Consider the following 144,179-nt stretch of genomic DNA (forward strand, 5'->3'; position numbering starts at 1 on the left):
TTATCTCCATCATTAGTATGACACCTTGTGATTAATGTATAGTACACAAAATATCAGCTAAAAAACAATGGCACCTTTTACAACAACTGGTAACTGCACTCCTTTCTAAAATCTATTCCAATAGGTACAAAAACCAGAAATATGGCGCAGATTACGTTCAGCTAACCTTGCTTTGGGATAAGGTTGTAGATGGTTCGCTCAGAGACCTCCCCCCAATATCGACCAGGGTTGTGTTGTGAATTCTGCTTTTGGGCTCCCTCCGGTGGCTGTAGGTGGTAATGCAGTTGTCCCTGGCCTGCAGTCCTGGACAGGTGTATCTGCTGATTGCAAATCTGACTGGGGTATTTAGGTTTGCAGGACGCTTCTGAGATTGGGGCAGGGGCCGTTTTGTCTCAGAGGGATCCTGTTGGTTCCTTAATGAAACCGTGTGCCTTCTTTTCCCGTAAGTTTTCGCCTGCTGAACGCAATTATGATGTCGGCAATCGGGAGTTGTTGGCTATGAAGTGGGCGTTTGGGGAGTGGCGACATTGGCTTGAGGGAGCTAAGCACCGTATTGTGGTCTTGACCGATCATAACAATTTGATTTACCTCGAGTCTGCCAAGCGGCTGAATCCTAGACAGGCTCGATGGGCCTTGTTTTTTTCCCGTTTTGATTTCGTGGTCTCGTACCTTCCGGGTTCTAGGAACATTAAGGCTGATGCCCTCTCTAGGAGTTTTTTGCCGGATTCTCCTGAGGTCTTAGAACCAGTCGGTATTCTGAAAGAAGGGGTGGTCCTTTCTGCCATTTCCCCTGATTCACGACGGGTTCTTCAGGAATTTCAGGCTGACAAACCTGACCGCTGTCCTGTGGGGAAACTGTTTGTTCCTGACAGATGGACTAGTAGAGTGATTTCTGAGGTTCACTGTTCCGTGTTGGCTGGTCATCCTGCATTTTTGGTACCAGATTCTTGGTTGGTAGGTCCTTTTGGTGGCCTTCTTTGTCGCGTGATGTGCGTTCTTTTGTGCACTCCTGTGGGACTTGTGCGCGGGCCAAGCCTTGTTGTTCCCGTGCTAGTGGGTTGCTTTTGCCATATTTCTATGGATTTTATTTCCGATCTTCCGGTTTCCCAGAGGATGTCGGTTATCTGGGTTGTTTGTGACCGGTTCTCTAAGATGGTTCATTTGGTGCCTTTGCCTAAATTGCCTTCCTCTTCGGATTTGGTTACGTTGTTTTTTCAGCATGTGGTCCGTTTGCATGGTATTCCGGAAAATATTGTGTCCGACAGAGGTTCCCAGTTTGTTTCTAGGTTTTGGCGGGCCTTTTGTGCTAGGCTGGGCATTGATTTGTCTTTTTCTTCTGCGTTTCATCCTCAGACAAATGGTCAGACCGAGCGAACTAATCAGACTTTGGAGACTTATTTGAGATGCTTTGTGTCTGCTGATCAGGATGATTGGGTGGCTTTCTTGCCATTGGCCGAGTTTGCCCTTAATAATCGGGCTAGTTCGGCTACTTTGGTTTCGCCTTTCTTTTGTAATTTTGGTTTTCATCCTTGTTTTTCTTCTGGGCAGGTTGAGCCTTCTGACTGTCCTGGTGTGGATTCTGTAGTTGACAGGTTGCAACAGATTTGGGCTCATGTGGTGGACAATTTGGTGTTGTCTCAGGAGGAGGCTCAACGTTTTGATAACCGTCGTCGGTGTGTTGGTTCCCGGCTTTGGGTTGGAGATCTGGTCTGGTTGTCTTCCTGTCATGTTCCTATGAAGGTTTCTTCTCCTAAGTTTAAGCCTCGGATTACTGGTCCTTATAGGATTTCTGAGATTATTAATCCGGTGTCTTTTCGACTGGCGCTTCCGGCCTCTTTTGCGATCCATAATGTCTTCCATAGATCTTTATTGCGGAAATATGTGGAGCCCGTTGTTCCCTCTGTTGATCCTCCGGCCCCTGTGTTGGTTGATGGGGAGTTGGAATATGTTGTTGAGAAGATTTTCGATTCCCGTTTTTCGAGGCGGAAGCTTCAGTACCTTGTCAAATGGAAGGGTTATGGCCAGGAGGATAATTCTTGGGTTTTTGCCTCTGATGTCCATGCCGCTGATTTGGTTCGTGCCTTTCATCTGGCTCATCCTGATCGGCCTGGGGGCTCTGGTGAGGGTTCGGTGCCCCCTCCTCAAGGGGGGGGGGTACTGTTGTGAATTCTGCTTTTGGGCTCCCTCCGGTGGCTCTAGGTGGTAATGCAGTTGTCCCTGGCCTGCAGTCCTGGACAGGTGTATCTGCTGATTGCAAATCTGACTGGGGTATTTAGGTTTGCAGGACTCATTAGTCCTTGCCAGTTGTCTATGTTTCTTGGGAAGTATTGAATGTCTGTCTGTCTTCTCCTGCTTAGCTGCCAATTCAGCAAAGATAAGTGTCTGTTTCTTTTTCTATGGCACACAAGCTGTGTGCTTATTTTTGATTGTATTCCTGCTCTGAGTTTAGTAGTCTCTGGAGTTGCAGATATACGTTCCACGTCTTTAGTTAGATGGAAGAATTTTTGTATAATCTGCTGTGGATATTTTTGGAAGCGTTTTAATACTGACCGCACAGAACTCTGTCCTATCCTTTCCTTTTTTAGCTAGAGCGGCCTCTTGTGCTAAATCCTGTTTTCTGGGTTGCAGGCGAATCCGCCTTTACATTCACTATTAACGTTATAACATATTTAGGCATCTATAATGGATATGGACACTTTCAGAGGCGGTTTTTTCTATATTAAATGCACACATTTTGAGCTAAAAATTATGTTTTCAATTGATTTTCATGACATTCTTTCCAGTCTTCTATACCATGTTGTACTGGATTACTGACTGCAGAATGAGTTCACTGAGAATCGGTCAGGTAACTCGGGTCTCTTGAGCTTCTCTCAGATGATTTACAGCCACATGAAAGATAAGCTCTGCTCCGATGGAGTTTGTGGTCATAAATCACCTCTCTGGCTTCATGTGCTCAATACTTTATCTCGTTGTCATTTCTCATCATTGTCTCTGGGTGATTTATTTGCCTGTGTGGATTGGATGGGTTATTACCGATTTCTGATGAGAATTTCATGTCAATAGCAGCTTTAGAAATAGATTTACTTAAAAAATTGGTGATGTGTTCAATGCTTCTCTCACTCGCGGAATAAATATTTGGTATTGCTGCATCCAGAAAAGTCCAATCGATGAAAACATAACATTGATTAAGCCAACAGGCAAACAGCGTAATGCGAATAAGAAATTAAAACAGAATTTAGTTTTTTTTAGTTGCTGCAATATTGCTAAAAAAATACAAGAAGTGATCAAACCACAGTAAGTTCCCCAAAACTGCATAAAAAAGCCTCAGCTGGCCACACAAAGGACACGTCCCCGCACAGCTCCATTGATGATGATATAAAAAAATGGCATTTTTTTTTATTTACAGAACACAGTATTTTTTAAGCCTATAAAATAGTACTAAAAAAACAAACAAAACACCTACACATGTTAACTATCCATAATCATACTGACCTGGGAAATCAGGTATTTTTTTTTACTGTACAGTGAACAGAATTAAAATAAAATGCAAAGGATAATGTAGAATTGTGGGGGAAAGGTTCACCATTTCACCGTGCGCAGATGGTTCTCGGCTTCCCGGGGCTCGACGGCCATTTTCCTGAAGCAGAGTTCGCATCTCGGCTGCAGGAAAATGGCCGCCGCGATCTCCATCTGCGCACGTGCGGCATCCCGCGGCCATTTTCCTGAAGCCTCGGGAAGCCGAGAAGAACCATCTGCGCACGCGCGGCCTCACAAAGATGGCCGCGCCCATCGATAAACGGCTGAATAGCGCAGATCGCGCTATTTTCCTTGAAGCTGCCCAGTGGATTCGCCACTTGGACATGCGCACACCACTACGCCACCAACGGAGATCTGGGGGAGAAACAGCGCTGTCACCACGCCCATATGACTTGACCAGCGTGAGTGACAGCCCAAAACGGCGACTTTACAAAGGTATTTCGACAGCATAGGTGGGGAATAAAGGCTCCAAAATACACTAATGTAAAGCACAGCTCTGCCCCTATTTAACGCTATTTTTAGCTCTTCTTGAAAAAACGGGGTGACAGGTTCCCTTTAATAACCAGGCCAAATTTTCCAATTCTAACCAGGATCACTTTGTGAGGTAATAACTCTGGAACGCTTCAATGGATCCCACTGATTGCTCGAGTCCCTACTCCACATGTTTCGCAGATGTTACGACACCCAAAAAAACCATGCATACCCGACGAAAAGTCAAGTAGCGAGGACTTAGGTTCAACACTAGCCGTCATATCATTTTTTTGTTTTTTCACTTTGGAAAAATAACTAATTCTAACTCCAACCCTAACACAACCATAACCCCAACCATAACTGCAAAGAATGGGAAAAAAAATGACAATTTTTTTAAATTTTATTATTTTTATCTAACTAAGGGGTTGACAAAGGGGGATTTGATTTACTATTATTTTTATTTTGATCACTGAGACAGGGTCTATCACAGTAATCAAAAGGAACCAACCGGAAAAATTTCCCATTGTTGCCGGGTAGCGGCCGGCAGATCTCGGCAGGCGCACTGCGCCCACCATTTTTTTCCAGGAAGGTGACGCAGGGGTGGAGCAGGAGGGATCGGGGACGGCAGGGGTTCTTAGATCATATCAGAGGAGAGAAATTAATTTTAAAATCGGGACCTTTTCTTTGGTGATTGCCATTATTCGGTGTATAAGAACGATCACATGACAGAGGACCATGAAAACTGGACCCGATCATGTTCTCCAGGGTCTCAGCTACCCAGCCGGGACTCTGGAAATTTTCCGATGCTGGGGGGCGCTGTACCCTTATTCCTCAGCGCCACTATTTAACGGTGCTTAGAAATAATTACCCTTAACCGCGGCCATAGGCAGTGGGAGAAATCATTTAACACTGGATATTGGGTGAACAATTTTGTTGGCAATATTGTGGCATTACTGGCAAAATCATGCAGCCAAATAATACAATAGATGGGTAGTGTGGCGGGCACTCTTGCCTGCAGAGTCCAGAGGTGCTGGAGAACTGGGATGGCAGTCCCCATAGTCAGAGGCGTAGCTGGGGTTTTGGTTCAGCGGGGGCGAAGCTTCTGAGTGGGCCCCTAACCAGGTAACCTTGATTACAACTCGGTGATGCGCCCTAATACTGGAGGAGAACCTCAACAGATGACCGCGCTGTTACTGAAGATAATCCCTTTGTAAAGACCAACATGGATATTACCGCCATATGGTCAGTGGTAGATACCAGCCCTACAGAACATATAAGAGATCACTGCAGATGAAGTCTTACCGCTGATGTTCTATGATGGAATCGTTCACTTTTCCCGTCTTTTCCATCTGGCCCAGACCGACATGACAACTTCTTCCAGCCAGGACTCGTCTGCAGAGAATACAACAAAGACACATTTCACTTCTCATATTCCAGCCATCACCATCTATTCCCAACCTGCACAAACCCCTCATCCTGCTGATACCCCAATACTGACCTGCTGCTGCCGTATGTGTCCCTATTACTGCCCCTGATATCCCAATACTGAGCCGCTGCTGCCGTATGTGTCCCTATTACTGCCCCTGATACCCCAATACTGAGCGCTGCTGCCGTATGTGTCCCTATTACTGCCCCTGATACCCCAATACTGAGCCGCTGCTGCCGTATGTGTCTCTATTACTGCCCCTGATATCCCAATACTGAGCCGCTGCTGCCGTATGTGTCCCTATTACTGCCCCTGATACCCCAATACTGAGCCGCTGCTGCCGTATGTGTCCCTATTACTGCCCCTGATACCCCAATACTGAGCCGCTGCTGCCGTATGTGTCCCTATTACTGCCCCTGATACCCCAATACTGAGCCGCTGCTGCCGTATGTGTCCCTATTACTGCCCCTGATACCCCAATACTGAGCCGCTGCTTCCGTATGTGACCCTATTACTGCACCTGATACCCCAATACTGAGCCGCTGCTGCCGTATGTGTCCTTATTACTGCACCTGATACCCCAATACTGAGCCGCTGCTTCCGTATGTGACCCTATTACTGCACCTGATACCCCAATACTGAGCCGCTGCTGCCGTATGTGTCCTTATTACTGCACCTGATACCCCAATACTGAGCCGCTGCTGCCGTATGTGTCCTTATTACTGCACCTGATACCCCAATACTGAGCCGCTGCTGCCATATGTGTCCCTATTACTGCTCCTGATACCCCAATACTGAGCCGCTGCTGCCGTATGTGTCCCTATTACTGCCCCTGATACCCCAATACTGAGCGCTGCTGCCGTATGTGTCCTTATTACTGCACCTGATACCCCAATACTGAGCCGCTGCTTCCGTATGTGACCCTATTACTGCCCCTGATACCCCAATACTGAGCCGCTGCTGCCGTATGTGTCCCTATTACTGCATCTGATACCCCAATACTGAGCCGCTGCCGTATGTGTCCTTATTACTGCACCTGATACCCCAATACTGAGCCGCTGCTGCCGTATGTGTCCCTATTACTGCACCTGATACCCCAATACTGAGCCGCTGCTGCCGTATGTGTCCCTATTACTGCACCTGATACCCCAATACTGAGCCGCTGCCGTATGTGTCCCTATTACTGCCCCTGATACCCCAATACTGAGCCGCTGCTGCCGTATGTGTCCCTATTACTGCATCTGATACCCCAATACTGAGCCGCTGCCGTATGTGTCCCTATTACTGCCCCTGATACCCCAATACTGAGCCGCTGCTGCCGTATGTGACCCTATTATTGCACCTGATACCCCAATACTGAGCCACTGCTGCCATATGTGTCCCTATTACTGCCTCTGATACCCCAATACTGAGCCTCTGCTGCCGTATGTGTCCCTATTACTGCCCCTGATACCCCAATACTGAGCCTCTGCTGCCGTATGTGCCCCTATTACTGCACCTGATACCCCAATACTGAGCCTCTGCTGCCGTATGTGCCCCTATTACTGCACCTGATACCCCAATACTGAGCCACTGCTGTATGTGTCCCTATTACTGCACCTGACACCCCAATACTAAGCCGCTGCTGCCGTATGTGTCCCTATTACTGCACCTCATACCCCAATACTGAGCCGCTGCTGCTGAATGTGTCCCTATTACTGCACCTGATACCCCAATACTGAGCCGCCTCTGCCATATGTGTCCCTATTACTGCACCTGATACCCCATTACTGAGCCGCTGCTGCTGTATGTGTCCCTATTACTGCACCTGATACCCCAATACTGAGCCGCTGCTGCCGTATGTGTCCTTATTAAATCAGCTGGGCATAGGCACCTGTGCTGCATGAAATTCCAAAATAAATAAGAAAATCAGTGGGATAAATTAGACCCAATATAGTAATGCAGGAGTCCAAATTATCTTCATACCCTATTATCAGGGCACGAAAAGTGTGCACAGGGCAACGCATTTCAGCATCTGATGCCTCCGTCCAGTGTTCACACTGGCCTAGTGAAGGCAGCAAACCGATGCTGAAACGCGTTGCCCTGTACAAACGTGTGTCCTTATATAAAGGTTTAAAGATATTTTGGACTCCTGCCTTATTTCACAAATGCTACTTTTTCCTTTTTTTAATATTAATAATGACAATACTGATAAGAAGTGACCTCTATACAACAGGAAGTCTGATATGAGGCTCAGCAATCAGAAAGAAAACTACAATGTGGAGAAATAAATTACTAGAATTATTATATTAATAGTTTAAGCATAAAGATTGAACAAGACAAGTGTGTCCATTCTACAATCTCCAACAAGGGCCACCTCAGGGCTACAGCACCAGAGAAGTCAAAACTGGAAATACTTCACAACAGCCTAATAAGAACAGCGCCACCTACAGCGCCAAAACCACGAAAAGGCTAAAAACAGTGAACAGACAAATAGAGGTCAAGACATCGTAAAACTCCTGACCAAAGAAGAGCCGAGTGGAGAGGTGAGGGCAGACCGAATTACTATTTGTCTCTGCTCCCCAAACCCTGCATATAAGGGCCGCTCCCCAAACCCTGCATATAAGGGCCGCTCCCCAAACCCTGCAGATAAGGGCCGCTCCCCAAACCCTGCATATAAGGGCCGCTCCCCAAACCCTGCAGATAAGGGCCGCTCCCCAAACCCTGCAGATAAGGGCCGCTCCCCAAACCCTGCATATAAGGGCCGCTCCCCAAACCCTGCATATAAGTGCCGCTCCCGAAACCCTGCATATAAGGGCCGCTCCCCAAACCCTGCATATAAGGGCCGCTCCCCAAACCCTGCATATAAGGGCCGCTCCCCAAACCCTGCATATAAGGGCCGCTCCCCAAATCATGCATATAAGGGCCGCTCCCCAAATCATGCATATAAGGGCCGCTCCCCAAACCCTGCATATAAGTGCCGCTCCCCAAACCCTGCAGATAAGGGCCGCTCCCCAAACCCTGCATATAAGGGCCGCTCCCCAAACCTTGCATATAAGGGCCGCTCCCCAAACCCTGCAGATAAGGGCCGCTCCCCAAACCCTGCATATAAGGGCCGCTCCCCAAATCATAATAATAATAATAATAATCTTTATTTTTATATAGCGCTAACATATTCCGCAGCGCTTTACAGGTTGCACACATTATCATCACTGTCCCCGATGGGGCTCACAATCTAGAATTCCTATCAGTATGTCTTTGGAATGTGGGAGGAAACCGGAGTGCCCGGAGGAAACCCACGCAAACACGGAGAGAACATACAAACTCTTTGCAGATGTTGTCCTGGGTGGGATTAGAACCCAGGACCCCAGCGCTGCAAGGCTGCTGTGCTAACCACTGCGCCACCGTGCTGCCCGCTCCCCAAACCCTGCATATAAGGGCCGCTCCCCAAACCCTGCATATAAGGGCCGCTCCCCAAACCCTGCATATAAGTGCCGCTCCCCAAACCCCGCATATAAGGGCCGCTCCCCAAACCCCGCATATAAGGGCCGCTCCCCAAACCCCGCATATAAGGGCCGCTCCCCAAACCCTGCGCATAAGGGCAGCTCCCCAAACCCTGCGTATAAGGGCCGCTCCCCAAACCCTGCAGCATATAAGGGACGCTCCCCAAACCCTGCAGCATATAAGGGACGCTCCCCAAACTCCGCATATAAGGGCCGCTCCCCAAACCCTGCATATAAGGGCCACTCCCCAAACCCTGCATATAAGGGCCACTCCCCAAACCCTGCATATAAGGGCTGCTCCCCAAACCCCGCATATAAGGGCCGCTCCCCAAACCCCGCATATAAGTGCCGCTCCCCAAACCCCGCATATAAGGGCCGCTCCCCAAACCCCGCATATAAGGGCCGCTCCCCAAACCCCGCATATAGGGGCCGCTCCCCAAACCCCGCGTATAAGGGCCGCTCCCCAAACCCTGCGTATAAGGGCAGCTCCCCAAACCCTGCGTATAAGGGCCGCTCCCCAAACCCTGCGTATAAGGGCCGCTCCACAAACCCTGCGTATAAGGGCCGCTCCACAAACCCTGCGTATAAGGGCCGCTCCTCAGGATCTGTGGTCTCTGTACTGTGGTTCTCAGGAGCCTGCAGGTGCTATGGAGCATTTTGACTGTATACAAGGACTGGTCCTCAAACCCTACAGGCTCCATCTAAGGACTTTTGCCCAGGAACATGGAGTCTCTAAGGACTGATCCCGGGGTCTCTGCCGTCTGTATACAGAGGCTGCACCAGGTATAGGGCGATGTGTTCCCCATGTGAACGGCTCCTTGTTTTCTGCCCTGCACAAAGAGGCATTCATGTACACTGTACACAGCGTGCACACACAGAGGGGTCTGTACAGGGGTCCATCACAGCGGATACAATGTAGCCACCGCAGAGGAGGACTAGTGACTGCTGGGGGTGGTGGCCTCCAGGGCAGTCCTCCAGGCCTCGGGGCAGGATGCTGGGCTTCCATCCATGGGAGCAAAGCTGGTGGAAAGCTCCGCACACTGCGAGGACTGGAGCGGCCACTGAGGGGTTAACACTGCTGGGATCGCCCCGGGGGGCAGATTGGAAGCAGACCTCACCGCACCATCAGGCGCAGCAGTGACCCGGGAGCTCAAGAGTTACAGGAGAACCTCAGCGCAGGTTAATGGTGGCCCCGACAGTGCACATGCGCCCCCCACAGGGGGAGAAAGGACGGGGCACTGCACAGGGGTCTGCGGGAAGCTTTCTTGGCATTAGTAGATGACATTCTGGAGGCCCCTAGGAGCAGCCCCCCATCTGCCCCATAGTGTCAGGCTGGCACTTGTAGTTCTTCGCGCCTCTGAAGAGTTTCCCCAATTTCAAAGCTGCACAATCTGCTGAAGGGTTAATGGGCTCTAGTGGCCCCAGGCGAGGGGAGAAATGACCCCGCAAGCAGCATCCAGATGTGGTGGCCTCTGGGGACCTGGATGCAGACCCCTGGATTGTGCAGCAGACAGAAGGAGGGGGCCAAGAGTCCCCTTCTCCCTCCTCCTCCAGTCTACATGGATGGAGACAGACCCTCCTCTTTACCTACAGCGACCAGAGACCCCCCCAGCCCCTGCCCGCAGCCCCCCAGCCCCTGCCCGCAGCTGCGCTGCAAATTGCGCTACAATTGATGAAGTTCATTTTCGGCCCCCGACAAATGGGTCCTTAATGGTCTGCTGCACGAGGACCCCCATGCCAGCACCTAGCCACTAATTCCGGAGGACCCTCACCTTGTCCCCTGGTCCCCAGTATCTGGCTTTGGAGAAGACGCCCCCCTTGTCCCTAGCCTTGTCTCCCCGATACTCTGGCAGACCCTCACCCTGCAGCTGGAGAACCCCGGTCCTAACTGTGGATTACACCGGACAGTGGTCGGAGAGAGGATGCATCTGAAGAAGCTGGTGGAGCACAGAAAGGTGGGTGCCCGCAGATGGGTTCAGGGGGTCTCCAGGAAGGGGCAGCTGCGGATCAGCCTTATCTCCGGCCGCATATATCCTGTCTGTATATGATGTAGATGCGCAGGCAGTGACTTCACTTCCCAAAATGACCAAAAAAGCTTTCATCCGGTGCAGAGAGTCAGGGGCGGCAGAGGGGCGAGGGATCACCGGCTCAATGTGCGGGACATCGCCGGCCTCTCCTGCAGCAGCTGCCCATGGACGGGACGATCAAGGTAAGAGCCCCAGCACGATCGCCATCTGCGACCACCACCGTGGGCATCAGACACGCTCCATTCACTGGTGGGACCCCCGAGCTGCGCGCACTCATCAGACCCGCTCCTCCCTGGGTATATATAGTATGGATATATGGATATATAGTATATACTACAGAAGATCAGCAGCCTGCTATATATATATATACATATACACAGCCTTCTCCATCCACTGCAGATGACAGCCTACACTTTGTATGAGGAGTTACCGATCTCGGTACCGAGGTGTGGGCTGCTCCTGGAGATCTAAATCTCCGGTACCGAGGTGTGGGCTGCTCCTGGAGATCTACATCTCGGTACCGAGGTGTGGGCTGCTCCTGGAGATCTAGATCTCGGTACCGAGGTGTGGGCTGCTCCTGGAGATCTACATCTCGGTACCGAGGTGTGGGCTGCTCCTGGAGATCTAGATCTCGGTACCGAGGTGTGGGCTGCTCCTGGAGATCTAGATCTCGGTACCGAGGTGTGGGCTGCTCCTGGAGATCTACATCTCCGGTACCGAGGTGTGGGCTGCTCCTGGAGATCTACATCTCGGTACCGAGGTGTGGGCTGCTCCTGGAGATCTACATCTCGGTACCGAGGTGTGGGCTGCTCCTGGAGATCTAGATCTCGGTACCGAGGTGTGGGCTGCTCCTGGAGATCTACATCCCGGTACCGAGGTGTGGGCTGCTCCTGGAGATCTAGATCTCGGTACCGAGGTGTGGGCTGCTCCTGGAGATCTAGATCTCGGTACCGAGGTGTGGGCTGCTCCTGGAGATCTAGATCTCGGTACCGAGGTGTGGGCTGCTCCTGGAGATCTAGATCTCGGTACCGAGGTGTGGGCTGCTCCTGGAGATCTACATCTCCGGTACCGAGGTGTGGGCTGCTCCTGGAGATCTACATCTCCGGTACCGAGGTGTGGGCTGCTCCTGGAGATCTAGATCTCGGTACCGAGGTGTGGGCTGCTCCTGGAGATCTACATCTCCGGTACCGAGGTGTGGGCTGCTCCTGGAGATCTACATCTCCGGTACCGAGGTGTGGGCTGCTCCTGGAGATCTAGATCTCGGTACCGAGGTGTGGGCTGCTCCTGGAGATCTACATCTCCGGTACCGAGGTGTGGGCTGCTCCTGGAGATCTACATCTCCGGTACCGAGGTGTGGGCTGCTCCTGGAGATCTACATCTCCGGTACCGAGGTGTGGGCTGCTCCTGGAGATCTACATCTCGGTACCGAGGTGTGGGCTGCTCCTGGAGATCTACATCTCGGTACCGAGGTGTGGGCTGCTCCTGGAGATCTACATCTCGGTACCGTGTTCCCAGTGGATACAAAGTATTTAGAATTGAGATCCTCAGTGGTTGATACCTGTGCAGAGTGATGAGATGAGGCTCTGAGCCGGCAAACAATCATCCTATGTGTTGTGCTACTCAACAGCAAACTGTTATTGCAACATTTTATTAAGAAAAAAAGAATCATCCCAGTCATTTAACCTGAGTTATAAGTAGTAATGTGGGCACAAGAGTCAGAAAGGTGTAGAATGAAGGCAGTATAAGGGGCACAGTGCGAGGTAGAGCAGACAGGGGGGCACTGGGGTCCTCTCACACAGATGCAGGGGGCTTTAGGTAACAATAAGGGGAACTAAATGCAGTGGAGATATAGAACGTACCACAAAAAGGACTGAAGTGGGGGCTCTAGAACAAGGACTGGCAGTAGATGAAATCTATTTTATTGGATATAGTGGGCAGATAGAGGGGGCAGAATACTGGGCACAGTGGCCATATTGGACAGCACAGGTCCAGGCAGCCCCACAGCTTCTATAGCATCAGGTTCTGCTTCTTTGATGCAAGTAGAGGAAGTTGACAGTAACACATGGCGGCTGCCACAGTGGGAGTGAGGCGGACTCTGATGCTTCATCCTTCATGAAGCTGAATCTTTCAGGATGCTACAAATCCCAAACATCTCCACTGAGCTCTATGCACCGCACCATAGCAATACACATTACCCTCATGTAGGTGGTATACAGCGGAGGTTTCTGCCCTATCATTATAAATGGAGTTTCCTGAAATGACTGAAGAGCACAGAACTGTGAGGGTGGAGTGACAAGCCAGCAGGTGTCAGGTCTGTTGAGGCCATTGTGCCTGTAGCAGGGTTTCTAGGTCTGTTTTCTACAGTAGCAAGGAAATGGTTCCAGGGTATCTGCATCTGAAGCGGCTGTGCATCTCTGTAGAGTGAAATCTGCTGACCTGATGGAAAAGACAGTTAAGAAATAAACTGCACCAAGTGAAAGGTTTGATTAGATCTGTGACTGCAGATATGTGAGTGACAGTGATGCTTTCTGTTAGGAGGCCAGCAGGCGTGTGATGGGAGCAGTATGTACGTGTCTTATAGTCAGCACAGATGAAACCGAATGATAAAGCTTTACTGCCTTCAGGACAGGAGCCTTAGAAGGTTACCATCCTCACCAGTGACTGTGGCACAACTAATCCTCGCTATGGTCATGGCTGAAACAATGCTAGGCGGGGTAGATGGCCTTACAGAGCAGAGAAGGGGGACTTGGGGAGATCAGAAGACACAGCCTAACCCCCCAAAAACAAAACCGTACTCCACCTACTATAACACTATACTGGGGTGGGGAGCTGGCCTTCTAGATAAGGTGTTTTCTTGCCCCTCTCAATTTCACAGCAGGAGGTAAGCAGGTCAGTGAGGTCACTGGCTGGGACATGTGCAGTTGTGGTCAAAAAGTTTCAGACTGACACAAATTTTGCGGCTTCAGATTTTATAGTGGTAACTTGCATTAACTCTAAATTTGGTATGGAGAGGGATCAGATGAATGGAAAAAAAACTGTAAAGTTATTCCTTGTCAAGAAAATGGATCACAGAATATAATTTTCACAATAGGACTGGCTTACAAGAGAAAGTGCTAACAAGGACAAGGCTGCTGATATTCAATCAGAAAGACAGAGTGATTTTAAAAGTAAACTAGTTGCTTTAAAAGGGGACTGGTGCTTCAAATCATTGTCTTCTATTAACTAAGGTCACCTCCAATGCAAAACACGCAGTCATCATTGCTGTGCTATTCATCAAAAGGACTTTACAGGCAAGGGCACTGCTGCAGGAATCAGTTCTGCAATAGTGTACAGCTTGCTCAGGAATGGCAGCAGGCAGGCGTCAGTGCATCTGGAGGCAAAGGTATCTGGAGGTCGGCCTGGTGTCAAGGGCAGCAAAGAAGTCACTTCTCTCCAAGAAAAACGTCAAGAACAGACTGACGTTCTGCAGGAAGTACAGGGATTGGGCTGCACAGGACTGAGATAAAATATTGCTCTCTGATGAAGCCCCCTTCTCACTGTTTGGCACAATTGGAACAGGGACTGTCTGGGGAATAAAAGGTGAGCGCTGCCATGACTCGTGTGGTAGGCCAACAGTAAAGGCTCCTGAGACCACGCATAAAGAATGGGATCTGCACCTTCCCCATGAGCAACTTATCCCAATGATCCAGGAGCAATTTGGTAATGAACTATGTTCTTTCCAGCATGATGGTGACCATGTCACAAAGCAAAAGTGATAACTAATGGAAATTTGAGGTCCATTGCCAAGAAACTGCCAACATCTCAATCCTATTGAGCATCAGTGTTAAATCCTCAAAAGTGGGTAGACAAACAAATATGCCAAAATGGTGATGAATTCCAAACTTTGATTAGGTAAGAATGGGTTGTCATCAGTCAAAATTTGACCAGAAGCCGATATCCACTCGCCAGGGCAAAATGCAAAAGTCTTGGAAAATAAGCATCAACACGATTAAGTATTTGCATAAATTTGATGTATTTGTCAAAAACTTATGAAATGCTTGCAAAAGTACTACAGTAACCATAGAAACATTTAACTTAACCCCTTTCTGCCATCGGAGGGTATAGTACGTCGGAGGTCAGAACCCCCGCTTTGATGCGGGCTTCGGCAGTGAGCCCGCATCAAAGCCGGGAAATGTCAGCTGTTTTGAACAGCTGGCATGTGCTTGCAATAGGCGCCGGTGGAATCACGATCCGCCCGTGCCTATTAACTAGTTAAATGCCGCTGTCAAACTCTGACAGCGGCATTTAACAGGCGCTTCCATCCGGAAACGAGCAAACCGCTGACCCCCGTCATGTGATCTGGGGTCAGCGGTGAGTTGGCATGACAATCAGAGGTCTCCTGGAGACCTCTATGATTATTGATGCCGGATTGCTGTGAGCGCCACCCTGTGGTCAGCACTCATAGCAATGCTGTAATTCAGCTACATAGGAGCGATCTGATCACCGCCCCTATGTAGCAGAGCCGATCAGGCTATGCCAGCTTCTGGCCTCCCATGGAGACTATTGAAGCATGGCAAAAGTTAAGAAATGATTTTTAAAAATATGAAAAAAAAAATAAAATAATACAAGTTCAAATCACTCCCCTTTCAAAATAAAACAATAAAAAAATCAAACTTACACATATTTGGTATCTCTGCATTCAGAATCGCCCGATCTATCAATAAAAATAAATAACCTGATCGCTAAAAGGTGTAGCAAGAAAAAAATAAACGCCAAAATTAGTTTTTTTTGGTCGCCGTGACATTGAATTAAAATGCAATAACGGGCAATCAAAAGATCGTATCTGCACCAAAATGGTATCATTAAGAACGACAGCTCGGTACGCAAAAAATAAGCCCTCACTCGACCCTAGATCATGAAAAATGGAGACGCAACAGGTAACGGAATATTGCGCAATTTTAAAAAAATTGTTTTTAGCAAAGTTTGGAATTTTTTTCACTACTTAGATAAAAAGAACCTGGACATGTTTGGTGTCTATGAACTCGTAATGACCTGGAGAATCATAATGGGAGGTAAGTTTTAGCATTTAGTAAACCTATCAAAAAAGCCAAAAAACACTAAGTGTGGGATTGCACTTTTCTTGCAATTTCACTACACTTGGAATTTTTTTTCCGTTTTCTAGTACACGACATGGTAAACCCAATGGTGTCACTCAAAAGTACAACTCGTCCCACAAAAAACAAACACTAACATGGCCATATTGACGGAAAAATAAAAAAGTTATGGCTCTGGGAAAGAGGGGAGCAAAAAACTGAAAAAAGCTACGGTCATTAAGGGGTTAAAGGGCTAAAAATACCGGAGCAGCAAAATTCAAAATTGGTGTCTATTTCAAAACTTTTGGCCATGACACTATTCCTACTGATAAGGGCAGAGAAGGGACAATTCAATGAATGACTGTTCAAACATCAAGTTTCTTGTTCAACTTCAGGAATTGAAGAGAATAGTGAATATTCTCAAAATCTGGAATGGAGGGCATAACTTTGGAATGAAGGGGCACCTAAGAAAAATGGTTCCACAACCAGTGGAGCAGCGGGGGAGGTAATCAGTTTAAATTAAAATATTAAGTGAAAGACCCTCTTTAAGAAGTCAAACACACGTAAATCTATATATTTATCAAAACTTCAAATTTCAAAAAGAACAATTGTTCTTGAGGGAAATTAACTAATAAATGATTATTTTAGTAGACCAATAACACACCATCGTCATCTGGATAGAAGGTGCTGATTGCTTCCAGGACGTTTGTCCTTTGCCCTGGTCAATGAATATGTATCACCTTGTTAAATAACTGTAACAGACAACATGGAGTAAAATATGTCAAGGCAGCACTGGCGTCTTGATTGCCAATTCAAGGGTTGTTTAACAAATAAAGGGCTCGTCTGTGAATAAACAACCGATGACTTGTATGTAGGAAAGAGTATCAACACAAGAATAGCAGGGGTCGAACACTCTCCATTCAGCAGAAATCTCTTCCAGAGGTTGTGGAATATAAGTAATGTATGGAGAAGAATGCAGAAGCCCTGCACTTTATTTAATGGCTGTATTGCACCTAATCTTGTTTTTGCAAAGCATTGATGCTGATGAAATATTAGCATGTAGGTCCATATGTAAAGAACTGGCAGCCACTGGAATATCTATCTACCGTATAAAGCGAAGACACAAAAGCGCACAGAGAGGTCAAAAAATACTCTGTTGTAAAAAAGTCACAGTAAATAAGCAAGTGCTAGTCAAAAAATGAAAAAATACAGGGTATTTAGTTAATACGTTTTTTTTGCAAAAAAGTATGTAGACCTGCTCCACCAATCGCCAAGGTATACCCATAATAGAGCAGTCCTGTCTAATGTATATAATCCCTATCTGATGTATTTAAAAACCTGATCATCTGTATGAACAGGGTTCAGAGAGAAAATATCCATGTAGATCATGCAAGATGGAACAGCTACAATGCAGATGACCCACAGAGGAGTGGTGGACTCCCCAGTCTTGTAGAAACAAGAGAACAATTATAAAACCAAAAACACATGGGCTACTTGCACAGTGAACAAGTCTGTAGAAACCTGTTCACACCACCAAAGAACTTGAAGACACAAAGGCGCACAGAGAGGTCAAAAAATACTCTGTTGTAAAAAAAGTCACAGTAAATAAGCAAGTGCTAGTCAAAAAATGAAAAAATACAGGGTATTTAGTTAATAAGTTTTTTGTGTCTTCAAGTTCTTTGGTGGTGTGAACAGGTTTCTACAGACTTGTTCACTGTGCAAGTAACCCATGTGTTTTTGGTTTTGCTACTGTATAAAATGGCATGGAATATCTATTCGCCATATACTCTTGTCCTGCACTCCCACCTCCTTCCTCATTGGCTGCGCCTTCCTTTCTAAAGGGTCTGTGAGCACCATCCTAAAGTTTCCCCAGCCAATGGCTGGGGGACACTTATTATTTAAGGAACCTCCACCTGAGTGGAGGTGCGTGTGCAATGTTTTTAGTCTGTTCCCAAATGTGCTTTCTAGTTCTCAGTTCCTGTCTGCTAGTGTATGTCTATCCCTAACCTCCTTGCTAGTACTTGCCTTGTCAGTCTATATTATAGCCGTGCCCACCTGCATCTGTCGTGCCAGTCTGTACATCAGCCAGACCCACCAGCACTTGCCGTGCCAATCTGTATATTAGCCGTAACCGCTCACACCTGCCATGCTCAGTCTTCATATTAGCCGGACCTGCATGCACCTGGTGCGCCAATCTGTGTATCTGCCACAGCAGTCCGCACCTGCCTCTATCAGCTGTCCTCTCCTTCCGGGCTATTCCAACTACAAGTTCTTTGGGGTCAGCTGCCTTGCATCCGTGATCTGTCCTGGAGTAGTACCTGGTGTTCATGGGGAGCCATGCCTAACCCCACCATCAGGGGCTCTAGTGAAAAGTCAGGTGCTCACCTAGTCACGCCCCTTCAGGCTCTCCTCGGACCATGGCAAAGTAGTTCCACCACTTCCGCTACAAAGCCATCAGAAGAAAACCTTTCCTGCGTCCTCACCATAAAATTCAGTGTCAAAAGTATGCAAAAGAACATCTAAACAAGCCTGATGCATTTTGAAAACAAGTCCTGTGGTTCGATGAGGTTAAAATAGAACTCTCTGGCCACAATGATAAAAAATGTGTGGAGAAAAAAGGTCACGGAATTTCAGTAAAAGAACATCTTGACAACCATTAAGCATGGAGGTGGAACAATCATGTTTTAAAGTAGTGTTGCAGCCAATGGCATGGGAAACGTTTCACAGGTAGAGGGAAGAATGGATCCAATGAAATCTCATCAAATTCTTGATGCAAACAAAATACCATCTGTAAAAAAAGTGAAGGTAAAATGAGGAAGAGGATGGCTTCTACAAATGTATAATGATCCTAAACACTCGTCATAATCCACAATAGACGACCTCAAAAGGGCAAGCTGAAGGTTTTACAATGGCCCTCACAGTCCCCTGATCTGCACTTCATTGCTATTTTGAGGTCTAGCCACAGAATTTCAGAGGATGCAAAACGCCCCAGGAATCTCACAGAACTGGAGGAATTCTCCAAGGAAAAATGGATGAAAATCCCTCAAACAAGAAATGAAAAACTATTGGCTGGCAACAAAAAGCATTTACAAGCTGTGATACTTGCAAAAAGAAATAAAAATTAAAATGTAATAGATGAAAATATATATATATATTTTTATCTAAAGTACAAAAGACGTGTCATCCTTAACTTTAGGCCTTTTAGAGAGCATTTCATCTTCAACTAGCTTAACTGTTCCCAATAACAGTAATTTTGAGGTTCACTGAAGGTGAACAGACAGAGGAATAACTTGCACGGATTTTCATTTCACCGGATGCTTGGCTATGAGGAGCTAGCGGGGACATTTTTTTATTATTTACCAATAGCATTGTAATGATCAGGCTATACTGTAAAATATGATAAGACATATAGATTTTATACAGAATAGAACAGTGTACAAGTATGTCTTGAAAAACGATAGTCTACACTGAACAATATGAAGACATCTAATTATGCAATAGAGGGTGCAACCCAGGATCAGTACAGGATCAGTAATGTACACAGTGACTGTACCAGCAGAATAGTGAGTTCAGCTCTGGAGTATAATACAGGATGTAGCTCAGGATCAGTAATGTAATGTATGTACACAGTGACTGCACCAGCAGAATAGTGAGTGCAGCTCTGGGGTATAATACAGGATGTAACTCAGGATCAGTAATATAATGTATGTACACAGTGACTGCACCAGCAGAATAGTGAGTTCAGCTCTGGAGTATAATACAGGATGTAGCTCAGGATCAGTAATGTAATGTATGTACACAGTGACTGCACCAGCAGAATAGTGAGTGCAGCTCTGGGGTATAATACAGGATGTAACTCAGGATCAGTAATGTAATGTATGTACACAGTGACTGCACCAGCAGAATAGTGAGTGCAGCTCTGGAGTATAATACAGGATGCAACTCAGGATCAGTAATGTAATATATGTACACAGTGACTGCACCAGCAGAATAGTGAGTGCAGCTCTGGAGTATAATATAGGATGTAACTCAGGATCAGTAATGTATGTACACAGTGACTGCACCAGCAGAATAGTGAGTGTAGCTCTGGAGTATAATACAGGATGTAACTCAGGATCAGTAATGTAATGTATGTACACAGTGACTGCACCAGCAGAATAGTGAGTGCAGCTCTGGAGTATAATACAGGATGTAACTCAGGATCAGTAATGTATGTACACAGTGACTGCACCAGCAGAATAGTGAGTGTAGCTCTGGAGTATAATACAGGATGTAACTCAGGATCAGTAATGTAATGTATGTACACAGTGACTGCACCAGCAGAATAGTGAGTGCAGCTCTGGGGTATAATACAGGATGTAACTGAGGATCAGTACTGTAATGTATGTACACAGTGACTGCACCAGCAGAGTAGTGAGTGCAGCTCTGGAGTATAATAAAGGATATAACTCAGGATCAGTAGTGTAATGTATGTACACAGTGACTGCACCAGCAGAGTAGTGAGTGCAGCTCTGGAGTATAATAAAGGATATAACTCAGGATCAGTAGTGTAATGTATGTACACAGTGACTGCACCAGCAGAGTAGTGAGTGCAGCTCTGGAGTATAATAAAGGATATAACTCAGGATCAGTAATGTAATGTATGTACACAGTGACTGCACCAGCAGAGTAGTGAGTGCAGCTCTGGAGTATAATAAAGGATATAACTCAGGATCAGTAGTGTAATGTATGTACACAGTGACTGCACCAGCAGAGTAGTGAGTGCAGCTCTGGGGTATAATACAGGAGGTAACTCAGGATCAGTAATGTAATGTATGTATACAGTGACTGCACCAGCAGAATAGTGAGTACAGCTCTGGGGTATAATACAGGAGGTAACTCAGGATCAGTAATGTAATGTATGTACACAGTGACTGCACCAGCAGAATAGTGAGTGCAGCTCTGGGGTATAATACAGGAGGTAACTCAGGATCAGTAATGTATGTACACAGTGACTGCACCACCAGAATAGTGAGTGCAGCTCTGGGCCATAGTACATTCAGTGTAAAGCTAGCTCGGCAGATCCTTTAATAAGCGGACAGATATTTGTCGCCAATTCCCCACATTCTATGCAGCCTTAAGACACAATATAAAGTGTCCACTCTTTCATAGAGAAGGTTTATTAATAAAACTATGTTCTCTGTCTTATTAGGGTTTCTTGCATGTTGTTTTTGGGTTTAGGCTGTGGCTTTGTGTTCTGTTTTATTTCTTACACTGTGGGTGTACAGTGCTAAGTTTTGTGACTATTTTCCATTTCGGTGGAAGGCTGGGTATTGAATATCTCTAGAAGCAGAACAGTGGCGCACCCTGACTTTTAACATTCCTGTGAAACAGTTTGATATAGAAACTTACACAGGATTTGCCACAGTAGAATGATAATTTCTGATCTATATGAGGTGAAGCATGGCACTAGAAGACATGCATTGGGCGCAGAAGAGTTAATGCCACTTATAAGTCACATTTTAGTTAATATTGTTTGTTCTTATAGAATTTTGATAGTCTTTGCATGTAAAGCTGCCTCAGCTGGGTCCCCTTATCAGTAGCAGGGAGACTTCCGTGAGACACATTCTGCTCTTCCTGATCGACTTCCTCTGACAGAACAAAAGGGAACATTTGACCTTTATTTCCTTTGTTCCATCCCATATTAGCTAAACTGCACCACTGTGAACAATGGGGAGCAAGATCACGGATGCCGGCCGTGGTGTCGGCCATGGAATGGGGCGCAGACAGACGTCTGTAGAATGGATGGCCTTGTCATGTATATGTCCAGCCTGGTAAACCCGGGTTACACAATTATGCGGTATTTGTATGATATGCAGAATACATAAAGCCAGTTTATATAAGAATTTGTGTGGAGCATCTTTTCATTTCTGAACATGCTGACCAGTGGTTTAAGGGGTCGTCCAACATGGAAAAAAAAAGCAAAGAAAAATTCTGAAAACGACATGAATATTTTCTACACATTAGAATGACGCATACTCACCTGCTGTAAACCTAGTGGATCCCGCTCCGGTCAGGTCACTGATCTCGACTGGGATTGGAAGCAGTGACCTTCTCATTTTAGTTGATGAGGCCTGTGATTTGCTGTAGATGTCAGGTGATTGAGAAACCATCCGAAGGACACTCTACCATCTGAAGCCACCAGTGAGGGTCTGGCTAAAAATCTTCGACTCCATCATCGCCCCAATCCTCCTGTATGGCAGCGAAGTCTGGGGTCCTCACACCTACCCAGACTGGTCAAAGTGGGATTCCAGTCCAACAGAAATATTCCACCTGGAATTCTGCAAGCACCTTCTCCAGGTCCATCGGAGCACCTCCAACAGTGCTTGTCGGGCCGAGCTGGGCAGATTCCCTCTACACCTGACAGTTCTAAAGAAGGCGCTGTCATTCCGGGCTCACCTGCATAGGAGCAATCCAAGCTCCCATCACCATAAAGCCCTGATACATGAAGGTGAAACAGAAAAACCAGAACCCCCGGAACAGCCCAGCCAAACCCAACCGGACCAGAACACCAATCACAACAACCTGACAAAAGCCGGAATTAGGAAGATGGCAGACGAAGGCCAGGAGAGGTATGTCAGTGACTGGAAGAATGATATCATCAGCTCACAGAAACTGACCATGTACCGGAGCCTACAGAGAGACTACAGACTGGCCCCATATCTGGAGAAACTCCCGGACCCCAGAGACCGCCAGATCCTGAGCCGATATAGACTCAGTGCCCACAGTCTGGCCATCGAATGTGGCCGACACAGGCAGAGCTACAAGCCCAGGGAGGAAAGACTGTGCCAACACTGTGATCAGGAGGCCATAGAGGACGAAACCCACTTCCTGCTACACTGCTCCAAATACTCAGCAGTGAGGGACACTCACTTCAGGAGATTCTCACATCTCTTCCCAGACTTCATCACCATGAAGGAGGAAGAGAAAACATATATCCTGCTGGGAGAAGAAGAGAGAGCGGTGGAGATAGCAGCGCGGTATGTGAGCGAATGCCATAGACTGCGAGAAAGAGAACTATGATGCCATGGACTATAGCCCCCAACCTGGATCTGCCCCGTCCACCTCCCCTATGCCATGGACTATAACCCCCACAATGGATCTGTCCCATCCACCTCCCCTATGCCATGGACTATAGCCCCCAACCTGAACCTGCCCCATCCACCTCCCCTATGCCATGGACTATAGCCCCCAACCTGGACCTGCCCCATCCACCTCCCCTATGCCATGGACTATAGCCCCCAACCTGGACCTGCCCCATCCACCTCCCCTATGCCATAGACTATAGCCCCCAACCTGAACCTGCCCCATCCACCTCCCCTATGCCATGGACTATAGCCCCCAACCTGGATCTGCCCCATCCACCTCCCCCACAGCTCCTACCCAACATCCCCACAGTCCCTATCCCTATTGCCTCTATACACTTGCTTTGGCAAAACTGATGTGTATTTGGTCCTGCCAATAAAGCTTCTTTGAATCTTGAATCAGCAAAAAGCCCCAGATGCTCACCCGCCCAGGCCTCCAGACAAATGCCCTTCAGGATGCAGCGGACCCATGTGGTTACGATGGCGGCAACACAGGGCAGAATTACTGATGAGGCGACCACTCACAGCCGGCCAAACTAATGGAGGGGCGGCTGCCGGCCTATGGCTGTACATAAGAGACTTGTATGTGGCACTGTTCACACAATGGCGGTGCACAGCATCCAGGATAACAGCCTAGTAGTGACGCCCTTCTATTAGCTCAGGACGGCTGCCCAGCGCTATCTGAATGCACCCCATGGGAACAGACACCACAGTTTACAAAACGGGCCCAACTCCACCTCGAAAAAAAGTGCAAAAAACACACAGAAATGTGACGTAGAAGACAGAGATATACAATGCACATCGCATTCTCTTTTCATTGTATGGAGGCTCCTGTTCCTCTTACATCAGCCACTACCCAGAACCTACGGTAAACTGTAGCAATCAGGACAACACTTTCTATATTCAGGATACCATGATATCTGTGATCCGATGGCTTATTCCAGAGAAATCCAATTTTTCTTATGTACAAATGATCTGTTAAGATCTATGGGTGGGACCCAGATCTGCTGTACTGTGTTAGTTCGGATCTCACTCAGAATGGTGTGTAATTATGACACTGGACTGTCAGTCATTCCATGTCTCACACTGGTAACACCCCTATTATTTAAGATAAGCTCTAGAGGTGGAACTTCAGCTAGATCCATGTCCGGCCCATAGATCCTAGCTCATTTACGTAAGAAAAATGTGAATTTCTCTGGAATAAAACATTGGATCACACATAATCGTAATTTTTATTTCTACAACGCCAACATATTCGGCAGCACATTACCTTACAGAGGGTACTTGTACTGACAAAGGCATAAAAGAGTAAACACATAATTCAAAAGACACCAAGAGGAGTGAGGTATCACTTTACTCAGCTTCCTAGGACCTACTTGCCCATATAGACTGCGTAGAAGGGACGATCCTACTGACAGATTCCCCTTCACCCCTTAACAACTGCCGATAGGCATTTTAACAGCGGCAGTTAAGGGTACTGAAACCACGGCGCAGAGGAATAAGGGTATAGCACCCCCCAGAGTCGGAATTTCTCCAGGGTCTCAGCTACCGGGGGTAGCAGAGACCCCAGAGAACATGATTTGTCCCTGCACGCCCCTGTGAAGTCCCCTGGGCCACCGACGTCTTCTTCCTGGAGAAATTGGCAGGTGCATGCGCAGTGCGTTGGGGTTAAGTTTGTAGTTAGGGCTAGTGTTATGGTTAAGATTAGGGTTAGGGGTGTTGGGGTATGGTTGGTATTAGGGGTGTGTTGGGGTTAGGGTAATGGTTAGGGTGGTATTAGGGGTGTGTTGGGGTTAGGGTAATGGTTAGGGTTGGTATTAGGGGTGTGTTGGGGTTAGGGTAATGGTTAGGGTGGTATTAGGGGTGTGTTGGGGTTAGGGTAATGGTTAGGGTTGGTATTAGGGGTGTGTTGGGGTTAGGGTAATGGTTAGGGTGGTATTAGGGGTGTGTTGGGGTTAGGGTAATGGTTAGGGTGGTATTAGGGGTGTGTTGGGGTTAGGGTAATGGTTAGGGTGGTATTAGGGGTGTGTTGGGGTTAGGGTAATGGTTAGGGTTGGTATTAGGGGTGTGTTGGATATAGGGTAATGGTTAGGGTTGGTATTAGGGGTGTGTTGGGGTTAGGGTAATGGTTAGGGTGGTATTAGGAGTGTGTTGGGGTTAGGGTAATGGTTAGGGTTGGTATTAGGGGTGTGTTGGATATAGGGTAATGGTTAGGGTTGGTATTAGGGGTGTGTTGGGGTTAGGGTAATGGTTAGGGTGGTATTAGGGGTGTGTTGGGGTTAGGGTAATGGTTAGGGTTGGTATTAGGGGTGTGTTGGATATAGGGTAATGGTTAGGGTTGGTATTAGGGGTGTGTTGGGGTTAGGGTAATGGTTAGGGTGGTATTAGGGGTGTGTTGGGGTTAGGGTAATGGTTAGGGTTGGTATTAGGGGTGTGTTGGGGTTAGGGTAATGGTTAGGGTGGTATTAGGGGTGTGTTGGGGTTAGGGTAATGGTTAGGGTGGTATTAGGGGTGTGTTGGGGTTAGGGTAATGGTTAGGGTGGTATTAGGGGTGTGTTGGGGTTAGGGTAATGGTTAGGGTTGGTATTAGGGGTGTGTTGGATATAGGGTAATGGTTAGGGTTGGTATTAGGGGTGTGTTGGGGTTAGGGTAATGGTTAGGGTGGTATTAGGAGTGTGTTGGGGTTAGGGTAATGGTTAGGGTTGGTATTAGGGGTGTGTTGGGGTTAGGGTAATGGTTAGGGTGGTATTAGGGGTGTGTTGGGGTTAGGGTAATGGTTAGGGTGGTATTAGGGGTGTGTTGGGGTTAGGGTAATGGTTAGGGTTGGTATTAGGGGTGTGTTGGGGTTAGGGTAATGGTTAGGGTGGTATTAGGGGTGTGTTGGGGTTAGGGTAATGGTTAGGGTGGTATTAGGGGTGTGTTGGGGTTAGGGTAATGGTTAGGGTGGTATTAGGGGTGTGTTGGGGTTAGGGTAATGGTTAGGGTTGGTATTAGGGGTGTGTTGGATATAGGGTAATGGTTAGGGTTGGTATTAGGGGTGTGTTGGGGTTAGGGTAATGGTTAGGGTGGTATTAGGAGTGTGTTGGGGTTAGGGTAATGGTTAGGGTTGGTATTAGGGGTGTGTTGGGGTTAGGGTAATGGTTAGGGTGGTATTAGGGGTGTGTTGGGGTTAGGGTAATGGTTAGGGTGGTATTAGGGGTGTGTTGGGGTTAGGGTAATGGTTAGGGTTGGTATTAGGGGTGTGTTGGGGTTAGGGTAATGGTTAGGGTGGTATTAGGGGTGTGTTGGGGTTAGGGTAATGGTTAGGGTGGTATTAGGGGTGTGTTGGGGTTAGGGTAATGGTTAGGGTGGTATTAGGGGTGTGTTGGGGTTAGGGTAATGGTTAGGGTGGTATTAGGGGTGTGTTGGGGTTAGGGTAATGGTTAGGGTTGGTATTAGGGGTGTGTTGGGGTTAGGGTAATGGTTAGGGTTGGTATTAGGGGTGTGTTGGGGTTAGGGTAATGGTTAGGGTGGTATTAGGGGTGTGTTGGGGTTAGGGTAATGGTTAGGGTGGTATTAGGGGTGTGTTGGGGTTAGGGTAATGGTTAGGGTTGGTATTAGGGGTGTGTTGGGGTTAGGGTAATGGTTAGGGTGGTATTAGGGGTGTGTTGGGGTTAGGGTAATGGTTAGGGTTGGTATTAGGGGTGTGTTGGGGTTAGGGTAATGGTTAGGGTGGTATTAGGGGTGTGTTGGGGTTAGGGTAATGGTTAGGGTTGGTATTAGGGGTGTGTTGGATATAGGGTAATGGTTAGGGTTGGTATTAGGGGTGTGTTGGGGTTAGGGTAATGGTTAGGGTGGTATTAGGAGTGTGTTGGGGTTAGGGTAATGGTTAGGGTTGGTATTAGGGGTGTGTTGGGGTTAGGGTAATGGTTAGGGTTGGTATTAGGAGTGTATTGGGGTTAGGGTAATGGTTAGGGTTGGTATTAGGGGTGTGTTGGGGTTAGGGTAATGGTTAGGGTGGTATTAGGGGTGTGTTGGGGTTAGGGTAATGGTTAGGGTGGTATTAGGGGTGTGTTGGGGTTAGGGCTGGAGTTAGATTTGGACGGTTACACTGTTTAGGCACATCAGGGGGTCTCCAAACGCGACAATTTTGCGTTCAAAAAGTTAAACGGTGCGCCCTCTCTTCTGAGACCTGCCATGCACCCAAACAGTAGCCTTTCCCAACATATGGGGTATCGGTCAAAATTGGCTATGTCACTAAGGGGTTGATCTAGGGCTGTCACCATATCATAAATATTGTATTTTATTAACCACTGGGCATTATTGGTGCATTTCCCCCTTTTTGGAGACTATTTATGGAAATTTTGCTGATTATTGATAAATCATGTCAGCCCCAATGCCCTCTAGAGGCATTTCATATTTTTGATCTTACCTTCTGTTTTAATAGTTTTGAATAAAGATTATATATTCCTACATTTTTATAGAACTCTTCATTTTTTCGGGGTATTTTCTAGCCCTGAAAAAAGTATGATGAAAATGCTACATATTTGGAGCATTTTGGTTTTATTTTCTATTATTTTCACCCTATGGCAACTGTGCACTTAGTAGTTAAACCATTTTTCGTCATTTTTAATTCTTTTTGTGTGTTTTCTTTTAACTTACAGTTGTGGCCAAAAATATTGACACCCCTGCAATTCTGTCAGATAATACTCAGTTTCTTCCTGAAAATGATTGCAATCACAAATTCTTTGTTATTATCTTCATTTAATTTGTCTTAAATGAAAAAACACAAAAAGAATTGTCCTAAAGCCAAATTGGATATAATTCCACACCAAACATAAAAAAGGGGGTGGACAAAAGTATTGGCACTGTTCGAAAAATCATGTGATGCTTCTGTAATTAGTGTAATTAACAGCACCTGTAACTTACCTGTGGCACCTAACAGGTGTTGGCAATAACTAAATCACACTTGCAGCCAGTTGACATGGATTAAAGTTGACTCAACCTCTGTCCTGTGTCCTTGTGTGACCACATTGAGCATGGAGAAAAGAAAGAAGACCAAAGAACAGTCTGAGGACTTGAAAAAACAAATTGTGAGGAAGCATGAGCAATCTCAAGGCTACAGGTCCATCTCCAAAGACCTGAATGTTCCTGTCTACCGTGCGCAGTGTCATCAAGAAGTGTAAAGCCCATGGCACTGTGGCTAACCTCCCTAGATGTGGACGGAAAAGAAAAATTGACGAGATTTCAACGCAAGATTGTGCGGATGTTGGATAAAGAACCTCGACTAACATCCAAACAAGTTCAAGCTGCCCTGCAGTCCGAGGGTACAACAGTGTCAACCCGTACTATCCGTCGGCGTCTGAATGAAAAGGGACTGTATGGTAGGAGACCCAGGAAGACCCCACTTCTTACCCTGAGACATAAAAAAGCCAGGCAGGAGTTTGCCAAAACTTACCTGAAAAAGCCTAAAACGTTTTGGAAGAATGTTCTCTGGTCAGATGAGACAAAAGTAGAGATTTTTGGGCAAAGGCATCAACATAGAGTTTACAGGAGAAAAAAGAGGCATTCAAAGAAAAGAACACGGTCCCTACAGTCAAACATGGCGGAGGTTCCCTGATGTTTTGGGGTTGCTTTGCTGCCTCTGGCACTGGACTGCTTGACCGTGTGCATGGCACTATGAAGTCTGAAGACTACCAACAAATTTTGCAGCATAATGTAGGGCCCAGTGTGAGAAAGCTGGGTCTCCCTCAGAGGTCATGGGTCTTCCAGCAGGACAATGACCCAAAACACACTTCAAAAAGCACTAGAAGATGGTTTGAGAGAAAGCACTGGAGACTTCTAAGGTGGCCAGCAATGAGTCCAGACCTGAATCCCATAGAACACCTGTGGAGAGATCTAAAAATGGCAGTTTGGAGAAGGCAGCCTTCAAATATCAGGGACCTGGAGCAGTTTGCCAAAGAAGAATGGTCTTAAATTCCAGCAGAGCATTGTAAGAAACTCATTGATGGTTACCGGAAGCGGTTGGTCGCAGTTATTTTGGCTAAAGGTTGTGCAACCAAGTATTAGGCTGACGGTGCAAATACTTTTGTCTGGCCCATTTTTGGAGTTTTGTGTGAAATGATCAATGTTTTGCTTTTTGCTTCATTCTCTTTTGTGTTTTTTTCATTTAAGACAAATTAAATGAAGATAATACCAAAGAATTTGTGATTGCAATCATTTTCAGGAAGAAACTGAGTATTATCTGACAGAATTGCAGGGGTGTGAATACTTTTGGCCACAACTGTAATCTCGCTATAGGAATATTTTTCATTGTGAAGTGCATGAAACCTGACAGTTTTGCACTGACACAAGCCTATAAGGCTATGTTCACACTTTGCGGATTTTGCTGCTTATCCGCAGCGGATTTGACCGCTGCGGATCTGCAGCAGTTTCCCATGAGTTTACAGTACAATGTAAACCTATGGGAAACAAAACGCTGTGCACATGCTGCGGAAAAAAACGCGCGGAAACGCAGCGGATTACATTCGCAGCATGTCACTTCTTTTCTGCGGATTTTCACCTGCTCCAATAGGAAACTGTAGATGAAAATCCGCAGAAGAAACCGCAGTAAAAACCGCGGTAAATCCGCAGCAAAAACGGGTTTTCACTGCGGATTTTGGAATTCTGCTGCGGAAAAATCCGCAGTGGAATCCGCAAAGTGTGAACTTAGCCTTAGACCTTGCATAACAGGCCATCGTATCCGGAGGTTATTGCTTGGCAGTCTAATCGTTTATGAAAGCTTAAAGCCCGATATTAAAATTAGTATTTTGTAAGTCTGGCTGGAGCTCATATCATTTATCAGAAGGGACATTTTTAAAAAAAGGTTATTTTATCTTAGGCTAGGGTCACATTGCGTTAGTGCAACCCGTTTAGCGCTAGCGGGTTGCGCTAACGCAATGTTTTTAATGTGGCCGCGTCCCGGGGTCGCGGTAACGTCCCCGCTCTCTCAGATCCCCGATCTGTGAGAGCGGGGAACGGACCGCGGGCGCGCCAGGAAATACCAGCGCGTCGCTAGCGCGTGCCGAACATGGCACGCGCTAGTGCTGCGCGTTCCCATTGCCGTGAATGGGCGCGCTAACGGACGCGTTGCACGGCGTTAATTTCGCCGTGCAACGCTGTCCGTTAGCGCTTTCCCATTAACGCAATGGGAACCAAGCCTTACATATATTTTCACAGTGAGTACAGCAGCCTCATCAGGTCTAAGCTATCCACTTAATAAATCTGCCGACAGGTCGGCCTTAATTATATACCTCACTTCAGATCCGATTTTCAGCAGCATAATGTAGTAGGTTCATCCAGAAGGCGAAATGTGTCAGTAATACTTGATTTCCAGTGGGAGGAGAGTGGTAACGTTGGTGCTTTGTTATTTTTCTATGTCAGATGACCCCGTTGCCTCATATTATGTGAATATTCATATTTAGGTTTCATTGCTCATGGTATATTAAGTTGGTTATCAGTACTTCTCTGTAGAAATTTATATGTAGCACTTTGGATCAAAGCCTCATGCTACTGAGTTTAGTTTTATTTCAACGTATAACATCTAAAAATACTGGTGAAATGGTCACTTTTCCTTTCTAGTTTCTGCTCCATGTAGTGGAGGAGCGAAAGCACAAACTGCAGTAAACCTGTAATGCTACGTTCCCAGGGTCAGTAATCGGCAGCGCTTTGGACGCAGCCCATGTCCACTGCCGGCTGTTGAACGCCCGTGATTCTGCATGTGTTCATTGAACTGTGCGGAATCACTGCGTCTCAATACATTGTACGGGTGATATTTACCTTGTGGAGAGAGTCTCTGCTAGATAGACATGCTGCGGTCTAGGAAGATGCACTGCATGTCCGTCTCCGCAGGGAAGCAGCAGGTGTCTCAGCACGTATAGTGGGCATAGGATTTCTTGAAATCACATCCACTATGCTCTAACAATTGGACGCTGTGGATGTATGCAGCGTCCAACCCGCAACGTTTACTGACTGTGGAAACATACCCTAACAGAACCTCTGCGTTTGTGTGTTTTTGCTGCAAATTTAGAGTTACAAATACATACAACCTTATATCGTCAACAAAGGCGAAGTTAGGGTTTTGGTTCAGGGGGGCCGAAACTTCTGAGTGGGCCAATAACCAGGTAACCTTGATTACAACTGAGTGACGCACCCCCATAGTGGATGTAGGAAAAGTACAGTACAGTTCTTGATGGTGACTTACCGCTGACATGCTTTCTGATGGAGTCTTTCACTTTTCCTGTGTTTTCCATCTGGCTCAGACCAACATGACAACTTCTCCAGCTACGACTCGGCTGCAGAGATTACAACAAAGACACATTTCACGTCTCACATCTTCAGCACCATCCCCATCCATCACCTGATACCCCAATACTGAGCCGCTGTCGTATGTGTCCCTATTACTACACCTGATACCCCAATACTGAGCAGCTGCTGCCGTATGTGTCCTTATTACTGCACCTGATACCCCAATACTGAGCCGCTGTCGTATGTGTCCCTATTACTACACCTGATACCCCAATACTGAGCCACTGCTGCCGTATGTGTCCTTATTACTGCACCTGATACCCCAATACTGAGCCGCTGTCGTATGTGTCCTTATTGCTACAACTGATACCCCAATACTGAGCCTCTGCTGCCATATGTGACCCTATTACTGCACCGGATACCCCAATACTGATCCGCTGCTGCCGTATGTGTCCCTATTACTGCACCTGATACCCCAATACTGAGCCGCTGCCGTATGTGTCCCTATTACTGCACCTGATACCCCAATACTGAGCCGCTGCTGCCGTATGTGACCCTATTACTGCCCGATACCCCAATACTGAGCCGCTGCCGTATGTGTCCCTATTACTGCACCTGATACCCCAATACTGAGCCGCTGCTGCCGTATGTGTCCCTATTACTGCACCGGATACCCCAATACTGAGCCTCTGCTGCCGTATGTGTCCCTATTACTGCACCTGATACCCCAATACTGAGCCGCTGCTGCCATATGTGTCCCTATTACTGCACCTGATATCCCAATACTGAGCCGCTGCTGCCATATGTGTCCCTATTACTGCACCTGATATCCCAATACTGAGCTGATGCTGCCGTATGTGTCCCTATTACTGCCCCTGATACCCCAATACTGAGCCTCTGCTGCCGTATGTGTCCCTATTACTGCCCCTGATACCCCAATACTGAGCCGCTGCTGCCGTATGTGTCCTTATTACTGCCCCTGATACCCCAATACTGAGCCGCTGCTGCCGTATGTGTCCCTATTACTGCACCTGATACCCCAATACTGAGTCGCTGCTGCCGTATGTGTCCCTATTACTGCACCTGATACCCCAATACTGAGCCGCTGCTGCCGTATGTGTCCCTATTACTGCACCTGATACCCGAATACTGAGCCGCTGCTGCCGTATGTGTCCCTATTACTACACCTGATACCCCAATACTGAGCCGCTGCTGCCGTATGTGTCCTTATTACTGCACCTGATACCCCAATACTGAGCCACTGCTGCCAGATGTGTCCCTATTACTGCACCTGATACCCCACTACTGAGCCACTGCTGCCGTATGTGTCCCTATTACTACACCTGATACCCCAATACTGAGCCGCTGCTGCCGTATGTGTCCTTATTACTGCACCTGATACCTCAATAATGAGCCGCTGCTGCCGTATGTGACCCTATTACTACACCTGATACCCCAATACTGAGCCGCTGCTGCCGTATGTGACCCTATTACTACACCTGATACCCCAATACTGAGCCGGTGCTGCTGAATGTGTCCTTATTACTGCACCTGATACCCCAATACTGAGCCGCTGCTGCCGTATGTGTCCCTATTACTGCACCTGATACCCCAATACTGAGCCGCTGCTGCCGTATGTGTCCTTATTATTGAACCTGATACCCCAATACTGAGCTCCTGCTGCCGTATGTGTCCCTATTACTGCACCTAATACCCCAATACTGAGCCGCTGCTGCCGTATGTGTCCCTATTACTGCACCTGATACCCCAATACTGAGCCGCTGCTGCCGTATGTGTCCCTATTACTACACCTGATACCCCAATACTGAGCCGCTGCTACCATATGTGACCCTATTACTGCACCTGATACCCCAATACTGAGCCGCTGCTGCCATGTGTCCCTATTACTGCCCCTGATACCCCAATACTGAGCCGCTGCTGCCGTATGTGTCCTTATTACTACACCTGATACCCCAATACTGAGCCGCTGCTGCCGTATGTGTCCTTATTACTGCACCTGAAACCCCAATACTGAGCCGCTGCTGCCGTATGTGACCCTATTACTGCACCTCATACCCCAATACTGAGCCGGTGCTGCTGTATGTGTCCCTATTACTGCACCTGATACCCCAATACTGAGCCGCTGCTGCTGTATGTGTCCTTATTACTGCACCTGATACCCCAATACTGAGCCGCTGCTGCCGTATGTGTCCCTATTACTGCCCCTGATACCCCAATACTGATCCGCTGCTGCCGTATGTGTCCCTATTACTGCACCTGATACCCCAATACTGAGCCGCTGCCGTATGTGTCCCTATTACTGCACCTGATACCCCAATACTGAGCCGCTGCTGCCGTATGTGACCCTATTACTGCCCGATACCCCAATACTGAGCCGCTGCCGTATGTGTCCCTATTACTGCACCTGATACCCCAATACTGAGCCGCTGCTGCCGTATGTGTCCCTATTACTGCACCGGATACCCCAATACTGAGCCGCTGCTGCCGTATGTGTCCCTATTACTGCACCTGATATCCCAATACTGAGCCGCTGCTGCCGTATGTGTCCCTATTACTGCACCAGATACCCCAATACTGAGCCGCTGCTGCCGTATGTGTCCCTATTACTGCACCTGATACCCCAATACTGAGCCGCTGCTGCCATATGTGTCCCTATTACTGCACCTGATATCCCAATACTGAGCTGATGCTGCCGTATGTGTCCCTATTACTGCCCCTGATACCCCAATACTGAGCCTCTGCTGCCGTATGTGTCCCTATTACTGCCCCTGATACCCCAATACTGAGCCGCTGCTGCCGTATGTGTCCCTATTACTGCCCCTGATACCCCAATACTGAGCCGCTGCGGCCGTATGTGTCCTTATTACTGCCCCTGATACCCCAATACTGAGCCGCTGCTGCCGTATGTGTCCCTATTACTGCACCTGATACCCCAATACTGAGTCGCTGCTGCCGTATGTGTCCCTATTACTGCACCTGATACCCCAATACTGAGCCGCTGCTGCCGTATGTGTCCCTATTACTGCACCTGATACCCGAATACTGAGCCGCTGCTGCCGTATGTGTCCCTATTACTACACCTGATACCCCAATACTGAGCCGCTGCTGCCGTATGTGTCCTTATTACTGCACCTGATACCCCAATACTGAGCCACTGCTGCCAGATGTGTCCCTATTACTGCACCTGATACCCCAATACTGAGCCGCTGCTGCCGTATGTGTCCCTATTACTGCACCTGATACCCCAATACTGAGCCGCTGCTGCCAGATGTGTCCCTATTACTGCACCTGATACCCCAATACTGAGCCGCTGCTGCCAGATGTGTCCCTATTACTGCACCTGATACCCCAATACTGAGCCGCTGCTACCATATGTGACCCTATTACTGCACCTGATACCCCAATACTGAGCCACTGCTGCCAGATGTGTCCCTATTACTGCACCTGATACCCCAATACTGAGCCGCTGCTGCCAGATGTGTCCCTATTACTGCACCTGATACCCCACTACTGAGCCACTGCTGCCATATGTGTCCTTATTACTGCACCTGATACCTCAATAATGAGCCGCTGCTGCCGTATGTGACCCTATTACTACACCTGATACCCCAATACTGAGCCGCTGCTGCCGTATGTGACCCTATTACTACACCTGATACCCCAATACTGAGCCGGTGCTGCTGAATGTGTCCTTATTACTGCACCTGATACCCCAATACTGAGCCGCTGCTGCCGTATGTGTCCCTATTACTGCACCTGATACCCCAATACTGAGCCGCTGCTGCCGTATGTGTCCTTATTATTGAACCTGATACCCCAATACTGAGCTCCTGCTGCCGTATGTGTCCCTATTACTGCACCTAATACCCCAATACTGAGCCGCTGCTGCCGTATGTGTCCCTATTACTGCACCTGATACCCCAATACTGAGCCGCTGCTGCCGTATGTGTCCCTATTACTACACCTGATACCCCAATACTGAGCCGCTGCTACCATATGTGACCCTATTACTGCACCTGATACCCCAATACTGAGCCGCTGCTGCCATGTGTCCCTATTACTGCCCCTGATACCCCAATACTGAGCCGCTGCTGCCGTATGTGTCCTTATTACTACACCTGATACCCCAATACTGAGCCGCTGCTGCCGTATGTGTCCTTATTACTGCACCTGAAACCCCAATACTGAGCCGCTGCTGCCGTATGTGACCCTATTACTGCACCTCATACCCCAATACTGAGCCGGTGCTGCTGTATGTGTCCCTATTACTGCACCTGATACCCCAATACTGAGCCGCTGCTGCTGTATGTGTCCTTATTACTGCACCTGATACCCCAATACTGAGCCGCTGCTGCCGTATGTGTCCTTATTACTGCACCTGATACCCCAATACTGAGCCGCTGCTGCCGTATGTGTCCTTATTACTGCACCTGATACCCCAATACTGAGCCGCTGCTGCCGTATGTGTCCTTATTATTGAACCTGATACCCCAATACTGAGCTCCTGCTGCCGTATGTGTCCCTATTACTACACCTGATACCCCAATACTGAGCCGCTGCTGCCGTATGTGTCCCTATTACTGCACCTGATACCCCAATACTGAGCCGCTGCTACCATATGTGACCCTATTACTGCACCTGATACCCCAATACTGAGCCGCTGCTGCCATGTGTCCCTATTACTGCCCCTGATACCCCAATACTGAGCGCTGCTGCCGTATGTGTCCCTATTACTGCACCTAATACCCCAATACTGACCCTCTGCTGCCGTATGTGTCCCTATTACTGCACCTGATACCCCAATACTGAGCCGCTGCTGCCATATGTGTCCTTATTACTGCACCTGATACCTCAATAATGAGCTCCTGCTGCCGTATGTGTCCCTATTACTGCACCTGATACCCCAATACTAAGCCGCTGCTGCCGTATGTGTCCCTATTACTGCACCTGATATCCCAATACTGAGCCGCTGCTGCCGTATGTGTCCCTATTACTACACCTGATACCCCAATACTGAGCCGCTGCTGCCATGTGTCCCTATTACTGCCCCTGATACCCCAATACTGAGCCGCTGCTGCTGTATGTGTCCTTATTACTACACCTGATACCCCAATACTGAGCCGCTGCTGCCGTATGTGTCCTTATTACTGCACCTGAAACCCCAATACTGAGCCGCTGCTGCCGTATGTGACCCTATTACTGCACCTGATACCCCAATACTGAGCCTCTGCTGCCGTATGTGTCCCTATTACTGCCCCTGATACCCCAATACTGAGCCGCTGCTGCTGTATGTGTCCTTATTACTACACCTGATACCCCAATACTGTGCCGCTGCTGCCGTATGTGTCCTTATTACTGCACCTGAAACCCCAATACTGAGCCGCTGCTGCCGTATGTGACCCTATTACTGCACCTGATACCCCAATACTGAGCCGCTGCTGCCGTATGTGTCCCTATTACTACACCTGATACCCAATATACTGAGCCACTGCTGCCGTATGTGTCCTTATTACTACACCTGATACCCCAATACTAAAAATAAAATAATAAAATAAAGAATAAAAACTGAAAATGTAGGCCCCTTAAAAAATAGTGAGGAAAGAATGGTTGTAGATGACGAGGAAAAAGCTAACATATTAAACACCTTCTTCTCCACGGTATTCACGGTGGAAAATGAAATGCTAGGTGAAATCCCAAGAAACAATGAAAACCCTATATTAAGGGTCACCAATCTAACCCAAGAAGAGGTGCGAAACCGGCTAAATAAGATTAAAATAGATAAATCTCCGGGTCCGGATGGCATACACCCACGAGTACTAAGAGAACTAAGTAATGTAATAGATAAACCATTATTTCTTATTTTTAGTGACTCTATAGCGACAGGGTCTGTTCCGCAGGACTGGCGCATAGCAAATGTGGTGCCAATATTCAAAAAGGGCTCTAAAAGTGAACCTGGAAATTATAGGCCAGTAAGTCTAACCTCTATTGTTGGTAAAATATTTGAAGGGTTTCTGAGGGATGTTATTCTGGATTATCTCAATGAGAATAACTGTTTAACTCCATATCAGCATGGGTTTATGAGAAATCGCTCCTGTCAAACCAATCTAATCAGTTTTTATGAAGAGGTAAGCTATAGGCTGGACCACGGTGAGTCATTGGACGTGGTATATCTCGATTTTTCCAAAGCGTTTGATACCGTGCCGCACAAGAGGTTGGTACACAAAATGAGAATGCTTGGTCTGGGGGAAATTGTGTGTAAATGGGTTAGTAACTGGCTTAGTGATAGAAAGCAGAGGGTGGTTATAAATGGTATAGTCTCTAACTGGGTCGCTGTGACCAGTGGGGTACCGCAGGGGTCAGTATTGGGACCTGTTCTCTTCAACATATTCATTAATGATCTGGTAGAAGGTTTACACAGTAAAATATCGATATTTGCAGATGATACAAAACTATGTAAAGCAGTTAATACAAGAGAAGATAGTATTCTGCTACAGATGGATCTGGATAAGTTGGAAACTTGGGCCGAAAGGTGGCAGATGAGGTATAACAATGATAAATGTAAGGTTATACACATGGGAAGAAGGAATCAATGTCACCATTACACACTGAACGGGAAACCACTGGGTAAATCTGACAGGGAGAAGGACTTGGGGATCCTAGTTAATGATAAACTTACCTGGAGCAGCCAGTGCCAGGCAGCAGCTGCCAAGGCAAACAGGATCATGGGGTGCATTAAAAGAGGTCTGGATACACATGATGAGAGCATTATACTGCCTCTGTACAAATCCCTAGTTAGACCGCACATGGAGTACTGTGTCCAGTTTTGGGCACCGGTGCTCAGGAAGGATATAATGGAACTAGAGAGAGTACAAAGGAGGGCAACAAAATTAATAAAGGGGATGGGAGAACTACAATACCCAGATAGATTAGCGAAATTAGGATTATTTAGTCTAGAAAAAAGACGACTGAGGGGCGATCTAATAACCATGTATAAGTATATAAGGGGACAATACAAATATCTCGCTGAGGATCTGTTTATACCAAGGAAGGTGACGGGCACAAGGGGGCATTCTTTGCGTCTGGAGGAGAGAAGGTTTTTCCACCAACATAGAAGAGGATTCTTTACTGTTAGGGCAGTGAGAATCTGGAATTGCTTGCCTGAGGAGGTGGTGATGGCGAACTCAGTCGAGGGGTTCAAGAGAGGCCTGGATGTCTTCCTGGAGCAGAACAATATTGTATCATACAATTATTAGGTTCTGTAGAAGGACGTAGATCTGGGGATTTATTATGATGGAATATAGGCTGAACTGGATGGACAAATGTCTTTTTTCGGCCTTACTAACTATGTTACTATGCAATACTGAGCCGCTGCTGCCGTATGTGTCCCTATTACTGCCCCTGATACCCCAATACTGAGCCGCTGCTGCTGTATGTGTCCCTATTACTGCACCTGATACCCCAATACTGAGCCGCTGCTGCCGTATGTGTCCTTATTACTGCAGCTGATACCCCAATACTGAGCCGCTGCTGCTGTATGTGTCCTTATTACTGCACCTGATACCCCAATACTGAGCCGCTGCTGCCGTATGTGTCCCTATTACTGCACCGGATACCCCAATACTGAGCCGCTGCTGCTGTATGTGTCCCTATTACTGCACCTGATACCCCAATACTGAGCCGCTGCTGCCGTATGTGTCCTTATTACTGCACCTGATACCCCAATACTGAGCCGCTGCTGCCGTATGTGTCCTTATTACTGCACCTGATACCCCAATACTGAGCCGCTGCTGCCGTATGTGTCCCTATTACTGCACCGGATACCCCAATACTGAGCCGCTGCTGCTGTATGTGTCCTTATTACTACACCTGATACCCCAATACTGAGCCGCTGCTGCCGTATGTGTCGTTATTACTACACCTGCTGTGTGGTTCTGTGTGCCTCTAGATGGTAAAACAAACCTCTAGAATATAGTAATGCCATGTGCGAGTGCTCTAGAAAACAGTGCCCACATTTTGCCCCCTAGAAACCTAGAAAGTAGTAATGCCCTGTGTGCCTCTTTGACAGTAACAGTAATCTGAGTTGCCCTATAACAATAAGTGCCCACTTTACATTTAATAATGTCCTGAGTCTTCCTCTGTACAGCTCCCTTATACATAGAATGATGCTCTCTTATACACAGTATAATGCCCCCTCACTGTATAATAGCATCCACACAGTATACTGACCCCTTAGTATCCTGTTTGATGGCTACAACACTGTATGATGGCCCCTTCACAGTAATCTCCACACTGTATGATGGCCCCTAGATAGGCTCCATAGAATATAATGCACCTGATAGTTGTCAATATAGTATAGTGAACTCCCCATAGGCTTCCATATAGTATAATGCACTCCTCATAGAGCTCTATAGTATAATGCATTCCTCATAGGCAGACTCTATATAGTATAATGCACTCCTTATAGGTAGACGCTATATAGTATAATGCACCCCCATAGGCAGACTCTATATAGTACAATGCACTCCCTAAAGGCAGATACTATATAGTCTAATGCACCCCCATAAAAACAATAAATACAATACTCACCTCTCCTCCTCGTACATCCACTGCACCGAGCGCCCGCACATCTCCAGTGAGTGATAGGTAATGACGTCAATGCGCTTGCTGTCATTGTCTGTGTCAGGGACACGATGAGAGGGAGAATAATGGGAGAGGGAGCGTAGCGCTACGACTCTTGCCAATGAGGTCAACTGTATCGACATCTAGCTGATACAGCTGAACTTGCGATGACGGATGGGTGACCCTCTGCTGGCACTGGGCCCACTGCCCATAGAGTTACAGTAGAGTAGCTCCGGGTTGGCCCCTTCAGAGTGTCGAGCCTGGGTTGTCTGCCCCCCCAGTAACGACGCTACTGATCCTCAACGAAGCTGACATTGGCCCCATGGCAGCTGATTGTACACAGTCTATCCCTGTGTCAGGCTGGAGTCTGTACCACCTGTCCCATCTCAGGGCATCCTGTGTTGATGAATTTTGGTTAAACAGGGCTACTCGAAATATCAGTCCAGGTGTGAACACGGTCAGCAATACTCTACAGAGAAACAACTGCCTTGGAGCGTTTGTGGTTTACAATATCAGTATAAGTATCTGCACCCTCAATACTTCACAACGAGCTGCTCGCTCTCTTCTAAAAATATCAGAGCCACTTCCTGTTTTCCCCATCTGTCGTAGCACACATCAGTCTTATATTTAGCCGACACTTATGAGAAGGGTTAAAGTCTTTCATAAGTTCTGAAGTCATTCTGAAGATCCCAATATAAAGCCTGCTTCACTATTATCATGTCTATCTACCACCATGTAATGATCTGCCAGCAATTCAGCAATAATTCTTCCAATATCATTCAGTTTTTTCATCCCCAAATGTATATGTCTGACCTTACAGAAGAGAAAAGACGCTGCCAGACACCTCCAGAGCGGCTTCTTTCATCCATAACTTACCATAGTCTGGAGAACTAGCTGGCCGGCTATTTCACAATGAGCCATCCAAGGCCAGAGCATAGATTACTGGACAGTAAAGGTACCGTCACACTAGAAGATATCGCTAGCGATCCGTGACGTTGCAGCGTCCTCGCTAGCAATATCGTCCAGTGTGACAGGCAGCAACGATCAGGCCCCTGCTGTGCTGTCGCTGGTCGGGGAAGAAAGTCCAGAACTTTATTTGGTCGCTGGACTCCCCGCAGACATCGCTGAATCGGCGTGTGTGACACCGATTCAGCGATGTCTTCACTGGTAACCAGGGTAAACATCGGGTAACTAAGCGCAGGGCCGCACTTAGTAACCCGATGTTTACCCTGGTTACCAGCGTAAAAAAACAAACAGTACATACTTACATTCAGCTGTCTGTCCCTTGCCGTCTGGTTCCTGCACTGACTGCTGGCCGTAAAGTGAAAGCAGAGCACAGCCACAGCGGTGAGTCACCACTGTGTGACTCACCGCTGTGCTGTGCTTTCACTTTCACTTTACGGCCAGCAGTCAGTGCAGGAACCAGACGGCAAGGGACAGACAGCTGAATGTAAGTATGTACTGTGCTTAGTTACCCGATGTTTACCCTGGTTACCGGGGACCCTTGGGATCGTTGGTCGCTGGAGAGCTGTCTGTGTGACAGCTCTCCAGCGACCGAACAGCGACGCTGCAGCGATCCGGATCGTTGTCGGTATCGCTGCAGCGTCGCTAAGTGTGACGGTACCTTAAGGCTATGTGCACACGGTGCAGATTTGCCTGTGGAATTTTCTGCACAGATTCTGCATCTCTTGGCAGAAAATGCAGATAAAAATCCGCGCAGATTTTCATGCATTTTTTTTCATGCGGATTTGCATGCATTTTTGTAGGCTAAATAAAGATCTATTATTTAAAATAAAAAACAACTGTGATGTCATTTCTTGTCCAACCTCTTTCTTTACATACTCCATGGAAGAATAATGTTTACACACAGATAGATAGATGATAGATAATAGATAGATGATAGTTCGATGTATCTATAGATAGATAAATACCAAGACTGATGTTTAGTAATAAATATAAAATGGTACATAAAGAGTTAAATAAAGACAGCTGATATGTGCCTCTAACAGCCACGGGTGGAATCGCAATCCACCCGTGGCTGTTAACCTGTAAAATGTCGCTGTCAATCTCTGACAGCGGCATTTTACGCGTGCTTCCGGCAGGTGCAAGGAAAACCTCATCCATTGATGACCCTGTCATATGATCACAGGTCACCAATGGGTTGGCATGACAACCAGAGTCTCCAGCAGACTGCCGGACTGGTATGAGAGCCACCTGGCGGAAAAAATGGCGGGCACATGCTAAGTGCGCCTACCAAGATCTGCCAGCCAGTACCCGGCAACAATAGGAATTATTTCCTATTGGTTCCTTTTAATCACTGTAATAGACCCCATCATAGTGATCAAAATAAAAAAGGTAAGTCAAGTACCCCTTTTGTCACCCCCTATATTTTTTTCTTTTTTCCATTCTTTGCAGTTGGGCTTAGGGTTGCGGTTGGGGCGAGAATTTTTTTTTCAACAGTAAAAATAAAGAATATGATATGACGGCTAGTGTTGAGCGGAAGTGCTCCCTACTTGAGTTTGCATCGGGTGCTCGGGAATGCATGGAGTATCGTGAATCCCAGCATGGTTGTTTTGGATGTCTAACATGCTGCAAAACATGCGGGGAAGGGACTCGAGCACCTGTGACACAGAATATAAGTTATGGAAGATGGCCGCCGGATGGGACCTGGAGGAGAGATATGTGTCATCGTGGTTGGTAGCTTTGGTGACCTTGGAGGCATGCTCCAGCACATATAGTGCTGAGAGAATTATCAGGGCATTCCAGGGCCCGGGTTTTATGAGCAGTCAAAAGAGATGGGTGGGAATGACGGCTCACATATCCCCAGGGTCGTGGTTTGGTGGATAAAATGGAGACGGAGTGTCTCATTCACTGTCTGTGGCTGGAGATATGTGGATCTGCTGTGTGATGGTCGGTGCTAAGTACAAAAGAAGCGGTCACTGTCCTGAGCGGGCGGACCCGCTGTATTGTATGGGCGGTATACTTTGTGCTGGAAAAGACTTTATGGAGTTTTAGTAAACCTGCTTGAACATATGAACAAAACTGCTTCCTGTGCTTACCTCAACTGCGGCTGAGCGAGTACAAACCTCTACAGTTCACACAGCACATGTAATGACCGCAGTATTATACTGAAGTCCAATATGCTACAGAGCTGCATTTACCAGCAGAATAGTGAGTGCAGCTCTGGAGTATAATACAGGATGTAACTCAGGATCAGTAATGTAATGTATGCACACAGTGACTGCACCAGCAGAATAGTGAGTACAGCTCTGGAGTATAATACAGGAGGTAACTCAGGATCAGTAATGTAATGTATGTACACAGTGACTGCACCAGCAGAATAGTGAGCGCAGCTCTGGGGTATAATACAGGAGGTAACTCAGGATCAGTAATGTAATGTATGTGCACAGTGACTGCACCAGCAGAATAGTGAGTGCAGCCCTGGAGTATAATACAGGAGGTAACTCAGGATCAGTAATGTAATGTATGTACACAGTGACTGCACCAGCAGAATAGTGAGCGCAGCTCTGGGGTATAATACAGGATGTAACTCAGGATCAGTAATGTAATGTATGTACACAGTGACTGCACCAGCAGAATAGTGAGTGCAGCTCTGGAGTATAATACAGGATGTAACTCAGGATCAGTAATGTATGTACACAGTGACTGCACCAGCAGAATAGTGAGTACAGCTCTGAAGTATAATACAGGAGGTAACTCAGGATCAGTAATGTAATGTATGTACACAGTGACTGCACCAGCAGAATAGTGAGTGCAGCTCTGGAGTATAATACAGGATGTAACTCAGGATCAGTAATGTAATGTATGCACACAGTGACTGCACCAGCAGAATAGTGAGTACAGCTCTGGAGTATAATACAGGAGGTAACTCAGGATCAGTAATGTAATGTATGTACACAGTGACTGCACCAGCAGAATAGTGAGCGCAGCTCTGGGGTATAATACAGGATGTAACTCAGGATCAGTAATGTAATGTATGTACACAGTGACTGCACCAGCAGAATAGTGAGTACAGCTCTGGGGTATAATACAGGATGTAACTCAGGATCAGTAATGTAATGTATGTACACAGTGACTGCACCAGCAGAATAGTGAGTGCAGCTCTGGAGTATAATACAGGATGTAACTCAGGATCAGTAATGTATGTACACAGTGACTGCACCAGCAGAATAGTGAGTACAGCTCTGAAGTATAATACAGGAGGTAACTCAGGATCAGTAATGTAATGTATGTACACAGTGACTGCACCAGCAGAATAGTGAGTGCAGCTCTGGAGTATAATACAGGATGTAACTCAGGATCAGTAATGTAATGTATGCACACAGTGACTGCACCAGCAGAATAGTGAGTACAGCTCTGGAGTATAATACAGGAGGTAACTCAGGATCAGTAATGTAATGTATGTACACAGTGACTGCACCAGCAGAATAGTGAGCGCAGCTCTGGGGTATAATACAGGATGTAACTCAGGATCAGTAATGTAATGTATGTACACAGTGACTGCACCAGCAGAATAGTGAGTACAGCTCTGGGGTATAATACAGGATGTAACTCAGGATCAGTAATGTAATGTATGTACACAGTGACTGCACCAGCAGAATAGTGAGTGCAGCTCTGGGGTATAATACAGGATGTAACTCAGGATCAGTAATGTATGTACACAGTGACTGCACCAGCAGAATAGTGAGTGCAGCTCTGGGGTATAATACAGGATGTAACTCAGGATCAGTAATGTAATGTATGTACACAGTGACTGCACCAGCAGAATAGTGAGTGCAGCTCTGGAGTATAATACAGGATGTAACTCAGGATCAGTAATGTAATGTATGTACACAGTGACTGCACCAGCAGAATAGTGAGTGCAGCTCTGGAGTATAATACAGGATGTAACTCAGGATCAGTAATGTAATGTATGTACACAGTGACTGCACCAGCAGAATAGTGAGTGCAGCTCTGGGGTATAATACAGGATGTAACTCAGGATCAGTAATGTAATGTATGTACACAGTGACTGCACCAGCAGAATAGTGAGTGCAGCTCTGGAGTATAATACAGGATGTAACTCAGGATCAGTAATGTAATGTATGTACACAGTGACTGCACCAGCAGAATAGTGAGTGCAGCTCTGGGGTATAATACAGGATGTAACTCAGGATGAGTAATGTAATGTATGTACACAGTGACTGCACCAGCAGAATAGTGAGTGCAGCTCTGGGGTATAATACAGGATGTAACTCAGGATCAGTAATGTAATGTATGTACACAGTGACTGCACCAGCAGAATAGTGAGTGCAGCTCTGGGGTATAATACAGGATGTAACTCAGGATCAGTAATGTATGTACACAGTGACTGCACCAGCAGAATAGTGAGTGCAGCTCTGGGGTATAATACAGGAGGTAACTCAGGATCAGTAATGTAATGTATGTACACAGTGACTGCACCAGCAGAATAGTGAGTGCAGCTCTGGAGTATAATACAGGATGTAACTCAGGATCAGTAATGTAATGTATGTACACAGTGACTGCACCAGCAGAATAGTGAGTGCAGCCCTGGGGTATAATACAGGAGGTAACTCAGGATCAGTAATGTAATGTATGTACATAGTGACTGCACCAGCAGAATAGTGAGTGCAGCTCTGGAGTATAATACAGGATGTAACTCAGGATCAGTAATGTAATGTATGTACACAGTGACTGCACCAGCAGAATAGTGAGTGCAGCTCTGGAGTATAATACAGGAGGTAACTCAGGATCAGTAATGTAATGTACACCGTGACTGCACGAGCAGAATAGTGAGTGCAGCTCTGGGGTATAATACAGGAGGTAACTCAGGATCAGTAATGTAATGTATGTACACAGTGACTGCACCAGCAGAATAGTGAGTGCAGCTCTGGAGTATAATACAGGATGTAACTCAGGATGAGTAATGTAATGTATGTACACAGTGACTGCACCAGCAGAATAGTGAGTGCAGCTCTGGGGTATAATACAGGATGTAACTCAGGATCAGTAATGTAATGTATGTACACAGTGACTGCACCAGCAGAATAGTGAGTGCAGCTCTGGTGGTATAATACAGGATGTAACTCAGGATCAGTAATGTATGTACACAGTGACTGCACCAGCAGAATAGTGAGTGCAGCTCTGGGGTATAATACAGGATGTAACTCAGGATCAGTAATGTAATGTCTGTACACAGTGACTGCACCAGCAGAATAGTGAGTGCAGCTCTGGAGTATAATACAGGATGTAACTCAGGATCAGTAATGTAATGTATGTACACAGTGACTGCACCAGCAGAATAGTGAGTGCAGCTCTGGTGGTATAATACAGGATGTAACTCAGGATCAGTAATGTAATGTATGTACACAGTGACTGCACCAGCAGAATAGTGAGTGCAGCTCTGGAGTATAATACAGGATGTAACTCAGGATCAGTAATGTAATGTATGTACACAGTGACTGCACCAGCAGAATAGTGAGTGCAGCTCTGGTGGTATAATACAGGATGTAACTCAGGAACAGTAATGTAATGTATGTACACAGTGACTGCACCAGCAGAATAGTGAGTGCAGCTCTGGAGTATAATACAGGAGGTAACTCCGGATCAGTAATGTAATGTTTGTACACAGTGACTGTACCAGCAGAATAGTGAGTGCAGCTCTGGGATATAATACAGGATGTAACTCAGGATCAGTAATGTAATATATGTACACAGTGACTGCACCAGCAGAATAGTGAGTGCAGCTCTGGAGTATAATACAGGATGTAACTCAGTATCAGTAATGTAATGTACAGTGGGGCAAAAAAGTATTTAGTCAGTCAGCAATAGTGCAAGTTCCACCACTTAAAAAGATGAGAGGCGTCTGTAATTTACATCATAGGTAGACCTCAACTATGGGAGACAAACTGAGAAAAAAAAATCCAGAAAATCACATTGTCTGTTTTTTTTAACATTTTATTTGTATATTATGGTGGAAAATAAGTATTTGGTCAGAAACAAACAATCAAGATTTCTGGCTCTCACAGACCTGTAACTTCTTCTTTAAGAGTCTCCTCTTTCCTCCACTCATTACCTGTAGTAATGGCACCTGTTTAAACTTGTTATCAGTATAAAAAGACACCTGTGCACACCCTCAAACAGTCTGACTCCAAACTCCACTATGGTGAAGACCAAAGAGCTGTCAAAGGACACCAGAAACAAAATTGTAGCCCTGCACCAGGCTGGGAAGACTGAATCTGCAATAGCCAACCAGCTTGGAGTGAAGAAATCAACAGTGGGAGCAATAATTAGAAAATGGAAGACATACAAGACCACTGATAATCTCCCTCGATCTGGGGCTCCACGCAAAATCCCACCCCGTGGGGTCAGAATGATCACAAGAACGGTGAGCAAAAATCCCAGAACCACACGGGGGGACCTAGTGAATGAACTGCAGAGAGCTGGGACCAATGTAACAAGGCCTACCATAAGTAACACACTACGCCACCATGGAATCAGATCCTGCAGTGCCAGACGTGTCCCACTGCTTAAGCGAGTACATGTCCGGGCCCGTCTGAAGTTTGCTAGAGAGCATTTGGATGATCCAGAGGAGTTTTGGGAGAATGTCCTATGGTCTGATGAAACCAAACTGGAACTGTTTGGTAGAAACACAACTTGTCGTGTTTGGAGGAAAAAGAATACTGAGTTGCATCCTTCAAACACCATACCTACTGTAAAGCATGGTGGTGGAAACATCATGCTTTGGGGCTGTTTCTCTGCAAATGGGCCAGGACGACTGATCCGTGTACATGAAAGAATGAATGGGGCCATGTATCATGAGATTTTGAGTGCAAACCTCCTTCCATCAGCAAGGGCATTGAAGATGAAACGTGGCTGGGTCTTTCAACATGACAATGATCCAAAGCACACCGCCAGGGCAACGAAGGAGTGGCTTCGTAAGAAGCATTTCAAGGTCCTGGAGTGGCCTAGCCAGTCTCCAGATCTCAACCCTATAGAAAACCTTTGGAGGGAGTTGAAAGTCCGTGTTGCCAAGCGAAAAGCCAAAAACATTACTGCTCTAGAGGAGATCTGCATGGAGGAATGGGCCAACATACCAACAACAGTGTGTGGCAACCTTGTGCAGACTTACAGAAAACGTTTGTCCTCTGTCATTGCCAACAAAGGATATATTACAAAGTATTCAGATGAAATTTTGTTTCTGACCAAATACTTATTTTCCACCATAATATGCAAATAAAATGTTAAAAAAACAGACAATGTGATTTTCTGGATTTTTTTTTCTCAGTTTGTCTCCCATAGTTGAAGTCTACCTATGATGTAAATTACAGACACCTCTCATCTTTTTAAGTGGTGGAACTTGCACTATTGCTGACTGACTAAATACTTTTTTGCCCCACTGTATGTACACAGTGACTGCACCAGCAGAATAGTGAGTGCAGCTCTGGAGTATAATACAGGATGTAACTCAGGATCAGTAATGTAATGTATGTACACAGTGACTGCACCAGCAGAATAGTGAGTGCAGCTCTGGGGTATAATACAGGATGTAACTCAGGATCAATAATGTAATGTATGTACACAGTGACTGCACCAGCAGAATAGTGAGTGCAGCTTTGGGATATAATACAGGATGTAACTCAGGATCAGTAATGTAATGTATGTACACAGTGACTGCACCAGCAGAATAGTGAGTGCAGCTCTGGAGTATAATACAGGATGTAACTCAGGACCAGTAACATATTTGCATAAGGACACCATTTTATATGTAGCTTATATGCAGACATACAGTACCATTATTTATCAGTCTGGGTTACTATTCATATTAAGCAATTAAGTATCACTGGCTGACGTTATGTAGAGCTACAAGAACACTGACAAATAATGCCACAAATGATGAAATAATACTAGAGACCCGAGACTGAGTGTACAGAACTGTGCAGAAATAGTGAGTCACACTTTACAGTTATTGGGTAAATTGCAATCCAACCGCATGTTTCTAGCAGGCATTACACAATATACACAAAGTGGGAGCTTTGCAATTTTTTCTGACCATAAACATCAGAAATCTCTCTACAAGAGCAGAGCATGGCTCCTTACAAGTATTACAGTAGGAGTTTTGTCCATATTCTTGTCTTGAGTTTTAAGTAAAACTGTAGATGTCTTGTTAGTGAAGATGTGGTGTTCGGCGCAATCAACCACTATTATATTTATAACATGCATAACATATACCATAAATCTACCTTACAATCTCTAGTGCACAAAGATCTGATCCATGTAATATGCAGTGACTCGGCCCTTGAACTGCATGGTGTGAATGTATTCTCTTGTTTCATGCGCTTTTTCTTTGTTACTTGGTCTTTTATAGTCCACTCCACACAACAGTACTGAAATATTTACATTATCTATATATTTATTTTTTGCAAATGTTCTTGACACTAGGCTTCACAGCTTATTACTTATTTTCTTTTAAAATGAATGGTGATAGTTGGAAAGCATCAACCTGCACCTACATATAGACAATGTGATGAACTAACCACTTCTCTATACCACAGGAAGCTCTGTCGGTGGTGAGTGAGGACCAGTCCCTGTTCGAGTCCGCATATGGAGCAGCATCCCATGTAACTAAGGCAGACATGACAGCATCTGGAAACCCGGACTATGGTCAGCCCCATAAAATCAACACACTCCCCCCGCAGCAGGAGTGGGGCAACCAGCCAATGCGGGTCAACATTAAAAGGGAATATGAGCACATAAATGGATCCAGGTAACAGAGAATTCTCGTCTCAATACAGTATTGTAGTGGACACAGTACATGGTTCTTTATTGTGTACACAGCTCTCCTGAATAGAGAAGATGCTTCAGAGCATGAAATATGGTGCAACTTCACACATGGCAGAGACAAAATCATCTACATAACTGACAAACCTACACTGGATTACATTCTACGAGTGTTGCTGCTTGGTAAATTCTGGTAGCTATATACACACACATTGTATCACAAAAGTGAGTACACCCTCACATTTTTATAAATATGCTGCTACTAGATGGTGGCCCGATTCTAACGCATCGGAAAATCTAGAATATGTATGTACTGTACGTATGTATGGACGTCGCGCTTAGCACAGCCACGTAGTGTATAGCACAGCCACGTAGTGTATAGCACAGCCACGTAGTATATAGCACAGCCACGTAGTATATAGCACAGCCACGTAGTATATAGGACAGCCACGTAGTATATAGGACAGCTACGTAGTATATAGGACAGCTACGTAGTATATAGCACAGCCACGTAGTATATAGCACAGCCACGTAGTATATAGCAGCTACGTAGTACATAGCACAGCCACGTAGTATATAGGACAGCCACGTAGTATATAGCACAGCCACGTAGTATATAGGACAGCCACGTAGTATATAGGACAGCCACGTAGTATATAGGACAGCCACGTAGTATATAGCACAGCCACGTAGTATATAGCACAGCCACGTAGTATATAGGACAGCTACGTAGTATATAGCAGCTACGTAGTACATAGCAGCCATGTAGTATATAGCACAGGCCACATAATATATAGCACAGCTCACGTAATATATAGCACAGCCTACGCAGTATATAACACAGCCCACGCAGTATATAACACAGCCCACGTAGTATATAGCAGCCAGGCAGTATATAACACAGCCCACGTAATATATAGCACAGCCCACGTAGTATATAACACAGCCCACACAGTATATAACACAGCCCACGTAGTATATAACACAGCCCACGCAGTATATAACACAGCCCACGCAGTATATAAACACAGCCCACGCAGTATATTGCACAACCCACGCAGTATATAACACAGCCCACGTAGTATATAGCAGTGTGGGCACCATATCCCTGTAAAAAAACAAACAAAAAAAAAAACAACTTATATACTCACCACCCAGCGTCCACCGAAGCTGTCCCGATGCGCGCAATGCTGCCGCCAGCTTCCATTCCCAGTGATGCATTGCGAAATTACCCAGATGACTTAGCAGTCATCTGATTAATTTTGCAATGCATCACTGGGTATGGAAGCTGACGGCAGCATTGCGCACATCGGTGGACGTCGGAAGGTGAAAATAGCACTTTTTTTTTTAATTATTTTTAACGTTATATCTTTTTACTATTGATGCTGCATAGGCAGCATCAATAGTAAAAAGTTGGTCCGAGATGGGTCGACATACTGGAACTGACTGGAGGAGAGTAGGGAGGGGCCAATTCGCGGCTGGACTAAGCCTGTCGCTGATTAGTCGCGGCCTACTGGCCGCAACCAATCAGCGAAGCGGGATTTCCCTTTACAGAAGTTAGTTACAGACAAACAGACAGAAGTACCCTTTGGACAATCTACTATATAATTGTCTAAGGGTCACTTCTGTCTTTTTGTCTGTAACGGAAATCCCAAGTCGCTGATTGGTAGCTGCAAAACGACCACGATCAATCAGCGACGGGCACAGTCCGGCGGCAAAATGGCCGCTCCTTACTCCCTGCAGTCAGTGCCTGGCGCCCGTTCCATACTCCCCTCCAGTCAGCGCTCACAAAGGGTTAATGGCGGCGTTAACGGACCGCATTATGCTGCACTGTAATGCACTCAATGCAGCATCAATAGTAAAAAGATCTAATGTTAAAAATAATAAAAAACTATAAAATCATTATATACAGTACTTACCCTCCGTTGGCCCCCCGGATCCAGCCGAGGCCTTTCCCGCTCCTCGCGACCCTCCGGTGACCGGTCAATGCATTGCGGTCTCATGAGATGATGACGTAGCGGTCTTGCGAGACCGCCAAGTCATCATCTTGTGAGACCACAATGCATTCTCGGGATCGGAGCGTCGTGAGGAGAATCAGTAAACACCTCGGCTGGATCCAGGGGGCCGACGGAAGGTGAGTATATAATTTTTTTTTATTTTAATTATTTTTTTTTAACAGGGATATGGTGCCCATATTGCTATATGCTACGTGGGTTGTGTTAGATACTGCGTGGCTGTGGTATATACTACATCTGTGCTATATACTATGTGGGCTGTGTTATATACTACGTGGCTGTGGTATCTACTACATCGCTGTGCTATATACTACGTTGCCTGTGTTATATACTGCATGGGCAGTGTTATATACTACGTATCTGTGCTATATACTAGGTGGCTGTGCTATACACTACGTGGCTGTGCATTATTTTACATGGCTGTGCAATATATTACGTGGCTGGGCAATATACTACGTGTCTGTGCTATATACTACGTGACTGGGCAATATGCTACATGTCTGTGCTATATACTACGTGGCTGTCTGTGTTACGTGGGCTGTGCTATATACTATGTGGCTGCTATATACAAACATACATATTTAACAATACCCGATGCGTTAGAATCGGGCCACCATCTCATATATATATATATATATATATATATACATATACATATATACATATATATACATACATACACATACACACACACACACACACAGATAGATAGATAGATAGATATTTTTTTTTTGGACAACACTGAAGATCTGTCACTTTGATACAGTGTAAAATAGTTTGTATACAGTTTGTATCACAATGTAGATTTGGTGACTTCTTAATAACTTAATCTTAACACACAGCCATTAATGTCTAAACCGCTGGCAATAAAAGGGAGTACACCCCTAAATGAAAATGACCAAGTTTTGACAATTTCCCTATCTGGTGTCATGTGACTCAGTGTTATAACCAGGTCTAGGGTGTAAATCAGGAGCAGATGTGCAAAATTTGGCGTTATCGCTCTTACACTCTCATACGGGTCAGTGGAACTTCAACGTGGCTCCTGCTGATCCGGAGTTACCTCCTGTATTATACTCCAGAGCTGCACTCACTATTCTGCTGGTGCAGTCACTGTGTACATACATTACTGATCCTGAGTTACCTCCTGTATTATACTCCAGAGCTGCACTCACTATTCTGCTGGTACAGTCACTGTGTACATACATTATATTACTGATCCTGAGTTACATCCTGTATTATACCCCAGAGCTGCACTCACTATTCTGCTGGTGCAGTCACTGTGTACATACATTACATTACTGATCCGGAGTTACATCCTGTATTATACTCCAGAGCTGTACTCACTATTCTGCTTGTGCAGTCACTGTGTACATACATTACATTACTGATCCTGACTTACATCCTGTATTATACCCCAGAGCTGCACTCACTATTCTGCTGGTGCAGTCACGGTGTACATACATTACATTACTGATCCTGAGTTACCTCCTGTATTATCCTTCAGAGCTGCACTCACTATTCTGCTGGTGCAGTCACTGTGTACATACATTATATTACTGATCCTGAGTTACATCCTGTATTATACTCCAGAGCTGCACTCACTATTCTGCTTGTGCAGTCACGGTGTACATACATTACATTACTGATCCTGAGTTACATCCTGTATTATACCCCAGAGCTGCACTCACTATTCTGCTGATGCAGTCACTGTGTACATACATTACATTACTGATCCTGAGTCACCTCCTGTATTATACTCCAGAGCTGCACTCACTATTCTGCTGGTGCAGTCACTGTGTACAGACATTACTGATCCTGAGTTACCTCCTGTATTATACCCCAGAGCTGCACTCACTATTCTGCTGGTGCAGTCACGGTGTACATACATTACATTACTGATCCTGAGTTACATCCTGTATTATACCCCAGAGCTGCACTCACTATTCTGCTGGTGCAGTCACTCTGTACATACATTACATTACTGATCCTGAGTTACATCCTGTATTATACTCCAGAGCTGCACTCACTATTCTGCTGGAGCAGTCACTCTGTACATATATTACATTACTGATCCTGAGTTACATCCTGTATTATACTCCAGAGCTGCACTCACTATTCTGCTGGTGCAGTCACTGTGTACATACATTGCATTACTGATCCTGACTTACATCCTGTATTAAACCCCAGAGCTGCACTCACTATTCTGCTGGTGCAGTCACTGTGTACATACATTACATTACTGATCCTGAGTTACATCCTGTATTAAACCCCAGAGCTGCACTCACTATTCTGCTGGTGCAGTCACTGTGTACAGACATTACTGATCCTGAGTTACCTCCTGTATTATACCCCAGAACTGCACTCACTATTCTGCTGGTGCAGTCACTGTGTACATACATTATATTACTGATCCTGAGTTACATCCTGTATTATACCCCAGAGCTGCACTCACTATTCTGCTGGTGCAGTCACTGTGTACATACATTACATTACTGATCCTGAGTTACATCCTGTATTATACTCCAGAGCTGCACTCACTATTCTGCTGGTGCAGTCACTGTGTACATACATTATATTACTGATCCTGACTTACATCCTGTATTATACCCCAGAGCTGCACTCGCTATTCTGCTGGTGCAGTCACTGTGTAGAAACATTACTTTTGCTGCACCTATTCTGATCACATGCCAAAGCTGCAGTCATTTTTTTCCCTGTAGTCACAGTGTACATATATTACAAGGTGTGAGCTGTCCACCAGCCACTATTAGGCCTATGTTGCTTCCATCCACTGGCTGAATTGAAGGAAATTTCTTTGGTGTCAATGTTTCTCATTCATATACAGTCGTGGCAGAAAGTGTTGGCAACATTGAAATTGTTCCAGAAAACGAAGTATTTTTCCCAGAAAATAATTTTGATGTCAGATATCTTTTTATACATGTGTTTATTCCCTTTGGGTGTATTGGAACAATTCAAAGAAAAACAGAGGAAAAAATGGCAAGTTGGACATAATTTCAAACAAACCCCCAAAATAGTCCGGACAAAATTGTTGGCACCTTTACAAAATTGTGAGTAAAAAACTGTTCCAAGCATGTGATGCTCATTCACACCTGAAATCAGATAAAAATGGGAGAGGATGACTCGATCGCTGCATTGTATGTCTGTGTGTGCCTCAATAAGCAAGGAAAACAGAAAGAGAAGAGAACTGTCAGAGGACCAAAACTGCTGGAGAATATCAACAATCTGAAGGTTACACGTCCATCTCCAGAGCTTGATGATCTTTTAACCATTGTGTACAACATAATCAAGAAGATTACAGCTCATGGCACTGTAGCAAGTCTCCCTGGACATGGATGACAGAAAAAAGTTAATGAAAATTTGCAAAGTAGGATAGTCCGGATGGTGGAAAAGCAACCCTAATCAACTTCCAAAGAAATTAAAGCTGCCCTGCAGGCTCAGGGTGCATCAATGTCAGCTCTAATTTTTCATTTACATGTGAATTAAATGAAAAGCTATGGTAGAAAACCCAGCAGGGCCCCAATGCTAACACTCATAAAAAGCTAGACTGCAGTTTGTCAAAATGTACTTGAGGAACCAAAATCCTTTTGGGAAAGAGTCTTGTGGACAGATTAAACCAAGATAAAGGTTTTTGGTATATAAATCATTCTACTGTTTATTGAAAGAAGAATTAGAAAGTAACACAGTACCTACAGTCAGATATGGTGGAGGTTCAATAATGTTTTTGGATTGTTTTGCTGCCTCTGGCACTGGGTGCCTTGACTTTGTGCAGGGCATCATGAAATCTGAAGATTACCAAAAGATTTTGGTTGGCAATGTAAAGCCCTGGGTCAGAAAGCTGGGTTTGTGTCCTCCATCATGGGTCTTCCAGCAAGACAATGAGCCCAGACGTACTTCAAGAAGCACCCAGAAATGGATGGAAACAAAGAGCTGGAGAGATCTGAAGTGGCAATAAGTCAGGAGATAAATCCCATTGAACATCTGTAAAAAGATCTTCATATTTCTGTTGGGAATAGGTGCTTTCAAATATGAGAGACCGGGAGGTTTTTGCAATAGAAGAGTACTCTAAAATACCAGTTGAGAGATGCAAGAAGCTTGTTGATGGCTATAGAACGCAATTAATTGCAGCTATTTATTCCAAAAGGTGTGCGACCAAATGTTAAGTTGAGGGTTCCATTAATTTTGTCTAAAATTATGTCCACTTTGCCTTTTTTTCCTGTTTTTTTGTGTTGTTCCAATAGAGACAAAGGAAATTAACATGTGTATAAAAAACATGTGGTAACATTTCTCCTTGCGGAGAGTGACATGTCAAGCATGCCGAGGGGAGGAGACTATTAAGCCACCATGCTCCTCTGGTAAACATGCAAATTGTTTCTTCAGAGAGGAAGAGGACTAGAACTCTAGTGCCAGCTATAGGAAGCAGTGATCCTAACGGTCAATGTCGACTCTCCAAAGAGGCTCTTTTTTCCTGAAAAAACAAAAAACAAAAACCTGTCTGCATATAGCTTGAGAGAAGCTTTCCAGTGAGTTATCTTCCCTTACAGCTGGATTAACAGCTGCACAGCTCAGTACTGCAATACAGAGATGATAAAACTGCTAAATGACATTTGGTGACATCATGGTTATGTGACAATGATGTCACCAAAGGTCCTTTAACTGAGGGAGGCTAGAGGAACTGAAGAGGAGACAGGCTGTGCAGTCGGTGTATATACGAGTATATGCAGGGTGTGTGAAGACATGATTATATTTGAATAAATACTGTTTTTTGTTTTGTTCAAGAATAAATGAGGATTGTTGTTTATGGGGAAAAAAAATAAGAGATCCTCTGAATATAAGCCCTATCCCATATTTTGCAGCCAAAAATAATACAAGAGCCAGTCTTATTTTTGGAGAAACACAGCTACTATGCACACAAGTTGCATATAGGACATCTGCCCCTGATCAGCTATGTAATATTGAGAAGTGCTTGCTAGAAAATAAAAGAAAAAAACATCTGTAAAAAAAAAAACAGCTTTCAAACACTAAAAATATAAGATGGAAAAGTGCCTAGGTACAAGCCTGCGATTTCCAAACAGAGGCCGTCATCTATAATATGTGCGCCAAAAGATATTAACTTTAACCACTTCCATGTACAATGTTATTTTGTAATTATGCCTCCTGCACACCCCGAGAATGGTTCCTCCATAACCCTGCAGGGAATTGACAAGAGATCTTTGGTCAGCTGCCTGGAAAAACAGTAGCCAAAAGATGAAAACTTAAATTCAAACACATGTTAGTCAACATGTCCTACCCATTGTGCAGATCTGCAGACTGGAGCAGACATTCGGAAAAAATTACGGATGAACTGTTAACCCTCTGGAGAGATGAGAACCATATTACAGTGAGCAATGCGCTCTGCAGAACCGCTTAGCAATGCTGCCGGTGACGGAACAGCTCGCTGCAGCAAAACGTAGCATGAACTGTTCTGACCCCGGAAAGAAAAAACTAATAATCTGCCCGTGACACAGACACTAGAACCTGCCATTATTCGCACAAACATTGGGGGCTCCGTGCTGACTTGTGTGTCCTGGAAAGCATTCAGGGATTGGTTCTCCTGCAGATACCACACTCATCATTTTTATAGTCTATTTTTTGCAAAATAAACAATTACAAAATAAACAAAATTAATAAAGGGGATGGGAGAACTACAATACCCAGATAGATTAGCGAAATTAGGATTATTTAGTCTAGAAAAAAGACGACTGAGGGGCGATCTAATAACCATGTATAAGTATATAAGGGGACAATACAAATATCTCGCTGAGGATCTGTTTATACCAAGGAAGGTGACGGGCACAAGGGGGCATTCTTTGCGTCTGGAGGAGAGAAGGTTTTTCCACCAACATAGAAGAGGATTCTTTACTGTTAGGGCAGTGAGAATCTGGAATTGCTTGCCTGAGGAGGTGGTGATGGCGAACTCAGTCGCGGGGTTCAAGAGAGGCCTGGATGTCTTCCTGGAGCAGAACAATATTGTATCATACAATTATTAGGTTCTGTAGAAGGACGTAGATCTGGGGATTTATTATGATGGAATATAGGCTGAACTGGATGGACAAATGTCTTTTTTCGGCCTTACTAACTATGTTACTATGTTACAAAGTTTTTAGGACTTCAATATCGATTACTTATAATTGATTATCAGTACCGAATTACTTGGGGTTAAAATATACCACCCCTTCATTGATCAGCCCATTTAACCCCTTAACACCCGTCGATACGCCTTTTAACGGCGGCAGTTAAGGCCTCTTTCACATTTCCGTCGGTACAGGCTCATCGCTATGCGTCAGGCCGACATACCGACGCACGTTGTGAAATTATTGCACGATGTGGGCAACGGATGCAGTTTTTCGACGCATCCGCTGCCCATTCTGCAGGAGGGGGCGGAGTTTCAGCCGCGCATGCGCTGTCGAAAATGGCAGACGCGACGCACAAAAAAAGTTACATTGCACTTTTTTTGTGACGATGGTGCGCCAAAGCACGACGGATCCGTCGCACGACAGATGCGACATGTGGCAATCCGTCGCTAATACAAGTGTATGGGCAAAAAACGCATCCTGCGAGCACATTTTCAGGATCCGTTTTTTGCCCTAAACGACGGATTGCGACGCATTGCAAACGACGGAAGTGTGAAAGAGGCCTAAGGGTACTTATTCCTCAGCGCTGCTTTTTAACAGCACTGAGAAATAAGTGAATAGCGCCCCCCCCAGCGTTGGAAATAAATGGTGATCACATTAAAAAAAGCCGGATTTAAAATACATCCATTTCTCTCTCCTCTGATATGATCTGACATATTAGTGAGGAGAGAAATGGTAGGGTTAGATTTTTGTTAGGCAGGCAAATAAATAAATGGGCCGCAAAATATTTGCTCCAGCAAATGGAATGTGCCTCTGAAGTACAGTAGAGCAGTTTTCAGGCATGATGGCGACTCTTCCTCCACGGGATCCCACAGCTCGATGGTAGCTTCAGAGGCAGGACCAAGTACCGTAGTCCACCCACCGCTGTGGTATAATGACAGTTTATTTTCCCCTCAAATTCCCCCTTTGTCTGCAGCCCCTGTAATAAAATTAGATATCACCAATTTTACCTCCATTGATTTTTCTAAGTCCTACAACTCCTCACCCACCGAACAATCTTATATGCCCAACAATATACCTCCCAAAAAACCCACTGCCTTTCATTCCCATTCCTGGAGCCCCACAAATGTCCCCAAAATATTTTTTTGTGGCTTACCCTGAATATGGGATTGGTAAAGAAACCAACACTGCGCTCCTACTGGGCAACAAAAGCTGTCCACAGCACCCCTGTATTTGCAGCTGCAATGTCCAGAGTTCGTATGAAGCCCTAATGAGATTCCTCCACTTCAGCGATAATTCCCAAGCCCCCCAGAACTGACCACCACTATGATTGGTTAAACAAATTGAGACCCCTAATTTCCCTCCTACAACAGGAAAGATATATATCTTTGTACCATGTTAGCCAGTAGATAGAAAATTATCTAGATGTGAGAGTCCTCAGTGGTTGATACCTTTTAATGGCGAACTGAAAAGATGGTAACAAATTGCAGCTTTCGAGACTACACAGGTCTCTTCATCAGGCAAAGACTAAAGCAAATTCTGAAGAATCACAAATTTATGCACAACACAGCCCAGAGAGAAAGAAGGCAATATATAAGACAAGTGACGTGAAGCAGAATTATGATTATATGAGAGGGATAGACTTAGATATTAGACCAGTTCATAGATAAGGAAGGCTTAATGTTTTATGGCCCTCTGAATGGGTCTGGTTCCATGTTGTGATGCCCCCAGAAGGTCTGAAGAGCAAATTCCTTAATTGATGTAAAAAGACATAAATCCATGCGAAACATTCATTCCTGCACTGAGTGTGTTAAAGGTCCTCATGAGTTTATTCTCACAGACTGTTCAATCTTTCTGAGATTTGAAATTACCTTTTAAAACAAGTAATTTCATGTCCATGATGCCATGACCTGTATTGCCACAGGTAGATCCATTCTTTTTTCTCTTATTGTGTGGCGATGAGAGTTCATCCTTGTTCTCAGTTTCTGCCCTGTCTCCCCCACATACAGACCCCCAGTTGGACATTTAGTACAAATAATTAGGTACACCACATTAGAAGTGACGCAGCTGAAAGTACCTGGTATCTTCTAGTCCTGATGTGAGTTGTGATCTTTATCTTGTCCGTGGTCATTATAAATGGACAGGTTTTAAATTTTTTCTGGTTGCAAGGAAGGGTTCCTGCAGCTGTTTGAGAGGACTGGCAGCTTCTGACAATGCTTCTTAGATTTGGGGGCTGCCTAAAACACAGTAATGGGGCGTCTGGAAAAATGGACTGTAGTCGGGCATCTTTTTGTAGTAAAGGTTGTAATTTCCGTGCAGCTCCCCTTAGCACCTCCAGATTTGAATTGTAGGTGACGACTAGAGGCAGCCGATTATTTTCTTCTTTAGCTTTGTAATGTAGCAGGTGATTCCTTGATATTCTAGTTGCTCTTGCAATTTGGTTTTCAGTTGTTCTTGGATGGTAGCCCTGATTTAAAAAAAGTTTTTTTGAGGCGACCAAGGTCTTTGTCTCTATCCATGGGGTTCGAACATATACGATTGTATCTGATGGCTTGGCTGTAGACATTAGAGTTTATGTGTTTTGGATGGAAACTGTCCCATTTAAGGTATGTTGGACGGTCCGTTGGCTTCTGATACAGGGATGTCTCTATTTCATTGTTCTGCAGCTTAATGATGGTGTCCAAAAAGTTAATTTCAGTGCTGGAGTAGTTGAGTGTTAAGTTGATGGTGTGATGAAATTGATTAAACTGTTCATGGAACGTCTTTAGCTGCGGCTCAGACTCCGTCCAGATGATTAAAATGTCATCAATGTAGCGGTAGTACGCCAGAGGCCTGATGGGACATGAGGACAAAAATTCGCTTTCAAGCTTGGCCATGAAAAGATTTGCATACTGTGGGGCCACTTTACTTCCCATAGCAAGTGATTTGTCAGAATTTGCTTTAGTCGTTGCCTGATGAAGGGACCTGCGTAGTCTCGAAAGCTGCAATTTGTTACCATCCTTTCAGTTAGCCATTAAAAGGTATCAACCACTGAGGACTCTCACATCTAAATAATTTTCCTCCTACAACATTAATTTCTAAATTCCTGTACCCCAGATCAAAATGTGGCAGTCGACGAATCCTTGATAAGTTACAAGGCCCGTCTGTCATTCCACCATTTTATCCCCTCCAAGCGAGTCAAATACGGCGTCAAACTGTATAAAACATGTGAGAGCACATCAGGGTACTCTACCACCTTCCTAATATATGAAGGTAGGGATCACCAAATCAACCACCCAAACTGCTCCCAGACAACTGGCATCCAATGCAAAATTGCCTGGGAGATAATGACACCCTTTCTCCATGAAGGGTACCACGTCTACACAGATGATTACTACACGAGCATCCCCCTATAAAAATCACTCCACTCTGCAAATACAGGGGCCTGTGGGTAAGTCAGGAAAAACCGAGTGGGGTTTCCGTCACAGTTGGTGTCCAGACATTTGGAGAAGGGGACGTCATTCTCACTCGCAAGTGACCAACTTCTTGCAATGAAGTGGAAAGACAGGAAGGACATCTACATGCTGATCACACTGCATGCGGACACCACTGTGACGGTCAGAGACAGGGGAGCCACTGGGACAAACAAAAACCAATCTGTGTCACAGATTACAACAAATTTATAGGTGGCGTTGACCTGTCAGACCAGGTTCTGCAACTATAACTGGTGAAGCAGAAGACCAGGGCCTGGTACAAAAAGGTGGCAATCTACCTCATCCAAATTGCTACATACAACAGGTTTGTCCTATACAAAAAATCTCAAGGACCGCTAACTTTCCTACAGTTCCAGGAAAAAAATTGTTGAGGATCTCATATTTGAGTCGATGGCACAGGGAAAAGCCTTCGAGTCTGAGGATGTCCGGAGACTTGCAGAGCGCCATGTTCCTTGCCCTGTCCCTGTTACTCCCACCCAAAAGTACCCCCATAAAAGAAGCCGGGTTTGTAGGAAGCATGGTAGACAGAATGAGTCCTGGTACTATTACCCCAAGTACCCATCACAACCAGGCCTTTGTATCTTCCCCTGTTTTGAGACCTTCCACACATCTTACAATTATTAGGGTTTTTTCTTTTAATTATTTATATTTTCTGCTTAGTGGACCCCAGTAGAGTAATTTTTATGGAACAAATATTGAAGAGAATATTTTCATCAGTAAATCCCATTTAACAATTCCAGGACTTGATCAATCACTTACCAAACTAATATTAAGACAAATTCTCATCCACGTACCCACGTCTGTACACTCCAGAGTGTGGACCCCACAAATGTTCTAGAAAAGTCAGGTCATCTGAAAATTCTAGGACACAAACATTTCTGACCATTTATTATTATTATTATTATTATACATTTTTATAGCGCCATTTATTCCATGGCGCTTTACATGTGAATACGGGCAAATATAGACAAATACATTAAACATGAGCAGATAACAAGGCACACGAGTACATAAGGAGGGAGGACCCTGCCCGCGAGGGCTCACAGTCTGCAGGGGGTGGGTGAGGATACACTAGGAGAGGGAAGAGCTGGCTGTACGGCTGTTCAGTAGGTTGAGGATCACTGCAGGCTGTAGGCTTGTCGGAAGAGATGAGTCTTCAGGTTCTTTTTGAATGTTTCTATGGTAGGCGCAAGTCTGATGTGTTGGGGTAGAGAGTTCCAGAGTATGGGGGAAGCACGGGAGAAGTCTTGGATGCGGTTATGGGAAGAAGAGATGAGAGGGGAGTAGAGAAGGAGGTCTTGGGAGGATCGGAGGTTGCGTGTAGGTAGGTACCGGGAGACCATGTCACAGATGTATGGAGGAGACAGGTTGTGGATGGCTTTGTATGTCAGTGTGAGGGTTTTGAACTGGAGTCTCTGGGCGATAGGAAGCCAGTGAAGGGCTTGACACAGGGGAGAGGCTGGGGAATAGCGGGGGGACAGGTGGATTAGTCGGGCAGCAGAGTGTAGGATGGATTGGAGTGGTGCCAGAGTGCTAGAGGGGAGTCCAGAGAGTAGGAGGTTGCAGTAGTCGAGGCGGGAGATGATAAGGGCATGCACTAGCGTTTTTGCAGTGTTGCGGTCAAGGAAAGCACGGATCCGGGAAATATTTTTGAGTTTGAGACGACAGGAGGAGGCAAGGGCTTGGATATGTGGCTTGAAAGAGAGGGCAGAGTCGAGGATCACCCCGAGGCACCGGGCGTGTGGGACTGGGGATAGTGAGCAGCCGTTGACATTGATGGATAGGTCTGGTGGAGGGGTAGAGTGAGATGGGGGAAAGATGATGAATTCTGTTTTGTCCATGTTCAGTTGTAGAAAGCGAGCAGAAAAGAAGGCTGAAATGGCAGACAGACAGTGCGGGATTTTGGTAAGCAAGGAGGAGAGGTCAGGTCCGGAGAGGTAGATCTGCGTGTCGTCAGCGTAGAGATGGTACTGCATACCGTGGGATTCTATGAGCTGTCCCAGGCCGAAAGTGTAGATGGAGAAGAGTAGGGGTCCTAGAACAGAGCCTTGAGGAACACCGACTGACAAGGGGCGAAGTGAGGAGGTGGTGTGGGGGAGGGAGACACTGAATGTTCGGTCTGTCAGATATGACGAGATCCAGGAAAGGGCCAAGTCTGTGATGCCAAGGGATGAGAGGATTTGTAGCAAAAGGGAGTGATCTACAGTGTCAAAGGCAGAAGACAAGTCCAGGAGAAGGAGGACAGAGTAGTGTCGCTTGCTCCTGGCAGTTAGTAGGTCATTGGTGACTTTAGTTAGGGCAGTTTCAGTTGAGTGATGGGAACTGAAGCCTGATTGTAACCGATCAAAGAGGGAGCAGGAGGAGAAGTGGGAGGACAGTTCAAGATGGACGTGTTGCTCCAGCAATTTGGAGGCATAAGGGAGAAGAGATATTGGGCGATAGCTAGACACAGAGGATGGGTCGAGGGAGGGCTTTTTGAGGATGGGTGTGATCTTGGCATGCTTGAAGGATGAGGGAAAGACACCTGTTGTGAGTGAGAGGTTGAAGAGGTGCTTTAGGGTTGGGATGAAGACCGTGGAAAGGTTAGGGATGAGGTGGGATGGGAGCGGGTCAAGCGTGCAGGTGGTGAGGTGTGATCTTGACAGGAGGGTGGAGAGCTGATCTTCTGTCATGGTGGAGAAGCTGGTTTTGGAGGAGCAGGGTTGAGCAGCTAAGAGGGGCAGTGGGCGCTGTGGGCCAAAGCTTTCTCTGATCGTATCGATCTTCTGTTTAAAGAAAGAGGCGAAGTCATCAGCAGAAATGAGGGGGGAGGGAGGAGGTGCGGGGGGACGGAGTAGAGAATTGAAAGTGTTGAAAAGCTGTTTAGGGTTGTGGGACAGGGAGGATATGAGGGATGACAAGTAAGTTTGTTTTGCGGCAGTGAGCGCAGACTTGAAGCTGGCGAGGGACTGCTTGTATGCAGTGAAGTGGTCGGCAGAGTGGGATCGCTTCCATCTCCGCTCAGCAATCCTGGAAGCCCGTCTCAATTCTTTGGTCAGGCTGGTCAGCCAGGGCTGCCTGTTAATTGTACGAGTTTTACTATGCATGAGTGGGGCGGCCGAATCGAGTGTTGTTGTTATTGTGGTGTTATAAAAAGTGGCAGCAGCGTCTGTGTCATGAAGGGAAGCTATGTCTGTGAGAGGGAGAAGGGACTCAGAGAGTGATTGTAAGTTGAGATGTTTGAGATTTCTGCGAGGGTGAGTGAGTTTGTGGAGTGGGGGTTGCACACTAGGAGAGGAGAGGGACGAGAATGTCAGTAGGTTGTGGTCAGACAGGGGGAGGGGTGTGTTAGTGAGGTTAGTAAGGGAGCAGAGGCGGGTGAAGATGAGGTCCAGCGTGTGGCCATCTTTGTGAGTGGCCTCAGAGGACCATTGAGTGAGGCCAAAGGAGGCAGTCAGTGATAAAAGTTTAGAGGTAGCTGAGGTGAAAGTGTCAATGGGGACATTGAAATCACCCATGATGATAGTGGGGATGTCAACAGAGAGGAAATGAAGTAGCCAGGTGGTGAAGTGGTCGAGAAAGGTGGAGATGGCTAGTTCTGGGGGGCGGTAGATGACAGCCAGCTGGAGGTTGGAGGGGGAATAGATGCGGACAGAGTGCACCTCAAACGAGGGAAGAGTAGTGGAGGGTGGTAGCGGGATTGGAGTAAAGGAGCAGGTGTCGGACAGGAGCAAGCCAACTCCTCCACCGCGTTTGTTGCTGGGGCGAGGGGTGTGAGAGAGGTGGAATCCGCCATAGGAGAGCGCAGCTGGAGAGGCCGAGTCAGAGGGGGTGAGCCAGGTTTCAGTGAGGCCGACTGACTTTGACTGTTTTTAAGCCTATGTTTTTCTGCACAAAACCTTTATTTAAAAAAAATAAATTTATTTTTATATAGCGCTAACATATTCCGCAGCGCTTTACAGTTTGCACACATTATCATCACTGTCCCTGATGGGACTCACAATTTGGGAGGAAACCGGAGTGCCCGGAGGAAACCCACGCAAACACAGAGAGAACATACAAACTCTTTGCAGATGTTGTCCTTGGTGGGATTAGAACCCAGGACTCCAGTGCTGCAAGGCTGCAGTGCTAACCACTGCGCCACCGTGCTGCCCCTATTACCATTTATATTACTTATATTTATGTTGGTGATACGGGCATGATCATTTTATTGGAGGATTTCTAAAAATGAGGAAGTTCCGTACTTATTTACCATGGGCTTTACTGTATGGCTCTTGCCGAACTTCTGGTACCAAGACAATACTTTACGGATTCTGTAGAGAATTTGTTACTTAGTGCATATAGCGGTTCCTACCTTGGCGGCGGGAGCTTGCTATGGTGTATCACGTCTATTGGCACATTCGTCTCTAATATAGGGATTGATGGAGCTAAATGGACGTTGTACGACCAGTCTCTGAAAGTGTCGGCCATTCTAGCCCTGCTGGTTTTCTTTCATCTTTGGAACACTCAGCTTTGACACATAGTTGACTGAATTTTCCTCCACATTTTGCCCTTCATTACAGTGCAGTTTATTCTTCCTGCTACAATATATGCAAATACAGGGAAACTGTTTTGTTAGCAAGACCAAGTTTTATAATCAGCCAATGTGTTTTTAGGAGCATGCCTCCCTCTGTGAGTAATAATTCCTGGAAGGATTTTCTTGCTTGCTCAATGTCTCTGTAAGCTTTGAATGGGTGCTGGAACTTGTTCAATTTTACCCTAAAGACAAAATGGTGTGCCATCTATTACTATAAGCAAGGCCGTGTGTCCAGTACTCACATTAGTGCCATATTGGATATATTTCTGAACACATAAAAACTAGTGCAATAAAATTTGTGGTGTTGTGTAGACACGGCGAGTCCCCCAGAGTCCTTTAACCGGAACCGCATGGACCAGGGATCGTCCCGTCTATCGCCCACTCTCCCGTTAATATATTGGCGCACTCAGGAAAAAATGGACCTCAGTTTGTTGTAACAAAAATTCCTATTAGCCATTAGAAAAATTTAAAAATTAGGGCTAAAACAACATTTTAGTGGTAAACATGTAATTTATTCTTTCTTCACCGCACAATGGTATAAAATTCTGTGAGGCACATGTGGTGTCAATATGATCACTGCACCCCTAGATGAATTCATTGGGGAGTGTAGTTTGTAAAATGAGTTCACATATGGGGGGTTTCTGTTCTGGCCCCTCAGGGGCTCTGCCAGTGTGACATGGCACCATCAATCCAAACCAGCAAAATCTGACCTCCAATATGGCCTCTCTTCTCTTTTGAGCTTTGCACTGTGCCTCAAAAGTAGTATTCCCCCACATATGGGGTATCAACGTACTCAGGAGAAATTGCACAACAAATAGTATGGTGCAATTTCTTCTGTTACCCTCATGAAAATGCAAAATGGTGTCACTTGTGGGGGGTTTCCATTGTGTAAGCACATCAGGGGCTCTCCAAACGGGACATGATGTCTGCTAATGATTCCAGAAAATTTTACATTCAAAAAGTCTAATGATGCTTCTTCTCTTCCGAGCCCTGCCGTGTGCCCAAACAATAGCTTTCTTCCTCATATGCGGTATCAATGTAGTCACGAGAAATTGCACAACTAATTGTGTGATGCAATCTCTCCTATTACCCTTATGAAAATGCAAAATTTGGGGCTAACATTTTTGTGGGGAAAAAGTGATTTTATTATTTTCACGTCTCAACGTTATAAACTTCTTTGAAGCACCTGGGGGTTCAAGGTGCTTGCCACATTCAAATACATTCCTTGAGGGGTCTAGTTTTCAACATGCGGACACTTGTGGGGGCTCTCCAAATGGGACACAATGCTGGCTAATGATTCCAGCAAATTTTACATTCAAAAAGTCAAATGACTCTCCTTCCCTTCTGAGCCCAAATAGTAGCTTTCCTCCAAATATGGGGTATCGGTGTACTCAGGAGAATTTGCACTACAAATTGTATGGTGCAATTTATCCTGTTACTCTTATGAAAATGAAACATTTGGGACTAAAAGAATACTTGTGGGGAAAATATGTGTTTTGTTTTGAATTTTTGCAGCTCTACAAACTTCTGTGAAGCACCTGATGAGGGTTCAATGTGCTCACCACATATCTAGATCAGCTCCCAAAGGGGTCTAGTTTCCAAAATGTCACTTGTGGGGGATATGCACTGTTTCGGCACATAAGAGGCTCTCGAAATGCGACATGGCATATGCCAATTGTTGCAGCAAATTTTGCATTCAAAAGGTCAAACAGCACTACTTCCCTTCCGAGCCCTGCCGTGCGCCCAAATAGTGGTTTCTTTCTCATTTGGGTATCGGCATGCTAGGAGAATTTACACAACAAATTCTGGGGTCCATTTTTTTCCTGTTACCCTTGTCCAAATAAAAAATTGGATCTGAACTAATTTTTTTATGATTTTTTTCCACATTCCAAAAATTCCTGTGCAGCACCTGAAGGGTTAATAAACTTCTTGAATGTAGTTTTGAGCACCTAGAGGGGTGCAGTTTTTAGAATGGTGTCACTTTTGGGTATTTCCTGGTATATTGACCCCCTCAAAGTGACTTCGAATGTGATGTGTTCCCTAAAAAAAAAAAAACGGTTTTGTAAATTTTGTTGAAAAAATTAAAAATTGATGGTAAAATTTTAACTCTTATAACGTCCTAACCAAAAAAGTATTGGTTGCAAAATTGTGCTGATGTAAAGTAGATACGTGGGAAATGTTATTGATTAACTATTTTGTGTGACATATCTCTGTGATATAAGAGCATGGAAATTCAAAGTTGGAAAATTGTGACATTTTCACCAAATTTCTGTTTTTTTCCCCCCACAAATAAACGCAAGTCATATTGAAGAAGTTTTACCACTATTATCATGAAGTACAATATGTCACAAAAAACAATATCAGAGTCACCAGGATCTGTTGAAGCATCCAGAGCTATAACCTCATAAAGCGACAGTGGCCAGAATTGTAAAGAATTGGGCCGGTCATTAACGTGCAAACCACCTCAGGGGGTAAAGGGGTTAATTCTTGCTTGAAGCAAACCTGTCAGGCTATTCATGCACTCAAACTGCAATCAGAGTTAATTACAGCTAGGTATATTATTCCCCAAAACGCTGAGTGTTTCAAAGAAAATATACTTTGCAGACCTGGCCAGTGACCATGCTCGTCAGTCCCCGATCAGCTCTTCTTAGCGCTGCGGTCACCTGTATCTAGCAGGGCTGAGAGGAGCTGGTTGGGGGCAGAGACAGAGGAACATGGTCTCCAGCTATGGTCCTCGGCTCTATCTCAAAAGTATTTTCTCTCTGAAAGCGCCAAAGTGTTTTTCAGAGAATATTATACCTAGCTGCAATCATGCAACCAGTTGTGATTCATGCTGCCAGGGGTTTGGGCAGTGCGAGTTAAAAAAAAATTAATCATAATTTTCGGCAGCAAATTGTCCTGTGTAACCAGTATGTGTGGCTGAGAACAACGACAGCCTGTGCGCACTAAACTTATCTAGATCAGCCCTCCTTAAGAAGTGGAGGTCACCCACCTTTATTGTACAATCTGTGTTTATACACGAAGCTCTGAGCAGGATTTTATCACTGGTCTCACAATGACAATTTCTTTGCTTCATCTCAGGGAATCTCCTGTCGACTGCAGTGTGAACAAATGCAGCAAACTGATCGGATCCGAGAACAATGGAATGACTTACAATAGCTATATGGATGAAAAAAACATTCCTCCACCCAACATGACCACCAACGAGAGGAGAGTCATTGTGCCAGCAGGTATCTCCACCTATTACGCTACTCACACCACCAGATCTAATAAACTCACAAGATACAGTATAGATTCCAGTGGAGGGGAGAGGTGTACTGTAGTAATAATTATCAGGACCTATTAGCTATGCGGACACACTGATGAAGTGGTGATGGGCCAACCTGCTCAGATAAGGTGTTATCGGAGTGCGCTCGGGTGCTAACCAAGTATCTTCACCATGCTCGAAACATATGTCCGAGTCCCCGCAGTTGCAGGTCTGGCAGATATTAGGCTGTTGAACTGGAACATATTTTTCAAGCACACTGGAGACACTCCGTTAGCACCCCAGTTTGCTCGGATAACACCTTATCTGCGCACGTTCACTCATTACTATTGATACTATCCCTGAAAGGAAAATGTACTTGTCTGTGTTACATCTTATGGGATTAGCTTGTTGAATGGGTTCACATGAAACTTGTTCTCATTCAGGACTATTTATAAAAATGGAGGCAGTTTGGTACAATGTAGCAGTTTTATGAGGTTTTTTTTGTCACATCAAGTTCAGAAATCCTTCAAAATAGTATCCTTCCACTTCCCCCTGCAGATCCCACCTTGTGGAGTCAGGACCATGTGCGGCAATGGCTAGACTGGGCGATCAAGGAGTATGGACTGATAGACATTGATTCATCCTTATTTCAGAATATGGATGGCAAGGATCTCTGTAAAATGACAAAGGAGGATTTCCAGAGGAGCACATCTCTCTACAACACAGAAGTTCTACTTTCTCATCTCAGCTACCTCAGGGAAAGTAAGTATCAGCTCAGCAATAGTGTGCTCAGGTGCTTTCTGTATAAATATGGAGCAGGAGTGATGTTACACACATACATACATATATATATATATATATATATATATAGACATTATATAGTGATGTCCCACAGCGACAAGGACCCTGCCTACTTATATAGTTATGTAGAAGGGGTCATATCTAAGAACAAGACTTTTCCAATGAAGCAGGAAATGTGCTTGCTCAACTACACACGTGGTCAAAATTGTTGGTCCCCCTCGTTTAATGACAGAAAAACCCACAATGGTCACAGAAATAACTTGAATCTGACAAAAGTAATAATAAATAAAAGATCTATGAAAATGAACAAATGAAAGTCAGACATTGCTTTTCAGCCATGCTTCCACAGAATTAAAAAAATAATAAATAAAACTCATGAAATAGGCCTGGACAGAAATGATGGGACCCTTAACTTAATATTTTGTTGCACAACCTTTTGAGGCAATCACTGCAATCAGAGGATTCCTCTACCTGTCAGTGAGACTTGTGCGCCTCTCAACAGGTACTTTTGCCCACTCCTCAAGAGCAAACTGCTCCAGTTGTCTCGTGTCTGAAGGTCGCCTTCTCCAGACGGCAGGTTTCAGCTCTTTCCAAAGATGCTCCATAGGATTTAGGTCAGGGCTGATAGAAGGCCACTTTAGAATAGTCCAATGTTTCCTCTTAGTCGTTCTTGGGTGTTTTTGGCTGTGTGTTTTGGGACATTATCCTGTTGCAAGACCCATGACCTGCGACAGACCAAGCTTTCTGACACTGGGCAGCACATTTCTCTCTAGAATCCCTTGATAGTCTTGAGATTTCATTGTACCCTGCACAGATTCTAGCCACCTTGTGCCAGATACAGCAAAGCAGCCCAGAACATAACAGAGCCTCCTCCATGATTCACAGTAGGGACAGTGTTCTTTTCTTGATATGCTTCATTTTTCCGTCTGTGAACATAGAGCTGATGTGCCTTGCCAAAAAGTTCCATTTTTGTCTCCTCTGTCCATAGGACATTCTCCCAGAAGCTTTGTGGCTTGTCAACATGTAGTTTGGCAAATTCCAGACTGGCTTTTGTATGATTATTTTTAAACAATGTTGTCCTCCTTGGTCGTCTCCCATGAAGTCCACTTTGGCTCATACAACGACGGATGTAGTGATCTGACTGATGTTCCTTGAGCTTGAAGTTCACCTTTAATCTGTTTAGTTTTTATGGATCTTTTGTTACCATTCGTATTATCCGTCTCTTTGCTTTGTCACCAATTTTCCTCCTGCGGCCGCGTCGAGGGAGGTCGGCTACAGTCCCATGGATCTTACATTTCTGAATAGTATGTGCAGCTGTAGTCACAGGAACATCCAGCTGCTTGGAGACGTCTTATAACTTTTACCTGTAACATGTCTGTCTATAATTTTCTTTCTAATCTCCTCAGACAACTCTTTCCTTCGCTTCCTCTGGTCCATGCTGAGTGTGATACTCACCATGTCACCACACAGCACAGTGAGGATCTGTAGCCCTATATACCGGCCACTCACGGATTCCAGGATTGTAGACCCCTGTGATGAGTGGACACACCGCGATCTAACATGGCCCTTTTGTCACATTATTTTCAGGGGAACCATCATTTCTGTCCAGGGTCCGGGCCGATTTCATGAGTTTTTTTTTTTTTTTTTAATTCTGTGGAAGCATGGCTGAAAAGCAATGTCTGACTTTCATTTCCTCATTTTCTTAGCTCTTTTATTATTACTTTTGTCAGATTCAAGTTATTTCTGTGACCATTGTGGGTTTTTCTGTCATTAAACGTGGGCTAGGAACAATTTTGACCACGTGTGTATATTCAAAGCTCGACTATCGCTTTATTCAATTGTTGGATCATCTACTTTAGTTCTTGCAAACAGTGGACCCTACCCATCAACTGCGGCCCCCTGCGACATACAGATTTGCTATAATGATTATGAAGATGTTCAACAGTGTTCGCATACTTCATTTGGAAATAAAGGTACTGTCACACTAGACGATATCGCTAGCGATCCGTGACGTTGCAGCGTCCTCGCTAGCGATATCGTCCAGTGTGACAGGCAGCAGCGATCAGGCCCCTGCTGGGAGATCGCTGGTCGGGGAAGAAAGTCCAGAACTTTATTTCATCGCTGGACTCCCCGTAGACATCGCTGAATCGGCGTGTGTGACACCGATTCAGCGATGTCTTCACTGGTAACCAGGGTAAACATCGGGTAACTAAGCGCAGGGCCGCGCTTAGTAACCCGATGTTTACCCTGGTTACCAGCGTAAAAAAACAAACAGTACATACTTACATTCAGCTGTCTGTCCCTTGCCGTCTGGTTCCTGCACTGACTGCTGGCCGTAAAGTGAAAGCAGAGCACAGCCACAGCGGTGAGTCACCACTGTGTGACTCACCGCTGTGCTGTGATTTCACTTTCCAGCCAGCAGTCAGTGCAGGAACCAGACGGCAAGGGACAGACAGCTGAATGTAAGTATGTACTGTTTGTTTTTTTACGCTGGTAACCAGGGTAAACATCGGGTTACTAAGCGCGGCCCTGCGCTTAGTTACCCGATGTTTACCCTGGTTACCGGGGACCTCGGGATCGTTGGTCGCTGGAGAGCTGTCTGTGTGACAGCTCTCCAGCGACCAAACAGCGACGCTGCAGCGATCCGGATCGTTGTCGGTATCGCTGCAGCATCGCTAAGTGTGACGGTACCTTAAGAGTAGCAAGTAGCAAAAGGGAATGCTTCTGTTGACGGACCTTGCCTGTATTAGGTTCTCAATAGTGATGAGCGAATATACTCCTTACTCGAGATTTCCCAGCACGCTCGGGGGTCCTCCGAGTATTTGTTAGTGCTGAGATTTAGTTTTCATCGCGGCAGCTGAATGTTTTACAGCTAGTAGCCAGGCTGAGTACATGTGGGGGTTGCCTGGTTGCTAGGGAATCCCCACATGTCCTTATGCTGGCTAACAGATGTAAATCATCCAGCTGCGGTGATGAAAACTAAATCTCCGAGTACTAACAAATTCTCAGAGATCACCCGAGCGTGCTGGAGAAATCTCGAGTAAGGAGTATATTCGCTCATCACTAGTTCGCAATGTAAATTATTTCCCCAGTTACCATGTTTTTACTTGTTATTCATTTCATTAATGTGGACAAGTCCTTGCCGTGTGCATATAGTATACACATACGTGTCACCATCCCTCTTAGTTTGGATCTGTCCCTCTACTTGTAGCAAACATTACAGTTGTGCACTTTCCTGGGCCACATCCACAGAGCAGGAAATAACTGTGTCTGCGCCCCACTCGCCCCACTCATGAGACAAAGTAGACATCTGTATCCCATGTGCCACAGGTTTCAGACACTGCTCAATCACGAATGACCCCTGACCCACTGGGGTCACCATGTACTGGCAGCAATGGCTGCTGGCATTCTGTGCACAGATTAACCCTCATGGTGATAAATCACAATCAACAAATATGTCCTTTCTAATATTTCATTGCTACAACCGTGGCTATAACTCATCTCCCAATTAGTATTATGCTGACAAGTAATGGGTAGAATATCCCGTAGATATAGGTCTTGTGAAAGAGCCATTTTATATGGAGATCTGCATTTTGCTTCTATGTTTTGGTATATGTAAAATGAATGGTCATGTACAAAACGTCATTAATCTATAGGACTAAAGCAGATACAAATGTCATGAATGGTTGCTTGCATTTCTATAATAGTTTGCAGTTCAAGCTTTTCTGCTTGCACATAAACAGATTGACTTAGAAGAGCCTTGTAATTTACATTACAGAAAGCGTCCCCCTTCTCCGGGGTTGTAGTAGGAGGAGGATTGCTGTCTGCATTTCACACACCAATTGCTTCCAGATTGTAGGACATGAAATACTTGCATGAACCACAATCCTCCTGGGAGGTAACGCTGTCAATCACAAAAGGCTTGTTGGACTGACACATGGCATGGATACATGTCATACAGTTAGGGCCAGAAATATTTGGACAGTGACACAATTTTCGCGCGTTGGGCTCTGCATGCCACCACATTGGATTTGAAATGAAACCTCTACAACAGAATTCAAGTGCAGATTGTAACGTTTAATTTGAAGGGTTGAACAAAAATATCTGATAGAAAATGTAGGAATTGTACACATTTCTTTACAAACACTCCACATTTTAGGAGGTCAAAAGTAATTGGACAAATAAACATAACCCAAACAAAATATTTTTATTTTCAATATTTTGTTGCAAATCCTTTGGAGGCAATCACTGCCTTAAGTCTGGAACCCATGGACATCACCAAACGCTGGGTTTCCTCCTTCTTAATGCTTTGCCAGGCCTTTACAGCCGCAGCCTTCAGGTCTTGCTTGTTTGTGGGTCTTTCCGTCTTAAGTCTGGATTTGAGCAAGTGAAATGCATGCTCAATTGGGTTTAGATCTGGAGATTGACTTGGCCATTGCAGAATGTTCCACTTTTTGGCACTCATGAACTCCTGGGTAGCTTTGGCTGTATGCTTGGGGTCATTGTCCATCTGTACTATGAAGCGCCGTCCAATCAACTTTGCAGCATTTGGCTGAATCTGGGCTGAAAGTCTATCCCGGTACACTTCAGAATTCATCCGGCTACTCTTGTCTGCTCTTATGTCATCAATAAACACAAGTGACCCAGTGCCATTGAAAGCCATGCATGCCCATGCCATCACGTTGCCTCCACCATGTTTTACAGAGGATGTGGTGTGCCTTGGATCATGTGCCGTTCCCTTTCTTCTCCCCATCATTCTGGTACAGGTTGATCTTTGTCTCATCTGTCCATAGAATACTTTTCCAGAACTGAGCTGGCTTCTTGAGGTGTTTTTCTGTCTATTTTTGGTATTGATGAATGGTTTGCATCTAGATGTGAACCCTTTGTATTTACTGTCATGGAGTCTTCTCTTTACTGTTGACTTAGAGACAGATACACCTACTTCACTGAGAGTGTTCTGGACTTCAGTTGATGTTGTGAACGGGTTCTTCTTCACCAAATTAAGTATGCGGCGATCATCCACCACTGTTGTCATCCGTGGACGCCCAGGCCTTTTTGAGTTCCCAAGCTCACCAGTCAATTCCTTTTTTCTCAGAATGTACCCAACTGTTGATTTTGCTACTCCAAGCATGTCTGCTATCTCTCTGATTCTGCTCTCTATCTGATTTTTTCTTTTTTTTCAGCCTCAGGATGTTCTGCTTCACCTCAAATGAGAGTTCCTTTGACCGCATGTTGTCTGCTCACAGCAACAGCTTCCAAATGCAAAACCACACACCTGGAATCCACCCCTGACCTTTTAACTACTTCATTGATTACAGGTTAACGAGGGAGACGCCTTCAGAGTTAATTGCAGCCCTTAGAGTCCATTGTCCAATTACTTTTGGTCCCTTGAAAAAGAGGACGCTATGCATTACAGAGCTATGATTCCTAAACCCTTTCTCCGATTTGGATGTGGAAACTATCATATTGCAGCTGGGAGTGTGCACTTTCAGCCCATATTATATATATAATTGTATTTCTGAACATGTTTTTGTAAACAGCTAAAATAACAAAACTTGTGTCACTGTCCAAATATTTCTGGCCCTAACTGTAATTGTCATCAGCTTCGCTTTTCAATGCTACAACAGTCCTGGCCATCATGGTTTAGCTCAGCATTCACACAAATCAGTAGCCATGTTCTAATAAGCTTGATAACCAGGGCGGCTCCAGAATAATCACTTTAACATAAATACAATCCTTCTTGTGTATGAAATGATTGTATTATTTAGTCTGTAGCATCACTGCCGCCCTTTGACAGATCTCTTCATTTTTATGACTATATGGCGCTTAAGTCTTATACATATACTGTAAAGAAGAGGTTTATTCTGAGGTCTGGAACAGTTTGGTGTTCTGCAAGCAATAACAATTAAATGGTGAACATTACACATATAGAAAGAAGCAGTGTTACTGGTATTAATATTAACCAGTTTTGTGACTATGGGAGCGAATTAAGAAAAGCGAAAGTCACAAAACAATGACAGCACGTTGTAAGCAGGCCACTCATCACCTACGATCATTCAGATGTAAAGTTCCTCATGTTCTGTAGGGACCTCCTCTCCATAGTGTTATTAATATGTCCCTACGCTTCCTTTACATTCAGGTAGTTCCTCGTTGGGCTATTCTGCACCTTCACACACCGACCAGTCCTCGCGGGCGACACCTAAGGAGGGTAAGTAGCCAGACACTACCTCTCCTGCACATGTTTAACTTTATACTACAGAAGAGCAATTTCCCTTGAAGTGTTCAGTGTTGGATGCATTGGGATATTTTTTGCCTTAGATGATCTTTGGGCAGCTTTCGGTTGATTGCAGATTACATGCACAAGTTATGGCTATTCCATATAGGTTAGTACACAGGAATGTACTCGTATGATCATGGCCCTTTAGGTAATCATCACATTGTGCAGATCATTACTGTGACTGCGTTCCTGAGATCTATATAACCGCTTGATCTGTACTGAGATGAACCAAGGTGGTCCTCATGTGAAGGGAGCGGCTGACTGCTGATGCTCATTATCAGGATTCCCTATTAATTAGGTTACTATAGAAAGCGAATGATGTACTGATCATTTTCCCAAATAATCAATGTCACAATATCTAATCAGGCCAGCAGAGCTGATCAATATAGTGATCACACAGCTCAGGGAACGTCTACCACATAGTGACTGGTACTAGCGCCATAGCTGCCATCTCCTATAGATATTACCAGTGGATCCACCTCTCTAGGATATGGCGGTGTCTTCCACCCTAGCATACAGAATGCTGCTCCCAGTTTATATGGTGATCATAGTGCTGCCATTCTGTGCACTGCAGATGGATGTATATGGACTTGGCTCGTATGAACTGTTATAAACCAGCGGCACTAGGTCATCACCATTACGGCAGAGGCGGTATCTGATGGGAGAGAGCACATTACATTCTCATAGCAGATTGTTCACACTGCATTTCCTTATTTTTTCCTCCCTGATAATCTTCAATGAATCTCGTGTGGACTGACAAAACAGCTTTGTTAGTAACAGTAATGAGCCTCCAAATCTGGGGGAGAGCAGAGACTGTGGTCGGGGGGGGGGCCGTGAGATGACATCAGAGGACGTCTGGTTTGGAGGGAGAAGGACAGGTCTCGGGGGAGCCCATAGAAATGAATTCATAGTGTTAGTTAACCATAAGAAACAGAACTACTTCTATGTGGAACCAGAGAGGGACGGACACTTTATTTCTAGAGGAGAAAATACTTTCAAACTATTCAAGAAAGTCTCTTTATAATGGCCAATTGTGCAAACGACTAAGAATGGCTGCTACAGAGGCCTACTCCTGAAAAATGACACGTTATTAACTTAGTAGATGTCACATACATTGGCCATAGTCGTCGTGCCTGCCTAGGACCTGTCATTGAGCCCTGGAATCAGGCAATCATCCCCAGAGAGCAGAACCCTACTGGAGCAGATGGACCAGGGACTGGGGCTCTCCAGAACACGCTGAGGTTTTATGGTTCGTCACATGAATCTCTGATATTCTAAATGGGATTCTGTAATAGCATAGTGTTACTTAATAGCAGATACAACGGCAGATCTACAAATTCAGAGACATTACACCACCGGTACAGGTACCTCACTGCCTCGACTAGAGCCCGGGACAGAGGGTTGGCTACCAATAATCGGATTTACGTCCACTTCATGGACAGCAATGTTCTACATCCGAGGCAAGGCTTCATACAGCCTGTTTTCCCCGTGATATTCCAGAATTCTTCTCTTGATCTGACCTTTTCTATGAAGCTCTACAGTTCACAACCTCCTTTTATCTTGGTCAGTTCCTGAAATAAGCCCCTTTAGTCACAGACTGATTCGTGCTCGCAGTTAAGAGTGAACATTTATGAATAAAAAACCCCTCTGATATCAGAGCCCCATAAAAGTACACTACATTTAGGAAAGCCCCACGGACAGTACATGAAGGGGTGGAAGGCCTGCACAGCCCAATGGGGCACTTCAGAGGCCTGTGCCAGGACTTGGTCGGGGTCTCAGCAGTCAGATACATACCAATCACAAGGCTTTCCCCTTTAATGGCGACGGCTGGTTGGTGATGTACCCACTATTGCATTTTGTAGAAGATATAATTAAGGAAAGCCACTAAAATCTATAGCATAGGTATGGTTTTATAGGAGCCAAGTCCCCCACATACCTGTATAAATGGTTTAACAGCGTTTTGGTGACAGACTCCCTTTAACATGAAAGCAGCATCAGTGTGACTTATTATACACATACTAGCCACGTGCAGGGATATTTGGTAAATGTCCATAGTAACTGGAAGTGAATAACACATTGTAAAATGTAAGAGTTCACACTTAATGCCTGACTCCACGCCATCTTGGTGTGCAGCGTCCTCGTGAAGCTTCTTTCTTCCACTCATCCCGTTCCATAAATGCTCCAGCACCCAGCTCTGCCTCTCGCTCACACTAGGATACATGGCAGTAATGCAAGAAGAAAATGCAGCCTAGAGGTGGCATCAGGGCACAGGCCTGCCCCCAAGGTGGATAGCAAGTGCCATCATGCACATGGCACAGTTTGCTTCTAGTCTGTAGCCAAGCTAAATGGTGAGAGAACTGTTACACCACAGAGCTACAGTATAAAAGGATGGTGAGAGGAGAAAAATACTGAGGACAGAATGATCAGAGCTGCAGCGGGGTTCACTGTGCCCGGATGGCACTACATGGCTAACAAATGACTGTATGGTGGCTGGGGGTCTCCCACCTCACTGTATGGTGGCCGGGGGTCTCCCACCTTACTCTATGGTGGCCGGGGGTCTCCCACCTTACTGTATGGTGGCCGGGGGTCTCCCACCTTACTGTATGGTGGCCGGGGGTCTCCCACCTTACTCTATGGTGGCCGGGGGTCTCCCACCCTACTGTATGGTGGCCGGGGGTCTCCCACCTTACTGTATGGTGGCAGGGGGTCTCCCACCTTACTGTATGGTGGCCGGGGGTCTCCCACCTTACTGTATGGTGGCAGGGGGTCTCCCACCTTACTGTATGGTGGCAGGGGGTCTCCCACCTTACTGTATGGTGGCCGGGGGTCTCCCACCTTACTGTATGGTGGCCGGGGGTCTCCCACCTTACTGTATGGTGGCCGGGGGTCTCCCACCTTACTCTATGGTGGCCGGGGGTCTCCCACCTTACTCTATGGTGGCCGGGGGTCTCCCACCTTACTGTATGGTGGCCGGGGGTCTCCCACCTTACTCTATGGTGGCCGGGGGTCTCCCACCTTACTGTATGGTGGCCGGGGGTCTCCCACCTTACTCTATGGTGGCCGGGGGTCTCCCACCTTACTGTATGGTGGCAGGGGGTCTCCCACCTTACTGTATGGTGGCCGTGGGTCTCCCACCTTACTGTATGGTGGCAGGGGGTCTCCCACCTTACTGTATGGTGGCCGGGGGTCTCCCACCTTACTGTATGGTGGCCGGGGGTCTCCCACCTTACTGTATGGTGGCCGGGGGTCTCCCACCTTACTCTATGGTGGCCGGGGGTCTCCCACCCTACTGTATGGTGGCCGGGGGTCTCCCACCTTACTGTATGGTGGCAGGGGGTCTCCCACCTTACTGTATGGTGGCCGGGGGTCTCCCACCTTACTCTATGGTGGCAGGGGGTCTCCCACCTTACTGTATGGTGGCAGGGGGTCTCCCACCTTACTGTATGGTGGCAGGGGGTCTCCCACCTTACTGTATGGTGGCAGGGGGTCTCCCACCTTACTGCATGGTGGCCGGGGGTCTCCCACCTTACTGTATGGTGGCCGTGGGTCTCCCACCTTACTGTATGGTGGCCGGGGGTCTCCCACCTTACTGTACGGTGGCCGGGGGTCTCCCACCTTACTGTATGGTGGCCGGGGGTCTCCCACCTTACTGTATGGTGGCCGTGGGTCTCCCACCTTACTGTACGGTGGCCGGGGGTCTCCCACCTTACTGTACGGTGGCCGGGGGTCTCCCACCTTACTGTATGGTGGCCGGGGCTCTCCCACCTTACTGTACGGTGGCAGGGGGTCTCCCACCTTACTGTATGGTGGCAGGGGGTCTCCCACCTTACTGTATGGTGGCCGGGGGTCTCCCACCTTACTGTATGGTGGCCGGGGGTCTCCCACCTTACTGTATGGTGGCCGTGGGTCTCCCACCTTACTGTACGGTGGCCGGGGGTCTCCCACCTTACTGTACGGTGGCCGGGGGTCTCCCACCTTACTGTACGGTGGCAGGGGGTCTCCCACCTTACTCTATGGTGGCCGGGGGTCTCATACCCGAGTGTATGATAGCAGGAAACCTTCTGTCTGTATATAGCGGACTGTATGGTGCACGGGGTCTCTGAACAATGCATGGTGCAGGGGTTTATAAATGCTGTTTAGTCTTTGCCCACCTCCACAGCAGATTGGTTTTACCATGTTAATGGCATGGTACAATAAGAGCCCATCGTCATCTATAGACCGCCCTGAGGAGGCTTATCAGTGCATTTAGCAGAAGTCACACCAGGCCTCGTTGCAGGTGCAGCTTTTGTGCATCACATAATGGGCTTGTGAGCTGAAGTGTCTGTCGCCTCCATCTCTGCCCTTGTACCTGGGTGAGCACAGCTCTCACTGTCTCAATCAAGGTGCATTAGCAAGACAAAGGCTCGACAGTCAGCATTTTCTCCAGACCAGACTTTGATGGCAACCGACAAAAGGTTCCTTTAGATTGATCACATTAGACCTCTAAAACCTACACATGAAGCGCAGGCTACGCTTTTGTCTCTGGATGTCTCAGCCCTTATCCCCCTAGATATGCTTCTGTCTCCCCTCCATTATGGACCTGTACGCCTCTCCTATTTTGCACTGACAGGTGCTGAGTGATCTGGCAAATTCAGCTCAAATAAACTGATGATTGGGCCGGTATTCTGCAAAGAGGGTTAAGAAAACTAATCCATTAACCCCTTCAAGACCCAGCCTATTTTGACCTTAAAGACCTTGCCGTTTTTTGCAATTCTGACCAGTGTCCCTTTATGAGGTAATAACTCAGGAACGCTTCAACGGATCCTAGCGGTTCTGAGATTGTTTTTTCGTGACATATTGGGCTTCATGTTAGTGGTAAATTTAGGTCAATAAATTCTGCATTTATTTGTGATAAACACGGAAATTTGGCGAAAATTTTGAAAATTTCGCAATTTTCACATTTTGAATTTTTATTCTGTTAAACCAGAGAGATATGTGACACAAAATAGTTAATAAATAACATTTCCCACATGTTTACTTTACATCAGCACAATTTTGGAAACAAAATTTTTTTTTGTTAGGAAGTTATAAGGGTTAAAATTCGACCAGCGATTTGTCATTTTTACAACGAAATTTACAAAACCATTTTTTTTAGGGACCACCTCACATTTGAAGTCAGTTTGAGGGGTCTATATGGCTGAAAATACCCAAAAGTGACACCATTCTAAAAACTGCACCCCTCAAGGTACTCAAAACCACATTCAAGAAGTTTATTAACCCTTCAGGTGCTTCACAGCAGCAGAAGCAACATGGAAGGAAAAAATGAACATTTAACTTTTTAGTCACAAAAATTATCTTTTAGCAACAATTTTTTTATTTTCCCAATGGTAAAAGGAGAAACTGAACCACGAAAGTTGTTGTCCAATTTGTCCTGAGTACGCTGATACCTCATATGTGGGGGTAAACCACTGTTTTGGCGCACGGCAGGGCTTGGAAGGGAAGGAGCGCCATTTGACTTTTTGAATCAAAAATTGGCTCCACTCTTTAGCGGACACCATGTCACGTTTGGAGAGCCCCCGTGTGCCTAAAAATTGGAGCTCCCCCACAAGTGACCCCATTTTGGAAACTAGACGCCCCAAGGAACTTATCTAGATGCATAGTGAGCACTTTGAACCCCCAGGTGCTTCACAAATTGATCCGTAAAAATGAAAAAGTACTTTTTTTTCACAAAAAAATTCTTTTAGCCTCAATTTTTTCATTTTCACATGGGCAACAGGATAAAATGGATCCTAAAATGTGTTGGGCAATTTCTCCTGAGTACACCAATACCTCACATGTGGAGGTAAACCACTGTTTGGGCACATGGTAAGGCTCGGAAGGGAAGGAGCGCCATTTGACTTTTTGAATGAAAAATTATTTCCATCGTTAGCGGACACCATGTCGCGTTTGGATAGCTCCTGTGTGCCTAAACATTGGCGCTCCCCCACAAGTGACCCCATTTTGGAAACTAGACCCCCCAAGGAACTAATTTAGATGCCTAGTGAGCACTTTAAACCCTCAGGTGCTTCACAAATTGATCTGTAAAAATGAAAAAGTACTTTTTTTTCACAAAAAAATTCTTTTCGCCTCAATTTTTTCATTTTCACATGGGCAGTAGGATAAAATGGATCATAAAATTTGTTGGGCAATTTCTCCCGAGTACGCCGATACCTCATATGTGGGGGTAAACCACTGTTTGGGCACTCGGCAGGGCTCGGAAGAGAAGGCGCGCCATTTGACTTTTTGAATGGAAAATTAGCTCCAATTGTTAGCGGACACCATGTCGCGTTTGGAGAGCCCCTGTGTGCCTAAACATTGGAGCTCCCGCACAAGTGACCCCATTTTGGAAACTAGACCCCCCAAGGAACTTATCTAGATGCATATTGAGCACTTTAAACCCCCAGGTGCTTCACAGAAGTTTATAACGCAGAGCCATGAAAATAAAAAATAATTTTTCTTTCCTCAAAAATGATTTTTTAGCCTGGAATTTCCTATTTTGCCAAGGATAATAGGAGAAATTGGACCCCAAATATTGTTGTCCAGTTTGTCCTGAGTACGCTGATACCCCATATGTGGGGGTAAACCACTGTTTGGGCGCACGGCAGGGCTCGGAAGGGATGGCACGCCATTTGGCTTTTTAAATGGAAAATTAGCTCCAATCATTAGCGGACACCATGTCACGTTTGGAGAGCCCCTGTGTGCCTAAACATTGGAGATCCCCCAGAAATGACACCATTTTAGAAACTAGACCCCCAAAGGAACTAATCTAGATGTGTGGTGAGGACTTTGAACCCCCAAGTGCTTCACAGAAGTTTATAACGCAGAGCCATGAAAAAAAAAAAAAAAATTATTTTCTCAAAAATGATCTTTTAGCCTGCAATTTTTTATTTTCCCAAGGGTAACAGGAGAAATTTGACCCCAAAAGTTGTTGTCCAGTTTCTCCTGAGTACGCTGATACCCCATATGTGGGGGTAAATCACTGTTTGGGCACATGCCGGGGCTCGGAAGTGAAGTAGTGACGTTTTGAAATGCAGACTTTGATGGAATGCTCTGTGGGCGTCACGTTGCGTTTGCAGAGCCCCTGATGTGGCTTAACAGTAGAAACCCCCCACAAGTGACCCCATTTTGGAAACTAGACCCCCAAAGGAACTTATCTAGATGTGTGGTGAGCACTTTGAACCCCCAAGTGCTTCATAGAAGTTTATAATGCAGAGCCGTGAAAATAATAAATACGTTTTCTTTCCTCAAAAATAATTATTTAGCCCAGAGTTTTTTATTTTTCCCAAGGGTAACAGGAGAAATTTGACCCCAATATTTGTTGTCCAGTTTCTCCTGAGTACGGTGATACCCCATATGTGGGGGTAAACTACTGTTTGGGCACATGCCGGGGCTTGGAATTGAAGTAGTGACGTTTTGAAATGCAGACTTTGATGGAATGCTCTGCGGGCGTCACGTTGCGTTTGCAGAGCCCCTGATGTGCCTAAACAGTAGAAACCCCCCACAAGTGACCCCATTTTGGAAACTAGACCCTGAAAGGAACTTATCTAGATGTGTGGTGAGCACTTTGAACCCCCAAGTGCTTCATAGAAGTTTATAATGCAGAGCCGTGAAAATAATAAATACGTTTTCTTTCCTCAAAAATAATTATTTAGCCCAGAATTTTTTATTTTCCCAAGGGTTACAGGAGAAATTGGACCCCAAAAGTTGTTGTCCAGTTTCTCCTGAGTACGCTGATACCCCATATGTGGGGGTAAACCACTGTTTGGGCACACGTCGGGGCTCAGAAGGGAAGTAGTGACTTTTGAAATGCAGACTTTGATGGAATGGTCTGCGGGTGTCACGTTGCGTTTGCAGAGCCCCTGGTGTGCCTAAACAGTAGAAACCCCCCACAAGTGACCCCATTTTAGAAACTAGACCCCCCAAGGAACTTATCTAGATATGTGGTGAGCACTTTGAACCCCCAAGTGCTTCACAGACGTTTACAACACAGATCCGTGAAAATAAAAAATCATTTTTCTTTCCTCAAAAATTATGTTTTAGCAAGCATTTTTTTAGATTCACAAGGGTAACAGGAGAAATTGGACCCCAGTAATTGTTGCGCAGTTTGTCCTGAGTATGCTGGTACCCCATATGTGGGGGTAAACCACTGTTTGGGCACACGTCAGGGCTCGGAAGTGAGGGAGCACCATTTGACTTTTTGAATACGAGATTGGCTGGAATCAATGGTGGCGCCATGTTGCGTTTGGAGACCCCTGATGTGCCTAAACAGTGGTAACCCCTCAATTCTAACTCCAACACTAACCCCAACACACCCCTAACCCTAATCCCAACTGTAGCCATAATCCTAATCACAACCCTAACCCCAACACACCCCTAACCACAACACTAATTCCAACCCTAACCCTAAGGCTATGTGCCCACGTTGCGGATTCGTGTGAGATATTTCCGCACCATTTTTGAAAAATCTGCGGGTAAAAGGCACTGTGTTTTACCTGCGGATTTTCCGCGGATTTCCAGTGTTTTTTGTGCGGATTTCACCTGCGGATTCCTATTGAGGAACAGGTGTAAAACGCTGCGGAATCCGCACAAAGAATTCACATGCTGCGGAAAATACAACGCAGCGTTCCCGCGCGGTATTTTCCGCATCACGGGCACAGCGGATTTGGTTTTTCATATGTTTACATGGTACTGTAAACCTGATGGAACACTGCTGCGAATCCGCAGCCAAATCCGCACCGTGTGCACATAGCCTAATTCTAAAGGTATGTGCACACGCTGCGGAAAACGCTGCGGATCCGCAGCAGTTTCCCATGAGTGTACAGTTCAATGTAAACCTATGGGAAACAAAAATCGCTGTACACATGCTGCGGAAAAACTGCACGGAAACGCAGCGGTTTACATTCCGCAGCATGTCACTTCTTTGTGCGGATTCCGCAGCGGTTTTACAACTGCTCCAATAGAAAATCGCAATTGTAAAACCGCAGTGAAATGCGCAGAAAAAAACGCGGTAAATCCGCCATAAATCCGCAGCGGTTTAGCACTGCGGATTTATCAAATCCGCAGCGGAAAAATCCGCAGAGGACCAGAATACGTGTGCACATTCCTAACCCTAACCCTACCCCTAACCCTACCCCTAACCCTAACCCTACCCCTAACCCTACCCCTACCCCTAACCCTACCCCTACCCCTAACCCTAACCCTACCCCTAACCCTACCCCTAACCCTAACCCTACCCCTAACCCTAACCCTATTCTAACATTAGTGGAAAAAAAAAAATTTCTTTATTTTTTTATTGTCCCTACCTATGGGGGTGACAAAGGGGGGGGGGTCATTTATTATTTTTTTTATTTTGATCACTGAGATAGATTATATCTCAGTGATCAAAATGCACTTTGGAACGAATCTGCCGGCCGGCAGATTCGGCGGGCGCACTGCACATGCGCCCGCCATTTTGGAAGATGGCGGCGCCCGGGAGAAGACGGACGGGACCACGGCTGGATCGGTAAGTATGATAGGGTGGGGGGGGACCACGGGGGGGGGGGATCGGAGCACGGGGGGGGGGATCGGAGCACGGGGGGGGGAATCGGAGCGCGGGAGGGGTGGAACGGAGCGCGGGGGGCGTGGAACGGAGCACGGGGGGGCTGGAATGGAGCACGGGGGGGTGGAACGGAGCACGGGGGGGGGGGTGGATCGGAGTGCAGGGGGGGTGATTGGAGCACGGGGGGGTGATTGGAGCACGGGGGGAGCGGACACGAGCACGGGGGGGAGCGGAGCACAGGGCGGAGGGGAGCCGGAGCAGTGTACCGGCCAGATCGGGGGGGTGGGGGGGCGATCGGAGGGGTGGGGTGGGGGCACACTAGTATTTCCAGCCATGGCCGATGATATTTCAGCATCGGCCATGGCTGGATTGTAATATTTCACCCGTTATAATGGGTGAAATATTACAAATCGCTCTGATTGGCAGTTTCACTTTCAACAGCCAATCAGAGCGATCGTAGCCACGAGGGGGTGAAGCCACCCCCCCTGGGCTAAACTACCACTCCCCCTGTCCCTGCAGATCGGGTGAAATGGGAGTTAACCCTTTCACCCGATCTGCAGGGACGCGATCTTTCCATGACGCCGCATAGGCGTCATGGGTCGGATTGGCACCGACTTTCATGACGCCTACGTGGCGTCAAAGGTCGGGAAGGGGTTAATGACGGATGACTGGCACCTGCACCTGAGCAAAGAGGAACCAAAAACACATCCATGCACATTTATTATGTGGTTTGCACCTTTATTTAGTGGGAATTTCACATATTAAACAGTCACATCAAAAATTGTAATCCCCTCCCATATCCCCAGTCACAATTTGTCAGACAAAATATTAAAAAGGTGCAAAGATCCAATCAATTCCAAATACAGCAGTCTTATTAGAAGGCGCCTGACTAAATTAAAAGGCAATTCTCACCAACGACCCCTTCTAATTTATGGTGCAAAACCAGTACTAATAAAAGGTGCACCGCTATATTTTACACTGGCGATCGGCCGGGATGCATTATCTGTCCGGACCATCGTTATAAATAAAAGTACAGCTGCAATAATGAAAGTTATCAACTCCGCACGTCTTACAGTGGGTTCACAGGGGCCTATTTGACGTGGATTTTACAGACAGAAAAATCACATGTGGAAAAGCAGTAGAAAAACTAAAATGCATATTTTTTTTACACTGTCTGGTTTTCCTGTGTGTGGCCTTTGTTTCTCTCTTTTTAATGCAATAACAAGTTTGGCAAAAACTGACAGTGCTGTTTTCTTGCATGGACCTAGATTCACCGCAGGAATATTTGCTCATTGAAATGACGAGGAAGCTTTTTTAGAGCAAATTGAAAGTCTTGTGACGGAGAGTTTGATGCTAATGTTGCACCACAAACCCTATTAAAGGGACACTGTCACCTGAATTTGGAGGGAACAATTTTCAGCCATAGGGGCGGGGTTTTCGGGTGTTTGATTCACCCTTTCCTTACCCGCCGGCTGCATGCTGGCTGCAATAATGGATTGAAGTTCATTCTCTGTCCTCCATAGTACATAATACACCAGCGAAAAAAAGGGAGTATCGACACTAAGATTTAGTAGAAGATTATACAAATATTTTATTAATAAGTAGATAACAAAAGAAATGACATACACATAAAAAAAGCATGGTAGACTGTAACACAAAATTCCACCATGCGGAGAGGAGGAAAACCAGCCGGTACGCGTTTCGCGTTTATCGCTTTTTCAAATGGGGAGTGTTCTACACTTCTACACTCCCCTTTTGAAAAAGCGATAAACGCGAAACGCGCGCTAGGGGTAGTGGGAAGGCCACGCTAATGCAGACTTATGATGGGTAAGTTTATACTATTCTGGTGATATGTGCATATCTTGGATTATATGATTCCTAGCTACAATATGGGGTCTTTTTGGCACCGGAGGGATGATCCCTCACTGTAGACACCTTAGCATCCTGGATCACCTTACTTTTTTTGATATCTACTCAGGTCTCATTGCATTTGTGTGCTTTACCGTTAGTGTACCGGCTGGTTTTCCTCCTCTCCGCATGGTGGAATTTTGTGTTACAGTCTACCATGCTTTTTTATGTGTATGTCATTTCTTTTGTTATCTACTTATTAATAAAATATTTGTATAATTTTCTACTAAATCTTAGTGTCGATACTCCCTTTTTTTCGCTGGTGTATTATATTGGAGTCTAGGAGTGACACTCCTGTGTATATTATCTAGTTGTCTGATACAAGGGAGAGTTTTGTGTTAGACTCTGACCATGCTCTCGCCACTCACTGCATTATATGCTTATTGATTATTGTATTTGCCTCCATAGTACATGCCTGCACAAGGCAAGATTGCAGCCAGCATGCAGCCAGCGGGTAAGGAAAGGGTGAATAAAACACCCGAAAACCCCGCCCCTATGGCTGAAAATTGTTCCCTCCAAATTCAGGTGACAGAGTCCCTTTAATGAAATAATATGCATGCACGCTTTCACTTCTCTCCATTCAATCAATGTATTCTCAATTCTCCACGCTTGTCTTATGTCTATAAAGACTGTAGACGTTACAGTCCCTATCACCAGAGCTGGGCAGTCAGAGTCAGTATAAAATGGAGTAACTCCGACTCCCATCATATATCACCTCTTCCGACAAGCCTACAACCTGCAGTAACCACCGATTGACCAAACCGCTGCACGGCCAGCTCTACCCTCACCTACTGTATCCTCACCCATCCCTTGTAGATTGTGAGCCCTCGCGGGCAGGGTCCTCTCTCCTCCTGTACCAGTTGTGACTTGTATTTTTCAAGATTATTGTACTTGTTTTATTATGTATACCCCTCCTCACATGTAAAGCGCCATGGAATAAATGGCGCTATAATAATAAATAATAATAATAATAATATATAATACACTGGGTTCAGTAGTTCAGTGCAGGGTGTGCTGTAAAGGTTTTCAGAATAATTTGGGAAAGTTATAAAATGTCTTATAAATGTCTGTTCCTGATCTCAGGACCTCGGCACTTTGCCTCACTACTGAGCATGTACAATAGTCGGATTACAGGGAAATTGAGGAGTCAGAGTCGGTGTTTTGGCTTCCGACTCCACAGCCCTGCCTATTACCCATGTGGCTGTGACGGCTGCAGCTGATATAAACAGAAGACAAACTTCTAAGGGTATTCTGAAGTTATCCCCTATTAACACTGAATGGCAGTGCGCATAATGGATCACTGCTCCATTCATATAGGGATCTTTGTAGCACTAGTTATCAGGACCAGTGGTCGGACCCCCAGCGATCCTGAAGTTATTTCCTATCCCATAGATCGGGGATAGCTTCCAAGCTTGAGAATCCCCCTTTAAATAACATGTCTACCTATAATACTTTATGGCCTACACCTAATCTGCAGAATTGCACACTGTACTAACTGCAAACACACAACATAGAAATGCAAGACACGATTATTGAGACTTGCCACCAAAGATTGACAATATCTGAACCTGCCGGCATTGAACGTGCTCCATGATGCACAGAACTGGCTCACAGACAGCCTATGTGTGAACGCACAAGGAAAGAGTGAGGTCACTGCGTGGAGTCATCGGAGATGTTATTTTTACCCTGGAGTCATTCCACGGCCACTATTTGCGCTGTACCTGTGCTAGCAATGTCCTGAGGTTCGGCAGAGTCGGCTATAGGTGGGTGTGATCACTACTTTTGGTAATGTACATTTTTGCCGGACACTGCCAACTACATAGCAGATCCCATGGTTTATAGCAGATCCCATGGTTTATAGCAGATCCCATGGTTTGTAGATTGAGGCCAAAGAACCATGATGTACTAAATGCGTGGAGGGGCTTCACTTGTGTATCCCAGGAGTACCGGAAGATAAAAGCTTTGCACATAGTAGTTCTCATCAAGATGGTGTAAGGTCAATATGTATTTTTAAAAGAACAGACCGGCCTCATACCTTACAATATATAGGCTTTATAGCCACCCTTCTGGTGGCGGCCTACCTACCACATTATAGCAGCCTGACATCGGGGATTTACTCCTATCAGATGAAAAGGTTCAGTTTTAACAGATGTAAAAATAGAAAGCAATATAGAGTAAGGATTTTGTGCACAAATTTACACTCTTGACATTATTCATTGATCCATCCCCTGGCTTGTTTGTTGGTTCATATGTCATGGCTTAGGCTACTTTCACACTAGCGTCGTGCACTGCACATCGCAATGCGACGTTGAGGCGCACGACGAATACTGTGGAAGCGCCGCACAACGGGGGCAGCGGATGCGGTTTTTCAACACATCCGCTGCCCCATTGTGAGGTGCGGGGAGGCGGGGGCGGAGTTCCGGCCGCGCATGAGCGGTCGGAAAAGACGGTAACGACGCACCAAAAAACGTTACATGCAACGTTTTTTGGTGGCGATGGTCCGCCACAACACGACGCAACCGTCGCACGACGGTTGCGACGTGTGGCAAAGCGTCGCAAATGTTAGTCAATGGAGAAAAAACGCATCCTGCAAGCAATTTTGCAGGATGCGTTTTTTCTCCAAAACAACGCATTGCGACGTGCAGTGCACGACGTTAGTGTGAAAGTAGCCTTAGGGGTACGTCCTTGGTTGGCCTAGAGTTTTTTGTAGGTTTTATAAGCAATATATGAATGTAGCTAAAAAGTAAAGATTTGTTCAGATGTAAGCCACAAAGTGCACATAGACCTATTATAGACAGTGTACCTGGCTGATTATCCATTATGATGAAAATAATATAAGCGTAAAATGCCCTATTCTGATGCAATTTCCACAACACTTCATGCAGTGTAATGTGGACGCCGGACACAATGTGGAGAAGCACGCAGAGCCAGTCATGAACACAATGTGCAGAAACGACTCGCTTGTGTTTTCTAGTTTACATCTGAACTCGGCTTAAGGGACAATCCACTGATCATCTTACCCAAATGAGTGTTGTGAACATCAGCTGTGGGAAGTCTCGTAGCCCTAATACTCGATATATTCAGCCATGACGACATCACTGACATCCATTCATAACTTTCCAGTTAATCAATTTCCTTTATTATTCCATTCAGGTTACCTTCAGACGCTCAGCATTTTAGACCTGTTCATTGTGTCAATTTTGGTTTTCATTGCACCTAAACATGAATGAACATATTTACGTAGCATGACCCCCGCCCTCCCTCCTATTACACCCCACTATGACTTCAACCACAACTAGTGATACAATGTTATCGTCCCCCATCCCTTTTCCTTATCCTCCCCTTCTTGTTTCATAGTTTTTCTCTCAATTTTAATTGTTGTCTTTTGAAATTCCACGGATAATGTTTTGTCTGATTTCACTCGCTGACCCACCTGGCTGGCCACTGTGTTTTTTCACGGGAAGCTGAAAACAAAGACCGGTTGTGTTAAATTTGGGGGGAGGCAGGAAACGTAACTCACAAGGGACCCTCCCAGTTCTGCCTGTCCCAGAGTCCGACTCCAACATGTGGAATTAAATCTGACAGCCTGTCTGGGACAAGTTCTAAGTAATGATTATCTAACCCCTTTTCCAAGTAAAAGAAACACTATTTTATGAAGTGCACACCAATCTTACAGCCAGTTGAGTTTGATTCTCCATTCTTGAAAACAAATCCTGGATCAGCATATGCCAGCAATACGATAAATCTGCTCCGAGATCTCCTTTCATGAACTTTTGTTATATAAAAAGTAGGCGACCCACCTCCCTAGATATTATAGACCCTGGAAACCTGTTCATGATAATGCTCACAAAAAACTATGTAATGGGCGACGTGAAGTAAACTCTTCAGTAGGCCAGCTGCCAACATCCAAAATTCAGGGTCTGGGTCTCCTGTGCCAAATCCAACACCTTCATATGCACATTCAGGGCCAGATTAACTCATGGGTGACTACTGTGAAAGATGCATGGACCGACCATCTCGTGACCTGACCTGGACATGACTCTTAGGACTATGAAGCTGTTCAGGTTGGGTCAGGAGAACCGCCGCTGGTCCGCACATCATGGTCGTTACTCAGGCTGTAAATGTTGGCAGTGTAAGAATTGCTTTAATTGCAATATTCAGTAATACATGGTTACATGAAATGCATTTATATATATAATATCCAATTTAACTACATGGTTTTGTGGGTGAAACAGCTTCCCAAAATCCTATATATCCCAATATCAAATAATTGCTTTATAGTCTATGCCGCTGTTGCGCTCTGCCACTTCCCCAAACAAGAATGTTCTCATCCATTGACAGCAAGCAGATGTGGAAATCCTGAATATGTGCATCACAAAACATTATTTACGCTCTTCCATTAAAAACTTCTGACACCAAGTGATTGTGAACGCAAACACAGGGATACATTTCAGAAAGGGCACATCTAATATATAGGGTTTAGTTACTGCTGAGAAGTGAAAAGAGGATTGGAGATTTTCTCTCTATCATAGAATTACATCGCACAACATATGGAAACAGTTCAGCAAGAGCTGGTTGTAAAACACAGAGGCTCCATTCATCTCCCCCTAACTAAAATATATTCTAGCGTTAGAACAGTGGCTCTAAAGGGAACCACTCTCTGCCAACAGCATGTCGCTTGCCCAATACAGGTTCTTGGGTGGCCTCGTGACGTAACCAGAAATTGGGCTACAGCTTACTAAATCATTAGAAATGACTCCGTGTATACATATCAGAAATAAACATAGATGAATATGTAACACTAAGACTGACTGCTGGTCACTGCGCACTCAGCCTATGGTACACATCCGCCACACACAGCCTATGGCACGCATCCGCCGCACACAGCCTACGGCACGCATCCGCCGCACACAGCCTACGGCACGCATCCGCCGCACACACAGCCTATGGCACGCATCCACCGCACACAGCCTACTGTACGCATCCGCAGCACACAGCCTATGGCATGCATCCGCCGCACACAGCCTACTGTACGCATCCGCCGCACACAGCCTACGGCACGCATCCGCCGCACACAGCCTATGGTACCCATCCGCCACACACAGCCTATGGCACGCATCCGCCGCACACAGCCTATGGCACGCATCCACCGCATACAGCCTATGGCACGCATCCACCGCACACAGCCTACGGTACGCATCCGCCGCACACAGCCTACGGCACGCATCCGCCGCACACAGCCTATGGTACGCATCCGCCACACACAGCCTTTGGCACGCATCCGCCGCACACAGCCTATGGCACGCATCCGCCGCACACAGCCTATGGCACACATCAGCCGCACACAGCCTATGGCACGCATCCGCCGCACACAGCCTATGGCACGCATCCGCCACACACAGCCTATGGCACGCATCCGCCGCACACAGCCTACTGTACGCATCCCCCGCACTCAGCCTATGGCACGCATCCCCCGCACTCAGCCTATGGCACGCATCCACTGCACACAGCCTACGGCACGCATCCGCCGCACACACAGCCTATGGCACGCATCCGCCGCACACAGCCTACTGTACGCATCCGCCGCACACAGCCTATGGCACGCATCCACTGCACACAGCCTACGGCACGCATCCGCCGCACACACAGCCTATGGCACGCATCCACCGCACACAGCCTACTGTACGCATCCGCAGCACACAGCCTATGGCATGCATCCGCCGCACACAGCCTACTGTACGCATCCGCCGCACACAGCCTACGGCACGCATCCGCCGCACACAGCCTATGGTACGCATCCGCCACACACAGCCTTTGGCACGCATCCGCCGCACACAGCCTATGGCACGCATCCGCCGCACACAGCCTATGGCACACATCAGCCGCACACAGCCTATGGCACGCATCCACTGCACACAGCCTACGGCACGCATCCGCCGCACACACAGCCTATGGCACGCATCCACCGCACACAGCCTACTGTACGCATCCGCAGCACACAGCCTATGGCATGCATCCGCCGCACACAGCCTACTGTACGCATCCGCCGCACACAGCCTACGGCACGCATCCGCCGCACACAGCCTATGGTACGCATCCGCCACACACAGCCTTTGGCACGCATCCGCCGCACACAGCCTATGGCACGCATCCGCCGCACACAGCCTATGGCACACATCAGCCGCACACAGCCTATGGCACGCATCCGCCGCACACAGCCTATGGCACGCATCCGCCACACACAGCCTATGGCACGCATCCGCCGCACACAGCCTACTGTACGCATCCCCCGCACTCAGCCTATGGCACGCATCCACTGCACACAGCCTACGGCACGCATCCGCCGCACACACAGCCTATGGCACGCATCCGCCGCACACAGCCTACTGTACGCATCCGCCGCACACAGCCTATGGCACGCATCCACTGCACACAGCCTACGGCACGCATCCGCCGCACACACAGCCTATGGCACGCATCCACCGCACACAGCCTACTGTACGCATCCGCAGCACACAGCCTATGGCATGCATCCGCCGCACACAGCCTACTGTACGCATCCGCCGCACACAGCCTACGGCACGCATCCGCCGCACACAGCCTATGGTACCCATCCGCCACACACAGCCTATGGCACGCATCCGCCGCACACAGCCTATGGCACGCATCCGCCGCACACAGCCTATGGCACGCATCCACCGCATACAGCCTATGGCACGCATCCACCGCACACAGCCTACGGTACGCATCCGCCGCACACAGCCTACGGCACGCATCCGCCGCACACAGCCTATGGTACGCATCCGCCACACACAGCCTTTGGCACGCATCCGCCGCACACAGCCTATGGCACGCATCCGCCGCACACAGCCTATGGCACACATCAGCCGCACACAGCCTATGGCACGCATCCGCCGCACACAGCCTATGGCACGCATCCGCCACACACAGCCTATGGCACGCATCCGCCGCACACAGCCTACTGTACGCATCCCCCGCACTCAGCCTATGGCACGCATCCACTGCACACAGCCTACGGCACGCATCCGCCGCACACACAGCCTATGGCACGCATCCGCCGCACACAGCCTACTGTACGCATCCGCAGCACACAGCCTATGGCAAGCATCCGCGGCACACAGCCTATGGCACGCATCCACCGCACACAGCCTATGGCACACATCCACCGTGCAGACAGCCTATGGAACGCATCTGCCGCACACAGCCTATGGCACGCATCCACCGCACACAGCCTATGGCACACATCCACCGTGCAGACAGCCTATGGAACGCATCTGCCGCACACAGCCTACGGATGATTTACTGCTTCCAGCAAATATCAAAGAATTGAGATGAAAAGCACAAGTTTAATCTGTCCAGTGAGTGCACATTTGCTAAACCATATCTGTTATTGCATCCAGAAAAGTCAGTTCAGTATGAAACAAATAAATTCTGTGTCATGCGTTTTACTGAAGACTCAGACTTGAATAAGAGACTCTAAAATGCAAAAAAACTATAAAAATATGACATGCAGTGAGTTACGGGCCGAACGTACAGATGCAAAAAAAAAACAAAAAAAAAACAAACAAGCAGTTGTGAAAAGCTCAATGAACATGCGATTGGACTGTGCGCTGTCAGTTTAAAGACTGGAAATCACACAGGCGACCATTACTCACACGTGAATATGTCCACGATTTCCTGTGGTTCTAGAACCAATATGCAGCTCGTCACAAACCTGAGAGCACTGACCCGGTCTCATACTGTCCCTTTCCCATCTTTGTGTTCACCATGGCTATGGGCACAAAATGACTGTTTCAGGTGGGTTCTGCTCGAAAAAGCACATAGAAGGGGCAAAAAAGTAGTAACATACGCACTGCAATGTCCAAATATTGTTCCGGTAACTTCTATTTGATAGCAGTTCAATGGTGTGTAGATATTATAGAAAAAGACGCCAGTGAGGATTCCACAGCATCTAGAAGACGTGGTGCGCACATTCCCGGAGAGGGGAGATCAATGTACGTACATGTTCTTGTCAATCATGGCATTATGATATGATAAGCCTGGATATTACATGCAATCAGTGTCAGATGAAAGTCTGCAGCTTGTGGTGGCTGTGGCTTTACAGTACAGCAATCTCTCTCCCGCAGCCCATTGCTCAGTTCTGCATTATACATTCTGGTGTAAATGACATCTATGAAATATTACAGCCGTCATCCATCTCATGGAGGCTTAACAGACTTTTTTTACTTTAAATTTAAAAACGTGTCATATTCACAAGCGGACACCTTCATCATTTTTCAACACCTCCAGGATTCTAGGGCCTCAAAAAAAGTATTTTACTGTTCATCCCCCATTCCAAAAAAATAATACAATCAGATGAGCGGAGAGTTTAGGTTCAGGACTTCCAGTAAGGATCTAAACTGCAGTGCCATCTGTTGGTCACAAACCGTACAGACTCATCCCTCGCCTGGGCGAAAGGGACGTCGAATGGCCTCAAAACAACAAGGACTCTGGTCAGACCGCTGGATGTCAAACATCTCTCTTGGAAAACGAAATCTTACACACTTGCCGGAATTATCTGAAATGCTCATCTCTTAATGGAAGATGTAATGCTTCCGGGGAGACGCAAAATCCCACATCTCTCCGGTGGGCGGCAGGTTCTTCCCTGCAGACACTAGGAGCAGCCTTTTCCACTGAATTTGGCCGCCTTCCCTGGCTGTGTCAGGCTAAAACTTTATTTTCTTAAAACACTCGCTATTTACGTGGGTGGTGTCTGAGTCCTTGGCATCGCATCTCCAGTGTACTCTGGCAATTTTCCGTCCCCATTAACTCACTCATTTCTGGATAAAAGAGACTATTGTGGCAACCAGACATACTTTAAAGACATTAGTCTATGTCCTCGTTCCCCAGCCAGAGAACGCCGACTACATACAGTCTGGTCACCAGAAGGACGCAGCTCGCTTTCAGTCTCCCCCGGTGTGAGAAAGTGATGCACATGATCAGGGATCATTCTATCAGGTCACAGAAAAGTCTGAGGCTGCCATTTAAACGTCACAACGTCCATGCTGTAAATGTTGTCTGAATAATTTGGGAAAGTTATAAAATGTCCTACAAATGTCTGTTCTTGATGGAAGGATCTCGGCGTTTAGTGGCGATGATTCTGTGCTGTGGTTTATGTACATGCTCAGCAGTGACCAGCGCTGTGGAGTCGGAGTCGGAGAGTAGGAAGTCAGGGAAATTGAGGAGTCGGTGGTTTGGCTTACTGACTCAACGGCCTGCTGTAAAACGCTCAGGAATTAATGGCACTATATGAGCAAATAAAATAAATTGCAAAGTGCTGTGTAATATGTTCACGCTATATAAATAAAATGTATTATGCATATTCTAAAACTTTAGATCTCTGCAATGGAAATTTATAAAATCTATAAAAAGTGTTTAAAGATAATTGGAAATGTATACAATGTTATCTACAAACATTGCCTAATGCAGCAAAGTCATCTCATCATCATTTATCACTCCTAACAGATCCTTCCTACGATGCAGTCCGGAGATCTGGATGGGGAAATAACGTCAACTCTTCCGTCACCAAAAGTAAGTCGACCTTAAAATGGTGACATATTGATGACCTATCCTAGGTGCTGAATATGAGATTGGAAGGGGTCCAACACCCGGTATCCCCCCAGCAAGTCACTAAGAGCTGATCTGCAGAACATGACAGCGGTCACTAAACAATATATTAAAGGTACCTTCACACATAACGATATCGTTGCTTTTTGTGACGTAGCAACGATATCAATAAGGAAATCGTTATGTGTGACAGCGACCAACGATCAGGCCCCTGCTGGGAGATCGTTGCTCGCTGAGGAAAGTCCAGAACTTTATTTCGTCGCTGGACTCCCTGCTGACATCGCTGGACCGGCGTGTGTGACACCGATCCAGCGATGTCTTCACTGGTAACCAGGGTTAACGTTAAAAAAACAAACACCACATACTTACCTCCCCGGCGCTCTGCTTCTCTGCACTCCTCCTGCATCCTGTGTCAGCGCCAGCCAGCCGGAAAGCACAGCGGTGACGTCACTGCTCTGCTTTCCGGCTGACCGGCGCTGACAGTGCAGAGGAAAGCAGAGCGCCGGGGGACAGACAGCTGAAGGTAAGTATGTAGTGTTTGTTTTTTTAACGTTTACGCTGGTATCCAGGGTAAACATGCGCTTAGTAACCCGATGTTTACCCTGGTTACCGGGGACCTCAGGATCGTTGGTCGCTGGAGAGCTGTCTGTGTGACAGCTCTCCAGGGACCAAACAGCGACGCTGCAGCGATCGACATCGTTGTCGGTATCGCTGCAACGTCGCTTAGTGTGACGGTACCTTAAGCCGTGATGTTCCACTATGTACAGTGGGTACGGAAATATTCAGACCCCTTTGCATTTTTCACTCTTGTTTCATTGCAGCCATTTGTTAAATTCAGTAAAGTTCATTTTTTCCGGCTCACAGCCAGTACAGGAGGAGTGCAGAGAAGCAGAGCGCAGCGCTGGAAGACAGACAGCGGTAGGTAAGTATCTAGTGTTTGTTTTTTTTTACTTTTAGCATGGTAACCAGGGTAAACATCGGGTTACTAAGCGCGGCCCTGCGCTTAGTTACCCGATGTTTACCCTGGTTACCAGTGAAGACATCGCTGGATCGGTGTCACACACGCCGATCCAGCGATGTCAGCAGGAGTCCAGCGACGAAATAAAGTTCTGGACTTTCCTCAGTGACCAACGATCTCCCAGCAGGGGCCTGATCGTTGGTCGCTGTCACACATAACGATTTCATTAACGATATCGTTGCTACGTCACAAATAGCAACGATATCGTTAACAATATCGTTATGTGTGAAGGTACCTTTAGTCCCATGCTGTCCATTTCCTTGTGATCCTCCTTGAGATGGTTCTACTCCTTCATTGGAGTCCAGCTGTGTGTAATTAAACTGATAGGACTTGATTTGGAAAGGCGCACACTGTCTATATAAGACCTCACCGCTCACAGTGCATGTCAGACCAAATGAGAATCATGAGGTCAAAGGAACTGGCCAAGGAGCTCAGAGACAGAATTGTGGCAAGGCTCAGATCTGGCCAAGGTGACAGCAGAATGTCTGCAGTACTCAAGGTTCCTAAGAGCACAGTGGCCTCCATAATCCTTAAATGGAAGAAGTTTGGGACCACCAGAAGTCTTCCTAGACCTGGCCATCCAGCCAAGCTGAGCAATTGTGGGAGAAGAGCCTTGGTGAGAGGTAAAGAAGAATCACCAAGATCACCATAGCTGAGCTCCAGGAATGCAGTAGGGAGATGGGAGAAAGTTCCACAAAGTCACCTATCACAGCAGCCCTCCACCAGTCAGGCCTTTATGGCAGAGTGGCCGGATGGAAGCCTCTCCTTAGTGCAAGGCATATGAAAGCCGCATAGAGTTTACTAAAAAACACATGAAGGACTCCCAGACTATGAGAAGTGAGATTCACTGGTCTGATTAGATAAAGATAGACCTTTTTGGTGATAATTCTAAGCGTCATGTGTGGAGAAAACCAGGCCCTGCCTATAACCTGCCCAATACAATCCCCACAGTGAAGCATGGTGGCAGCATCATGATATAGGGGTGTTTTTCAGCCGCAGGGACAGGACGACTGCTTGTCATTGAAGGAAACATGAATGCGGCAAAGTACAGAGATATCCTGGATGAAAACCTCTTCCAGAGAGCTCTGGACCTCATACTTAGCCGAAGGTTCACCTTCCAAAAAGACAATGACCCTAAGCACTAAAATAACAAAGGAGTGACTTTAGAACAACTCTGTGACCATCCTTGACCGACCCAGCCAGAGCACTGACCTAAACCCAATGGAGCATCTCTGGAGAGACCTGAAAATGGCGTCCACCAATATTCACCATCCAACCTGACGGAACTGGAGAGGATCTGCGAGGAAGAATGGCCGAGGATCCCCAAATCCAGGGGTGAAAAACTTGTTGCATCATTCCCAAGAAGACTCATGGCTGTACGAGCTCAAAAGGGGCTTCTACTCAATACTGAGCAAAGGGGCTGAAGACTTATGACCATGTGATAGTGCAGCAGTTTTTGTTTTCTAATAAATTTGCAAAAATGTCTACATTTCTGTTTTTCAGCCAAGATGGGGTGCAGAGTGTACATTAATGAGAAGAAAATTAACTTTTTTTGAATTTACCAAATAGCTGCAATGAATCAGAGTGAAAAATGTAAAGGGGTCTGAATACTTTCCGTACCCACTATACATTGCTTACTGTATACTGAATGCCAGAGAAGACAGCTGATTGATGGGAATGCTGGTTGGTTTTAAAGGGGTTTTCCAGGACTTTGACAATGTTGATCTATCTTGCCAACTCGCAGCACCATCACCAATCAGATCCATTGCATGACCCTGTACATTCTTTACGAAGCACGGTTTCATCGATCCACAGACGGGACATCAATACCAAGCCCAGAAAAAAAACATTTAAACATAGAACGACCTTGTAACTCTTGCATATTTTAAGTGTAATTTCTGTGTTATGTCACAGGTCCCCCGATTGGAGGCACCCCAAACGTGAACAAGACTGCAGAACAGCAACGACCTCAGCCAGGTAATCACATAGTACCATCCACGTGTTCTTCCCATATATTCTGGATATACAAGTAATTGTCATTGCGCGGAGGAGCACCTGCCCAGAACTACATAGCTTTATTGGCCTGCCTGGGGCCACGCTTGTGAGGATTCCATGGAAGTCAATGAGGATAATCAGTGAGGGCAACCTAACTTGAGACAGCAACTTCTACACCAGTTGGACTGGGAAGCTGTAATCGGGATATGCCAGTGGACAGCCTGCTTAATTTTTAGCAATATGGACTGGGTATGCTATGGACACTTTTGGAAACTACAGAAAAAACTTTTCAGGCACTTGTGGAGCTTCGAGAGTTAAAATCACCGAAAAGGTTTCCCTTAAAGGGGGGCAATCATTAGGCTTATCCTTGCCTACCTGAAGGCAGGAAAAGAAGAGAGGCAAAAACCCTGAGCCAACGCTTGGTCACTTACAGGGCTTCTTCCTGTAGTTTTGATAACACAGCCCTCTAAATGATGAACTCCTTGTATACAGTCCTCTACCACCCATCACCTAATTGATAGCAGTCTGCCTACGCTAAGTATATGCAGAGAACTGTCATTCCAGGGCAGAGGCGGGCGAGACTGAGCTCACCATTGAGAGGACTAGCATAGCTGCAGCAGATAAAGCAGACTTCTGTAAGGCTACGTTCACATTTGCGGTGCGTCGGGCGCAACCGCGGCGACGCATGCGCCCCTATATTTAACATGGAGGGCGCATGGACATGCGTTGTGTTGCGTTTTGTGACGCATGCGTTTTTTTGGACGCAAGCGTCAGGGCGCAGAGGATGCTGCTTGTTGCATTTTTTTGGTGCTATAAAAATGAACGCATGCGTCACAAAACGCAGCGTTTTGCATGCGTTTTTGCGTGCGTTGTGCATTGCGTCGCCGACGCAGCACACAACAACGCAAATGTGAACGTAGCCTAATCAGAGTCTCTGTCCCTTCTTTACACTACTGTTAGATTTGAGACCATAAGCAAGATGACAGACCCCTTTACAATGTTTCTGTCCACTACTAGACATACATTAGCGTATAGAAGTCATCTAATGTTTCCTTGGATGGTCACTTATTAGTGAGAATGGTTGGTGGTGTGCATTCACATATTTGTTCTTCCTTTCAGATCCCTATCAAATTCTGGGCCCCACGAGCAGCAGGCTGGCTAATCCAGGTGAGAATACATTAGTACACATCCCAGTCAATATTTAATAAATTGTGAACTGTTCTAAGACGATACATGGTTCTCAAATGTCATCCGATACTGTAATAAACACACAGTAAATAAATATAAAGATCCTAAATAAAACAAGACCACAAACTCACTATTGAGAGTAATTCTGCTAAAGTGAATGTGCACATCATACTGCAGACCTAATCTGGAAACAAGTGTTGTATTATGACAATCTTTGGAGCTATACATGCTGAACATGCAGTATATGTGATTTCTATTACAATTATACGAGTCTGGACTTCTTAAATAACAAAAGTGCATGGTCCAGAACATGGTTTCCCCATTATCTGCTACCAACATTCCTCCCCAAATCACCTTATAGCATTTACTTAATGTATTTCTCTAAGCGTTATCAAGCAGTTCAGGTCTTCACTTACATCTGTGTGACACATATCTACTACTGCATTTCTTCCAGCCGTCTCCGGATGGATGAGCCAAAACCTTACACTGACCCCTAGTGAGCCTATTTGTTCCAGCAGCCATAGTTAGGTTGCAATAGTTGTACATTATTATTATTAGTTATTAGGGTAAGTTCACACAGGACTTTTTTGCTGCGTTTTTTATGCTAATTTAGGTGCGTATTTGGTGCGTCTTTTTTTCTCTTTTTTCAAGCTAATGTCTTTGGACTTTCAGCAGCAAAAACTCAGCAAATAATGATACCTGTGTTTTTGCTGCGTTTTTTTCAACACCCATTCAAGTCAATGGGTGAAAAAACGCAGCAAAAACGTTGAAAGAAGTGACATGCTCTATGTAAAAAAAAAAAAAAAAAAAAACGCAGCAAAGCACAAAATACCGATCAAACAAAAAACCAATGTGTGTGCATGAGATTTCTGAAATCTCATAGGCTTTGCTGGTACTGTAAAAAGCAGCTGAAAATTAGCATAAAAAAACACAGCAAAAATACGCAGCAAAAAAGTCCTGTGTGAACTTGCTCTTATAGCGCCATTAATTTCGTAGCGCTTTACATGTGAGGAGGGGTATACATAATAAAAAACAAGTACAATAATCTTAATCACTACAGTCACGACTGGTACATGAGGAGACATTATTGGTATTTTCTTAGTACAAATAGCTGAACAGAACCATGAAAAGGACTAAAACGCAGCATTAATACACATGCAGCGTCCACAGATGAGCTTTATCACATGGACCCCTATATAAAGGTTTACAATGTGTGAAATGACAGATTATTAATAAAACTCTTAAACAGACAAACCCACTAAACTTTTACTTTTTCAGGCAAGAAACTATAGTAAAAAATCATGAAGACATTGTAAGCAGTGCAATTAGACTGATTTTACAAGGGCTTTCAATAAGATTATGTTCTTCCTTGACGAAGATATTGACAGAGCTGTGATGTTGCTGAAAGGCCCCAGTCTTCTATAAATAAAATGGCCGCGGTCATATTCTGTTCCAATCTTGGCAATGATCAGATGACATAAATACTGATCACATTGTGACATCAGGGACAGGAGGGTGCAGGATATCCTTGGTATTATTTATAATAGGTATTATTAATTATATTTATTTATTATTAATTATTTAATTATTATTTAGTTATTTATTATAATAGGTATTATTTGTAATAGGTATTATTTACCTATTGTAAGGATGTATCATAGCCCAGGTTGTCCTGGGCTATGATATATCCTTACAATAGGTAAATAATACCAGATCGGTGGGGTCTAACAACTGGCACCCCCACGATCAGCTGTTAGCAGGTCCCGCAGCCAGACGTATATAATGAAGGGGGCCGTAACATCACAGCTTCAAGCCCAGAATAGTAGCCAAGGATAGTGCACTTCAGTTCCTATAGAAATGAATAGGAGCTGAGCTACAACACCCAAAAAAAGCAAGTACATATTGTAATGAGCTGTGGTGCCTTGGCTCTGTATCTCCAGCTTCAGTGGGTCTTTCTACTGGCTGATTGGTGGGGGTGCCTGCTGTTGAGCCCCCACCAATCTGATAATGAAGACCAATCCTAAGGTCATTATTAGGCTCGGGATCACACATGCAAGAAACACGTCCGTGTCTCGCATGTGAAATCCAAGCTCTGGCGCCGGCACTGTGGAGCGGAGCGTGCGGCCGCATAGCAACACATGGAGCCGCACGCTCCGCTCTGGAGTGCCGGCGCCAGAGCTTGTATTTCACATGCGAGACACGGACGTGTTTCTCGCATGTGTGATCCCGGCCTTACTGTCATCCTAGACAACTAGTGAAATAACAGTTAACATCTTTTTATTCAGTACTTTTTGGAGGAAGTAAAACAATGGTGGGCCTCACAGTTTCTACATGATAGTCCCGACAGATCATCCTATCAGTATATTATTAATGTGACTGACCTTTACCGACTTGAATACAGCAGCAGGTTTTCTGTCTACCATCTTACTCACGAGCGTACCTTCCATTTCTTGCAGGGAGTGGTCAGATCCAGCTGTGGCAGTTCCTTCTCGAGTTGCTGTCGGACAGTGCCAACGCTAGCTGCATCACCTGGGAGGGCACAAATGGAGAATTTAAAATGACGGATCCAGATGAGGTGGCACGGAGATGGGGCGAAAGGAAAAGCAAGCCAAACATGAACTATGACAAGTTGAGCCGGGCACTGAGATATTACTACGACAAAAACATTATGACCAAAGTACATGGAAAGCGCTACGCTTACAAATTTGACTTTCATGGCATTGCTCAAGCGCTGCAGCCTCATCCCACCGAGACGTCTGTCTACAAGTACCCATCAGAGTTTTCATACATGCCAACGTACCACACTCACCCGCAGAAGGTTAACTTTGTTCCTTCACACCCCTCATCGATGCCGGTCACGTCTTCTGGCTTCTTTGGTGCAACCTCATCTTACTGGAGTTCACCAAATGCAAACCTATATCCTAATCCAAATGTTCCCCGACACGCCAGCACCCACGTACAGCCGCACCTGGGCTTCTATTAGACTCAGTCCACAGTATGACGTGCTCTCTGATGGAATACATCTCATTTGGGGAGGGGAGGAAAAAGTGTCCTTAATGACTGAACTCTGCGCCTTATCAGTATTATTCTCCCCTCTCTGCCTTCCCAGATCTTTATGAGCCAGTATTAATTCAAGCTTGTCGTTACCAGGAAACTCGAGACAAAGTGCTTGAACCCAAGGATGTGATATGGAAGCGGTGTGAGCCGCACACAACATTAATCCCGGAGAAGGATCTGCATTACATTCCTTTCAGATTTTGTTCTAAGCATTTCTGAACTTTTTATTGTAAACAGACGCACTGGATGGCAATAACGAACGTTTTCTAAACTAACTGGAATTGCAGCAACATTAGTTGGTGTATTGCCCATACAGAAATGGAGGATTTCTCATTTAACATTAGCTCAGCAGACAGACATGTAGAAGGCTGCCATCACATAGATCATGATATACTACACAGCTTTAGAATAAAATGAAAAGTGTCGAATAACAGGAAATGTAAGAAAAGAGCCAACATTTGCCTCTCCAATACTTCACCACTATGGAGCTGATACTCCCAACGATCCCTACTGGCCATTCTTGCCTTTCCTGCACCATAGCCAATCATGTGCCTCAGTAGTGATCCTAGAAGGTATGGCAACAGAAGATTCTAGAAGGTATGGCACCAGAACCTTGAGGCCAGTGATCCTATGGATGAATCACTGCAAGGGAGGAAAGAAGGGGGGAATGGAACAGGTGAACGATGAATATTTTGTCACACTTCCCACTGTCAGCCAAATTGCTAACAAGTGGCAGACAACCCTTTAAACAAGATACCGTAATCTACTTTATTGAAGGGCCATAATCCGTCTGTAAACACAGTAGTTATAAAATAGGAGCCGTCAGAGTCATAAACCTTGTTTCTACTTTGCTGTGTCCTCTAGGTCGGAGCGTGCAGTGTAAAGAATGGAGGTTCTTCATCTACAACCTTAGTACTAACGGGACAACCACATGCACTTCTACACACATGCACTCTATTACATGTGTGATGCTTAGGAGTTGTGACACTTTTGTTCTATAAACACAATTACAGTAGAATTGATTGAATGCAGTCAGTCATGATAACCTTCATTCTTTATACTGCAGGCTGAAATCAAAGAATTGAATGAAAACACACAGTAAATATAATGTTTCTATTACTAAGTGATGCAACTCGTCTTATGTCAAGCAGGTTTACTCTGTTTCTATCTTCTGGATAGAGATGGGTGAACCAGAACAGTAAAGTTCGGCGTCCGTACTGAACACCTAATGTTTGGGCACGGACACCAACCACAGACTTCAGCAGAAAGTCCCTGTTACTTTTTGGGTTCGGCCCCCCCAAACACCGGGTGTTTGTTGCACTGTCATGTGCATGACAGTACGGCAAATGCTGCTTCTGATCAGGGGTAAAATCATTACTGTCGGTCAGACAGCCACGGTTCCCACGCTGTCAATTGACAGGGTAGCCCACAACTGTGATCGGAGATATAAAGTTTACCTCTAGGAACTGGCATCAGCTGAAGGGACTACTACTCCCATCAGCCTACGCCTGCCGCCGCTAATAACCGTGAGGGCAGGTGGCGGCTCATGGGCGTATTCATCAGCCGATGCCTGTGCTCTAAATAAATATTAAGAAAAAAAAAAGGTGTGGGTTTCCCTGTATTTTTGATGACTAGCCAGGCAAAACTCACAGCTGTGGGCTGCAATTCTCAGCTGTCAGCAAGGCTGGTTATCAAGAATAGATGGGTCCCCACGCTGTTTTTTTAAAAAATATTTACATAATTAAAAAAAAAAAAAAAAACACATTGTGTGTCCCCCCCATTTTTGACAACCAGCCTTGCTAAAGCAGACAGCCGGGGGCTGCTACTCTCAGGCTGGTAATGGGCCATGAATTTTGCCTCCTCCCAGCCTAAAAATAGCAGTCCAGAAAAGGCACATCTACTAGATGCACCAATTCTGCCGCTTTGCTCGGCTCTTCCCACTTGTCTTGTTGCGGTGGCAAGTGAGGTTCATATTTGTGGGGTTGATGTCACCTTGTCGCATTGTCTGGTGACATCAAGCCAACGGTTTAGGAATGGGGAGGCGTCTATAAGAACCTATGCATTACTAATACTATAGTTGTATTGTAAATAAAAACACAGCCAGAGTAAACGGTTTTATTTGAAATAAAAGAAAACACACTTTTCCTTTTTTTATTTAAAAATAAACTCACCTAACGCCCATTCCATTGAATTCCTCGTCTCCTGTAATAAAACAAACATGAAACAATATCCCTCATCTGTACAGACGTTATGTTCCATGCCGTAATCCATGTCTGGGGACTGCTTTTTAAAAAAAATTATTTATTTAGAGCGCAGATGCTGGCTGATGAATACTTCTATCAGCCGCCGCCTGCTCACAGTTATTAGCGGCAGCAGACGTACAGTAGGCTGATAGGAGCAGTAGTCCCACCAGTTGGCACCACTGACTGGAGGTATACTTTATATCTCCGATCACAGTTGCGCGCGCACGCTGTCATGTGACAGAACCGCGGCTGTCTGACCGGGTGTAAAGATCTTACCACTGATCAGAAGCAGTGTTTGACCCTCTGTCATGCATAGGACAGCATTGCAAACACTGGATGGTTGGACCCCCCATTCAAATGAATGGGGTCCAGGTTTGGGTACTGTTCTAGTGTCCGAACCCAAACTTTTTTATTTTTTTTATTCAATGGTTCAAACTTGCCAGGGGTCCGCCCATCTCTACTCCTGGATCCATGCTACACGTCCTGTTGATTTTGTACACAGGGCACACAGCTCAGAACAGGTTTTGTCAGATGGCATTTCAAAAAATTCAAAGAGGAATTACTGTATACATTTAATATTTGTCACATTTTTTAAAAACAATAAAAAATTTTTTAACATATGGAAATATACATTCAAACACATTTTCTTAGCTTACAAATTCGTAATTTCAGTTTTTTGATTATTACATTACAGATTGTAAGGTCAAAATACAGAATAAACAACACAAATGTGGTCACATTATTAAGCCCGACGATGAGAACTGCTGCAGCCCACAGGACACAAACCACAGAGGAAAACAAATATGGCGTGGCATACATCGGTGCATGATCTGTGTAATGTAATTGAGGACACATTATATACTGTACAATAGGATGAAATACAGTGGAAACTGCTAAATTGTCTGAAGACTTTATAAGGAGACACTATGGAATTGTGGGAAAATTAATGTACTAGTATTGGAATTTGTTTAGAAAAATGGTTGTTATTTGTTACAGAACATTTCACCCCGGTTTGTACTAATATTAGTCAGGTATGTCCATGTAGTCGGTAGTGAGGACACGCACAATGCCACGATTCTCCAGCCACTTCATTACGCTTCTGCCCTCCCTGATGCGATAACTAAATATTGTACTTTGGAAACATACATATTGGCCAACATAGGAAAATCTATATATAAAAGGTGAATACTGGAGACACAAGTCCAGACGTGAAGCCCAAACGTGACGAATGTGATGGCCTAGTATTCATTCTTAACGCCATCTTATTCAGGCCTTTGACCAATAGAAAACATTTTTAATGTGGAGTTTGTTTGCTCAGATTTTCATTGTATTTTTTATCGTTCTATGTTTTGTATTCGTGCATACTCAGAATTTAGATAACATGTTATCAGACAGGAGGGGGGTGGTGTCCAGCGTGCCTTCCCTCTCTCACCTCCTGGATTCACAGACGTTGAGCGTTTGTCAGTGCCGTCTCCACATGGATTACAAGACGAGTTTACTGTATAAATTATGATTTTCCTAGACTTCACATGATGAACTAGCGGAACCCTCAGTGGAGAAAATATATACAAAGCAGAAAACCTAAACGAGTAGACCTCGGTCACAGATATGCAGGTTTGTTTGTTTTTTTTAGTTTTCTTACAGAACTGTATTTTGAAATTTGTACAAATGTTTTCTGGTATTTTTCTAATGTTTTTTGAGCGTTTTGTACATTTTGGCTTTTTATCTTTGTATGGACATCTCTTTACAATGAAAATAAGATACAAAATAAAATATTTTCATATCTGTAGATGAGTATTGTTCTGTTGCCTCAGCACAAGGCTACCTGCATCTCCAGCTCTAGAGAGTCCCACATGCACACTGAGGGAAACGTTCATCAAGACTGGCGCTGTTACACTCCTAGAAAGCTGGAGCTGGAAGGGACCTCCAGGGACTTCGTGTCCAACCCCCCGCTCAATGCAGAAGTCACTAAACCATCTCAGACAGATGTCTGTCCAGATCTGAAGACTTCCATTGAAGGAGAACTCACCACCACTTGTGACAGCCTGTTCCACTCATTGATCACCCTCACTGTCAAAAACATTTTCTAATATCTAATCTGTATCTTCTCCCTTTCAGTTTCATTCCATTTCTTCTCGTGTTTCCATGTGCAAATAAGAATGATCCTTCTACACTGTGACAGCACCTCAGATATTTGTAGACGGCTATTAAAATGAAAGGAATGTGCTCAGTAACCTACAGACAGCATCAGGTTGGCGACGTTATCCTGATTTAAGAGATACCTTGGTTGATGAAATCACCCAAACAACCTCGTGTTTGTTGCTTAATCTTTAATTGCAGTTTTCAGATAATGAGATGATCGTGCTTCGAGAATATATTATGGTTTGAAAAAAAATAAATATTCACATTCATCAGGCAGCATGATAACGTGGAGAATATGCATATTTTCGTTTTCTTAAGAATTTTTTTTATTTTTCAAACAAAATGTCACCGGCAGCCAAGCAGTAGCATCTGTGCATCTATCGGAACGATGCTACTGTGCAGACCATCTAGAGGAGCGTTTTTCTCTCTGTCAAAATGGCACCAGCGGAGTAGCAGCTATCATATTCCGAAATAGCAGCGGCACAAGCACAGAAGCGGCTGCTATTTTGTTTGAAAAAAATAAATGCGAGTGCGTGTGTGTAGATATACGGTATATGATCGCTGCAATTGTACATAAATCAGCAGCACGTTAATTTCTCTTGTAGGAACACTGAGATTTATGTGCAGACTTTCCCTATAGACTTCAATTAGATGCAATAAATCCACGGGTGAAAACCGTACATGCATTATTAGTACTTTTCTGTTGTGGAAATGCATCAAAAGCACAAGTAATCGCATATGAATGACTGTATTGATCACGTCTGGACTCAGACTAAAATTCAGCCCTGGCATTTGAAGGTACACAGGCCCAACTAATCGCATGTTGAACGTGTAATATCGTTGTGCACCTGTATGTAACAAGAAGTGAGGTGGGTGAAAAATAACTACGACATATAGTCACAACTGCGTCCGGTATTACAGCTCAGCCTCATTTATTGCTCTTAGTTGCAGGACCTGGTAAAGCCGCAATTTTACATACAGAACGGGGACTCGTAGATAATGAAGAGGATGCTGCGGCCTCTTCATACAATTAATGAGCATCGATGCAAACAGTCAGATACTCCCTGATATTGAGGACCTATTCTACAGATAGGTGATCAGTTTCAAATCCTTGATTATCACTTTGAAGGCCATGGTAAGGGTGCTTGCACATCGAATTCTGTGTCCACAATGGGCCATATGTCTGAAATCTCCTGCAAAACGGGATTTGAACGTCTGCGCCGACGGGGTCAATAGACTGCAATGGTGATGGCAGAGTGAATGTGAGCTCTGCTGTGCACTTTTTTTTCCCCAGAAGTGTACGCCTACAGGAGGCGGACACTCAGACGCAGTCTACTACATGAGTGCTGCCTCCTGTAGGCGTACACTCCCGAAAAAAGTGCACAGCCTTGCTCACGTTTCCTCTGCCGTCACCAATGCAGTCTACTGGCCCAGTCAGCGCATGCGTGCGGAACCCTGTTTGCGGGGGATTTCGGACATATGCCCCGACACGGACATAAAACGCAATGTGAAAGAACCCCAAGTTAGTAAAATATAATAATTGAATGCATCTAAACCACACCAGAAAACAATGAAATAATTTTATTGTTTTACATAGTAATAAGTTGACATAAAACACACAGTTTTAAATAAAAATGTTTAGTGTAATGAAAACTAAAGCACCACTCCAGTGGTTTGTTTTCCTAATTTTTACTGCTAGAGAGGGTGCAGTAATGTAAGATCCCTGACCCATGTTTTATACTCACCAGCTGCCATCTTCTTCTCTTATCAATGCCGCTCCAGTCGCTCTGCAGCAGTTTGTGACCTGCAGGATCGCTCCACTGTTTGCTGGGTGATTTGGAAGGCACACCTTAAGGGTATGTGCACACGTCTTCTGGAGGACTGCAGATTTTTCCGCAGCAGATTTGGAAAAACTGCAGTGCAAAACCGCTGAGGTTTTCCCTGCGGATTTATCGCGGATTCTACTGCGGATTCCACTGCGGCTTTATATCTGCAGTTTTCTATTGGAGCAGGTGTAAAACCGCAGAGGAATCCGCACAAAGAATTGACATGCTGCGGAATGTAAACCGCTGCGTTTCCGCGCGTTTTTTTCCGCAGCATGTGCACTGCGGATTTCGTTTCCCATAGGTTAACATGGTACTGTAAACTCATGGGAAACCGCTGCGAATCCGCAGCTGCGGAAACGCAGCAAAATCCACAGCGTGTGCACATACCCTGAAGTAAATGAGACAGAAGGAGGCCAGCGTGAGGTCAGAGGAAAGCTAGAATGAGGCTCTCATCGACTTACACAAAAAGTTTGTGACCGTTACCTCTGACTTACGGTCACAAGATGGCGCCATGTGAATGGAGCAGCGTAGTGAAGAGCAGAAGAGGGAGGCTGAGAAGTGTAATACTAGAACTTTGTGGCGCTCCAGCGCTGAAATAGAAGAAACCCCAGAGTGGTGCTGTAATGCAGCTTACCAATAGATATAACTGACATGCTATCTTTATTTGGCCAATGGCGACAATAACAAACGTATATACTACATTTATTATCTACAATTTTTTTTAATAAAATAATTTTTCCCTCAATGATTTTTGAGACTCATAATTGTTTTTTTTGGACAAAGGTAATGAGGCCGGGAAGCTGTAGTTTTCACTGATGCCAATTTTGTGTACATACCACTTAGGGTAAGTGCAAATTAATTTTTTTGCTGCAGATCATGGCACGGAAACCACTATGAAAAGTACTAAAATGAATATATGCGTTTATATGGTAAGTGACTTGCTGTGCACATAATCAGGCTTTGGAGCATCTTTTAAGCGCTTCAGGTTTCTAAAACCACCGAGCAGTTAAAATATGGGGCCATTTGTCTGGTGTTTTACACTCGGAAGACGCACTGTACTTTACAACACAGCTCAATTATAAGACGCCCGGATGTCCGTTGTATCATTTTACCATCGCTTTTGCTTAAAGGCTGTGGCACAGAACAGTAAAGCGCGCCACCATGTGTTCCCGGTGGTTACAGCTGTGCAACGCACAAGGCAAGCTAATGTTGGCTGCTGTGTATGCAGCGGAAGACCGTGGAGGTAATCAAGCGGCCCACCTCAGGGACTCGCCCTTCTGGCATTTGCCAGAAATGCCAGATGGCCAGTCCAGCTCTGTTATCAAAGTTTTGCCGAGGACAAATACCAGGAAGTATAAAAACAAAGCAGCTTTATTTATAATGATGACCAAAAAGAGACAAAAAACTAATATTAGAAATAAAACAAAACACACTTTTCCATTTTTTTTTTTAAAATAACAAACACAGTTATGCTCTCCTATCGCCTATTCCACTGAAACCCTTGTTCTCCTGTAATAAAAAAAAAAAAAAAACAACACTATCCCTCACCTATCCGTCATTCTGTTCCACGCCGTAATCCACAGTTTTCAACCTGGACGGTAACAAGATGCGACCGTCCAGGCTGAGAAACACTGGTGAATGAGATGCTGAGAGAGCAGTGTCAGTGACAAGGCGGTGACGTCATAGAGGTTATCTCTGGTCACTGAGGCTGCGATCCCAGACGGACTGAACTGCTGTGAGATCCGATGAGATCGCCGCTAGCTCACGGAGCACCCGGTGTTCAGCATTCGGCACCAGGGAACAGCGCTTACAGTAACGCTTCTTCCCTTGCGTCCATCTGTGTGGTACTGATGTGGCACACACATGCAACATGTGTGCTGCAAATATTACACACATGGACCCTGACATCTCAGGTACCGGAAATATCAGGATGTGTGAAAGAGACCTTATAGCGGGTGTTTAGGTTTGGCTGCTGTCACACACTAAAAGACGCCTTTTATTGCAAAAAAGTTTTTACATCACCACATTTTGATAGCTATAATTTTTCCACATTTTTGGCCCACAGAGTCACGTGAGGTCTTGTTTTTTGCGAGACAAGTTGACATTTTTATTGGTACCATTTTCGGGCACATTACATTTTTGGATCAGTTTCTATTCCAATTTTTCAGAGGCAGATTTAACAAAAAACAGCAATTCATGAATTTCTTCTTTTTCGGAGGGGGGTATGCCGTTCCGTGTGTGATAAAACTGATAAGACAGTTTTGTTCTTTGGGTCAGTACAATTACAGCGATATCTCATGTACCGTATATATTAGAGTATAAGTCGACCCGAGTATAGGCCGAGGCACCTTATTTTGCCACAGAAAACTGGGTAAGCTTATTGACTCGAGTATAAGCCGGGTATGCATTGTCCCCTCATCCCTGTCCTGCTATGTGTGGCTTCCCCCGTCGCTGTCCTGCTATGCATGGCTCCCCCTTTCTGTCCTGGTATGCATGGCTCACCCCTGTCCTGTCCTGGTATGCGTGGCTTCCCCCGTCCTGTAATGCATGGCTCCCCCCTGTCCTGGTATGCGTGGCTCCCTCAGTCCCGTCGATGTATGCGTGGCTCCCCCCGTCCCGTCGATGTATGCATGGCTCCCCCTGTCCCGTCGTTGTATGCGTTCCTTCCCCCGTCCCGATATGTATGCTTCCTATTCCAAAAAAAAAAAAAAAAAAAAAAAAACCCTTCCTATTCCCAAAAAAAATTACCCTTCTCCGTGCCTTTGCAGCATCTCATCGGTCCCGGCGTCTGCAGCTTTTCCTGTGCTGAGTGATCACTTGGCACCGCTCATTAAGGTAATGAATGTGTTCCAAGCCTATGGGAGTGGAGACACATGCATATTCATTACCTTAATGAGCAATGCCACGTGATCGCTCAGCACAGGAACAGCTGCCGCCGGCACCGGAACGGAGGAGATGCTATGACGGCATGGAGGAGGGTAAGTATGATGTCTTCTGGAATCTGGCGGCTGTAGCTGTCACTGTGCGCTATATGAGAAATGAATATTAATTTCTATTTAGCAGCTGCACAGTGACAGCCACGGCCGCCGGCTCCTGCCGCCGCTCCGCCCTCCATCACCCACCGACTTTCTGGACAATGACTCGTGTATAAGCCGAGGGGGATGATTTCAGCACACAAAAAAAAGGGGCTGAAAAACGCGGCTTATACACAAGTAGATACGGCTTTTTTTTTAACGATTAGGCCCTTTAACGAGTCGTGCAATATGACTTAGGATAAAAGCCAAATCAGTATCTCAATTCGCAGACACGGTGTTTCGGGCTGTTGACCCTCGTCAGTGCGAAACATGAGAACTAATTTGGCTAGGTGAGAGGCTCTGGAATGGGGCCTAAGGGGTAAGGTTTCTCCTTATGGAGAGTGACATACCAGCTGGCTTGTCAAGGTAAGGAGGCTTATTCAGAGTGCAATGTTCCTCTGGGAAATTTAATATGCAAATTGCCTCTTCAGAGAAAAAGAGGACAAACTCTATAGCGCCACCTGTTGCAAGAAAGATAGAAGTGATTACAGACTGCAGGGAGGAAAACAGACAGGCAGACATATAGCTTATATACTTACATTTTGTAGGAGTCTTCCACAGTTGAAAAGCCGCGGAGACACCATCACGTGTTTCTCAACGCAAGCAATAAATGGCCAGGTCTTTCACCGGGAAGGAACAACCACGGGAAGGGCGGCATCCAAAAAGGAAAACCACCTATGCCAAAACATGGTATCCATCCACAGACAGCTGTTTCGGGGTATTTGCCCCTCATCAGTGTGGAGTAGGAAACTGGCTATTAGGAGCAGTGCCTAGTAAAAGGACTATAAACATAAGGATGAATGACCTCGGGGAGATCAAAACATCCAACACCGCGGAGACACCATCACGTGCTTCTCAACGCGGTGAAAGACCTGGCTATTTATTGCTTGCGTTGAGAAACACGTGATGGTGTCTCCGCGGCTTTTCTACATGCATTTGCATATTTCCCATAAGGGATGGGGGCAGTGTTCTGGATCACTGCGTTGAGAAACACGTGATGGTGTCTCCGCGGTGTTGGATGTTTTGATCTCCCCGAGGTCATTCATCCTTATGTTTATCTTCCACAGTTGAGGCTGCAATGCTTTTCTCGCTTCCAGAGTCTTCAGAGTAATGGACTTCCACTGCCCACACCTTCTTTTATAACCTTTGTTTGGGGGGTGGCTTCAAACAAGTTCCTAGCCATGTTTACTCAGAAGAACACATGCATACACAAACGCAAGCACTTGCGTTCCCATAGATTGTAATGCGTTAATTTGCCGCATTCCTTCCGCAAGCGTCCGCATGTGTATGGCGGCGGAAATTTGCCGCCACAAAAATTCTAACATGGTGAACATCAGCCACGCCCAGCCGCACACCGCCAAAATCCGCATGCGTAAGCAAACGAGGGCTAACGCATGCAAACGCATTCACTTACGTCTACAATGTAAAAGATAGGAAAGCAAGACGAATGCGGATGTATGCGTCCGAAACGCTGCAGACACAACCGCAAATGTGAAACCGACCTCACACCAACCCCTAATCCCATTACCCCGATGCAACTGCACCAGAGGAGCCGGGGCTAAGCGCCATTTCTGGGACAGCTGACGGCTGGTATTATTAGCCTCGGACAGGGCAAATAAGCCTGGAAAATAAGTGACTCCACCAAAATGGACACCGACTTCAACTTCACAGCCTTGTTACATAGAACATCACGCTACTCGCCATTACCCCACGTTACTCATCACTACCCCACACTGCTCGCCATTACCCCACGTTACTCGTCACTACCTCACGCTACTCGCCATTACCCCACGTTACTCGTCACTACCTCACGCTACTCGCCATTACCCCACGTTACTCACCATTACCCCACGTTACTCGTCACTACCTCACGCTACTCGCCATTACCCCACATTACTCGTCACTACCTCACGCTACTCGCCATTACCCCACGTTACTCGTCACTACCTCACGCTACTCGTCACTACCTCACGCTACTCGCCATTACCCCACATTACTCGTCACTACCTCACGCTACCCGCCATTACCCCACGTTACTCGTCACTACCTCACGCTACTCGCCATTACCCCACGCTACTCGTCACTACCTCACGCTACTCGTCATTACCCCACGTTACTCGTCACTACCTCACGCTACTCGCCATTACCCCACGCTACTCGCCATTACCCAAGTTACTAGTCACTACCTCACATTACATCACGTTACTTGCCACTACTACCCATTAACTGTCACTACCCATTAGAGACGTCACTCGCCATTGCTCCCCATTACTTATCTCTACCTCACGCTACTCGCCATTACCCCACGTTACTCGTCACTACCTCACGCTACTCGCCATTACCCAGTTACTCATCACTACCTCACATTACTTGTTATTACCTCACGTTACTTGCCACTACTACCCATTACTGATGTCACTCGCCATTACGCCCCCATTAACCGCTACTACCTCACGTTACTCGCCATTGCTCCCCGTTACTTATCTCTACCTCACATCACTCATTACCCTCGTTAATCATTACCTCACATTACTCGCCATTAACCAGTTACTCATCACTACAACCCAATAACTGCCACTCGCCATTACCCACATAGCTCCCTCACCTTACTCGTAATTACCCCCGTTGCTCGTCTCTACCTCACATTACTCGCCATGGCCCCCCATTACTTGTCTCTACCTCAGATTACTTGTTCTTACCCCACGTTACTCGTCACTACATTAGGCTACGTTCACATTAGCGTTGCGTCGGGCGCAGCCGCGGCGACGCATGCGTCCCTATATTTAACATGGGGGCGCATGGACATGCGTTGTCTTGCGTTTTGTGACGCATGCGGCATTTTTGGCACAAGCGTCAAGCAAGTTGCATTTTTTTTGCGTCCAAAATCAAGCCAAAAATAGACGCATGCATCACAAAACAATGCGGTTTTGCATGCGTTGTGCGTTGCGTCGCCGACGCAACACACAACAACGCAAATGTGAACGTAGCCTTACTCGCCAGTACCTCATGTAACTTGCCATTACATCATGTCATTCGCCAATACCTCACGTTACTCGTCATTACCTCACGTTACTCGTCATTACCTCACGTTACTCGTCATTACCTCACGTTACTCGTCATTACCTCACGTTACTCGCCATTACCTCACGTTACTCGCCATTACCTCACGTTACTCGCCATTGCCTCACGTTACTCGTCATTACCTCACGTTACTCGTCATTACCTCACGTTACTCGCCATTACCTCACGTTACTCGCCATTACCTCACGTTACTCGCCATTACCTCACGTTACTCGCCATTACCTCACGTTACTCGCCATTACCTCACGTTACTCGCTTTTACCTCACATTATTCATTATTACCTCACGTTACTTGTTATTACCTCACATTATTCATTATTACCTCACGTTACTCGCCATTACCTCACGTTACTCGCTATTACCTCACATTATTCATTATTACCTCACGTTACTCGTTATTACCTCACATTATTCATTATTACCTCACGTTACTCGTTATTACCTCACATTATTCATTATTACCTCACGTTACTCGCCATTACCTCACGTTACTCGTCATTACCTCACGTTACTCGCTATTACCTCACATTATTCATTATTACCTCACGTTACTCGTTATTACCTCACATTATTCATTATTACCTCACGTTATTCATTATTACCTCACGTTACTCGTTATTACCTCACATTATTCATTATTACCTCACGTTACTCGTTATTACCTCACATTATTCATTATTACCTCACGTTACTCGCTATTACCTCACATTATTCATTATTACCTCACGTTACTCGTTATTACCTCACATTATTCATTATTACCTCACGTTATTCATTATTACCTCACGTTACTCGTTATTACCTCACATTATTCATTATTACCTCACGTTATTCATTATTACCTCACGTTACTCGTTATTACCTCACATTATTCATTATTACCTCACGTTACTCGTTATTACCTCACATTATTCATTATTACCTCACGTTACTCGTTATTACCTCACATTATTCATTATTACCTCACGTTACTCGCCATTACCTCACGTTACTCGTCATTACCTCACGTTACTCGTCATTACCTCACGTTACTCGCTATTACCTCACATTATTCATTATTACCTCACGTTACTCGTTATTACCTCACGTTATTCATTATTACCTCACGTTATTCATTATTACCTCACGTTACTCGTTATTACCTCACATTATTCATTATTACCTCACGTTACTCGTCATTACCTCACGTTACTCGTCATTGCCTCACGTTACTCGTCATTGCCTCACGTTACTCGTCATTGCCTCACGTTACTCGCCATTTCCTCACGTTACTCGCCATTTCCTCACGTTACTCGTCATTACCTCACGTTACTCGTCATTACCTCACGTTACTCGTCATTACCTCACGTTACTCGTCATTACCTCACGTTACTCGTCATTACCTCACGTTACTCGTCATTACCTCACGTTACTCGTCATTACCTCACGTTACTCGCCATTACCTCACGTTACTCGCCATTGCCTCACGTTACTCGCCATTGCCTCACGTTACTCGTCATTACCTCACGTTACTCGCCATTACCTCACGTTACTCGCTATTACCTCACGTTACTCGCCATTGCCTCACGTTACTCGCCATTGCCTCACGTTACTCGTTATTACCTCACGTTATTCGTTATTACCTCACGTTACTCGTCATTACCTCACGTTACTCGTCATTACCTCACGTTACTCGTCATTACCTCACGTTACTCGTCATTACCTCACGTTACTCGTTATTACCTCACGTTACTCGTTATTACCTCACGTTACTCGCATTACCTCACGTTACTCGTTATTACCTCACGTTACTCGCATTACCTGGCACTCTCTGACCTCCGTGGTCGCAGACGGCCTCCATTCCTCCCCTCCCTCGTTAGCCCTGCTGCTGATCTCCCGCCAGTTTTCTCCTCACACCGCGGACTGTCTCCCGCGCAGCCGCCGCCGCCGCCGCTCCTGATGGGACGTCATTAGCGCAGCTGAGGCCGCTCACAGCCGGTGCAGCACGGCGGCTCCACGAGTCTCCGGTAAGTACAGAGTGCACATGGCAGGCAAAGCTGGGACTTGTGGTCCTACCTTATACCACAGCTGAGGAAAGGCCCAATAATATCCAGTGTAATGTAATAACCTCGTTATATATATAAAAGATGGCGGAAAGAGCCCGTATACCCCGAGGTCGTCACTGTACCCCGGTATTATCCCATCCTGTCATCCTACAACTGGACTAATACCCTCATCATCCGCAGAGATCATCAGTGTGCTGAACCCGGGACACAAGGGGCGCCCTCCACCCGACAGCAGGTGGGATGTGCGGTGTGAGGAGCTGCTGGACCTCAAAGGGCCCAACTGTTCTATCACAGGGGCCATCTGTGTCACCACTGCTACTGTTATCCCATCATTCACCCCCGGCTGGGGTAATAGCCCCCCATCATTCACCCCCCGGCTGGGGTAATAGCCCCCCATCATTCACCCCCCGGCTGGGGTAATAGCCCCCCATCATTCACCCCCGGCTGGGGTAATAGCCCCCCATCATTCACCCCCGGCTGGGGTAATAGCCCCCCATCATTCGCCCCCCGGCTGGGGTAATAGTCCCCCTTCATTCGCCCCCCGGCTGGGGTAATAGCCCCCCTATCGCCCCTCGGCTGGGGTAATAGCCCCCCATCATTCGCCCCCGGCTGGGGTAATAGCCCCCCATCATTCACCCCTCGGCTGGGGTAATAGCCCCCCATCATTCACCCCTCGGCTGGGGTAATAGCCCCCCATCATTCGCCCCTCGGCTGCAGTAATAGCCCCCGTGTCGCCCCTCGGCTGGAGTAATTGCCCCCCTGTCGCCCCTCGGCTGCAGTAATAGCCCCCCATCATTCGCCCCTCGGCTGGAGTAATTGCCCACCTGTCGCCCCTCGGCTGGAGTAATTGCCCCCCTGTCGCCCCTCGGCTGCAGTAATAGCCCCCCATCATTCGCCCCTCGGCTGGAGTAATAGCCCCCCTGTCGCCCCTCGGCTGGAGTAATAGCCCCCCATCATTCGCCCCTCGGCTGGAGTAATAGCCTCCCTGTCGCCCCTCGGCTGGAGTAATAGCCCCCCTGTCGCCCCTCGGCTGGAGTAATAGCCCCCCTGTCGCCCCTCGGCTGGAGTAATAGCCCCCCTGTCGCCCCTCGGCTGGAGTAATAGCCCCCTGTCGCCCCTCGGCTGGAGTAATAGCCCCCTGTCGCCCCTCGGCTGGAGTAATAGCCCCCCTGTCGCCCCTCGGCTGGAGTAATAGCCCCCCTGTCGCCCCTCGGCTGGAGTAATAGCCCCCCTGTCGCCCCTCGGCTGGAGTAATAGCCCCCCTGTCGCCCCTCGGCTGGAGTAATAGCCCCCCTGTCGCCCCTCGGCTGGAGTAATAGCCCCCCTGTCGCCCCTCGGCTGCAGTAATAGCCCCCCTGTCGCCCCTCGGCTGGAGTAATTGCCCCCCTGTCGCCCCTCGGCTGGAGTAATAGCCCCCCTGTCGCCCCTCGGCTGCAGTAATAGCCCCCCTGTCGCCCCTCGGCTGCAGTAATAGCCCCCCTGTCGCCCCTCGGCTGCAGTAATAGCCCCCCTGTCGCCCCTCGGCTGGAGTAATTGCCCCCTGTCGCCCCTCGGCTGGAGTAATAGCCCCCCTGTCGCCCCTCGGCTGCAGTAATAGCCCCCCTGTCGCCCCTCGGCTGCAGTAATAGCCCCCCTGTCGCCCCTCGGCTGGAGTAATTGCCCCCCTGTCGCCCCTCGGCTGGAGTAAATGCAGCAAAAACTGATAACTGCATTTTTTCTGCCTTTTGCACTTACTCATTGTTTCTTTTGGGTGAAAAAATGCTGCAAATATGCTGAAAAAAACGCTGAAAGAAGTGACATTCTGCAGTTTGCAAAAATGCCGCACTTTTCCAAATTAGACAGGAAAATAAACCAATGTGTGTACGTGAGAGTTCTGAAATCTCATAGACTTTGCTGTAAAACGCAACTTAAAATTTTCATTAAAAAAAAGCAACGTGTGAACGTAGCCTAACGTAGGAAAGTGTAAATGGTTGTGTAAATGATTAATACCAGCTTAGTAGAAAAAAACAGATTGTGCACGTGCAGCACACGGATGACAAGTGAGAAAAAATCTTCCCACTCTCCTGGATGAAAATCGCACTACACTCCAATGACTCCAGCCTTAGACTGAGTTCACATTGTGTTTTCTCCTATGGTGAAAGACTCCATCGGGACTTATCTCCAAACCCCAGAAAATGAGATTTGGGCTAATTCACTGACAGGGCCACTGACAATAATGATGGAGATGGAGTCATTGTGTGAACTATCGTGCGTCATTTGTGCCTATTGGAGGTGGGCAGCAGGACGTGATCAACTGCATCTGGCTGCTCGCTTCAAATAGGCATACATGGCTGAAAATGATCCACCACAGTTCACACTGCTCTCGGTGATCTCATTGAGGTCACCGCAGTTCATCAGGCCGCTCACAGTGGAACGCACCTTCAGTGATCGGCGATAACCTCTGTGACGTCACCGCGGCAGTCCTCGCTTAACCCTATTGTCTCGCGGCTTTCAGCCTAGACTGTCACATCATGCCACTGTTCAGGTTGTAAACCAGATGTCGTAGAGATGGATTATGGTGTGGGACTTCAGACAGGTGAGTGATATGGTTGTTTTTATTTTTGAACAAGGGACAGAGGCTTCGATGGAATAGGCGTATGGTGAGTATAGTTTTGTTTTTTAGTTTTTAATGTGTGAAGCGGTGTTGATTTTATTTCAAATTAGGACTTTCTTCTTGCTGTGTCTATTTACAAACTTATTATGGGGTTAGTAATGGCGGTGTCTTATCCATTACTAACCTCTGGGCTTGAGGTCAACTGATATACAAGGCTATTACCAACCCTATTACTCCACTTGCCACCGCCACAGACAAGTGGGAAGAGTAAGGCTACTTTCACACTAGCGTCGGAATCTCCCCGTCGCAATGCGTCGGGCAGAGATTCCGACGCTACCGTTTAACGCACTGCACAACGTCGCACGATGGATGCGACTTGTGGCAATCCGTCGCAATGCGTTGTCAATACAAGCCTATGGGGAAAAAGCGCATCCTGCAAGCACTTTTGCAGGATGCGTTTTTTCTGCAAAACGACGCATTGTGACGGATTGCAGTTAACGTTAGTGTGAAAGTAGCCTAAAGGTACCGTCACACTAGACGATATCGCTAGCGATCCGTGACGTTGCAGCGTCCTCGCTAGCGATATCGTCCAGTGTGACAGGCAGCAGCGATCAGGCCCCTGCTGTGATATCGCTGGTCGGGGAAGAAAGTCCAGAACTTTGTTTCGTCGCTGGATCTCCCGCTGACATCGCTGAATCGGCGTGTGTGACGCCGATTCAGCGATGTCTTCGCTGGTAACCAGGGTAAACATCGGGTTACTAAGCGCAGGGCCGCGCTTAGTAACCCGATGTTTACCCTGGTTACCATCGTTAAAGTAAAAAAAACAACCACTACATACTTACCTACCGCTGTCTGTCCCCGGCGCTCTGCTTCTCTGCTCTGGCTGTGAGCACAGCGGCCGGAAAGCAGAGCGGTGACGTCACCGCTCTGCTTTCCGGCTGCCCGGCGCTCACAGCCAGTACAGGAGGAGTGCAGAGCGCCGAGGACAGACAGTGGTAGGTAAGTATGTAGTGGTTGTTTTTTTTAATTTAATGATGGTAACCAGGGTAAACATCGGGTACTAAGCGCGGCCCTGCGCTTAGTAACCCGATGTTTACCCTGGTTACCGGCATCGTTGGTCGCTGGAGAGCTGTCTGTGTGACAGCTCTCCAGCGACCAAACAGCGACGCTGCAGCGATCCGGATCGTTGTCGGTATCGCTGCAGCGTCGCTTAGTGTGACGGTACCTTAAGTCTAAGCGCCAGATTTATAAATTGTGCTGTAAATGTTTACATAATAATTTGGGAACGTTATAAAATGTCCTATAAATGTCTGTTCTATTCCTGATCTCAGGACCTCGGCTTTTAGTTGAGATGAATCTGTGCTGCACGTTATGTACATGATTAATTATGAGGCAGTGCTGTGGAGTCAGAGTTATGAAAATTGAGGAATTGGAGTCAGAGGTTTGGGTTACCGACTCCATAGCTCTGCCCTGGATAGATAATAACTTAAAAGGGTATTCCCATCTCTAAGATCCTATCCAAATATGTAGTAGTAGGTGTAATAATAGCAAATACCTCCAATTAGAAATGTAGTATAGTTCTTCTGATTGGCTATGTTGTTTACCCCATGAGCAGGACTTTGCAGTAGCTTGTTTATCCATGGTTACGACCACTCATAGTGACAATTAGATAGTTGTTAGTAGTCGCAATCATCAATACCTAAGCTGCAATGCCCTGCACATGGTGGCGTAAGCGACATAGCTTACTGTATATAAGCTATATTATATTTCTAATAGGAGGTATCTTCTAATATTATTATTATTACACCTACGACATATTCGGGTAGGATCTTGGAGATGGGAAATGCCTCTTGTAACACTTTACTGGACGACTCCTGCGTAGGACTCCCCCATACTATAACAGTACAAGAAGGAGCCGCACACAGATCCATAGACGGTTTACAGAACGCTATTATCCAGTGAGCGACAACTGAGATCTTGTAAATGTGGAATAATAATTCACTTAGTTTAAACGCTTTAGTACTTTTTATCAATGATGATTTGTGGAAATTTCAGAAATCTCTTTAGAACAATGTTGAATGTGTTTGATTAATATTTTACTTTTGTTTTTTTACACCTCACTTTTATAGAATGAAACCATCGCAGCAGCCACCAAGGATACTTGTGACACCACACCTGTAAGTATTGTTGTGTTGTGTTTTCCATGGTCTGTATAGTGGTCAGTATTTGTAGGTTCAGCACATAGTAAAATAAAGGGTCCGCTATTTACTGACCTTTTGGTTATGGTTAAACGGCCATAGATTATGGAAGTTACACTCTGGTCAGAGTTTGATTCAAGATCAACAAAGTGCGATCCGATTCTCTATGATGAGTGAATTGTAGCCCACTGTAAGGAGAAGATGGAGAACTACATTTCTCTTTTCCATTTGATGAGTCTGCGGATGTCGGGCTGTGCTTGGATGTCATCTGAGTGCAGTCCAATGTTTTCCAAGCACCTATGGACGTTAATAGGTGTGTGACATCCGATTTCCAAGCATGCTGCAATTTGTTTTCCCACTGACAGATACTTTCAGTGAAAAAAAGAAAAAAAGTGTGCATCAGCACTGCCCCATTGAATAACATTGGTCAGTGCTTTCTGTTACAAAGGTGGCACTCGTCCAGCTTATACACTGGTGTACCATATGAGTGTGGTGACCTGCTATTGTGTGCACCATGAGTGCTGTCATTATACTCGATTTTTACCTTTTTACTGTATCAGTACTAGTAGTCCTCAGCAAGCTGTGAATCCTCTGTCAGTGACGAGCTGGAGTATAGTGTGCAGTGCGTTAATCGGGGTGGTAGCCCTGAATGTGATGTATAAAGAGAATATCTATAACTCTATATAGTACAATCCTCTGTTCACTTCTCTTGTAACTTTAACCCTCATTATACAATCTAAATTCCCAATTGTCATTCTTTTTTTTTTTTTTTTTGTAATTTTTTTTAACTTTTAAAGTGCTTTATTGGTTTTTGGAAACCCCTCTTCCTGGGCTGCAGATGTGTTTTTCCTATCACCACGACAGCACCCACAACGAGAGAGGGGATCCGCCCACCTTCCGGACAGGAACCTACAGGTTAAAAAGGGGCGGTCCCCCTCGCCCTCCAGTTTGGGTTCCTGTCCGGACGGCGGGAGCCTACAGGTCGTTTCCTCTTACCCGGGTCCGCCAAGCCTCTGTGCGGTGTCCGGGGAGAACGGCAGAGTCGGGGGCCCGGAAGCAGCGTCGGGGGAAGTCTTGTGTCAGCTTCCCCCCTCGTCTGGCAAGGAGCGGTGGCGTTCCCGGGGGAAGGCACGCCGCTCTGGGTCGTCCACTCGCGCGCGACGCTGCAGGAGCAGGTCGGCGCTTATGACCCGGAAGTAGAGTGAACAACTTCCGGAGGAGACCGGGAGGAGGAGCGCGGGACTTTTGAAAAGGAGCAGCGCTCAGGTGAGATGTGTGTGCGGCAACATGTCTTCGGCAGGAGACGCTGAACACCGACAGGCAGGAGAGCACAGGACTCATAGCGGCGAACGTGGGCAGCAGGATCCTGGCAAACCAGCGTCACGTCGCGCCTCACCCCCTCAAAAACCGGTACTCTACATTTTTTCAGCAGTGGTGAGTGTAATATGTAAACCATTGCCTGATACAGCCGTTTTCTACACTATGCTTTATTATAGGGGAAAAAGGTCTCCAAATCCAAGCATAAGCAGTGTGCTGTATGCACAGAGCCTCTACCTGACACCTATGTTAAAAAGTTATGCCAATTATGCATATGTCGTATGTTAGAAGAAGAGGCCCCTCTCCGGGTATCGGATCTGAGGGAGGTAATTAGGGAAGAAATAAAATCATCCCTTAAAACCAGACGGCATGAAAAAAGCAGTGTGGAGTTGGTGTCCGATTCCAGCCCTTCGGTACAAGAGGGCAAATGTTCGGAAAGTTCTTCGGCATCCTCTTCAGATGAGGAGGGAAGACCTTGCTTTTCCACGGATGGTATGGAAACCTTAATTAAGGCAGTCCGTGCAACTATGGGGGTTGCAGAGAGTAAAGAACCAAAAACAACCCAGGAGATCATGTTCGCAGGGCTGAGCCAGAGAAGTCGGAAAGCTTTCCCAGTGGTGGATTCTGTTAAAGATCTGGTCAGACGGGAGTGGGACAAGCTGGATAAAGGGTTTTTACCTTCAGCTGCAAAAAGAAGGTACCCCTTTGAAGATGACACTTTATCACAGTGGATGAAGGTTCCTAAAATAGATGCGGCAGTAGCCTCTACTTCAAATACAGCCTCACTTCCATTAGAAGATGTAGGGCTCCTCAAGGATCCTTCAGACAGAAAGGCTGACATGCTCCTTAAAAAACTATGGGAGTCATCATCCGGAGCCTTTAAGCCGGCTATTGCAGGCACCTGTACGGCCAGATCAATCATGGTCTGGGTGACTCAGCTGGAGGAGCAGCTTAAAGCGAAGGTACCCAGGGATAAGTTGCTGAATTCCCTGTCTCAGGTCAGAGAAGGAGCAGCTTATCTAGCAGACTCCTCAATTGATTCTCTGAAATTGGCCGCAAGATCGGCAGGTCTTTCGAATGCAGCCAGACGGGCTCTATGGCTAAAGACATGGAAGGGGGATGCCCAGGCTAAGGCCAAACTTTGCTCCATTCCATGTAGGGGTGAGTACCTATTCGGCTGGATGACATCCTTGCAAAGGCAGTAGATAGGAAGAAGGGATTTCCTAAAACGTTTAATCCCACTTTTAGGAACGCCTTCCGAAGACGCATGCCCTTCAGGAGATTCCAGCCAGACCAGCAGGGATATAATCGCGACTGGGAAACATCAGATCATAAGAAGAAAGGTGGATACTATAAGAACCCTTCATCTTTCTCAAGACGTAGGCGTAATTACAGATAAGACAGATCTACCAGTAGGCGGAAGACTAAAGTTCTTTTCAGATAGATGGAAAAATATTACTTCTAGTGCCTGGATAATGGGGGTGGTTGAGTCCGGATTAAAATTAGAATTTTTGAGAACTCCCCCGGATCAGTTTGTGATAACATCACTGGACACTCCGGCCCAACAACAGGCCTTAGAATTAGAGATTCAACAATTGCTTACAAAGCGAGTTATTGAAGAAGTACCAAAACATCAGGAGAAGACGGGCTTTTATTCTCCGCTATTCTTAATCGCTAAACCTGATGGGTCCTTTAGGACTATCATAAATTTACGTAAATTGAATAAATATCTTCAGTACCACGCTTTTAAGATGGAATCCATTAAGTCAACAACTAAGCTTTTGTTTCCTAGGTGCTACATGTCGGTCTTGGATCTAAAAGATGCGTACTACCATCTTCCAGTTCACAGAAATCACCAGCAATTTCTCAGGATGGCAGTATGGGTAAACCATCAAATTAAGCATTTTCAATTTTTGGCAATGCCCTTTGGCCTGTCCATGGCACCTAGAGTTTTTACTAAGGTTGTTTCAGAAGTAATGGCACATATCAGAGAGAGAGAGACCCTTGTGGTGCCCTATCTAGACGATTTTTTGATAGTAGGAAATTCAATTGATCAGTGTACGTCTAGGGTAAATGCCATAATATCATCCCTACAGGAGCTCGGATGGATTATCGACTGGGAAAAGTCAAAACTGGAACCCACAAGACGTCAAATGTTCCTAGGAGTTCTTCTAGACTCAGAAGATCAGTCATCCTTCCTACCAGAAGAGAAGAAGCGGAAGATCGTGCAAAGGATCACGGCCGTAAGGAAAGTTCCAAACTTAAGTCTAAGAGACGCAATGTCGCTTCTAGGATCTTTGACTGCGTGTATATCGGCGGTAAGATGGGCTCAGGCTCATACCCGAATACTTCAATACGAAGTTCTTCAAGCAGAAAAAGATCTTCACGGTGCTCTGAGCAGAAGGTTCAAATTATCACCCGCCACTCTTCAGGATCTGAGATGGTGGCTCAGTCCGGCACATTTGTCAAAAGGAGTTCTCTGGACCATCACTCCGGACAACATAATTACAACAGATGCCAGTCCGTTCGGTTGGGGAGCCCATATGGGAGACATTCTAACCCAAGGGCGATGGTCGATTCAAGAGTCCCGGAATTCCTCAAATCTAAGAGAGCTTACGGCAGTCAATCAGGCTCTTCTTTCCTTACTACCATCCCTGATGAATATGCATGTACAGATACAAACAGACAATATGACTGTGGTAGCCTACATCAATCATCAGGGGGGGACAAGATCTCGATCCCTGATGACCACTACAGCACAGATATTGTCTCTGGCCGAGAAACACTTACAATCCCTGTCGGCAGTTCATATAAAAGGGGAACTCAATATAGAGGCGGACTACCTCAGTCGCCATTCCCTTCGTCAGGGAGAGTGGGCCCTGAACCATCAGATATTCGATAAGATAGTCAATCTGTGGGGGTTGCCGACAATAGATCTGTTTGCTACGAGAAAGAACAGGAAGGTCAGAAGGTTCGCATCTTTACAGATAGCAGACCAACCATTTATAGTGGATTCCCTTCGGATCCGTTGGGACTTCCAGCTGGCATATGCCTTTCCCCCAATGTGTCTGATTCCGATAGTTCTCAGGAAAATCCGGGAGGAAAGAGCCAGAGTGATCTTAATTGCCCCTTTCTGGCCCAGGAGGCCTTGGTTCTCTCTCCTCAGGACAATGTCTGTGACCGATCCCTGGGTGTTGCCAGTGGTTCCGGAACTCCTCTCTCAAGGGCCATTTCGTCATCCAAATTTGGAGACTCTTCACTTAACGGCTTGGAACTTGAGAGGGAGCTTCTGAAGGAGAGGGGGTTCTCTAATGCTTTAATAGATACCTTATTGAAAAGTAGAAAGGAGGTCACTACAAAGATCTACACAAAAATTTGGAAAAAATTCCTTTTGTTTTATCAGCAACCATTAGGAGATAAGGCTCCGATTTCAGCTATTTTAGAATTCCTTCAGAAAGGCTGGGAATTGGGTTTAACAGTCAATACTCTAAGAGTTCATGTTTCAGCCTTGGGAGCTCTATATAACAGTGATATAGCTGGTAATAGATGGGTTGCTAGATTTATTAGGGCATGTCAGCGTTCTAACCCAATCCATATTGTAAGAATACCCCCTTGGGATTTAAATTTGGTGCTTGAGGCGTTGACTGAACCTCCGTTCGAGCCATTAGACTCTATTTCAATAAAAAATTTAACCTTAAGGCCCCTTCACACTTAGCGACGCTGCAGCGATACCGACAACGATCCGGATCGCTGCAGCGTCGCTGTTTGGTCGCTGGAGAGCTGTCACACAGACCGCTCTCCAGCGACCAACGATGCCGGTAACCAGGGTAAACATCGGGTAACTAAGCGCAGGGCCGCGCTTAGTAACCCGATGTTTACCCTGGTTACCATGCTAAAAGTAAAAAAAAACAAACACTACATACTTACCTACCGCTGTCTGTCCTCCAGCGCTGCGCTCTGCTGCTCTGCTCTCCTCCTGTACTGGCTATGAGCCGGAAAGCAGAGCGGTGACGTCACCGCTGTGGTTTCCGGCTCATAGCCAGTACAGGAGGAGAGCAGAGCGCAGCGCTGGAGGACAGACGGCTGTAGGTAAGTATGTAGTGTTTGTTTTTTTTTACTTTTAGCATGGTAACCAGGGTAAACATCGGGTTACTAAGCGCGGCCCTGCGCTTAGTTACCCGATGTTTACCCTGGTTACCAGTGAAGACATCGCTGGATCGGTGTCACACACTCCGATCCAGCGATGTCAGCAGGAGATCCAGCGACGAAATAAAGTTCTGGACTTTATTCAGCGACCAACGATCTCCCAGCAGGGGCCTGATCGTTGGTCGCTGTCACACATAACGATTTCATTAACGATATCGTTGCTACGTCACAAATAGCAACGATATCGTTAACAATATCGTTATGTGTGAAGGTACCTTTAAAAACAGCTCTACTCTTAGCATTAACATCTGCCAGGAGGGTCAGTGATATACATGCGTTATCAGTAGATCCTCCCTATCTAATAATTCTCCAGGATAAGATTGTCCTAAAACCCGATCCTGCATATTTACCAAAAGTAGCAACTAAATTTCATAGAAGTCAGGAGATTTATTTACCATCTTTCTATGAAAATCCAGGTTCAGAAGAGGAGAAAAAATATCATACTCTAGATGTAAAGAGGGCGATATTAGAATACCTGGATAGGACACAAAGCTGGAGACAGAGTAGGGCTCTGTTTGTTTCTTTCCAGAATCGGTAAAAGGGTTCTGGTGTCACGAAGAACTCTATCGCTAGATGGATTAGAGAAGCGATATGTCTTGCCTATTCTGCCAGGGGAGTAACACCACCAGAAGGCATCAGGGCGCACTCCACTCGGGCCATGGCATCATCCTGGGCGGAGAAGGCGGATGTCCCCATTGAAATGATATGTAAGGCGGCAACTTGGTCATCACCTTCCACCTTTTATAAGCACTATCGCCTTGATCTATCTGCTAATTCCAGCTTACAGTTTGGCCGTTCAGTACTTAGTGCTGTGGTCCCTCCCAGTTAAATAGTCTTTGAAAGTCTCTCGTTGTGGGTGCTGTCGTGGTGATAGGAAAACCGGTTTGTACGTACCGGTAATAGGATTTTACAGAGTCCACGACAGCACCCATACATTCCCCCCCGTATTTAGTTACTTATTCCTGCACTCTGTTGGAAGGTGTGCCTTAGAGATCACTCTATAGAGGTGGTGGTATTTAGTATTGTTTAAGATAATATTGTCATGTACTGATTCATTGGCGGTATCCCTTGTACTCTGGAACACAAACTGGAGGGCGAGGGGGACCGCCCCTTTTTAACCTGTAGGTTCCTGTCCGGAAGGTGGGCGGATCCCCTCTCTCGTTGTGGGTGCTGTCGTGGACTCTGTAAAATCCTATTACCGGTACGTAAAAACCGTTTTTTTTTTTTTAAATAAAGCAAACTGTTCTTTACTCCCCTTCCTTGGGTCCGGCTCTGAGACTCTGCCACTTCTCGTGCGGTCTGTTGTTGTCTGCAGCGCAGTCGATAACAGCTCAGTGGATCTTCTGAAATGACAACACGGTCTGCAGACCTCACTGACTGACTGCAGCGCTAAAAGATGAGAAAAAGACGTTAGATTATACTCACCCATGGGCGGTCCCGCTGCGGTCCGGGTTCGGGGCCTCCCATCTTTTTACGATGACGTCCTCCTCTTGTCTTCACGCTTTGGCGCAGGCGTAATTTGTCTGTCCTGTTGAGGGCAGAGCAAAGTACTGCAGTGCGCAGGCGCTCGGCCTCTCTGACCTTTCCCGGCGCCTGCACACTGCAGTACTTTGCTCTGCCCTCAACAGGATGAAGTACGCCTGTGCCGGAGCCGCAGCGTGAAGACCCGAAGAGGGCGTCATCATATGAAGATGGGAGGCCCCGGACCGGACTGCCCCTGGGTGAGTATAATGTAACCTCTTTTTCTCATCTTTTAGGATACATCGGGGCTTATCTACAGCATTACAGAATGCATTACAGGAGTGCTGGAGATAAGCCCCTGATGACGGTGGGCTTACCTCACCCGCGATTTTGGGGGTGACAGGTTCCCTTTAAATGTAACGTGTTTGTCTCCTGCATCCAACACATTATTCTGTATACCTGTGGATATGACTGACTTTCTCTAAGAGGTAATGGATCCATAGTCACTCTTCATGATTGGTAGGTGAAAGTAGATTGTTACATACTAGGTCCTTGGGATCGTCAGGTCCTTGACTCATTTCTAGTGAATTGGGACATTTATAAAAGCATTTGCAGAACTCTGTTTCCTGGGGATAGTCGCATTCTTTTGACATGTGCAGCTCAGATTCATTCCTTCCACCATTTTTGGCCTTTGTTGTTTTTGTCTTCCATTTAGATGGAAGACATTGTGTCTTGGCTGCCAGAAGTCGTCTGCTCTTCTCTGGGCATGTGAACCTGCAAGTGTTAATGGCTAACCAATGTACCCCTGATGTCCGCTGAGTGTGTCTTTCACCACTCCTTGATGTTGATAGAGGGACTGAAATAGCTGCCAAAACCTTCTCTGGTGTTTGATGATAACAAATTACTTCATCTCAGGCCATTATCTTGTTAGTCAACTTGTATTGTAAAGGCAGAAGTAAACCTGGTAATCTCGGGCCATGGTCTCCCGCATACTAATCAATGGTGCACATTGGTGATGGCTAATATTAGTGCGGCTGCTGGTCCATTTGATTGACACTTCCTTTAGGCGAGTATATATAGTAGCATTCCTGCCATTGATATGTGTGCATATAAGCACTAAAGCTTTTCTGTGTATTTGTACTGAAGAACGCCAGTAAATGTTCAGTTATAATCTTATGATGTCTGACACTAAGTTACAGGCAAGCTATTGGAACTTTTTTGTTCATTAGAGGGCTTTCAACATATGTGTATAAGGCCTCTTTCAGCTCCCGTCACAATCTGTCGATTTTGGAGAATGCAGGATCCTGCATTTTCTCATAGACTTGTATTAGTGACGGATTGTGATGGATGGCCTCATGTTTCATCCGTCGTGCACTGGATCCTGCGTAAAAAAACAGTCCGTCGGGCAGAGAAAACATTCAGAGGAACGTTTTTTTCTGCACGTCGGAAAATCGGTCAGCGACGCATCCTGCGCTGCCCGTCGCTGGCTACAATGGAAGCTCATGGGCGCAGGATGCGTCGCTGCCTGTGAAAAGCAGGAATCCAGCAACAGGTCCCACCTTTTCAAAGAGAGCATGCGTGGAAGAATTTCAGTCAGGGAAATTCTCTCTCGCTCGCTTTCTCTTTTTACTATTGATGCTGCCTATACAGCATCAATAGTAACAAGATATAATGTTAAAAATAATAATAATAAAAAAAAAATCACAATATTCTCACCTACCGGCGTTCCCGTGCAGCGTCACCGATGCTCCCGGCAGCTACCGTTACTTCCTAGTAATACATTGCGAAATCCCGCTGTCTCGCGAGACCGCGATTTCTCGCGATATTTCGCAATGTATTGCTAGGAACGCTGGCTGCCAGGAGCATCGCTGCGCGGGATGCTGGTAGGTGAGAATACTACAATCTTTTTTTTTTTTTAACCTGGTTTGTGTTGTGTAGGCGTTTTCGCAGCAGAAAACCGCTGCAAAGACGCATACACAACAGGTGCACATAGGCTCGACCGGTCCGTCAGAAAGACGGGCCCAGTGCACACGTTTTCCACAATCTGCACAGGATCCGTCATTTCAACGTCTTGACGGATCCTATGCAGATTTTGAAGACGGAAGTGTGAAAGAAGCCTAATTTGCAATTTCATTTTATTTTTTATTTTTGGCTGCAGATTGTAATGTAGAAAATTATTGAGGAAGGAGAAAACTTCAGGTGTCTCTCACAAATCATATGTTGGTACATGGTTTCCTCTGTGTCACTTTTTACTTTATTACTGTACAGAGGCATCATATTGTCTCTTAAAAGTAATACTTCTAAGGGTAACTTATGTCTATCCAATCATCATCATTGACATGTCTTTTCAAAAGCTTGTTGTAAAAGTTATATATTTTTACTGAATATAACAACAAAATTACAGATTTCCAATCTTCCTTGGTAGGAAGGTAATTTATAGGTGACAACTAATATGGCTCCACTTATGGGGCTCAAGACGTAGCCAGGCCATAGCTGGAGTCATAGCCTGGTAATGGCTAAGTGTGTTGTAGCCAAAACAAAAGCACAATCTAATAAATGGATGAATCTGAACCAAGGTTGCATATCCAATTGGAAGAGTGTATCAAGTGGCGTGCCACAATGCTCTGTCCCGGCCCCAGTGTTCAACATTTTAATAAATGATCTAGATAAGTTTGCCTTCAGTTCCCTTATCAAATTTGCAGACGATGCAAAGCTTGGAGGGTTAGCTAATACTAGAGAAGAGAGAGAAAGGATTCAGAAGGATCTAGAGAAGCTTGAACAATGGGCAACGTCTATAGGGCTACAGATATCACTGTGCTGTGTGGTGACATGTTAGATCGCGGTGTGTCCACTAACTATCATCACAGGGGTCTACAATCCTGGAGTCAGTGAGTGGTCGGTATATAGGGCTACAGATATCACTGTGCTGTGTGGTGACATGTTAGATCGCGTGTGTCCCCTCATCACAGGGGTCTACAATCCTGGGATCAGTGAGTGGCCGGTATATAGGGCTACAGACACTGCAGTTTGGTGACATGTTGTGTATCACACTCAACATGGACCAGAGGAAGCGAAGGAAAGAGTTGTCTCAGGAGATTATGAAGAAAATTATAGACAAACATGTTACAGGTAAAAGTTATAAGACCTTCTCCAAGTTATTTCTGTGACCATTGTGGGTTTTTCTGTCATTAAACGAGGGGGACCAACAATTTTGGCCACGTGTATATCTGAAGGGCTATCACAGTGTAGAGGGATCATCCTTATCCTCATGCACATGGAAACTCGAGAAGCAATGGAATGAAACTGAAGGGGAGAAGATACAGATTAAATATAAGAGAAAACTTTTTGACAGTGAGGGTGATGAATGTGTGGAGCTCGCTTCCACGACAGGTGGTGAGGTTTCCTTCAATGGAAGCCTTCAGAGACTGGACATCCGTCTGAGATGGTTTAGTGAATCCTGCATTGAGCAGGGGGTCGGACACGATGACCCTTGAGGTCCCTGATTTGCCTTCTCAGTCTGCTGACCTCAGTATCATTGAGCCACTCTGGGGAGATCTCAAGCGCACAGTTCATGCTAGACAGCCCAGAAGTTTACAGGAACTGGAGGCTTTATGCCAAGAAGAGTGGGCAGCTTTACCATCTGAGAAAATAAAGAACCTCATCCACAACTACCACAAAAGACCTCAAGCTGCCATTGATGTTAGAGGGGGCAACACACGGTATTAAGAAATGGGGGAAGTGAACTTTTGACCAGGGACATTTGGATATTTTGGGTTGTTATTATGATTTGAAAAGAGAAAACACAGTAGTTTGACAATAAATGGCTTCACCCAACCACTAACAATGAGTGGAGAGAAAGTTTTGGTGTTATTCATATTCTCTGAAAAAAAGGCCAAGAAAGCAAAATTCTACTGGGGTATGTAAACTTTCAGCACAACTGTATATCATTGGGTCACTTCTCGGCCATCTATCTACGGTAATCACTTTCAGCATGGGGACCCAGTAACTGACTGGATTGTTTTAACATTCAGTATACACCGGTAATTGTATTTTATTTTTTTCTTCTCGTTTTGTGCTGGGATCACTCTTAGAACGTCATTGTATATAAATGAGCCACTTATGTGTAAATAGAGTATTATCTACATCGGTTTTATCGCTCTTCATTGGAAATTAATTTTCCGTCTCGTGCATGTTCGCCGTGTGTATAGTGCGGACTGAATATTCCGGCAGCATCCAGTTGTTTCTTGCTTGAGGTTCTTACATAATCTGTAACTGTACAACCTTATTCTTCATGCACCATATTCAAACACAAGGCGCAAGAAACATCTCTGGAAGTTGACACAAAAATATTTTTAAAAAGCTGCAATGGTTTATTTATTCAAAACATGATTAAAAAAAGTTCAGGAATATGACAAATACCGGGAAAAATAGAGGTTGAAAGAAGGATCACCACTAACATATATGGCACAAGACTTTAAATATCAGAGCATGACCCCAAATGGCAACCAATTGATAAATGGCAAATTATATTAATAAAATACATTTTAAATATTCGTATCAAAATATTAAAGTGCATAGTGCCCAAAAATTATTTATAATATAATTTTTACATTAATGCCATTAATATCACAATTGGCCATTAGGTGGTGCTGTGACTCTCAAAGGGAGAAAAATGCCAAAATGTAGCCAAACACAACTACACCAGCGTTATAAGTACAAATCTATATGCAAATGTTTAAACTATGCATATATTATAAGGTGCGGTGTCCAGTCCAAATAGATGCATATTACTATTTATAAATCAAACCAGATTGTGCCCAGCAAAGTAGGAGATACGAATGGCTGATATGATAAATGAATGGAATTTTTATACACTGCAAATAATTACCTGTAAGTATAAGAGTCCGCTGAGTGTGTTGGTATTAGGAGCTAAATCTCTCGCCCCGGTGCGCGTTTCACCGCCCTGCTTCTTCTTGAAAATCGTGTGCCATATATGTTAGTAGTGATCCTTCTTTCAACCTCTATTTTTCCGGTATTTTTTATATTCCTGAACATTTTTAATCATGTTTTGAATAAATAAACTATTGCAGCTTTTTAAAAATATTTTTGTGTCAACTTCCAGGGATTTTTCTTGCGCCTTGTGTTTGAATATGGTGCATGAAGAATAAGGTTGTATTAAACCTGTAGGAAGTGGTGACCCCTGCTTATGGGCGTCTTACTGATTGAGGACTTGTTGGTTTGATATAATCGGTAACTGATATAGCTGCTAATTGTCTTGTTGTTTAATGATCTTTGTATCTGGGAGGGATCTATGGTCAGGTGAGAGTCCTTGCACTTTTTGGGCACACGGCCGTATAATTCAGACTGCAATGCACGGACTGGCCGGTGGCTCCCCCGACCCAAATGTGACTGCGTCTTCATGTATTTCTATACAGCTGTCGCCCTCGGGTCAGAAGAGCCACTGCCAGTCCGAGCATCGTGGTCTTATTACGGCCGTCTGACTGCGCCATTATTGATAGCCATCCATGTGGTCCATGTAGACAGAAAGTTAACAAGCGCCGTTTGACTATATACAATTTGATTAACCCTTGTTTACTAGTCCATACACATCCGGCAAATTACTAAAGAGAAAATAAAAATAAAGATTATTAAAGAGAATAAAATGACTGTTAGGCTATGTGCCCACGTTGCGTTTTTTAAGCGTTTTTGCCGCTATTTTCCGCTGTGGAAACGCTTAAAAAACGCTTACAGACAGCATCCCATTCATTTCTAATGCATTCCGCAATTGATGTGCCCATGCTGCGTTTTTTTCCGCGGCGGAATCGCATCTCGGTAAAAAAAAGCAGCATGTTATTTTTGCAGAATCGCTGCAATTCCGCACCCATATACATGTATTTAAAAAAACGCTGGTAAAAACACATCTAAAACGCGTGTAAATCTGCATGCTTTTCCTGCCAAGCGTATGCAGAATTGAAACAAAAAATTCAGCTTGTATTCTGCGACGTGGGCACATAACCTTAATATTCTCACTTTTCCCCCCCATACAGCATCGTTATCAGCAACGCATCCGGTTTACACAGCTGCTCATATAACAATGCTTTATGCTGCCATTAAAATCATTATATGACCTGTGGAACAAACATATTGCTCATTTATTGGGTAACTGCTGGCATTTTTACACAAGCTGAAAATTGAGACAGTGCACAAATACTTCTTTACCAACTGTCTGCTTATGTATATGCACCTGAAAGGGAACCTGTCACCCCCCTCAGGCGTTTAAAGGGAACCTGTCACCCCGTTTTTTGAGATTGAGCTATAAATACTGTTAAATAGGGCCTGCGCTGTGCGTTACTATAGTGTATGTAGTGTACCCTGATTCCCCATGTATGCTGAGAAATACATTACCAAAGTCGCCGTTTTCGCCTGTCAATCAGGCTGGTCTGGTCAGGTGGGCGTGTTCACAGCGCTCTTTTCTTCCCCAGCTTTCCGTTGGTGGCGTAGTGGTGTGCGCATGTCCAGAGTTCCGACTTCCCTGCGCCCACGTGAAGACACAGCGCGCGATCTGCGCTGTAATCCCTTGCATCGGTGGGGGCGGCCATCTTCCTGGGGCCGCGCGTGCGCAGATGGAGTGCTCTGCTGCACAGGGCTTAAGGAAAATGGCCGCGGGATGCCGCGCGTGCGCATTAGAGATCGCGGCGGCCATTTTCCCAAAGCCGAGTTTGCATCTCGCAGATCGCGCGCTGTGTCTTCACGTGGGCGCAGGGAAGTCGGAACTCTGGACATGCGCACACCACTACGCCACCAACGGAAAGCTGGGGAAGAAAAGAGCGCTGTGAACACACCCACCTGACCAGACCAGCCTGATTGACAGGCGAAAACGGCGACTTTGGTAATGTATTTCTCAGCATACATGGGGAATCAGGGTACACTACATACACTATAGTAACGCACAGCGCAGGCCCTATTTAACAGTATTTATAGCTCAATCTCAAAAAACGGGGGTGACAGGTTCCCTTTAACTAAAAGGGCCACCTTGTGCAGCACTAATGCTGCATTCTGACAAGTTGGCTCTTTTAGTTATGCTCCTTGCACACGCTGAAATAAACACTTATAAAATGTGCCCCCTCATACCGTGAAACCGTCTCGGGGCTGGACTTTCCTTCCTAATCAGACGCAGCACAGCCGTCACTCCGGACCTGTGCGCGCCGGGCGCCGCCTCCTCTTGCTGCATAGTCGTCCCCGACGCCTGCGCTGTAAGTACAAAGGGTAGCGCAACTGTGCATGCCCGAAAAAAAAACTTAATGCGCCGGGGACATTAATGTTGCTAGAGGAGGCGGCGCCCGGCGCGCACAGGCCCGGAGTGATGGCTGTGCTGCGTCTGATTAGGAAGGAAAGTTCTTCTTCTCCTTTATAAAAATGCCAGGAGTTAAATCCTCAGCATCTAACTTTGTGGTCACTGTAAATGGGTGATGAAGCAAATCCTTCAATTCAGCCACCTGTGTCCATTGACCTTCATGTAGTGTTACCTGATGGTTGGCCATATCTACAACGAAGGGTTTCAGCTCAAGCAATCACTCAATCAAATAGGTGCTGGCCCACCGGGTGGCTTGATCCACAATTGCCCGTTTTCCAGCACGTCTCTTCAAGATGGAATACATTTTCAGGATTCTGGCAGCAATAACAAATTTCCTCATTGTGCTAATCAGAGTTCCAGCATGTACCTCTTGCAGACTATCTCTTACTGCCGGCTGCAGCGTGTGCACAACACAAATCATGTGATGAATAGAAAAGAGGTGTGAAGCAGCTTCAACAAGATCATCTAATTGTAAAGCATCAGTTTACTGTTCTTCTGTAGTAATACCAGTTTGTTCCTCAGTTACAGGATTGTGTCCATCCATCTCAAACATACTGAATCTGAAGTTTCCGTCTGACTGCTGTTCACCTTCGTTATCCTCTTTCAGGTCTGCCACTAGGATTTTCGGGGCCCTATACTGACAAAATTTTCAGGGCCCCTTTGAGACTACGCCCAGGCTCCAGCCCTCGAACTGTCCACAGTCCCACCGCTCTCTTGGAAAATCTCCACCTCTCACCAATCAAGCATTTTAACAATTCCCATTGCCAGATCACACATATAGCCAGCAGTTTTTGTTTTGGCCAAAATATTTTTTAATCTGCCTCCACGACAAGGTCAACTCTTTTGGCTGGGCTCTACTCTAACCTATTAAACATTTGTTTAAGTATGCAGTACAATTTTGCTATATTTTTATTTAATTTCAATTTTTTAAATGACCAATAATATCACATACAAGGAACAAATACCACCACACCATGGTCAGATGACATATTACCACTACATAGTGACCGAATACTGCATACTGATCATTAATAAAAAAAAATACTAATATCACCTTGAGTGCCATTATACACGGGATCTGTACGTAGTATGCAGTGTCCGTGCACAGGTAATACAGTGATCACTGGTGACAATAAACACAGGAGCTCTGTATATAGTGTCAGTGTACAGGTAATACAGTGATCACCAGTGACATACACAGGAGCTCTGTATACAATGTCAGTGTACAGGTAATAGTGATCACCAGTGACATACACAGGAGCTCTGTATATAATGTCAGTGTACAGGTAATACAGTGATCACTGGTGACATTGTACATAGGAGCTCTGTATATAGTGTATAATGCCAGTGTACAGGTAACACACTGACCAGTGACACCTCTAGGTGAAGTCTTTCATCTTTGCGTTTCATCTTCTTCCAGCCAGGGCTCGTTTCTGCAAGAAATAAGTTATTTAGAGCTCCGCTTGCAGAGCACATTACTTATTTTTTTCCCAACTATATACTATAATAATAATCTTTATTTATATAGCGCCAACATATTCCGCAGCGCTTTACAGTTTAACAGTTTCAAACACAAAAGTCATAAGTAACAACGTTAACAATACAATAATTAAAGCAAAATAAGACGACCCTGCTGGTGAGAGCTTACAATCTACAAAGAGGTGGGGGAGATACAAAGCACAGGTGTGTATTTACAATTATGTAAAATGATACTACACCAGATGAAGAAAAAATGGCGACATAATGCCGCTCTGCACAGTAATGGGACAACCCCATTTAAAGAGCATCATAAAAAATAAATATATAACTGCAGTAATATTATCCCTTAATTAACCCCTATGATAATAATATCCCCCATCCTGGCCCCCGTGTGTCTCATTCCTGGCTCCAGCCATATCTTCTCCCATCCTGCCCTCATGAGCAAAATGTTCAGTTTGTCTGATTTTCCTCTTTATGTTTTTGAGTAAAATGTAAATTGTTCTTTTATTCTATAAACTACTGGCAACATGTCTCCGAAGTCCCAAGCAATACATTTTGTGTTTTTTCTGACAAAGAAAAATGGTCAAAATTAAAAAAAAAAAAAAAAAAACTCCAGTGTTTTCAGACCTCAAATAATGCAAAAGAAGACAAGTTCATAATCATTTAGAAACAACAATACTAATGTTTAACTCAGGAAGAGTTCAGAAATCAATATTGTGTGGAATAACCATGATTGTTAATCCCAGCTTTCCTGCGTCTTGGCAGCTTTCCTCCAGTCTCTCGCTCTGCTCCTGGGTGACCTTATGCCTCTCCTGGTACAATAATGTCAGCCGTTCTTCTCTGTTTGATGGCTTGTGACGATCCATCATCCTCCTGATTACATTCCAGAGGTTTTCAATGGGGTTCAAGTCTGGAGATTGGGCGGCCATGACAGGGATTTGATGTGGTGGTCTCTTAACTTTTGCCAGAGCTGTATATGAGCGGTCTTTTAAACATTTCTGCTCTCATTGTTACAGTAACTTTGTTACTTGCAAAATATCTTGTAACTGATGGTTGAGACGCTCTTTCTTCCATCTTTGCATGGCAGTAAATGCTGGGCACTGGTTTCTTGGTGTGATCTTTCTCTGGCTGGTTTCACACGTCCTGATATTTCCGATACCAGAGATATCAGTGTCCATGTGTACTACGTTCTGCACACGTGTAGCAACCGTGTGCCGCATCAGTACGGATGGGGAAGTAGCGCTACTGTAAGCGCTGTTCCCCGGTGGCTGATGGTGAAGCCGGCTGTCATCCATTCTCCTTCCCTGCTCTGCCAGCGAGCAGAGGAGAATGAATGATACGCAGCGGGCACTGTGCTCGCAGCCGGCATGAACTCCTGTGACCTCAGGACCATGGGTGTCATGATCCATTCCAGAGTTTAGTCCTGTCTGCTCTTTCTCCGGGCGGATCATGTTAAGGGTTAACTTTGCTCTACCTCAGTCATGGGCTTTCTCTTTTCCTGCTTCTGCCCCTGAACGTGTGTGGACAGATTCTTTGAGGCTTTGGGACTGATTTATGACGAACCAGACCGAGTCAGGGTAGCAGAGGACATAATCATGAGTCTCTCCCAGAATGAACTCACTGCTGAACAGTATTGTTCTGAGTTTAGGCGGTGGTCCGTTGAGGTGTCTTGGGGTGAGTCTGCTCTGAGGCGCCTGTTTGAGAGAGGACTTTCTGATCATCTCGAGGATGCGCTGGCCCTTCATACGCCACCCAGTTCCTTGGTGGAGGCCATGACCCAGGCCATTCGTATGGACCGGAGGTTACGGGAGAGAGGAATTATCCAGCGTGAGATTCCTGTTTTGCCTGCCGAGTCTGAGGTGATGTCATTCAAGGAGACTATGAAAGTTGGTGCCACCAATTTCAAAGAGAAGGAGAGGAGACGGCGATGTGATGGGAAATTATGTTTTTATTGTGAAGATCTGGGACATTGGAAGAAAGACTGCCCCTCTTGTCCATCAAGTAACAAGCTGCCGAGTCTGGGTGATGGTCTAGGAGGTCATTCAGACTCTAAGGTACCATTTTCGTCATTTCAAAAAGTTTTGTTAGAGGTGGAACTGTGTTGTGGAGGTGGCTTTGTATCCACTTCAGCGTTTGTGGACTGTGGATCTGCCATGAACTTCATTGACTAGTCTGGTGTCCAAATTAAAGTTAGGGACAGTTAGGCTAGAGACTCCCATTCATATAGTTGCCTTTGATAAGACACCGTAGGCACAAAATGTCCTTAAATTTGTCTCTGAGGAGTTCTTCCTCAAGGTGGGTTCCTTGCACCAGGAACGAATTTCATGTTAGGTTATGAATAATCTTCCTGCAGGACTGATGTTGGGGTTCCCCTGGTTGCAGAGGCATAATCCTGTTATAGACTGGGGATCTCGTGATATTGTTAAATGGGGTCCTAATTTTTCCAATAATTGTCTTTCTGCTGTGTTTGTGTCCGCCATTAGTCCTGAGGGTATTCCGGAGTACCTAAAGGACTTTGGGGATGTGTTCTACGAAAAAGAGGGTGAGGTCTTACCACCCCATTGTCCTTTTGATTGTACCATTAATCTTATTCCGGGTGCTAAATTGCCCAAAGCCGGTTTGTACAATCTTTCTGGCCCGGAACGTATTGCCATGAAAAACTATATCTCTGATAGTCTACGCAAAGGTCACATCCGTCCCTGTGTCTCACCTGTGGCCGCGTGATTTTTTTGTTGTCAAGAAGAAAGATAGTGGTTTACGTCCATGCCTCAATTTCCAGGAACTAAATAAAATTACGGTGAGAAATACCTACCCTTTCCCACTCATTCTTGATCTCTATAACCAATTGTCTGAGGCTAAGTGGTTTTCCAAACTCGATCTTAGGGGAGCATATATAACCTTATCCGCATTCAGGAAGGGGATGAGTGAGTGGAAAACGTAATTTCTCACCTCCGAGGGTCTGTTTGAAAATTTGGTCATGCCCTTCGGTCTCACTAACACGCCTGCTGTGTTTCAGAACTTCATGAATTATGTATTTTCTGATTTTTATCGGGCGCTTTATGGTTGTATACCTGGATGATATCCTTGTTTTCTCGCCTGACAAGGAATCCCACAGTGGTCAGTTACGGGCTGTTCTTCACAGGTTACGGGGAAATTCTCTGTTCGCTAAACCCTGAGAAATGTTTGTTTTGTGTCCAGGAGCTTTCTTTTCTGGGGATCATCCTTTCTGCCAATGGGTTTCGGATGGATCCCGGAAAGGTACAGGCCATTGTTGATTGGGTGAGACCCAGAGACCTCAAGGGGTTGCAGCGTTTTCTGGGTTTCGCCAATTATTATCAGAAATTCATTAAGGGGTTTCTCAGGTAGTCAAGCCACTCACCGATCTCACTCGCAAAGGGGCTGATCTCAAAGTTTGGTCATCCTTGGCAGTTAAAACACTTTTTTAATGTAATAAATGCTTCATGACTGTTCCTGTATTAGTTCAGCCCGATCCATCTGAACAATTCTTTGTAAAGGTGGACGCATCAGAGGTGGGAGTAGGGGCGGTGTTGTCTCAGGGACCCGTTACTTTGACCAATTTAAGACCAGGTGCTTTTTCTCCCGGAAGTTTTCTTCTGCAGAGAGGAACTATGATGTTGAGAACCGGGAGTTATTGGCTATAAAATTGGCTTTTGATGAATGGAGGCATTTTTTTGGAGGGGGTGGTTCATCGGATAACGGTAATTACTGACCACAAGAACTTGTCTTATATTGAAACTGCCAAACGGTTAACTCCTAGACAGGCTAGGTGGTCGCTTTTTTTCTCTCGTTTTCATCTTTCAATAACTTTTTGGCCTGGTTCCAAGAATGTCAAGGCTGATGCCTTATCTTGCAGTTTTGATCCAATATCGATAAGTCCCTTCTTAAGTCATTTGTACCATCCTCTGCTGGGCCTCCATCCCCTCCGCCTCCTGTCTCTGTGGATGGTCAGACCAAGTATGAAGTGGAACAGATTGTGGATTCTCGCATGGTCCATAGTTCACTTAAGTATTTGGTCCATGGAGGGGTTACGGTCCTGAGGATCGATCTTGGGTCCCGGCACGATCTGTCCATGCTTATCGACTGGTCTGGGCATTTCATGCACATTATCCTGGAAAACCTGGGGGGTCCGGTGGCCTCACTTGAGAGGAGGGTACTGTCATAATCCATTCCAGCGTTTAGTCCTGTCTGCTCTTTCTCCAGGCGGATCATGTCAAGGGTTAACTTTGCTCTGCCTCATTCTGGGCTCAAGTTTTCTATTTAGCTTCCAGGTATCCTTAGGGTGGTGTCAGCTATAGTTCTACCTTCGGTGTGTGAACCTGACTCTGGAAGCCCTTGATTTGTCCTGGTGTGAACCCTGACTTGTCCTGTGTCTGTTATCTTCTTCTGTCTGCCCTTTCCCAGCGTTTCTCTGTTTGTCTCTTGATCTGCTTGATTCTCCGGTTCTGACCT

At 45.8% G+C, this 144,179-nt stretch overlaps 1 protein-coding gene across 2 annotated transcripts; it reads left to right on the top strand.

Annotated features, from left to right (window-relative positions):
* Window positions 1-10,667: 10,667 nt before the first annotated feature.
* On the top strand, window positions 10,668-108,722 carry FLI1 (Fli-1 proto-oncogene, ETS transcription factor). Of its 2 annotated transcripts, none has more exons than XM_069741062.1 (9): window positions 10,668-10,871; window positions 49,620-49,831; window positions 69,098-69,246; window positions 69,822-70,025; window positions 76,204-76,272; window positions 97,331-97,396; window positions 100,365-100,427; window positions 101,565-101,612; window positions 104,090-104,765. In XM_069741062.1, the coding sequence occupies exons 1-9, from the start codon at window positions 10,839-10,841 to the stop codon at window positions 104,614-104,616; spliced, it is 1,371 nt and encodes a 456-aa protein (XP_069597163.1). In that variant the 5' UTR covers window positions 10,668-10,838; the 3' UTR covers window positions 104,617-104,765. The 2 variants fall into 2 exon arrangements, with proteins under 2 accessions (XP_069597163.1, XP_069597162.1); XM_069741061.1 differs by lacking the exon at window positions 10,668-10,871 and adding an exon at window positions 11,009-11,125 and having other exon boundaries at window positions 104,090-108,722.
* The last annotated feature ends 35,457 nt before the right edge of the window (window positions 108,723-144,179 follow it).

The sequence above is a fragment of the Ranitomeya imitator genome, chromosome 10 (assembly GCF_032444005.1).
Source record: "Ranitomeya imitator isolate aRanImi1 chromosome 10, aRanImi1.pri, whole genome shotgun sequence".
NCBI lineage: Eukaryota > Metazoa > Chordata > Amphibia > Anura > Dendrobatidae > Ranitomeya > Ranitomeya imitator.

Excerpts from the sequence above, each read along its gene's own strand:
- FLI1 (XM_069741062.1), top strand. The coding sequence starts at position 10,839 with ATGCATCTGAAGAAGCTGGTGGAGCACAGAAAG. Across the intron at positions 49,832-69,097 it reads GAGCACATAAATGGATCCAG|GGAATCTCCTGTCGACTGCA; the intron begins GTAACAGAGAAT and ends GCTTCATCTCAG. Across the intron at positions 101,613-104,089 it reads CAGCAGGCTGGCTAATCCAG|GGAGTGGTCAGATCCAGCTG; the intron begins GTGAGAATACAT and ends CATTTCTTGCAG.